This window comes from Anabrus simplex, chromosome 11, assembly GCF_040414725.1.
Source record: "Anabrus simplex isolate iqAnaSimp1 chromosome 11, ASM4041472v1, whole genome shotgun sequence".
NCBI classification, from domain to species: domain Eukaryota; kingdom Metazoa; phylum Arthropoda; class Insecta; order Orthoptera; family Tettigoniidae; genus Anabrus; species Anabrus simplex.
In genome coordinates, this window is record NC_090275.1 from 124,022,757 (window position 1) to 124,166,935 (window position 144,179).

Below are 144,179 nucleotides of genomic sequence, written 5' to 3' on the forward strand. Positions count from 1 at the left end.
ACCACACCAGGAGAACAATGCACAACTACACAGTCAAAGCCGATCACCAGAACGTACTAATGAGGCTAACGCAGAAAACTATACACGACGAATTCCGTAAACGTGTGTAATATATATCCCTTGGTCTTAAGTTGGGAAACGGGAACCACAAGTACATAATGACTTTCCTTTATGGCTTCTAATAATCTAGCTAAATGAGGGGGGTTTGAGGTCGTGATTTTACCAAGACATGTCTCTAATGTCGCCAACCCTCATGGTGATTACCGGCAGGCTACGTTGGATTCTTGGCCTAGAAGGTGTCAAGTTTTCAATAAGTAGTTCCGAGTCCCTAGGAGCCAAAAATGTACCTGAGTTGCGCAGAGCGTCTCTTCCCTCCTTCCGGCTTCAGGGAATCGTAAGAGAACATTGGAGAGTTATTAGCACCCGTTGTGTTAGGGTTCGTGGCGAAGGTTCGTATCCCCTACCAGCGGACCACTGATACCACGGCTGCTTGGATGAGAAGCTCTATAATTTATTTTATTTCTGGACTGAATCGAATTCTGGGATATCCCGTAGTTCTGTGTACTATCCAAATATATAAACCGTATCCGGCGCCATCTCAGGACTCGGAGTTGTAACCAGCCACAACACCATCCTGCTGTACGAAGGTGATGAATTCTGAGTGGATTTATCCACTTACCAGTATCAAAGAAAAGAAACTACGGCCACCCTGACGTGTAATTTAACGTTACTGTCCGCTTCTTAAGCAGACCCACACGATATGTTCGCGTATTACGCTGTAACTCAAGCTTTGGTGATGAATTAGAATTGAGTATATCAACTTGTGGTACCCAAGAAAAAAAGATTGATTCGTTCGGTGCCACCCTGACAATATCATTTGATGTTGCTCTGCACATTCCATTTGGAGCACCCTCTCTCCACTTAACGGGTGTCCCGGCCTGAGGGTTGCTTCTTTAGTATCTGTAACTATAATCATTTTGAAAGAAAGAAAGATAGCTCAGTAGGCTTTCCGTTTCCTTTCTGTGCCCATGTGTGAGAACCGTGGACGCTGTTACACCTGCGCTTCTCACATCCAATGTAGTACCAATAATGAAGTCCTTCTTCATGGTACAGTTGGAGCTGCTGCCCTCCAACAGTAGATGTCCATTTAGCCCTGGACAATTAGGTTGCCTCTTCCGCCGTCTATGCTGTACCGAAGGAAATCTTCTACACTATACCTGCCGTTGAGGTGGACTGCGACAGGAAATCAGCACTTTATACCGCTCGGTGCCACCCTGACAATGGCAATTGATGTTGCTCTCCGCTATCTGAAGCAGACCCAACGTCTTGCGATCTTAATAACTACTACTCAAGTATTGGAGTCGGTAGATTCAGACAGGAGAGACTCGATCCGGTATCCTACAAAAAAATCCACGTGGAAAGCGTGATTTGATCCCACGCCTAAAGAAGTGGTCTCCGACCGGAGAGCAGCGGCGTAGACCAGTCGGCCATTGAGTCTTGTGTTGCTGTTCCTCTCCGCCTTCACAAAATTTACCCAGCGACTTGTTCGCGTAATAACCTACAAGGCAAACATAGCTGATGAATTCGTTGAATGAATGAAACTTCCTTATTCAAGGAAAAAAAGCGATGTCCAAATAGGGATACGAACCCAAAACCACAGAAGTGGTCTGCGACCTGAGCGCAGAGCCTTAAACGCTCGGCCACCCTGACATGTGCTAGTTGTTGTTGTTGATCTAGCAGGCCCAAAGACTTTCTCGCGTAATAAGCTACAAGTCATAATTGGTGCAGAATTCAGAGAGGAGGGAGTCAGTTTCCCGTATACCAGAAAAAGTGTTGTGACAGAATTTCGATAATGAACCCACGGACAAACTAGTGGAGAAGGAATTAGACTGCGACCAGAAAGCAGCACTTTATAACGCTCGGTGCCACCCTGACAATGGCATTTGATGTTGCTCTCCGCTATGTTAAGCAGACCGAAAGTCTTGAGCTCGTAATAAAATACAACTCAAGTATTGGTGTAGAATTCAGACAGGAGGGAGTCACTTTCCGGTATCCTAGAAGAAAAAATGCGTCATAAGTTGGATTTAAAGCAACGCCTAAAAAAGTGGACATCGACCTGAGAGCAGCGCCGTAGATATGTCGGCCATTCAGACCTGTGTTGTTTAACCTCCCGGCCCAACGATTGTTCTCCTAATAGGCTGTATTGGTGGAGAATTCGGGGTGTCTTAATCCAGTTTTCAGTATCAAAGAAAAGAAGCTCAGATGCAGGATTCGCACCTGTGGCCACAGGAGTGGACTGCGAATTGGGAATCGAACGCACGTCTTCAAAAGTGGACTTCGACATGAACCCGGCACCGTAGACCAGCCGGCATTTCCTGAGCAGACTTAACGACCTGTTCGCGTAATAAGTTACAGGCAAGCATAGATGATGAATTACAGTGGAGTAATTCAATTTCCTTATCCTAGAAAAAAAAGCGTTATAATGGGATTCGAACCAACACACACAGAAGTGGACTGCGACCAGTGAGGAGCATTTTGTACCACTGGGCCACCCTGACATGTGCTGCGGATCTTGCTCACCGCTTTCCTAAGCGGACCCAAGGTCGTGCGCGCGTAATAAGCTACAACGCAAGTATTGGAGTAAAGTACAGACAGTAATACAGACAGTAGGGTACCAAGAAAAAAAGCTACGTGTGAAGTATGATTTCAACCCACGCCCACAGAAGTGAACTTCGACATGAATGCACGCCCTTAGACCGCTCGGCAAGTCTGAATTGCGTTGTTTCTCTCCGCTTTCATGAGACCCAACGACTTGTTCGTCTAATAAGTTACAAGGCAAGCTTAGATGAATTCAAATGGAGTAATTCAATTTGCTTAACCACAAAAATATCTGAAGTGGGTTCGAACCTACGCAGCGCCTTATACCGCGGATTCACGCTGACATTTGCTGCAGATTTCACTGTCCGTTTCACAGGCAGAACCAACGAATTGGTGATGAATTCAGAGTGGATTTAACCAGTTACCTGTATCAAATAAAAGAAACTACGTCAGAAGCAGGATTCGAACCTGTGCCCACAGGAGTGGACTGCCAACAGAACACAGCGCTTTATACAGCTCGGCTAACGTTACTCACCGCCTCTAATGCTATAATTCAAGCTTTGTTAATGAATTGGAATTGAGTACAACAACTTACGGTACCCAAGAAAAAAGGTCATTTCTCAAGAGCGATAAGTACCCACGTCCACAGAACTGGACTTCGACAAGATTGTAGCGTCTTAGGCCGCTCGACAATTCTGAATTTCGTTGTTTCTCTCCGCTTTCAGAGGCGGACCCAAGGACTTTTTCGCGTAATAAGCTAGAAGTCTGTATTGGTGTAGAATTCAGAAAGGAGGGAGTCAGTTTCCGGTATCCCAGAAAAAAATGCTGCATCTGAATTTCGATAAAAATCCACGGACAAGCTAGTGGAGTTCGACCATAATGTAGCACCTTATAGCGCTCGGTGGCACCCCGACAATGACATATGATGTTGCTCTCCGCTATCCTGCGCAGACCCAACGTCTTTCTGTTCCTCTCCGCGTTCACAAAGCGGACCCAAAGAATTGTTCGCGTAATAACCTACAAGGCAAACATAGCTGATGAATTCGAGTGCTATAATTAAACTTCCTAATCCAAGAAGAAAGGCGATGTCTGAATTGGGACTCAAACCCAAGCCCACACAAGTGGGCTGCGATCTGAACACATCGTCTTATACTGCTCGTTAATGTTGCTCTCCGCTATCTTAAGCAGACCCAACGTCTTGCGCTCGTAATCAATTAAAACTCACGTATTGGTGTAGAATTCAAACAGGAGGGAGTCACTTACCGTTATCCAGAAAAAAAAAAATCCGCGTGAGAAGCGTGAATTGATCCCACTCCTAAAGAAGTGGACTGCGAACGGCGATCAGAGCCCTAGACGATTGAGTTGCCGTTCCCCTTCGCATGCACAAAGCGGAACCAGCGACTTGATCGCGGGATAAAGTACAGGGCAAACATAGCTAATGAATTCCTTATCCAAGAAAAAAAGCGATGTCTGAATTGGGATTCAAATCCAAGTTTCTGGTATCCCAGAAGGAATGCTGCGTCAGCATTTCGATATGAACCCACGGACTAAGAAGTGGACTGCGACCTGCAGGTAGCCCTTTTCTGTATCTAACAGTACCTGGTGTGTAAGAAGTGGGATGGTGACCATTAAACGGAGTGACACATGCACGGAGCCCTTTTCTCTATCTAACAGTACCTGGTGAGTCAGATCTAAGGATGGTGACTTTTGGCCGGGTTGAAACTCGCAGGGAACCCTCTTCTCTAAGTAACCGTACATGGTGAGTCAGAAATAAGAGGGTGACATATGCAAGAGGAGACATACGCACGAAACCCTTTCCTCTATCGAATAGTACCTGGTGTCCCAGATGTAGAATGGCGATATTTGCACGGAGAGACAATCCTACGGAACACTTTTCCACCTAACAGTGATACCTGCATGAAACCTTACCTGTCCACTCAGATGTAGGATGCTGACGTTTCAACGAGGAATTTTCTATATCTAGCAGTATCAGGTGGATCAGAAGTACGATGGTGACATTTGCACGGAATGACACCTGAAGGGAGCACTTTTGTGTATCTAACAGTACCTGGTCAGTTAGATTTGGGATGGTGACCATTACACGGAGTGTCACTTGCAGGCAACCCGTTTCTTTATATAACCGTACCAGGTGTGTCAGAAGTAAGAAAGTGATCACACCTGAAGGGAGCACTTTTGTGTATCTAACAGTACCTGGTCAGTTAGATTTGGGATGGTGACCATTACACGGAGTGTCACTTGCAGGCAACCCGTTTCTTTATATAACCGTACCTGGTGTGTCAGAAGTAAGAAAGTGATATTTGCAAAGTGTGTCACTTGCAGGGAGCTTTTTTCTCTGTATAACAGTACCTGGTGAGTCCGAAGTAGAATGGTAATAATCGCACGGAGTTAGTCATGCACGTAGCCACTTTCTCTATCCAACAATACCTGATGTGTGAGAAGTGAGATGGTGACCATTACATTTTGTGACAAATGTACGGAGCCTCTGTCTAAAAGTACCTGGTGTGTCTGTGACCTTTGCACGGAGTCACACTTGCTGGGAGCATCTTTCTCTTTCTAAAACTACTGGGTGTGTAAGAAGTAGACCCTTCGCCACTAACAAACCCGAGTAGGTCTCGGACGGTGAGATTTGCACGGTGTGTCGCTTGCAAGGAGCCCTTTCCTCTATAAAACCGTTGCTGCTGTGTCAGATCTAGAATGGTGACATTTGTACGGATTGACTCATGCAGGGAGCACTTTTCTCTATTTAACAGAAGTTCAATGGTGATATTTGCACGGAGTAAGACATCCACGTATCCCCCTTCACTAACAGTGCCTTGTGTGTCAGAGGTGGATGGTGACCATCACACGGAGTGACACATACACTTAGGCCTTTTCCCTATTTAACAGTACTTATTGTGGCAGGAGTCGGAGGGTGAACTGTACACGGAGTGACACAGGCACAGAGCCCTTTTCTCCGTCTAACACTACGTGGTGAGTCTGAAGTGGGATGGTGACATTTGCAGCGTGCCCTTTCTTCTATCTAACAGTACCCGGCGACTCAGATGTATAATGGTGATTGAACACTTTTCTCTAGTACCTGGTATGTCAGTTCTAGGATGATGAGATTTGCACGGAGTGTATCATGCAGGGAGCTCTTTTCTCTAGGTAATACGAACGGTTAGAAGTTAACTAGAGTACTATTACTACGATTATAAATGAAAACAGTCATTGAATTTGGTAGAATAACCTGTTTAAATTCCAATTTAGATACCGGAGAATTTGTTGAATTGTGATACTAATGATGGTTTAGAATATGTTTTCATCACATGCTATTACCGGCCTCGGGATGAATAGCTAAATCGAAACTAGAGCTGTCGTCTGATGGACACCGTGCCAGCTGATTCTACAAGCCCGTAACTGGTTGCCACTGCCCATATATGACGCAGATAACACCTGGAGTCTGCCAGTGAACCAAAGATGACTAAATTGTAGTCCAGCCCAGTCCTGTAACGCCGGCAGATAGAAGCTAAGTTCCAAGCAGTTTTATTTATACAAAGTAACCCTACATGCTTAAATGTAAGAAGTGGTGCGTAGTGGTTAGTAATGTGATTTGGTGAAGGTGGTAATTTACATCTTCGAGATTTGATTTCAATGTGCAGTGTCTTCGCAAAGAAAATATAATTGCTTTAAAACCATGGATGTAGGTAATCTTCGAAAACGTAATCCAATATCCTTATGTAGGGATGTTTTAAGTCAAATGTGGAGAGATTGAAAAACGATGTTTCGACGACAACCAAAGATCATAATGTGATCAAATCTAACTGTAATGCGGAGAGGAGTTAGATGTTTCTCGTTGGTTATAGAGACTTGGTCATCGCCAGTTCGTGACATTTAGGAAAATATGAACCTGATTTGTTCATACATGTATTTAAACCATTCATGCATCGTTGTCATTTGATAATGAATAATGATAATGATAATGATAATGAATGATTGATATTGATATTTATTCTGAAGAATCTGTATGTTGATATTTTTTTTGTTAGTTGCTTTATGTCGCCCCGACACAGATAGTTCTTATGGCGACAATGGGACAAGAAAATGTTGGGAGTGGGAAGGAAGCGGCCGTGGCTTAATTAAAGTACAGGTTTGCCTGAAGTTTAAATGGGAAACAACGAAAAACCATTTTCAATGCTACCGACAGTGGGGTTCGAACCTACTATCTTCCGAATACTGGATACTGGCCGCACTTAAGCGACTGCAGCTATCGAGTCATTACGTGACATGTTACCAACCATTGATTATATATGCGTTACAGAATCCGTAGACTATTAACCATATACAGTCAACAAAATAAAACTTCCAAATAATTAATATTAATAATTAATAATAATTAATATTAATTAATATAATAATTAAGTGTAAACCTGATTTCTTCTAGCAAGATTTCACATGTTGAAATGAGTCTTGTTTGGTATTTGTTGTCGAAGCTATCATTTGATACGAGGAAGCATTTTCTTAATTTCTCTGCTATTGACAAGTAAATAATTATCATCAATAATATTCTCCAGAATTCCATCAGACAGTAATTGAACTTAGGTGCGATCGTGAATCTCGATAGATGTAAGACTTGATAGGATAATTTATTTTTAGGCGATACCTACATTTATTTCTTAGGGAATAATATGGATATATTTATCCATTATCATGGTGAAAAAGAATGATATATTTCTTTATGCGTGAGCTATAATGCAGAGCAAAATCGTTCGCATACAGCGATTGTGTTACTGCTGAACCAGCAGCAGCAACAATACCGTTTATGGAAATCGCGAATAGAGTGACACTAAGAACGGATCCCTGTGGGACTCCATTTTCTTGAACATGGTATTGCGAGTATGTTCTCCCTTCTCGGACACGGAATAAATGGAAGGACAAAAAATGTGGATTAAATACCGGCAAGTTACCTCGGGAAATCCATTGATGCAGGACTGAAAAGATACCATATCGAGATGTGGTGTCGTAGGCCTTTTCCAAGACAAGGAGAACGGCTACCAAATGCTGTTTGCAGAGAAACGCATCCTGGATAGAGAGTCCTGGTTTCTCCAGACAGTACCAAAGTCGGCCCTCCTGTCTGGCCTCTATAGAGGCAAACGTTGATTACGAGTTCTCTGTCTCCTCATTGGTGAGAATGAATCTTTAATCTTCGATATCTCGATCAACCCGTGATCCTGGTCAGAAGCAATGCTTAATGGCTCCTGGACGACTATAAAAGTTAATATACTTCTAGGGGCGGGTGGGTAAGTCGTCTCCAGAATTCATTCTAGGTAACAATAGTGGCGCTCAAAGTAACATAATATGTTGTAATCCTGCTCTCTGGGTTCGAACCCTGCTGTCGGCAGCCATGGTTTCCCATTTTAACCCTACGTAAAAGCTGGTCCTGTACCTTAATTAATGCTACGGCCGCTTTCTTCCCACTCGTATACCATTCCTATCTCGTCATTAAACCTATGTCTTAAGTTAGGTGCCATCCCGGCATTTGCATGGAGGAGAAGCGCGGAAAAATGTAAATCTACTTCTAGGGTGGCTGAGGTGGGAATGATATCCACCTCTACTCATTACATTAGCCAACTGTAATGAATAGTTTGTAGTGTTCCTGACCCAGGCCATGGAACTTTACTAAGGCCCAAAATCTTGATTTCTGTATCAACGTTTGCAAGTTCCCCAGCCATCTATAGACTTCGCACATTCCATGTGGTGATTTTTATTCTTTTGTTATAAATTTGAAACTTATCAATACTTGACCTCGGGGGCATTCTTAGCACCCTCTAACCACTTAACGGGTGCCCAGGCCTGAGGGTTGTTTCTTTAGTATCTGTGCCCATGTGTGAGAACAGTGGAGGCTGTTACACCTGCGCTTCTCACATCCAATGTAGTACCAATAATGAAGTCCTTCTTCATGGTACAGTTGGAGCTGCTGCCCTCCAACAGTAGATGTCCATTTAGCCCTGGTTGCCTCTTCCGCCGTCTATGCTGTACAAAAGGCTATCTTCTACACTATACCCGCCGTTGAGGTCTTCACCGTATACCTGGCAAGGGACCCTTTCCAGATGCTGCACACCGGGTCTGTGTGCTCTGGGACTCACATATTCAGGGGCACCACACCCTGGGTATGGCTTCCTCCAAGAGGGTCCCTGATGGACCGCGCCACTCTGAGGAGGCCATTACTCAAGATCACACGGAGGGGCGAAAGCAGAAGGACCACTGGTGAGACTTTTCGACCAAAACTCACTCGTTAAGCTAACGCAGTTTACCACACCAGGAGAACAATGCACATAACTACACAGTCAAAGCTGATCACAGGAACACACTGGTGAGGCTAACGCAGAAAATTACACTGGGGTTTCATCTGTGAGAGTACTAGAAGGACGTGTGTGAAAAGAGGGAGGTTTGAGGTTGTGATTCTACCAAAGACATATCCTTAATGTTGCCAACCCTCATGGTAATTACCGGCAGGCTACGTTGGCGTATCGGCGTGACCAGTGTGCTATGTGTGACGACTGCTATACTCTATTCGTATAGATCTTAATTAGAAGGCTGCCTTATGAAAACACAACACGTAACCAGAACACACTGGTGAGGCCGAAGCTCCAGAGCAAAACTGTGAGGCCCGTAGACCTGTCCACACTGGGAAGGTTAATGTACCAGACGACATTCAGGGACCAGATAGACCACAGTGCATTGAAACACGGAAGCACAGTCGGGCTGAAGCTGCAGACAACAACAGAACGACCCCATGAGGCCTATACACCATATCATGCTGCGGAAGGTGAACAGCCATACCACCTTGGTACCGCTATTGCAGAGATACACGTTGAGGAAGCTGATGCACTAATTAACACATATGAGGCTGATCACCTAGAACACACTACAGAAGCTAACGTCTTATACCACAGTGTGGAGGGCAATGGACTACACCAAAATGGGGAGGGATAAAAAGTCAAGTCTGGAACCTGGGGTGATGCGCAAGATGGCCGCTATACATGGGCACTTATGTGACTAACTCCTTGCACCTGGGCTTGGGGCTACTGCGCAAGCTATATATGGGCTATACAATGTGAGCTGCCATTATCTCCCGGTCAATCTACTTAACCCTCTACTGCATGAATTATTTTTCGTTTTCGTTTGGTGAAGAAAATTTCAAGCTTTAATGTTCAACATACGTTCAGTGTATTAGATGTACCAGCAATTCTTAACTGGGGCTAATAGCTTAACACTCATATGTGATGTGGGTTGCCATAGTTGAATATATATACGATTTTTCACGATTTTACGCTAAGCTTTTAACATTCAAAGACCGAACATTACTACCTACTGGGCATGGGTACGTACTGCAAGGTGCAAGTACAACTTGCAGAACCGTAGGTCGGTAATGTCTTTGAGGTTGAGCCAGAGGTACTCCTGAAGCCTGTGGTAATGTGATGGGGAGGGCCCACGTAAAATAAACGGTGGTTGGTTCGCGTGGATGTTGACGGGGTGGAAGGAGTACCTTTGGTTGTAGGGCTGTTTTGACTTATGTTATGTAAAAAAAAACAAGGCATCAGTGGGATATGTGTTGAATTGATTGTACACTTGAAGGTGTGCCGTAAAACTACCTCTGTCTACAATATTTATCCATTTATACAGGTGAAAAGTTATTTGTTGCCAAAAGGCAACAGTATGCAGTAGAGGGTTAAATTTAGTCTCATATAACCATTGTTCAGTAAACATCTAGCATCGGGTGTATTAGCACTAGGAAGTTGCACGCGGACACCTTCTCGCGCAACCAATCTCCATTAGTGCCTATGTACAACCACCACCTTGCGCAGTAGCCCCTAGACCAGATGCAAAGAGTTGGTCCCATAAGAGTAAATGTAGGGTGGGCCAGTTTCAAAGAGTTAGTCCCATAAGAGCCCATGTATAGCGACCACCGTGCGCAGTAGCCCGTACTTCAGGTACAAGGGGTTACTCCCATAAGAGAGAATGTATAGCGGCCGTCTTGCGCATTAACCCTTTTTGCCGAATTCACTTATTATCCCTCCCCAGGTTTGTCTCGTCCGTCCGTTGCCCTCCGGACTGTTGTATAAGGCGTTAGCCTCTGTAGTGTGTTCTAGGAGACTAGCCTCACAAGGGTTATCAGATGCATCAGCTTCCTCGGTGTGAGGCTCTGCAATAGCGTCACCAAGGTTCTCTGGAAGATCACCCGCCCCAGCATGATCTGGTGTATAGGCTTCATAGGGTCGTTCTGGCGTATTGGCGTCACCTGTGTGCTCTAGAGCATCTGTCTCATCAGTGTGCGTTCGTCCTTCAATATTTCACCCTTCCCGGTGTGCTATGGTGCGTCGTTCTAATTGATGTTCTCTGCAGCTTCAGCCCGACCTGTGCTTTGGTGTTTCAGGCTACCCAGGTGTGCTTGATGAGCCTTCCCAATGTTGTCTCGTGCATTAGCGTTACCAGTATGCTCTGCCTGAATACCCTTCCCAGTATGGTCTGGTGAATATGCCTCTCAAGTTTTTGCTCTGGCACATCGTCCCCAGCACCCTACTCTGGTCCATCAGTGTCATCAGTGCGATCTGGTGCATGAACCTCCTCAGTGCGGTCTGGAGTATTATCCACCCTAAGGTCACATATTGCATCGCCTTCAACAGTGGGCTCTCTCCCATCAGTGTCCCCAATGTGCTCCGGTGTATAAGCACCCATTGAACTATGGTCAAGCAGCTCCCCCGGTGTGCTGCGGGGTGTCAGCTCCACAGTGCTCTGTGGTGTATCGGCGCCCCGAGTGTGGTTAGGTACATCAGCCTTCCCAGTGTGGGCTGCCCTACAGGCATCACAGTTTGCCTCTGGCGATTCGGCCTCACCAGTGCTCTAGAACATCTGTCTCATCGGCGTGCGTATGTGTAATCGTCCCTACTGTCCTTCAGTATTTCAGCCTTCCCTGTGTGCTATGGTGCATCGTTCTAACTGATGTTCTGTGCAGCTTCAGCAGATAGCGGCTATACACAGGCTGCTATGGTGAAAACTAGCACATAGTATTTAAGGAGATGGCATAGGGGCGGTTGCGCACATAGTGGCCGCCTCAGGAGTTCAGGAGGCCCGTAGAGCTGTCCACACTGGGAAGGTTAATGTACCAGAAGACACTCGGGGACCTGATAGACAGCAGTGCACCGAAACACCGAAGCACAGTCGGGCTGAAGCTGCAGTGAACAACAGAACGACCCCATGAGGCCTATACACCATATCATGCTGCGGAAGGTGAACAGCCATACCACCTTGGTACCGCTATTGCTGAGATACACGTTGAGGAAGCTGATGCACTAATTAACACATATGAGGCTGATCACCTAGAACACACTACAGAAGCTAACGTCTTATACCACAGTGTGGAGGGCAATGGACTACACCAAAATGGGGAGGGATAAAAAGTCAAGTCTGGAACCTGGGGTGATGCGCAAGATGGCCGCTATACATGGGCACTTATGTGACTAACTCCTTGCACCTGGGCTTGGGGCTACTGCGCAAGCTATATATGGGCTATACAATGTGAGCTCCCATTATCTCGCGGGCAATCTACTTAAATTTAGTTTCATATAACCATTGTTCAGTAAACATCTAGCCTCGGGTGTACTAGCACTAGGAAGTTGCACGCGGACACCATCTCGTGCAACCTTTCCCCATTAGAGCCTATGTATAACCACCACCTTGGGCAGTAGCCCCTAGCCCAGGTGCAAAAAGTTTGTCCCATCAGAGCCAATGTAGGTTGGACATCTTGCGCAGTAGCTCCTAGCCGAGGTGCAAGGGGTTAGTCCCACAAGAGCGCATGTATAGCGACGACCATGCGCAGTATCCCCTATTTCAGGTGCAAGGAGTCAGTCTCATAAGAGAGAATGTATAGCGGCCATCATGCGCATTAACCCTGTTCCAGAATTCAATTATTATCCCTCGCCAGTTTGGTCTTGTCCGTTCGTCGCCCTCCACACTGTGGTCTAAGGTGTTAGCCTCTGTATTGTGTTCTAGATCAGCCTGCTAGTGTTATTTAGTGCATCATCTTCCTCAGTGTGGTCCTCTGCAATAGCGTCACCGAGGTGCTCTGGTTGTTCATCCTCCCCAGCATGATCTGTTGTATAGACCTCATAGGGTCGTTCTGGCGTATCGGTATCACAAGTGTGCACTGGTTCATCAGCCTTCCTCTTTGGTCTGGTGGTACAGATTGCCCAGTGTCCTCTAAAGCATCTGTCTCACCAGTGTCCGTTTGTCCTTCAGTATTTCATCCTGCCCAGTGTGCTATGGTGCATCGTTCTAACTGATGTTCTCTGCAGCTTCAGCAGATAGCGGCTATACACAGGCTCCTATGGGGAAAACTAGCACATAGTATTAAGGAGACGGCATAGGGGCGGTTGCGCGAGATGGTGGCCGCGTGCAACTTCCAAGTGATAGAACACCCGAGGCAGTATAGTGCCTGACATTTTGTTCTATGAGACTAAATTTAAGGAGATGGACCAGAAGCTCATGGTGATACATTGTTCTTATAGATCTATCTCTACGGAGCTGCCTGGGGAGCTCACATTGTCAACTTATGAACTATTGGATTGATCATCCTGAAAATCCAAAACTTTGTACTGTGTTGTAGGAGATCGGCCTACAAGTGTTATTTAGTGCATCATCTTCCTCAGTGTGGTCCTCTGCAATAGCGTCACCGAGGTGCTCTGGTTGTTCAATCTCCCCAGCATGATCTGGTGCATTTGCCTCATAGGGTCGTACTGGCGTATCGGCGTTCCCAGTGTGCTCTAATATATCAGCCTCACTCCTTGGTCTAGTTGTACAGAGCCCAGTGTGCTCTAGAACCTCTTTCTCACCGGTGTGCGTATGTGTAATCGCCCCTACTGTCCTTCAGTATTTCACCCTGCCCAGTGTGCTATGGTGCATCGTTCTAACCGATGTTCTCCTCAGCTTCAACCCGACCTGTGCTTCGGGGTTTCAGGCTACCCAGGTGTGCTCGATGAGCTTTCCCAATGTTGTCTCGTGCATTAGCGTTACCAGTATGCTCTGCCTGAATACCCTTGCCTGTATGGTCTGGTGAATATGCCTCTCTGGTTTTTGCTCTGGCGCATCGTCTTAAGCACCCTGCTCTGCTCCATCAGTGTCAGCAGTGCGATCTGGTGCATGAGCGTCCTCAGTGCGGTCTGGTGTATTATCCACCCTAAGGTCATATAGTGCATCGCCTTCAACAGTGCGCTCTCTCCCATCGGTGTCCCCAATGTGCTCCGGTGTATGAGCACCCATTAAACTATGGTCAAGCAGCTCCTCCGGTGTGCTGCGGGGTGTCAGCTCCACAGTGCCCTGTGGTGTATCAGCGCCCCGAGTGTGGTTTTGTACATCAGCCTTCCCAATGTGGGCTGCTCTAGAGGCATCACAGTTTGCCTCTGGCGATTCGGCCTCACCAGTGTGTTCTGGTTACCCGCGTGTTTTCCTGGTCCATCTAATTCAATTTACCCCATAGAACCAAATGTTCAGCAACCATCTTGTCTGGGGTGTCATAGCACTAGGAAGTTGCACGCGGCCTCCAGCCTGCGATCAGCCGCTATTCCGTCCCCTTATCTCCTATGTCTCCCCCGTGCCATCTTTCTCCATAAGAGCATATGTATAGCCGCTATGTTGAGCACGTGCCCACGTGCTAGCTTCCTTTTTGCTCACGAACCCCTTGCTACCTTTCTCTATTAGAGCCTATGTATAGTCACCATCTTGCGCAGTAGCTCTTAGCCCAGGTGCAAGGAGAGAGTCCCATAAGAGCCTATGTATAGCGGACTTCTTGCGCATTAGCCACTGGTCCAGATTTCCCATTTTATCCTTCCTCAGTTTGGTCTAGTCCATCGTCCTCCACACTGTGGTCTAAAGTGATAGCCTCTGTATTGTGTTCTAGGAGATCAGCCTACAAGTGTTATTTAGTGTATCATCTTCCTGAGTGTGGTCCTCTGCAATAGCGTCACCGAGGTGCTCTGGTTTTCTCCCTCCCCAGCATGATCTAGTGTATATGCCTCATAGGATCGTTCTGGCGTATTGGCGTGACCAGTGTGCTATGTGTGACGACTGCTATACTCTATTCGTATAGATCTTAATTAGAAGGCTGCCTTATGAGAACATAACACGTAACCAGAACACACTGGTGAGGCCGCAGCGCCAGAGCAAAATTGAGAGGCCCGTAGAGCTGTCCACACTGGGAAGGTTAATGTACCAGACGACATTCGGGGACCAGATAGACCACAGTGCATTGAAACTCGGAAGCACAGTCGGGCTGAAGCTGCAGTGAACAACAGAACGACCCCATGAGGCCTATACACCAGATCATGCTGCGGAAGGTGAACAACCATAGCACCTTGGTGTCGCTATTGCAGAGGATCACATTGAGGAAGCTGATGCACTAAATAACACTTATGAGGCTGATCACCTAGAACACACTACAGAGGCTAACGTCTTATACCACAGTGTGGAGGTCTATGGACTACACCAAAATGGGGAGGGATAAAAAGTGAATTCTGGAACAGGGGGTAATGGGCAAGATGGCCGCTATACAGGGGCTCTTATGGGACTAACTCCTTGCACCTGGGCTTGGGGATACTGCGCAAGCGATATATGGGCTATACAATGTGAGCTGCCATTATCTCCCGTATCCGGCGCCATCTCAGGACTCGGAGTTGTAACCAGCCACAACTCCATTCTGCTGTACGAAGGTGATGAATTCTGAGTGGATTAATCCAGTTACCAGTATCAAAGAAAAGAAACTACGGTCAAAAGCAGGATTCGAACCTGTACCACAGGAGTGGACTGCGAACAAAACGCAGCACTTCATACCGCTCGGCCACCCTGTCGTGTATTGCTAACGTTACTCTCCGCTTCTTAAGCAAACCCCATGACTTGTTCGCGTATTATGCTATAACTCAAGCTTTGGTGATGAATTAGAATTGAGGATATCAACTTGCCGTACCCAAGAAAAAAGTGTGATTCGCTCGGTGCCAACCTGACAATGGCAGGTGATGTTGATCTCCGCTATCTTACGCAGACCCATCGTCTTGCGCTCGTAATAAACTAAAACTCACGTGGTGGTGTAGATTTCAGACAGGTGGGAGTTACTTTCCTGCATCCTAGAAAAAAGCCTAAAGAAGTGGACTGCGACCGGAGAACAGCGCCGTAGACCAGTCGGCAACACAGGATTGTGTTGCTGTTCCTCTCCGCCTTCACAAAGCGGACCCAAAGAATTGTTCGCGTTATAACCTACAAGGCAAACATATACCGCTCGGCCACCCAAATATATGCTCGTTGATGTTATTCTCCGCTATCATAAGCAGACCCAACGACTTGCTCGCGTATTAAGCTACAAGTCAATATTGGTGTAGAATTCAGAGAGGAGGGACTGAGTTTCCGGTATCCCAGTAAAAAAATGCTGCGTTAGAATTTCGATATGAACCAAAGGGCAAAGAAGTAAATCAGCACTTTATAACGCTCGGTGCCACCCTGACAATGGCATTTGATGTTCCTCTCCGCTATCTTAAGCAGACCGAACGTCTTGAGCTCGTAATAAAATAGAACTCAAGTATTGGTGTAGAATTCAGACAGGAGGGAGTCACTTTCGGGGTGTCTTAATCCAGTTTTCAGTATCAAAGAAAAGAAGCTCAGATGCAGGATTCGAAACTGTGGTCACAGGAGTGGACTGCGAATTGGGAATCGAACGCACGCCTTCAAAGGTGGACTTCGACATGAACCCGGCACCGTAGACCAGCCGGCATTTCCTGAGCAGACTTAACGACCTGTTCGCGTAATAAGTTACAGGCAAGCATAGATGATGAATTACAGTGGAGTAATTCAATTTCCTTATCCTAGAGAAAAAAGCGTTATAATGGGATTCGAACCAACACACACAGAAGTGGACTGCGACCAGTGAGGAGCATTTTGTACCACTGTGCCACCCTGACATGTGCTGCGGATCTTGCTCACCGCTTTCCTAAGCGGACCCAAAGTCTTGCGCGCGTAATAAGCTAAGACGCAAGTATTGGAGTAAAATACAGACAGTAATACAGACAGTAGGGTACCAAGAAAAAAAGCTACGTGTGAAGTATGATTTCAACCCACGCCCACAGAAGTGAACTTCGACATGAATGCACGCCCTTAGACCGCTCGGCAAGTCTGAATTGCGTTGTTTCTCTCCGCTTTCATAAGGAGACCCAACGACTTGTTCGTCTTATAAGTTACAAGGCAAGCATAGATGAATTCAAATGGAGTAATTCAATTTGCTTAACCACAAAAATGTCTGAAGTGGGTTCGAACCTACGCAGCGCCTTATACCGCGGAGTCACGCTGACATTTGCTGCAGATTTCACTGTCCGTTTCACAGGCAGAACCAACCAACGAATTGGTGATGAATTCAGAGTGGATTTAACCAGTTACCTGTATCAAATAAAAGAAACTACGTCAGAGGCAGGATTCGAACCTGTGCCCACAGGAGTGGACTGCCAACGGAACACAGCGCTTTATACAGCTCGGCCACCCTGACGTGTATTGCTCACCGCCTCTAATGCTATAAGTCAAGCTTTGTTAATGAATTGGAATTGAGTACAACAACTTACGGTACCCAAGAAAAAGGTCATTTCTCAAGAGCGATAAGTACCCACGTCCACAGAACTGGACTTCGACAAGATTGTAGCGTCTTAGGCCGCTCGTCAATTCTGAATGTCGTTGTTTCTCTCCGCTTTCAGAGGCGGACCCAAGGACCTGTTCGCGTAGTAAGCTAGAAGTCAGTATTGGTGTAGAATTCAGAAAGGAGGGAGTCAGTTTCCGGTATCCCAGAAAAAATGATGCATCTGAATTTCGATAAAAATCCACGGACAAGCTAGTGGAGTTCGACAATAAAGTAGCACCTTATAGCGCTCGGTGGCTCCCTGACAATGACATATGATGTTGCTCTCCGCTATCCTGCGCAGACCCAACGTCTTTCTGTTCCTCTCCGCCTTCACAAAGCGGAATTGTTCGCGTAATAACCTACAAGGCAAACATAGCTGATGAATTCGAGTGCTATAATTAAACTTCCTAATCCAAGAAGAAAGGCGATGTCTGAATTGGGACTGTTAATGGCGCCTGGACGACTATAATAGTTAATATACATCTAGGGGCGGGTGGGTAAGTCGTCTACAGAATTCATTCTAGGTAACAATAGTGGCTGATCTACTAGAATAGACTGTTGAGGGTAACATAAGACCAAACTTTGGAGGCCATTGCGATAGACCACACTGTGGAAACCGATATACCAGACCACATTCGGGACGTTGATACAGCAGACCGCATTGTACATCCAATGTAGTACCAATAATGAAGTCCTTCTTCATGTATTATTACATGGTACTGTTGCAGCTGCCGCCCTCCAACAGATGTCCATTTAGCCCTGGACAATTAGGTTGCCTCTTCCGCCATCTATGATGTACCGAAGGCTATTTTCTACACCATACCTGCCGTTGAGGTCTTCACCGTAACCCTGGCAAGGGTCTCTTTCCGTATGCTCCACACCGGGTCAGTGTGCTCTGGGACTCACATAGGCAGGTGCACCACACCCTGGGTATGGCTGCCTCCAAGAGGCTACCTGCCCAACGTTTGCATACAGTAAAATAGACGATAAAGGAAATCAAAGAGAAATGTGGAGGAACAACATTGCAAGGAAAGGAAGAGTATCATTATGCTAGAAACACTAAGGGTCTGGGCGTTGTTTGTAATAATCTCATGGTCTGCATTTCACCCGTCAGCCTCACTGTCTTCAGAATGGGTCTGCATAAAGTATGGTAAATGAAAACGCTAATAAACAACAGCACACTAGGGACACTAATGAGAGAGTGCACACTGTTGAAGACGTTGCACTAGATCACACTGGGGAGGCTAATATACCACCGCAGTGGGGAGGCTGATACACAAGATCGCACAGAGGACACTGATGGAACAGAGCAAGGTGCTGAATTATGTTCCCTAGCGCAAAACGTGGGTTGCCGATTCACCAGACCAGAAAAAATAGGGAGGATGATACACCAGAGCACGTTCGTGACGCCAATGCAAAGGACCTCAGTGAGGAAACTGATGGACCACGCCATTCTGGGGAGACCACTAGGAGGGGCGAAAGCAGAAGAGCCGCTGATAAGGCTTATCGACCAGAACTCACTGGTTAAGCTAACGCTGTATACCACACCAGGAGAACAATGCACAACTACACAGTCAAAGCCGATCACCAGAACGTACTAGTGAGGCTAACGCAGAAAACTATACACGACGAATTCCGTAAACGTGTGTAATATATATCCCTTGGTCTTAAGTTGGGAAACGGGCACCACAAGTACATAATGACTTTCCTTTATGGCTTCTAATAATCTAGCTAAATGAGGGGGGTTTGAGGTCGTGATTTTACCAAGACACGTCTCTAATGTCGCCAACCCTCATGGTGATTACCGGCAGGCTACGTTGGATTCTTGGCCTAGAAGGTGTCATGTTTTCAATGAGTAGTTCCGAGTCCCTAGGAGCCAAAAATGTACCTGAGTTGCGCAGAGCGTCTCTTCCCTCCTTCCGGCTTCAGGCAATCGTAAGAGTACATTGGAGAGTTATAAGCACCCGTTGTGTTAGGGTGCGTGGCGAAGGTTCGTATCCCCTACCGGCGGACCACTGATACCAGGGCTGCTTGGATGAGAAGCTCTATAATTTATTTTAGTTCTCGACTGAATCGAATTCTGGGATATCCCGTAGTTCTGTGTACTATCCAAATATCTAAACCGTATCCGGCGCCATCTCAGGACTCGGAGTTGTAACCAGCCACAACTCCATCCTGCTGTACGAAGGTGATGAATTCTGAGTGGATTAATCCAGTTACCAGTATCAAATAAAAGAAACTACGGTCAAAAGCAGGATTCGAACCTGTACTCACCTGGTCGCAGTCCACTTCTCAGTCCGTGGTTTCAAATCGAAATACTGAAACAGCATATTTCCTTGCATACCGAAAACTGCCTCGCTCGACTGCGAAATCTACACCAATATTGACTTGTAGCATATTACTTGAACAAGGATACCGAAAAGTGACTCTCTGCTATCTGAATTCTACACCAGTACTTGAGTTGTAGTCTATTACGAGGGCAAGTCATTGGGTCTGCTTAAGATACCGGAGAGCAACATCGAAGAGCATAGATCAAGGTGGGCGAGCGGTATAAGGCGCTGCCTTCAGATCACAACCCACTTCAGTGGGTTTGGGTTTTGGGCTTGGGTACGAACCCTCTTCAGACTAAGTTCATGAAGCCAAAATATACATATATATATTATTTAATTCTAACCTTCTGTGTTTGTCATTATATGTGTGTGTTGTTTAATATCTCTGAGAAATTATCTGCATCATGGAAAACCCCAAAGATTTAGAGTTGAGTAAAGATAGCGAGGTATTCGCGGCAGATATGTCTAATCTTGAGAATGATAAGAGAGATCGTAGTGGTAGAATTAATGAAATGCCTGCTTTTGGTAGTAACAGTGATAGATGTACTGATGATAGGCATCCCATTGCATATGGTAATCGCGCCCTCGGCGAAAATCGTGTTGACCCTTTTTCTCCAAATTCCAGATTCACTAGCGATTATAAGGTTAATGTTAACCCTGTGTTCGAGGTTGTACGTAAGTGGAAATTAAACTTCTCGGGGGAAGGGAACGGCTTCAGTGTAGTCGAGTTTTTGGAACGGGTGGAAGATATCGCTCAGTGTAGCTCAATACCCCTTGACTTGTTTATCCCTGTTATTCCTGGAATGCTGGAAGGCCCGGCGTTGCGATGATTCCGATTAATTAAAAGTAACATCCAGTCATGGGAGGAGTTTGCTGCTCGAATAAAACAGCGCTTTGGATTGTCCGACATGGACTATTGTTTGAGGCAGGAAACTTTTAGAAGAACGCTAGGGATAGGGGAAAGCATTGATGATTATGCTACTGGAATTCTCACCTTGTTTAATCGGATGTGCGTGAAGGTACCTGAGTCCGAGGTTTTCGATCAGTTTTACCGGAATTTAGCCCCTGATTATAAATTGCATATCAAGCGGTCTGAGGTGAGTGTGTAGAGGACATCATAAACCTTGGTCGCGAGTTTGAGTCTGCCGTAAATCAAAATAAACTGTGTCGCCCACCTCCTACCCCATCTGATTGTTCTTTCCCCGATGTTGCTTGTTGTGCGCCCGCCAAATCCGTCTCCTTCGCTACTGCACCTTCTGCATCCCCCCCTTTTAGTACCCCAAATCGTAGACCCGACTTTGCATCTGCCGCTCAGCGTTGTGTACATTTTATCCAACCTTCCAACCCACCCAGTGCAAGTGTGCCCACAGTGAGAAATTGTTGGAATTGTGGGAAAATGGGGCACGTTTCTAAAAATTGTTGGTCAAGGTGTCCCGCTAAATGCTCTAAGTGTGGTCTTGTTGGTGTTACACTGCGCGTATGCCCTCGGTGCAACTCCCAGCAGGGAAACTAGATTCGCGCCGGCGTGGTGGCCCGTCGTTGGCGCCTGATGATGGTGTGAATAAGAGGATCTGGGGCCTTCCTTCGTCTACACCCTGGGCCAAAATTCTTATAGGATCGCGCATATTTTATGCTCTGTTGGACACCGGTTCGTGTGTTTCGTTTGTCAATCAATCCTTGGTGTCTTCTGTCAATTTAGCGTATCTGCAAGGTTGTGAAAGCTTAGGAAAGTTCATGTCTGCTGACGGTCGTGAGGTATGTCCGGTGGGTCGAGTCATATGTCACATTAAAATTCATGGTTTGTCCTGGGATTGGACTTTCAATGTCGTTCCCGACCTGTCGGTACCGATGATTCTTGGAACTGATTTCATGCTAGCTACTGGCCTGTCTCTTGACTTTATCACTCGAACCTTTGCCTTCCGTTTTAAATCGGGCGTTAGCTACCCCTTTGAAGCTCCATTCCAACGTGCCTCTGTGTGTACCCTAACTCAATGCCAACTTCCCAATGCCTCATGTGACCTTTCTGACAATCAAAATCTTATGTTAAATGCGCTGTTGGAAGAGTTTTGTGATGTTCTAAGTGTCGAGCTAGGATGTGCTAAAGATTTCTCCTACACCATTGAACTGAAAGAAAATACCCCTGTAAGATCTCCTCCGTTCAGTTGCTCGCCCCCTAAGTTACGCGCCATGCGTGAATGTGTGAACGACCTGTTGGAGAAGAAGGTCATCTCCCCCTCCAAGTCGCCCTATAGTAGCCCCGCCTTCCTAGTCCCCAAAAAGGACGGTAAATCTAGATTGGTGATCGACTATCGAAAAATAAATAAGAACGTCGTCTTCGACAGCTTCCCGTTGCCCACTATCGAGAGTGCGTTTCAACATTTCCATGGGGCCAAATATTTCACTGTTTTCGACTTCAATTCTGCTTACTTCCAAATCCCCTTGGACCCCAAAAGCCGCCCCTGCACTGCCTTTGCCACCCCTTTTGGTTTATTTGAGTTCAATAAAGTCCCGATGGGCATCTCTATTGGTGGCCAAGCGCTCAGCCGGGTGATGGATACGATCTTCGGCGATTTAAAATTTTCCTACGTGTTTAATTTTCTGGACGATCTTCTCATTTACTCTGCCACTTTCGACGAGCACCTGGCTCATCTGCGTGAAGTTCTGACTCGCTTGCGAAAGCACGGATTCACAATCAACCCCAAAAAGGTGTCCCTTTGCTCCAAACGTTTGAACTTTTGGGGTCATATCATCTCCGATTCTGGAATCGCTGTTAACCCTGATAGAGTTAAATGTATTAGGGAGTTTCCTCAGCCCAAAAATGTCCGTGGCGTCAGGAGATTTCTCGGTATGGTCGGTTTCTACAGCCGTTTCATCAAGGATTTTTCTCACATTTCGGCCCCCCTTAATTTTTTGAAAAGGAAAAATTGTCGTTTCGTATGGGAGCAAGATCAAACCCGTGCCTTTGAGCTACTGAAGAAAGCTCTTTGTGAAGCCCCGGTCCTCCACAGTCCCGACTTTTCACGAGACTTTGTTCTGCAGTGCGACTCTAGTGAAATCGCCATTTCTGCCGTGCTTAATCAGTCTGATGAGGATGGGAAGCTAGTCCCCATTGCATACTTTAGCAAACTGTTACGTGGAGCTGAATTGAAGTACTCGATTTACGAGAAGGAATGCCTGGCTGTTGTATTAGGTGTTGAAAAATTCCGCTCATACTTGGAACACCGTCATTTCTTCGTCCATACGGACAACCAAGCCCTGTCGTGGATGAGCGCGAATGTCAAGCGGCTTGGTCGCACGGCTAGATGGATTCTCCGGCTGTCGGCCTATAAATTTACAATTGTGCATGTACGTGGTAAGGAAAATGTCGTGGCCGATTGTCTGACGCGAATGTTTGACGGGGAAATGGAGAGTGAAGCCGAACTGGAGGAAGACCATTGTCAAACTGATAGTATTGAGAGTATCAATATCTTGCAGAATTATCCCTGGTCCTTCACGGACATCTCCGAGCATCAGAAGGATGATTATGAGTGTCAGGAATTGTTAAAAGGAGTCGCTGATGGGTCTGTCCGAGACAAGTCGTTCTGTGTCAAAAGGGGTTTGTTGGTTCATCGTAATTGCAAAAAAGGAAAGGACAAGGTTTATGTCCCGGTTAAATTAAGGCCCATGATGTTGCATTATTACCACGATTCCTACCTAGGCGCTCACCTTGGCCAGTACAAAACCTTGCAACGCGTTTCTCGTGATTTCTTTTGGCCCAACCTCAAAAAGGACGTACTTGAGTATGTAAGGAGCTGCGATGTGTGTCAGCGGTCTAAACCTGCTCAATCATCCCTAACCGGTTTCCACTCTGCCGATGTTGCGACATATCCGGGGGAAAAACTGTTTATCGATTATTTTGGTCCTCTCACAAAATCTAAGAATGGCAACGTCGGAATTCTGTCCGTCGTCGACGCCTTTTCCAAGTTCGTATGGTTGTTCCCCGTGCGTAAAATGAATTCGAGCAACGCTGTTCTGCTTTTAACCCGACATGTATTTGGTGTTCATGGTCCCCCGAAAGTCCTAGTGTCTGACAATGGTTCTACTTTCAGATGTCGCCAATTTCGGCATTTGTGTTTCGGATGGGGTGTTAAACACGTTTTTCTGAGTCCCCACTACCCCCAAGCCTTCCCATGTCGAACGTTTCCATAGAAATTTGAAAGCCTGTCTGTCAGCCTTCCACAGCGCGGACCAGCGTAGCTGGGACAATAACCTGTCTTTCTTTGTTTTAGCTTTTAATAATGCACTTCATGAGTCTCATCGCAATTCCCCAGCTGTTCTGTTTCTAGGGAGAAATCTTACTGACCCGCTCCAATTGAAATGGGACATAAACTATCTGTCGGAGGCATCCAGAAACAGGAGCGTGGAGGAGAAATGGAAAGAAGCTTTGGACCAGTTAGTCAGAGCCCGGAACCGAGTGGCTAAAAGATTCGACCAAGGGAGAAAAAGAGTCACTCTTGAAATTGGAGACTTGGTCGTGGTGAAGATGTTTCCAATAAGCTCTGCTGCTGACCAAATTACTGGTAAATTGTGTCTGAAATGGTCTAGCCCCAAAAAAATCGTAAGATTCCTGGGACCAGTTACAGTGGAGTTAATGGATTTAGCCGATAAGAGGGTATCAAAAGCTCACGTGTTTGTTGAAGCCCTATCGTCAACGGGCCAGTAATGTTTGATGTTTTTGCCTTGTAGTTTGGTAGCATCGTATACTTGAGTGAACTGTCATACCATTATTTGCATTCTAAAGTCCTTCCTGTTTCAGGGATAACGACGCAAAATGAAATGGTTAGAATGGATGCTGGTATTTTTCGATGAAAATGAACCGTATGAATTTCAAAACCTTGGCATAACGGGAGAGGTTCACCTGTTTGTACCATTCCTCTTTCAAGCCCGGTCTCGAATTTATGAATGAAGTGGATCGTTTAATGCAATAAGGCATAGACTGATTGATTCAGCGTAACCCTTTGTGAGAAAATACACACGTCAATATGTAACGAACTGACTTATTTGAATGTTGTTGAAACATATGGTTAAAATCATTTATGTTGTGCTTGTAGATAGGCATAATTTAATTTTAAGGTCTTAGTTTAATAAATGCGCGCATTTATTTTAAGGGAAATCTCGTTTAAAACGTGTCTACTTGCTTGATCACCAAGATAAGACACATTTTAAACGTGGGGCTGCTGGATGGTGAACCATGCTCCTTTTGCATGTTTCTCATATGTTATGTTTACTACTCATACGTTTTGTTGACCTCAGTTCGAGGAAAAACCTGAGTATATCCCTTGATAGGCCACAGAGCGCAGCACTCTGCGTGGTGTGTATTGACGATCTTTTGCCGTACTAGACTACTGTTTTCATCTTTTGACGCATATCTTTGCCTTCCTCACTCGTGATTTTTTTTTACAATGGAGGCTAGACTATGTGAAAACGCCTTCCTTTCCTTTAGGTGGATTTTTACCTTATTTAAACGTGGGTTTACCACCATTCATGCCATAATTAATGTCTTAATTTAACAGGTATGTGCTTTCTGTTGTCTCTTTATTATTACCTCGTTTGCATTACCTTTTTACTATCCCTGATGGGCCGGTCGATGTGCATCTTCTATTTCGGTTCGTGTAAATGGCGTGTGTGACTGTGAGAGGTTAATATTATGATTACTGCTAATTTGGGAATTTGGTCTCGAATCCATCACGTTTTTGGTGCACTTGTTCGGGTGCATTTGTTTTGTTTGTACCTGGCCGCCTTCGAAGCAACGACTTTCGTGTCGACAAAGTTTTATTTGAAGTCGTACGAAACTCAAGCTTAATGTGATTTGGTGCACGATCCTGCCTGTTTTGCCCGATTATACAAAATACGTATAATCTTATATTGTGCTCCCATAGTGCACGTTATTAGTTCAATATGCGAGATCTGGAACTGTGTTAAGGTGAGTCATGTGGCGTGTATTTGTACCTCATGTGAATGTTATGAGTGAATGCTGGTGTCTGAAGCAAGTAAAAGATGGGCTATCGATTGGTTCATTCATGTTTTATTTCGGTTTCATTTCGATTTTGTTTGGGTACCTCATTTCCTTATCTTGGTACAGATTTGTCATTTACTTGGCCATGTGTTGGTTGGGGCTCGGCCTAACCGCCGGTCGGCCATGTTGGTATTCTTATTTTTCGTATCTCTGCGCATGCCTGTTTTATTTTGCTGGACCAAAGATGCTGTACTCAGCGCCTTTGGCTGGTTCATTCCTTTACTCCTTGCGTATTATGTTGATCTCTATGGTGACGTGGGTTAAAATGTTTTTGTAGTAGGAGGCTTCTATTGTTGTCGTGCGAATGGAGAATGGAAAGATATGCGCTGTGAATAATTTAATCTGAAGTTTAAAAAAAAATAATAAATATATATTGGCTGTACTACCGTGCGCACGGCAAATTTAATTGAAATATATATGGTAATGAGGTCAAGTTCCCCAGTCGGATCTCCGGGGGGAACTACGTTGAGAGAAGCCTCAAGAAATGTGCGATGCTGCAAGGAACAGTACTGTTTAGGAACTTGGAATGTAAGATCCATGTATCAAGGAAAGCTGGATATAGTCAAACGAGAAATGAAGAGACTGGGCATCGATATACTGGGAATAAGCGAAGTGAGATGGATTGGTATTGGTGAATTTGCTACAGATGAGTACATGGTATACTATTCTGGACATGAAAACCAAAAGAAAAATGGAGTTGCCCTCATAGTTAGCAACAGGGTGCGTAAAACTATAATGGGGTGCAATTTTAAAACTGATAGAATGATGTCTGTACGTTTTCAAGGCCAACCTTTTAACATCACAGTCATACAAATTTACGCACCAACCACTGAAGCTGAAGAGGAAGATATTTACCAGTTTTATGAAGACTTACGAGAATTGCTACAGTTAACACCAAAGAAGGATGTCGTCTTCATTATTGGCGACTGGAATGCCAAAGTAGGAAATCAAACTGTAGATGGAGTAACGGGAAAATTTGGCCTTGGCACAACAAATGAAGCTGGACAGAGACTCCTAGAATTCTGTCAAGACAACTCACTGGTCATTACCAACACACTGTTTCAATTGCCCAAACGACGCCTATACACCTGGACCTCGCCAGATGGTAAATGTCGGAATCAGATCGACTACATACTCTGTAGTCAAAGGTGGAGGAGTGCTGTACAGTCATCCAAAACAAGGCCTGGGGCTGATTGTGGATCAGATCACGAGCTCTTAATTTCCAAATTCCGGCTCAAATTAAAGAGGATTGACAGAGCTAAACCATCAAGCAGATATGACCTAAATAGCATACCTCTTGAATATACAGTAGAGGTTAGAAACAGATTTAATGGATTAGATTTAAGAGATAGAGTTCCAGAAGAGCTATGGTCAGAAGTACGTTGTGTTGTTAAGGAGACAGCGGAAAAGCATATTCCCAAGAAAAAGAACAAGAAGAAGGCCACATGGTTATCGGGTGAAGCACTACAAATAGCAGAAGAAAGAAGGAATGCAAAAATCAAAGGGGAAAAATCAAAGGGGAAAGATCGAAAATGTCTAAATTAAATGCAGAGTTTCAGAAACTAGCTAGAAGAGATAAGAATGCCTTTTTGAATGAACAGTGCAAGGAAGTTGAGGAAAATAACAGACTGGGTAAGACAAGAGATCTTTACATAAGAATTGGAGACATCAGAGGGAAATTCCAGGCTAAGATTGGAATGATAAAAGATAAAAATGGAAAAGATCTTACTGAAGCAGAGGAGATTAAAGAAAGGTGGAGGGAATATGTAGGCAATTTGTATAGGAAAGATGGGAATACTCCTGATGATGAAGTTACTCTGTTGTCAGAGCCAGAACCAGATATCTTAGAAAGTGAAGTCAAGTGGGCCCTAGAGAGTATTGCAAACAATAAGGCAAGTGGTTATGATGGAATCCCTGCAGAACTGTTCAAAATCCTAGGAGAGGATGCTGTGAAAGTGCTACATTCAATATGTCAGCAAATATGGAAAACCCAGCAGTGGCCAAAAGATTGGAAAAACTCAGTGTTCATCCCAATTCCAAAGAAGGGCAGCGCTAAAGAATGTTTAAACTACCGAACAATCGCACTTATATCGCATGCTAGTAAGGTTATGCTCAAGATCCTGCAAAATAGGCTTCGGCAGTATGTAGATCGAGAACTACCTGAAGAACAAGCCGGTTTCCGCAAAGGCAGAGGAACCAGAGATCAAATTGCTAATATTCGCTGGATTATGGAGAAAGCAAGAGAATTCCAGAAAGACCTATACTTATGCTTTATTGACTATGCTCAAGCCTTTGACTGAGTCGACCACAATAAATTGTGGCAAGTACTCAAGACTATGGGAGTACCAGATCATCTTATTTGCCTTATGAGAAATCTCTACTCTGATCAGGAAGCTACGGTGAGAACCCTATATGGAACAACTGAATGGGTCAAGATTGAGAAAGGTGTACGTCAAGGCTGCATATTGTCACCTTACTTATTCAACTTATATGCAGAGTATGTGATGAGGAATGCCAAATTAGATGAAACAGAAACTGGAGCTAAAATTGGTGGGATACATATAAATAACCTTAGATATGCTGATGACACCACCCTGTTGGCAGAAAGTGAAGAACAACTTAAGTATCTACTAATGAAGGTGAAAGAAGAAAGTGCAAAAGCTGGACTAAGGTTGAATGTCAAGAAAACAAAGATCATGGCAACTAAACCTATCACCTCCTGGCATATAAATGGTGAAACAATGGAGGTTGTTCCTAGTTTCATCTACTTGGGCTCCAAAATAACTGCTGATGGCGATTGCAGCCATGAAATTAAGAGACGCTTGCTCCTTGGGAGGAAGGCAATGGCCAACCTTGATAACGTTTTCAAGAGTAGAGACGTAACTTTAAGAACGAAGATTCGTATAGTGAAGGCTATGGTCTTCCCAGTAGCAATGTACGGAAGCGAAACCTGGACAGTAAGAAAGGCTGAGCGCCGAAGAATAGATGCATTTGAACTATGGTGTTGGAGAAAACTCCTTAGAGTTCCGTGGACTGCGAAGAGATCTAATAAATCCATATTACAGGAAATCAACCCAGGCTATTCACTGGAAGGTCAAATACTCAGGCAAAAACTAAAGTACTTCGGTCATATCATGAGAAAACATGATTCACTGGAAAAGACCTTAATGCTGGGGAAGACTGGTGGTAACAGGAGAAGAGGGCGACAACGGATGAGGTGGATTGATGACATCAAAGAAGCCACGGCTCTCAATTTAGAAAGACTTCGGAAAATTGTATACGACAGGAAGAAATGGCGCACTTTGGTCTATGGGGTCACGGAGAGTCGAAAGCGACTAAACGACTAATAACAACAACAACAACAACTGTATCAGTGAGCTGATATCGAAATATTTGGTGTGTGTGTTATAATTATTTATGTTGAGCTCACCCCACGACCTTATGTTTATTCTACGTTTCATTTATAGTAGTGTTCTATAATCGTCATCGTTGGTTAATAACGAGGCCGTTTTCTGCCTTCCCTAATCGCGGTCCGCACCTCATTCTCCCGTTACGTTTGTTTCATTTCCGTCATATGCTATCCGTAAGGGAGGGGTTTGGCACAGCAGGCAATATGTCCTAATATTCCCTTAACAGATAATATGAAATCTGCAATATATGCCTCACTATACCATTACTCCTCCACAGATGAAGAAATGCCTTTTAGGACCTGAATCATGGTGCTTCTACAACAAGAGTATTGCAACTGAAGTAATCCCTCAAAACCCACAAAAAATGTCTTCACAACTGCAATGCTGCTGAAAAGTGTGCCTGTATACAAAAGGCTGGTATCAACAGAACTTCTGTCTAGATGTTGTAGAGGGGCTACTCAAAATGCAATGAAAGTCTTCATGCATGTAAATGGAAAATGTGCCCAAAAGAGACTTCTTTGTCCTCAAAAAGAATTGGAATAGCTGTTGCAGAATACAACATGTGATGTAGTGCAACACAAGAAATGAAAATGGTTATAAGGAATTATAAACTTTCACCAGTATCCAACAAACTTGCCACACAACGAGATGGAAGAAGAAAATTTTACAGTCAGCGGTCAGTCACACAACAAAAGAAAACAGCCAGGAAAGAACTGACAATCCTCAAGGTACACAGGGAGGAAGGCAAGAAGAAACAGGAGGGTAGGAGTTATAGTGTTGGTGAATTTTAAGAGATTTGGAAAGGCCATTATGAACATTTTTAATGGTTTTAGAACTAAAATTCATTTAACTCAAAACACCATTTTTTGTAACCTGCAGTGTTCCATGCGGGTCAAATCTAAACCTATATTTACCAAAGTCGGTATGTAGCTTCTATGTGACCTAACAAAGAAATTTTAGGATGGATTTTGCATTCTTTTTCAACATACTCATTTTATGAGGCAAAATGTACAGAAAATTACTGGAAAATTACATGAAATAAAATTAAAAAATTGAAACAGGAGTTAATTGAGAAACATAGGGTGAATCAAAAATTCCATCCTAGGAAGAATCATTTCACAAGTTTTCAAACTCTCAGGTAAAAGTCCATCCCGCAGGGAAATTTTTGAAAGTTGCCTGTTTCGCGAGTGTCATAAACACAAAGTACATCATATCTCATGAACTAATAAGGATATTAAGTTGAAATTAAGATATATTCTTTTCATAATAGTCCTACATATTCCATATCAATTACATTGTGATTGCTAAAAATTGTGGAAAATTAGAAAATATGTCCCTGGTTCCCTTAAGATGGATGTCGTCTAAAGAATTCATTCTAGGTAACAATAGTGGCACTGAAAGTAACATACTATGTTGTAATCCTGCTCTCTTGAATGATTTTTAACCTTTTTTCTAGGTTCTCTTCCAGTGATCTATACGTCAAACTTTCAGGGCACATTCCTCACACGTAGGGGAAAGTCGTGGGTTCGAACCCTACTGTCGGCAGCCATGGCTTCCCATTTTAACACTACGTAAAAGCTGGTCCTGTACCTTAATGCTGCGGCCGTTTTCTTCCCACTCGTATACCATTCCTATCTCGTCATTAAACCTGTGTCCTAAGTTATGTGCCATCCCGGCATTTGCATGGAGGAGTAGTGCGGAAAAACGGAAATCTACTTCGAGGATGGCTGAGGTGGGAATGATACCCACCTCTACTCATTACGTTTCCCAGCCATATATAGACTTAGCACATTCCATGTAGCGATTTTTATTCTTTTGTTATAAATTTGAAACTTATCAATACTTAATCTTCTCCCACTTAAGGGGTGCCCCGGCCTGAGGGCTGTTTAGTATCCGTAACCATAATCATATTGAAAGATTTGGAAAGATAGCTCAGTAGGACTTCCGTTTCCTTTCTGTGCCGCAGTGTGAGAACCGTTGAGGCTGTTACAGGTGCGCTTCTCACATCCAATGTAGTACCAATAATGAAGTCCTTCTTCATGTATTATTACATGGTACTGTTGCAGCTGCTGCCCTCCAACAGATGTCCATTTAGCCCTGGACAATTAGGTTGCCTCTTCCGCCATCTATGATGTACCGAAGGCTATTTTCTACACCATACCTGCCGTTGAGGTCTTCACCGTAACCCTGGCAAGGGTCTCTTTCCGTATGCTCCACACCGGGTCAGTGTGCTCTGGGACTCACATAGGCAGGTGCACCACACCCTGGGTATGGCTGCCTCCAAGAGGCTACCTGCCCAACGTTTGCATACAGTAGAATAGACGATAAAGGAAATCAAAGAGAAATGTGGAGGAACAACATTGCAAGGAAAGGAAGAGTATCATATTGCTAGAAACACTAAGAGTCTGGGCGTTGTTTGTAATAATCTCATGGTCTGCATTTCACCCGTCAGCCTCAATGTCTTCAGAATGGGTCTGCATAAAGTATGGTAAATGAAAACGCTAATAAACAAGAGCACACTAGGGACACTAATGAGAGAGTGCACACTGTTGAAGACGTTGCACTAGATCACACTGGGGAGGCTAATATACCACCGCAGTGGGGAGGCTGATACACAAGATCGCACAGAGGACACTGATGGAACAGAGCAAGGTGCTGAATTATGTTCCCTAGCGCAAAACGTGGGTTGCCGATTCACCAGACCAGACTAAATAGGGAGGATGATACACCAGAGCACGTTCGTGACGCCAATGCAAAGGACCTCAGTGAGGAAGCTGATGGACCACGCCATTCTGGGGAGACCACAAGGAGGGTCGAAAGCAGAAGAGTCACTGATAAGGCTTATCGACCAGAACTCACTGGTTAAGCTAACGCTGTATACCACACCAGGAGAACAATGCACAACTACACAGTCAAAGCCGATCACCAGAACGTACTAGTGAGGCTAACGCAGAAAACTATACACGACGAATTCCGTAAACGTGTGTAATATATATCCCTTGGTCTTAAGTTGGGAAACGGGCACCACAAGTACATAATGACTTTCCTTTATGGCTTCTAATAATCTAGCTAAATGAGGGGGGTTTGAGGTCGTGATTTTACCAAGACATGTCTCTAATGTCGCCAACCCTCATGGTGATTACCGGCAGGCTACGTTGGATTCTTGGCCTAGAAGGTGTCATGTTTTCAATAAGTAGTTCCGAGTCCCTAGGAGCCAAAAATGTACCTGAGTTGCGCAGAGCGTCTCTTCCCTCCTTCCGGCTTCAGGCAATCGTAAGAGAACATTGGAGAGTTATTAGCACCCGTTGTGTTAGGGTTCGTGGCGAAGGTTCGTATCCCCTACCGGCGGACCACTGATACCACGGCTGCTTGGATGAGAAGCTCTATAATTTCTTTTAGTTCTGGACTGAATCGAATTCTGGGATATCCCGTAGTTCTGTGTACTATCCAAATATATAAACCGTATCCGGCGCCATCTCAGGACTCGGAGTTGTAACCAGCCACAACTCCATCCTGCTGTACGAAGGTGATGAATTCTGAGTGGATTAATCCAGTGGATTAATCCAGCTACAAGTCAATATTGGTGTAGAATTCAGAGAGGAGGGACTGAGTTTCCGGTATCCCAGTAAAAAAATGCTGCGTCAGAATTTCGATATGAACCCAAGGGCAAAGAAGTGGACTGCGACAGGAAATCAGCACTTTATACCGCTCGGTGCCACCCTAACAATGGCAATTGATGTTGCTCTCCGCTATCTGAAGCAGACCCAACGTCTTGCGATCTTAATAACTACTACTCAAGTATTGGAGTAGGTAGATTCAGACAGGAGAGACTCGATCCGGTATCCTACAAAAAAATCCACGTGGAAAGCGTGATTTGATCCCACGCCTAAAGAAGTGGTATCCGACCGGAGAGTAGCGGCGTAGACCAGTCGGCCATTCAGTCTTGTGTTGCTGTTCCTCTCCGCCTTCACAAAGATTACCCAGCGTCTTTTTCGCGTAATAACCTACAAGGCAAACATAGCTGATGAATTCGAGTGGATGAATTAAAAGAAAGCGAAAAGGGAAAAAAGCGATGTCCAAATTGGGATTCGAACTCAAACCCACAGAAGTGGTTTGCGACAGTAATTGAACTTAGGTGCGATCGTGAATCTCGATAGATGTAAGACTTGATAGGATAATTTATTTTTAGGCGATACCTACATTTATTTCTTAGGGAATAATATGGATATAATTATCCAGTATCATGGTGAAAAAGATTGATATATTTCTTTATGCGTGAGCTATAATGCAGAGCAAAATCGTTCACATACAGCGATTGTATTACTGCTGAACCAGCAGCAGCAACAGTACCGTTAATGGCAATCGCGAATAGGGTGACACTAAGAACGGATGCCTGTAGGACTCCATTTTCTTGAACATGGTATTGCGAGTATGTTCTCCCTTCTCGGTCACGGAATAAATGGAAGGACAAAAAAATGCGGATTAAATACCGGCAAGTTACCTCGGAAAATCCATTGATGCAGGACTGAAAAGATACCATATCGAGATGTGGTGTCGTAGGCATTTTCCAAGACAAGGAGAACGTCTACCAAATGCTGTTTGCAGAGGAACGCATCCTGGATAGAGAGTTCTTGTTTCTCCAGACAGTACCAAAGTCGTCCCTCCTGTCTGGCCTCTATAGAGGGATTGATTGCTTACGAGTTCTCTGTCTCCTCATTGGTGAGAATGAATCTTTAATACGGTATTTCGGGCAAACCGTGATCCTGGTCAGAAGCAATGCTTAATGGCGCCTGGACGACTATAATAGTTAATATACATCTAGGGGCGGGTGGGTAAGTCGTCTCCAGAATTCATTCTAGGTAACAATAGTGGCTGATCTACTAGAATAGACTGTTGAGGGTAACACAAGACCAAACAGTGGAGGCCATTTCAATAGACCACACTGTGGAAACTGACCACATTCGGGACGTTGATACAGCAGACCGCATTGTGGACGATGCTGAGGACGATACATCACCGCGAACCTGGGAGACCTAAACAGCAAATCAAAATGGTATCGATTGTACAAACGACCAGACTGTGGAGCTTGATGTACACTGGTGATCACACTGAAGAGGCTATCGCCGTAGAATACACTCAAGGAGGGCTTAGCACCAGACCACTATAGAGGGGTGCACATACACCAGACAACACAGGGGAGGCTGAGACACATATCACAATGAAGGCATTGATGGAACACAACCACGCAGACCTCTGAGGCTGATAAACCTGACATGTGGAGTGTGTGCAGCAAAGTCACACTGGTAACACTAATGCACCAAACCACACTAAGATGATGCACCTGGCCGCACTGGGTAATCTGATCAACCAGAGCACACGTTTCATGCTAATGACAAGCCACACTGGGGAAGCTGTATCCCTGAACGCATTGTGGATGCTGACAGAGCGCAGCACACTGAGTGGTGGACCACCAGAGCCCACTCGGGACATTGATGAACAGAGCAAACTGGTGAGGCTTACACAATAGACGACACCAAAGACCGCACTGGTGATGCCAAAGCGTAAGAGACAAAGGGTGAGGTCAGTAGGGCAGTCCAGACTGAGGGAGGTGAACAAGCAGAGCACACAGGTGACTGTTATGCACAGAACCATACTGGGGAAACGGTACCAGGCCACTCTGTTAGGCTGATGGACTAGAGCACATTGCAGAAACTATTTCACAAAACCACAGAGGAGGCCAGCGCAGAAGAACACAAAAGACACTGCTATTGCCAACGCGCCACACTAGAACACATTAGCGATTCTAACGCACTAGACCACAATGTGGATGCCGATGCACTTGACTACACACGAGACAACAATAGATTTCAATATGGACACAGATTTAACAGAGCAAGGTGCTGAGGACGATGCGCAAGACCGAACGGGGAGCTTGATACACCAGATCGCACTGAGGACCCGTATGGGACACACTGCAGTGCTGACGACGATGCGCCAACACATACCTAGGTGACCGGTACACCAAACCACAATGTCGAGACTGGTCGTCCACAGCACACTGGTGACTTCGGTTCCACAGGACCACACTGGGAAGCCTGAAAACACAGTAGCACACAGGTGAGGTTTATACACAAAAGCACACTGGAGAGTCTAACTTGGAACTCGACCGCACTTGGGAGGATGATATCCCGGAACACACTGGGGGCGCTGATACACCACTGTGCACATTGGAGATGACATTCCGCAGCTCATCGCATGGGTTGCTTGACCATAGCACAATGGGCGCTAATAAACAAGAGCACACCAGGGACACTGATGAGAGATTGCACACTGTCGAAGCCGATGCAGAAGATCACACAGCTGAATCATGCTGAATAACGTTACCCTGCGCAAAACCTGGGTAGCCGATTCACCAGACCAGTCTAAAGTGGGAAGCTGCTACACCAGAGCATGTTGGTGACGTCAATGCAAAGGACCTCAGAGAGGAAACTTATGGACCACGGAACTCTGGGGAGGCCATTGCACGGAGGAGCGAAAGCAGAACTACTGATGAACACACTGGTTAAGCTAACCCACTATACCACACCGGGAGAACAATGCACATAACTACACAATCGATGCCGATCAACCAGATCAACCTTTGAGACTAACGCAGAAAACTACACTGGGGTTTCATCTGTGAGAGTACTAGAACGACGTGCTAAAATGGACCATGTCGCACAACGAATTCCGTAAATGTGTGTAATTTATATCCCTTTGGATACAGTTGGGAAACAGGCACCACAAGTACATAATTTCTTTCTTTCATGGCTTCTAATATCCTAGTTGAAATGACAGAGGCATGAGCTCGTGATTCTACAAAAGACCTTTAATGTTGCCAACCCACATGGTGATTACGGGAGGGCTACGTTGGATTCATGGCCTAGCAGGTGTCATGTTCTCATTGAGTAGTTCAGAGTCCTCTAAGTGCCAAAAATGTACCTGAGTTGCGCAGAGCGTCTCGTCTCTCCTTCCGTTTTCACGCAATCTTTCTAAGAGATCATTGGAGTTCTGGATACTATCTATATATATGCCGTATCCGGCGCCACCTCAGGACTCGGAGTTGTAACCAGCCACAACTTCCATGCTGCTGTACGAAGGTGATTTAAACTTACTTTCAGTATCCAATAAATTCAGATTGTTAAAGAAATCGATAAGAATAATAACTATACCCCTTTCTGTACCAACTCCAATGTTAAAATCCACTCCCTAGACACTAAGAACAGATCCCTGTGGGAGTCAATTTTCATGAACATGGTATTGCGAGTAGAGATCTCCTTTCTCGGACACGGAATAAATGGATGGACCAAAAATGCGGATTAAATACCGGCAAGTTACCTCGGAATCTCAATTGATGCAGGACTGAAAAGATACCCTATCGAGATGTGGTGTCGTAGGCCTATTCCAAGACAAGGAAAACGGCCACCAAATGCTGTTTGTAGAGAAACGCATCCTGGATAGAGAGTCCTTGATTCTCCAGACAGTACCAAAGTCGGCCCGCCTGTCTAGCCTCTCTAGTGGCAATGGTTGATTACGAGTTCTCTGTCTCCTCATTGGTGAGAATGAATCCTTAACCTTCGATATCTCGGTCAACCCGTGATCCTGGTAAAAAGCAATGCTTAGTGGTGCCTGGACGCTATAAAGTTTAAAACACTTCTAGGGACGGGTGGATAAGTCGTCTAAAGAATTCATTCTAGGTAACAATAGTGGCACTGAAAGTAACATACTATGTTGTAATCCTGCTCTCTTGAATGATTTTTAACCTTTTTTCTAGGTTCTCTTCCAGTGATCTATACGTCAAACTTTCAGGGCACATTCCTCACACGTAGGGGAAAGTCGTGGTTTCGAACCTTACTGTCGGCAGCCATGGTTTCGCATTTTAACACTACGTAAAAGCTGGTCACGTACCTTAATGCTACGGCCGTTTTCTTCCCACTCGTATACCATTCCCATCTCGTCATTAAACCTGTGTCCTAAGTTATGTGCCATCCCGGCATTTCCATGGAGGAGAAATGCGGAAAAACGGAAATCTACTTCGAGGATGGCTGAGGTGGGAATGATACCCACCTCTACTCATTACGTTTCCCAGCCATATATAGACTTCGCACAATCCATGTAGCGATTTTTATTCTTTTGTTATAAATTTGAAACTTATCAATACTTAATCTTCTCCCACTTAAGGGGTGCCCCGGCCTGAGGGCTGTTTAGTATCCGTAACCATAATCATATTGAAAGATTTGGAAAGATAGCTCAGTAGGACTTCCGTTTCCTTTCTGTGCCGCAGTGTGAGAACCGTTGAGGCTGTTACACCTGCGCTAATCACATCCAATGTAGTACCAATAATGAAGTCCTTCTTCATGGTACAGTTGGAGCTGCTGCCCTCCAACAGTAGATGTCTATTTAGCCCTGGACAATTAGGTTGCCTCTTCCGCCATCTATGATGTACCGAAGGCTATTTTCTACACCATACCTGCCGTTGAGGTCTTCACCGTAACCCTGGCAAGGGTCTCTTTCCGTATGCTCCACACCGGGTCAGTGTGCTCTGGGACTCACATAGGCAGGTGCACCACACCCTGGGTATGGCTGCCTCCAAGAGGCTACCTGCCCAACGTTTGCATACAGTAGAATAGACGATAAAGGAAATCAAAGAGGAATGTGGAGGAACAACATTGCAAGGAAAGGAAGAGTATCATTATGCTAGAAACACTAAGGGTCTGGGCGTTGTTTGTAATAATCTCATGGTCTGCATTTCACCCGTCAGCCTCACTGTCTTCAGAATGGGTCTGCATAAAGTATGGTAAATGAAAACGCTAATAAACAAGAGCACACTAGGGACACTAATGAGAGAGTGCACACTGTTGAAGACGTTGCACTAGATCACACTGGGGAGTCTAATATACCACCGCAGTGGGGAGGCTGATACACAAGATCGCACAGAGGACACCGATGGAACAGAGCAAGGTGCTGAATTATGTTCCCTAGCGCAAAACGTGGGTTGCCGATTCACCAGACCAGACTAAATAGGGAGGATGATACACCAGAGCACGTTCGTGACGCCAATGCAAAGGACCTCAGTGAGGAAACTGGTGGACCACGCCATTCTGGGGAGACCACAAGGAGGGGCGAAAGCAGAAGAGCCACTGATAAGGCTTATCGACCAGAACTCACTGGTTAAGCTAACGCTGTATACCACACCAGGAGAACAATGCACAACTACACAGTCAAAGCCGATCACCAGAACGTACTAATGAGGCTAACGCAGAAAACTATACACGACGAATTCCGTAAACGTGTGTAATATATATCCCTTGGTCTTAAGTTGGGAAACGGGAACCACAAGTACATAATGACTTTCCTTTATGGCTTCTAATAATCTAGCTAAATGAGGGGGGTTTGAGGTCGTGATTTTACCAAGACATGTCTCTAATGTCGCCAACCCTCATGGTGATTACCGGCAGGCTACGTTGGATTCTTGGCCTAGAAGGTGTCAAGTTTTCAATAAGTAGTTCCGAGTCCCTAGGAGCCAAAAATGTACCTGAGTTGCGCAGAGCGTCTCTTCCCTCCTTCCGGCTTCAGGGAATCGTAAGAGAACATTGGAGAGTTATTAGCACCCGTTGTGTTAGGGTTCGTGGCGGAGGTTCGTATCCCCTACCAGCGGACCACTGATACCACGGCTGCTTGGATGAGAAGCTCTATAATTTCTTTTAGTTCTGGACTGAATCGAATTCTGGGATATCCCGTAGTTCTGTGTACTATCCAAATATATAAACCGTATCCGGCGCCATCTCAGGACTCGGAGTTGTAACCAGCCACAACACCATCCTGCTGTACGAAGGTGATGAATTCTGAGTGGATTTATCCACTTACCAGTATCAAAGAAAAGAAACTACGGCCACCCTGACGTGTAATTTAACGTTACTCTCCGCTTCTTAAGCAGACCCACACGATATGTTCGCGTATTACGCTGTAACTCAAGCTTTGGTGATGAATTAGAATTGAGTATATCAACTTGTGGTACCCAAGAAAAAAAGATTGATTCGTTCGGTGCCACCCTGACAATATCATTTGATGTTGCTCTGCACATTCCATGTGGAGCACCCTCTCTCCACTTAACGGGTGTCCCGGCCTGAGGGTTGCTTCTTTAGTATCTGTAACTATAATCATTTTGAAAGAAAGAAAGATAGCTCAGTAGGTTTTCCGTTTCCTTTCTGTGCCCATGTGTGAGAACCGTGGACGCTGTTACACCTGCGCTTCTCACATCCAATGCAGTACCAATAATGAAGTCCTTCAGCATGGTACAGTTGGAGCTGCTGCCCTCCAACAGTAGATGTCCATTTAGCCCTGGACAATTAGGTTGCCTCTTCCGCCGTCTATGCTGTACCGAAGGAAATCTTCTACACTATACCTGCCGTTGAGGTGGACTGCGACAGGAAATCAGCACTTTATACCGCTCGGTGCCACCCTGACAATGGCAATTGATGTTGCTCTCCGCTATCTGAAGCAGACCCAACGTCTTGCGATCTTAATAACTACTACTCAAGTATTGGAGTCGGTAGATTCAGACAGGAGAGACTCGATCCGGTATCCTACAAAAAAATCCACGTGGAAAGCGTGATTTGATCCCACGCCTAAAGAAGTGGTCTCCGACCGGAGAGCAGCGGCGTAGACCAGTCGGCCATTCAGTCTTGTGTTGCTGTTCCTCTCCGCCTTCACAAAATTTACCCAGCGACTTGTTCGCGTAATAACCTACAAGGCAAACATAGCTGATGAATTCGTTGAATGAATGAAACTTCCTTATTCAAGGAAAAAAGCGATGTCCAAATAGGGATACGAACCCAAAACCACAGAAGTGGTCTGCGACCTGAGCGCAGAGCCTTAAACGCTCGGCCACCCTGACATGTGCTAGTTGTTGTTGTTGATCTAGCAGGCCCAAAGACTTTCTCGCGTAATAAGCTACAAGTCATAATTGGTGCAGAATTCAGAGAGGAGGGAGTCAGTTTCCCGTATACCAGAAAAAGTGTTGTGACAGAATTTCGATAATGAACCCACGGACAAACTAGTGGAGAAGGAATTAGACTGCGACCAGAAAGCAGCACTTTATAACGCTCGGTGCCACCCTGACAATGGCATTTGATGTTGCTCTCCGCTATGTTAAGCAGACCGAAAGTCTTGAGCTCGTAATAAAATACAACTCAAGTATTGGTGTAGAATTCAGACAGGAGGGAGTCACTTTCCGGTATCCTAGAAGAAAAAATGCGTCATAAGTTGGATTTAAAGCAACGCCTAAAAAAGTGGACATCGACCTGAGAGCAGCGCCGTAGATATGTCGGCCATTCAGACCTGTGTTGTTTAACCTCCCGGCCCAACGATTGTTCTCCTATAGGCTGTATTGGTGGAGAATTCGGGGTGTCTTAATCCAGATTTCAGTATCAAAGAAAAGAAGCTCAGATGCAGGATTCGAACCTGTGGCCACAGGAGTGGACTGCGAATTGGGAATCGAACGCACGTCTTCAAAAGTGGACTTCGACATGAACCCGGCACCGTAGACCAGCCGGCATTTCCTGAGCAGACTTAACGACCTGTTCGCGTAATAAGTTACAGGCAAGCATAGATGATGAATTACAGTGGAGTAATTCAATTTCCTTATCCTAGAAAAAAAAGCGTTATAAAGGGATTCGAACCAACACACACAGAAGTGGACTGCGACCAGTGAGGAGCATTTTGTACCACTGGGCCACCCTGACATGTGCTGCGGATCTTGCTCACCGCTTTCCTAAGCGGACCCAAGGTCTTGCGCGCGTAATAAGCTACAACGCAAGTATTGGAGTAAAATACAGACAGTAATACAGACAGTAGGGTACCAAGAAAAAAAGCTACGTGTGAAGTATGATTTCAACCCACGCCCACAGAAGTGAACTTCGACATGAATGCACGCCCTTAGACCGCTCGGCAAGTCTGAATTGCGTTGTTTCTCTCCGCTTTCATGAGACCCAACGACTTGTTCGTCTAATAAGTTACAAGGCAAGCTTAGATGAATTCAAATGGAGTAATTCAATTTGCTTAACCACAAAAATATCTGAAGTGGGTTCGAACCTACGCAGCGCCTTATAGCGCGGATTCACGCTGACATTTGCTGCAGATTTCACTGTCCGTTTCACAGGCAGAACCAACGAATTGGTGATGAATTCAGAGTGGATTTATCCAGTTACCTGTATCAAAGAAAAGAAACTACGTCAGAAGCAGGATTCGAACCTGTGCCCACAGGAGTGGACTGCCAACAGAACACAGCGCTTTATACAGCTCGGCTAACGTTACTCACCGCCTCTAATGCTATAAGTCAAGCTTTGTTAATGAATTGGAATTGAGTACAACAACTTACGGTACCCAAGAAAAAAGGTCATTTCTCAAGAGCGATAAGTACCCACGTCCACAGAACTGGACTTCGACAAGATTGTAGCGTCTTAGGCCGCTCGACAATTCTGAATTTCGTTGTTTCTCTCCGCTTTCAGAGGCGGACCCAAGGACTTTTTCGCGTAATAAGCTAGAAGTCAGTATTGGTGTAGAATTCAGAAAGGAGGGAGTCAGTTTCCGGTATCCCAGAAAAAATGCTGCATCTGAATTTCGATAAAAATCCACGGACAAGCTAGTGGAGTTCGACCATAATGTAGCACCTTATAGCGCTCGGTGGCACCCCGACAATGACATATGATGTTGCTCTCCGCTATCCTGCGCAGACCCAACGTCTTTCTGTTCCTCTCCGCGTTCACAAAGCGGACCCAAAGAATTGTTCGCGTAATAACCTACAAGGCAAACATAGCTGATGAATTCGAGTGCTATAATTAAACTTCCTAATCCAAGAAGAAAGGCGATGTCTGAATTGGGACTCAAACCCAAGCCCACACAATTGGGCTGCGATCTGAACACATCGTCTTATACTGCTCGTTAATGTTGCTCTCCGCTATCTTAAGCAGACCCAACGTCTTGCGCTCGTAATCAACTAAAACTCACGTATTGGTGTAGAATTCAAACAGGAGGGAGTCACTTACCGTTATCCAGAAAAAAAAAATCCGCGTGAGAAGCGTGAATTGATCCCACGCCTAAAGAAGTGGACTGCGAACGGCGATCAGCGCCCTAGACGCTTGAGTTGCCGTTCCCCTTCGCATGCACAAAGCGGAACCAGCGACTTGATCGCGGGATAAAGTACAGGGCAAACATAGCTAATGAATTCTTTATCCAAGAGAAAAAGCGATGTCTGAATTGGGATTCAAATCCAAGTTTCTGGTATCCCAGAAGGAATGCTGCGTCAGCATTTCGATATGAACCCACGGACTAAGAAGTGGACTGCGACCTGCAGGTAGCCCTTTTCTGTATCTAACAGTACCTGGTGTATAAGAAGTGGGATGGTGACCATTAAACGGAGTGACACATGCACGGAGCCCTTTTCTCTATCTAACAGTACCTGGTGAGTCAGATCTAAGGATGGTGACTTTTGGCCGGGTTGAAACTCGCAGGGAACCCTCTTCTCTAAGTAACCGTACATGGTGAGTCAGAAATAAGAGGGTGACATATGCAAGAGGAGACATACGCACGAAACCCTTTCCTCTATCGAATAGTACCTGGTGTCCCAGATGTAGAATGGCGATATTTGCACGGAGAGACAATCCTACGGAACACTTTTCCACCTAACAGTGATACCTGCATGAAACCTTACCTGTCCACTCAGATGTAGGATGCTGACGTTTCAACGAGGAATTTTCTATATCTAGCAGTATCAGGTGGATCAGAAGTACGATGGTGACATTTGCACGGAATGACACCTGAAGGGAGCACTTTTGTGTATCTAACAGTACCTGGTCAGTTAGATTTGGGATGGTGACCATTACACGGAGTGTCACTTGCAGGCAACCCGTTTCTTTATATAACCGTACCAGGTGTGTCAGAAGTAAGAAAGTGATCACACCTGAAGGGAGCACTTTTGTGTATCTAACAGTACCTGGTCAGTTAGATTTGGGATGGTGACCATTACACGGAGTGTCACTTGCAGGCAACCCGTTTCTTTATATAACCGTACCTGGTGTGTCAGAAGTAAGAAAGTGATATTTGCAAAGTGTGTCACTTGCAGGGAGCTTTTTTCTCTGTATAACAGTACCTGGTGAGTCCGAAGTAGAATGGTAATAATCGCACGGAGTTAGTCATGCACGTAGCCACTTTCTCTATCCAACAATACCTGATGTGTGAGAAGTGAGATGGTGACCATTACATTTTGTGACAAATGTACGGAGCCTCTGTCTAAAAGTACCTGGTGTGTCTGTGACCTTTGCACGGAGTCACACTTGCTGGGAGCATCTTTCTCTTTCTAAAACTACTGGGTGTGTAAGAAGTAGACCCTTCGCCACTAACAAACCCGAGTAGGTCTCGGACGGTGAGATTTGCACGGTGTGTCGCTTGCAAGGAGCCCTTTCCTCTATAAAACCGTTGCTGCTGTGTCAGATCTAGAATGGTGACATTTGTACGGATTGACTCATGCAGGGAGCACTTTTCTCTATTTAACAGAAGTTGAATGGTGATATTTGCACGGAGTAAGACATCCACGTATCCCCCTTCACTAACAGTGCCTTGTGTGTCAGAGGTGGGATGGTGACCATCACACGGAGTGACACATACACTTAGGCCTTTTCCCTATCTAACAGTACTTATTGTGGCAGGAGTCGGAGGGTGAACTGTACACGGAGTGACACAGGCACAGAGCACTTTTCTCCGTCTAACACTACGTGGTGAGTCTGAAGTGGGATGGTGACATTTGCAGCGTGCCCTTTCTTCTATCTAACAGTACCCGGCGACTCAGATGTATAATGGTGATTGAACACTTTTCTCTAGTACCTGGTATGTCAGTTCTAGGATGATGAGATTTGCACGGAGTGTATCATGCAGGGAGCTCTTTTCTCTAGGTAATACGAACGGTTAGAAGTTAACTAGAGTACTATTACTAAGATTATAAATGAAAACAGTCATTGAATTTGGTAGAATAACCTGTTTAAATTCCAATTTAGATACCGGAGAATTTGTTGAATTGTGATACTAATGATGGTTTAGAATATGTTTTCATCACATGCTATTACCGGCCTCGGGATGAATAGCTAAATCGAAACTAGAGCTGTCGTCTGATGGACACCGTGCCAGCTGATTCTACAAGCCCGTAACTGGTTGCCACTGCCCATATATGACGCAGATAACACCTGGAGTCTGCCAGTGAACCAAAGATGACTAAATTGTAGTCTAGCCCAGTCCTGTAACGCCGGCAGATAGAAGCTAAGTTCCAAGCAGTTTTATTTATACAAAGTAACCCTACATGCTTAAATGTAAGAAGTGGTGCGTAGTGGTTAGTAATGTGATTTGGTGAAGGTGGTAATTTACATCTTCGAGATTTGATTTCAATGTGCAGTGTCTTCGCAAAGAAAATATAATTGCTTTAAAACCATGGATGTAGGTAATCTTCGAAAACGTAATCCAATATCCTTATGTAGGGATGTTTTAAGTCAAATGTGGAGAGATTGAAAAACGATGTTTCGACGACAACCAAAGATCATAATGTGATCAAATCTAACTGTAATGCGGAGAGGAGTTAGATGTTTCTCGTAGGTTATAGAGACTTGGTCATCGCCAGTTCGTGACATTTAGGAAAATATGAACCTGATTTGTTCATACATGTATTTAAACCATTCATGCATCGTTGTCATTTGATAATGAATAATGATAATGATAATGATAATGAATGATTGATATTGATATTTATTCTGAAGAATCTGTATGTTGATATTTTTTTTGTTAGTTGCTTTATGTCGCCCCGACACAGATAGTTCTTATGGCGACAATGGGACAAGAAAATGTTGGGAGTGGGAAGGAAGCGGCCGTGGCTTAATTAAAGTACAGGTTTGCCTGAAGTTTAAATGGGAAACAACGAAAAACCATTTTCAATGCTACCGACAGTGGGGTTCGAACCTACTATCTTCCGAATACTGGATACTGGCCGCACTTAAGCGACTGCAGCTATCGAGTCATTACGTGACATGTTACCAACCATTGATTATATATGCGTTACAGAATCCGTAGACTATTAACCATATACAGTCAACAAAATAAAACTTCCAAATAATTAATATTAATAATTAATAATAATTAATATTAATTAATATAATAATTAAGTGTAAACCTGATTTCTTCTAGCAAGATTTCACATGTTGAAATGAGTCTTGTTTGGTATTTGTTGTCGAAGCTATCATTTGATACGAGGAAGCATTTTCTTAATTTCTCTGCTATTGACAAGTAAATAATTATCATCAATAATATTCTCCAGAATTCCATCAGACAGTAATTGAACTTAGGTGCGATCGTGAATCTCGATAGATGTAAGACTTGATAGGATAATTTATTTTTAGGCGATACCTACATTTATTTCTTAGGGAATAATATGGATATATTTATCCATTATCATGGTGAAAAAGAATGATATATTTCTTTATGCGTGAGCTATAATGCAGAGCAAAATCGTTCGCATACAGCGATTGTGTTACTGCTGAACCAGCAGCAGCAACAATACCGTTTATGGAAATCGCGAATAGAGTGACACTAAGAACGGATCCCTGTGGGACTCCATTTTCTTGAACATGGTATTGCGAGTATGTTCTCCCTTCTCGGACACGGAATAAATGGAAGGACAAAAAATGTGGATTAAATACCGGCAAGTTACCTCGGGAAATCCATTGATGCAGGACTGAAAAGATACCATATCGAGATGTGGTGTCGTAGGCCTTTTCCAAGACAAGGAGAACGGCTACCAAATGCTGTTTGCAGAGAAACGCATCCTGGATAGAGAGTCCTGGTTTCTCCAGACAGTACCAAAGTCGGCCCTCCTGTCTGGCCTCTATAGAGGCAAACGTTGATTACGAGTTCTCTGTCTCCTCATTGGTGAGAATGAATCTTTAATCTTCGATATCTCGATCAACCCGTGATCCTGGTCAGAAGCAATGCTTAATGGCTCCTGGACGACTATAAAAGTTAATATACTTCTAGGGGCGGGTGGGTAAGTCGTCTCCAGAATTCATTCTAGGTAACAAGAGTGGCGCTCAAAGTAACATAATATGTTGTAATCCTGCTCTCTGGGTTCGAACCCTGCTGTCGGCAGCCATGGTTTCCCATTTTAACCCTACGTAAAAGCTGGTCCTGTACCTTAATTAATGCTACGGCCGCTTTCTTCCCACTCGTATACCATTCCTATCTCGTCATTAAACCTATGTCTTAAGTTAGGTGCCATCCCGGCATTTGCATGGAGGAGAAGCGCGGAAAAAAGTAAATCTACTTCTAGGGTGGCTGAGGTGGGAATGATATCCACCTCTACTCATTACATTAGCCAACTGTAATGAATAGTTTGTAGTGTTCCTGACCCAGGCCATGGAACTTTACTAAGGCCCAAAATCTTGATTTCTGTATCAACGTTTGCAAGTTCCCCAGCCATCTATAGACTTCGCACATTCCATGTGGTGATTTTTATTCTTTTGTTATAAATTTGAAACTTATCAATACTTGACCTCGGGGGCATTCTTAGCACCCTCTAACCACTTAACGGGTGCCCAGGCCTGAGGGTTGTTTCTTTAGTATCTGTGCCCATGTGTGAGAACCGTGGAGGCTGTTACACCTGCGCTTCTCACATCCAATGTAGTACCAATAATGAAGTCCTTCTTCATGGTACAGTTGGAGCTGCTGCCCTCCAACAGTAGATGTCCATTTAGCCCTGGTTGCCTCTTCCGCCGTCTATGCTGTACAAAAGGCTATCTTCTACACTATACCCGCCGTTGAGGTCTTCACCGTATACCTGGCAAGGGACCCTTTCCAGATGCTGCACACCGGGTCTGTGTGCTCTGGGACTCACATATTCAGGGGCACCACACCCTGGGTATGGCTTCCTCCGAGAGGGTCCCTGATGGACCGCGCCACTCTGAGGAGGCCATTGCTCAAGATCACACGGAGGGGCGAAAGCAGAAGGACCACTGGTGAGACTTTTCGACCAAAACTCACTCGTTAAGCTAACGCAGTTTACCACACCAGGAGAACAATGCACATAACTACACAGTCAAAGCTGATCACAGGAACACACTGGTGAGGCTAACGCAGAAAATTACACTGGGGTTTCATCTGTGAGAGTACTAGAAGGACGTGTGTGAAAAGAGGGAGGTTTGAGGTTGTGATTCTACCAAAGACATATCCTTAATGTTGCCAACCCTCATGGTAATTATCGGCAGGCTACGTTGGATTCCTGGCCTAGAAGGGGTCATGATTTCATTGATAGTTCCGAGTCTTCTAGGTGCCAAAAAAGTACCTGACTTGCGCAGAGCGTCTCTTCCCTCTTTCCGGTTTCAGGCGATCTTTGTAAGAGAACATTAAAGTTTCTTTAACACCCGTTGTGTTAATGTTCGTGGCGAAGGTTTCGTTTCCTCTACCTCCTGATACTCTAATGTACCATTTAAGGCCTGGGCGAGGATCACGCCTTCTTGGATGGGAAGCTGTAGAATTTCTTTTAAGTTCTGGAATGAATTGAATTCTCGAATATCCAGAAGTTTCTATATATCTATATATATGCCGTATCCGGCGCCATCTCAGGACTCGGAGTTGTAACCAGCTACAACAGCTTTCATGCTGCTGTATGAATAAATAAAATCAGATTAAAAAAATCGTTAAGAATAATAACAATACCCCTATCTGTTACAAACTCCAATGTTAAAGTCACTCGCTGGATAGAATCCATGCTCATTAATTTAATATCAAGCGCCTCAAGGATATACAAACTTTTCCAGGTTCAGAGAGGAGGTAATATAAGCGACGCCCAACGTGGGAATCACATCCACGACCCTGAGATTAAGAATCGCATGCTCTACCAACTGAGCTAGCCGGGCGGGAAACATGTACCATCTTTACTATACACCATCTTGTCGAGGCTGAACTACCAGAATACACGGTGAGGCTATCACACAAGAACATACTGAGGAGGCAAATGCGCTAGACCACGCTGAGGAAACTGATATACAAGACCATACGTGGGACTTAGATACAGTAGATCGTATTGTGGTCGATGATGGAACAAAGCACAGTGCGATCTGGTAGGCTGAAACACAAGACCAAACTAGTTATGGTTGAACAACCAGAGCACGCTGGTAACCAAAACACAAATGACCAGACTGAGGATTCTGATGCACCAAGTTTCACTGGTGAAGGTTACCGACCAGAACACAGTAAGTACATACATACATAATGACAATCCACACTGAGGAGACTGATATCGCAGAACGCACTGTGGATGCTGACAGAGCGCAGCACACTGGGTGGTGGACCAGCAGAGCCCACTCAGGACATTGATGGAACACGCGAACTGGAGAGGCTAACGCACTACATCACACCAGGGAGGGCGATGCATAAACCACATTGCGTGCCTAATCTAACAGCGTTACCAGTATGCTCTGCCTGAATACCCTTCCCAGTATGGTCTGGTGAATATGCCTCCCAGGTGTTTGCTCTGGCGCATCGTCTTCAGCACCCCGCTTGGTTCCATCAGTGTCATCAGTGCATTCTGGTGCATGAGCCTCCTCAGTGCGGTCGGGGGTATTATCCACCCTAAGGTCAACAGTGCGCTCTCTCCCATCAGTGTCCCCAATGTGTTCCGGTGTATGAGCACCCATTGAACTATGGTCAAGCAGCTCCTCCGGTGTGCTGCGGGGTATCAGCTCCCCAGTGCCCTGTGGTGTATCAGCGCCCCGAGTGTGGTTTTGTACATCAGCCTTCCCAGTGTGGGCTGCTCTAGAGGCATCACAGTTTGCCTCTGGCGCTACGGCCTCACCAGTGTGTCTCCCCTTTGCCATCTTTCTGCATTAGAGCCTATGTATAGCCGCTAGGTTGCGCACGTGGCTCTATAGCTGCTCTTTTGCTCACGAACCTCTGTGCTACCTTTCTCTATAAGAGCCTATGTACAGCCACCATCTTGCGCAGTAGCCCTTAGCCCAGGTGCAAGGAGAGAGTTGCGTATTAGCCCCTGGTCCAGATTTCCCATTTTATCCTTATTCAGTTTGGTCTAGTCCATCGTCCTCCACACTGTGGTCTAAGGTGTTAGCCTCTGTATTGTGTTCTAGGAGATCAGCCTACAAGTGTTATTTAGTGCATTATCTTCCTCAGTGTGGTCCTCTGCAATAGCGTCACCGAGGTGCTCTGGTTGTTCACCCTCCCCTGCATGATCTTTTGTATATGCCTCATAGAATCGTACTGGCGTATCGGCGTCCCCAGTGTGCTCTAGTATATCAGCCTCACTCCTTGGTCTAGTTGTACAGATTGCCCAGTGTGCTCTAGAACATCTGTCTCATCGGTGTGCGTATGTGTAAGCCTCCAAACTGTCCTGCAGTATTTCCGCCTTCCCGGTGTGCTATGGTGCATCATTGAAACTGATGTTCTCTGCAGCTTCAGCAGATAGCGGCTATACACAGGCTCCTATGGGAAAGATGGCATAGGGGCGGTTGCGCGAGATGGTGGCCGCGTGCAACTCCCAAGTGATAGGACACCCGAGGCAGTATAGTGCCTGCCCCTTGGTTATATGAGAATAAAATAATGAGATGACCAGAAGCTTATGGTGATACATTGTTCTTATAGATCTATCTCTACGGTGATGCCTCAGGAGCTCACATTGACAACTTATGAACTATTGGTTTGATTATCCTGAAATTGCAGAACACAACACTGTGGAGGGCTATGGACTACACCAAAATGGGAAGGGATAAAAAGTGAATTCTGGAACAGGGGGTAATGCGCAAGATGGCCGGTATACAGGGGCTCTTATGGGACTAACTCCTTGCACCTGTGCTTGGGGCTCCTGCGCAAGCTATATATGGGCTATACAATGTGAGCTGCCAATATCTCCCGGTCAATCTACTTAAATTTAGTCTCATATAACCATTGTTCAGTAAACATCTAGCATCGGGTGTATTAGCACTAGGAAGTTGCACGCGGACACCTTCTCGCGCAACCTATCTCCATTAGTGCCTATGTACAACCACCACCTTGCGCAGTAGCCCCTAGACCAGATGCAAAGAGTTGGTCCCATAAGAGTAAATGTAGGGTGGGCCAGTTTCAAAGAGTTAGTCCCATAAGAGCCCATGTATAGCGACCACCGTGCGCAGTAGCCCGTACTTCAGGTACAAGGGGTTACTCCCATAAGAGAGAATGTATAGCGGCCGTCTTGCGCATTAACCCTTTTTGCCGAATTCACTTATTATCCCTCCCCAGGTTGGTCTCGTCCGTCCCTTGCCCTCCGGACTGTTGTATAAGGCGTTAGCCTCTGTAGTGTGTTCTAGGAGACTAGCCTCACAAGGGTTATCAGATGCATCAGCTTCCTCGGTGTGAGGCTCTGCAATAGCGTCACCAAGGTTCTCTGGAAGATCACCCGCCCCAGCATGATCTGGTGTATAGGCTTCATAGGGTCGTTCTGGCGTATTGGCGTCACCTGTGTGCTCTAGAGCATCTGTCTCATCAGTGTGCGTTCGTCCTTCAATATTTCACCCTTCCCGGTGTGCTATGGTGCGTCGTTCTAATTGATGTTCTCTGCAGCTTCAGCCCGACCTGTGCTTTGGTATTTCAGGCTACCCAGGTGTGCTTGATGAGCCTTCCCAATGTTGTCTCGTGCATTAGCGTTACCAGTATGCTCTGCCTGAATACCCTTCCCAGTATGGTCTGGTGAATATGCCTCTCAAGTTTTTGCTCTGGCGCATCGTCCCCAGCACCCTACTCTGGTCCATCAGTGTCATCAGTGCGATCTGGTGCATGAACCTCCTCAGTGCGGTCTGGAGTATTATCCACCCTAAGGTCACATATTGCATCGCCTTCAACAGTGGGCTCTCTCCCATCAGTGTCCCCAATGTGCTCCGGTGTATAAGCACCCATTGAACTATGGTCAAGCAGCTCCTCCGGTGTGCTGCGGGGTGTCAGCTCCACAGTGCTCTGTGGTGTATCGGCGCCCCGAGTGTGGTTAGGTACATCAGCCTTCCCAGTGTGGGCTGCCCTACAGGCATCACAGTTTGCCTCTGGCGATTCGGCCTCACCAGTGTATTCCGGTTACCCGTGAGTTTTGCTGGTCCATCTAATTCAATTTACCCCATAGAACCAAATGTTCAGCAACCATCTTGTCTGGGGTGTCCTAGCACTAGGGGCCTCCATCCTGCGATCAGCAACTATTCCGTCCCCTTATCTCCTGTGTCTCCCCCGTGCCATTTTTCTCCGTAAGAGCCTATATATAGACGCAATGTTGCGCTCGTGCCCACGTGCTAGCTTCCTTTCGCACACGAACCCATGTGCTACCTTTCTCTATAAGAGCCTATGTATAGCCGACCATCTTGCGCAGTAGCCCTTAGCCCAGGTGCAAGGAGAGAGTCCCATAAGAGCCTATGTATAGCGGCCTTCTTGCGCATTAGCCCCTGGTCCAGATTTCCCATTTTATCCTTCCTCAGTTTGGTCTAGTCCATCGTCCTCCACACTGTGGTCTAAGGTGTTAGCCTCTGTATCGTGTTCTAGGAGATCAGCCTACAAGTGTTATATAGTGCATCATCTTCCTCAGCGTGGTCCTCTGCAATAGCGTCACCGACGTGCTCTGGTTGTTCATCCTCCCCAGCATGAACTGGTGCAGATGCCTCATAGAGCCGTGCTGGCGTATCGGCGTTCCCAGTGTGCTCTAGTATATCACACTCACTCCTTGGTCTAGTTGTACAGATTGCCCAGTGTGCTCTAGAACATCTGTCTCATCGGTGTGCGTATGTGTAATCGTCCCTACTGTCCTTCAGTATTTCAGCCTTCCCTGTGTGCTATGGTGCATCGTTCTAACTGATGTTCTGTGCAGCTTCAGCAGATAGCGGCTATACACAGGCTGCTATGGTGAAAACTAGCACATAGTATTTAAGGAGATGGCATAGGGGCGGTTGCGCACATAGTGGCCGCCTCAGGAGTTCAGGAGGCCCGTAGAGCTGTCCACACTGGGAAGGTTAATGTACCAGAAGACACTCGGGGACCTGATAGACAGCAGTGCACTGAAACACCGAAGCACAGTCGGGCTGAAGCTGCAGTGAACAACAGAACGACCCCATGAGGCCTATACACCATATCATGCTGCGGAAGGTGAACAGCCATACCACCTTGGTACCGCTATTGCAGAGATACACGTTGAGGATGCTGATGCACTAATTAACACATATGAGGCTGATCACCTAGAACACACTACAGAAGCTAACGTCTTATACCACAGTGTGGAGGGCAATGGACTACACCAAAATGGGGAGGGATAAAAAGTCAAGTCTGGAACCTGGGGTGATGCGCAAGATGGCCGCTATACATGGGCACTTATGTGACTAACTCCTTGCACCTGGGCTTGGGGCTACTGCGCAAGCTATATATGGGCTATACAATGTGAGCTCCCATTATCTCGCGGGCAATCTACTTAAATTTAGTTTCATATAACCATTGTTCAGTAAACATCTAGCCTCGGGTGTACTAGCACTAGGAAGTTGCACGCGGACACGATCTCGTGCAACCTTTCCCCATTAGAGCCTATGTATAACCACCACCTTGGGCAGTAGCCCCTAGCCCAGGTGCAAAAAGTTTGTCCCATCAGAGCCAATGTAGGTTGGACATCTTGCGCAGTAGCTCCTAGCCGAGGTGCAAGGGGTTAGTCCCACAAGAGCGCATGTATAGCGACGACCATGCGCAGTATCCCCTATTTCAGGTGCAAGGAGTCAGTCTCATAAGAGAGAATGTATAGCGGCCATCATGCGCATTAACCCTGTTCCAGAATTCAATTATTATCCCTCGCCAGTTTGGTCTTGTCCGTTCGTCGCCCTCCACACTGTGGTCTAAGGTGTTAGCCTCTGTATTGTGTTCTAGGAGATCAGCCTACTAGTGTTATTTAGTGCATCATCTTCCTCAGTGTGGTCCTCTGCAATAGCGTCACCGAGGTGCTCTGGTTGTTCATCCTCCCCAGCATGATCTGTTGTATAGACCTCATAGGGTCGTTCTGGCGTATCGGTATCACAAGTGTGCACTGGTTCATCAGCCTTCCTCTTTGGTCTGGTGGTACAGATTGCCCAGTGTGCTCTAAAGCATCTGTCTCACCAGTGTGCGTTTGTCCTTCAGTATTTCATCCTGCCCAGTGTGCTATGGTGCATCGTTCTAACTGATGTACTCTGCAGCTTCAGCAGATAGCGGCTATACACAGGCTCCTATGGGGAAAACTAGCACATAGTATTAAGGAGACGGCATAGGGGCGGTTGCGCGAGATGGTGGCCGCGTGCAACTTCCAAGTGATAGAACACCCGAGGCAGTATAGTGCCTGACATTTTGTTCTATGAGACTAAATTTAAGGAGATGGACCAGAAGCTCATGGTGATACATTGTTCTTATAGATCTATCTCTACGGAGCTGCCTGGGGAGCTCACATTGTCAACTTATGAACTATTGGATTGATCATCCTGAAAATCCAAAACTTTGTACTGTGTTCTAGGAGATCGGCCTACAAGTGTTATTTAGTGCATCATCTTCCTCAGTGTGGTCCTCTGCAATAGCGTCACCGAGGTGCTCTGGTTGTTCAATCTCCCCAGCATGATCTGGTGCATTTGCCTCATAGGGTCGTACTGGCGTATCGGCGTTCCCAGTGTGCTCTAATGTATCAGCCTCACTCCTTGGTCTAGTTGTACAGAGCCCAGTGTGCTCTAGAACCTCTTTCTCACCGGTGTGCGTATGTGTAATCGCCCCTACTGTCCTTCAGTATTTCACCCTGCCCAGTGTGCTATGGTGCATCGTTCTAACCGATGTTCTCCTCAGCTTCAGCCCGACCTGTGCTTCGGGGTTTCAGGCTACCCAGGTGTGCTCGATGAGCTTTCCCAATGTTGTCTCGTGCATTAGCGTTACCAGTATGCTCTGCCTGAATACCCTTGCCTGTATGGTCTGGTGAATATGCCTCTCTAGTTTTTGCTCTGGCGCATCGTCTTAAGTACCCTGCTCTGCTCCATCAGTGTCAGCAGTGCGATCTGGTGCATGAGCCTCCTCAGTGCGGTCTGGTGTATTATCCACCCTAAGGTCATATAGTGCATCGCCTTCAACAGTGCGCTCTCTCCCATCGGTGTCCCCAATGTGCTCCGGTGTATGAGCACCCATTAAACTATGGTCAAGCAGCTCCTCCGGTGTGCTGCGGGGTGTTAGCTCCACAGTGCCCTGTGGTGTATCAGCGCCCCGAGTGTGGTTTTGCAAATCAGCCTTCCCAATGTGGGCTGCTCTAGAGGCATCACAGTTTGCCTCGGCGCTTCGGCCTCACCAGTGTGTTCTGGTTACCCGTGTATTTTCTTGGTCCATCTAATTCAATTTACCCCATAGAACCAAATGTTCAGCAAACATCTTGTCTGGGGTGTCCTAGCACTAGGAAGTTGCACGCGGCCTCCATCCTGCGATCAGCCCCTATTCCGTCCCCTTATCTCCTATGTCTCCCCTGTGCCATCTTTCTCCATACGAGCCGCTATGTTGTGCACGTGCTCACGAGCTAGCTTGCTTTTTGCTCACGAACCTTACTCTATTAGAGCCTATGTATAGCCACCATCTTGCGCAGTAGCCCTTAGCCCAGGTGCAAGGAGAGAGTCCCATAAGAGCCTATGTATAGCGGCCTTCTTGCGCATTAGCCCCTGGTCCAGATTTCCCATTTTATCCTTCCTCAGTTTGGTCTAGTCCATCGTCCTCCACACTGTGGTCTAAGGTGTTAGCATCTGTATTGTGTTCTAGGAGATCAGCCTACAAGTGTTATTTAGTGCATCATCAGCCTCAGTGTGGTCCTTTGCATCAGCGTCACCGTGGTGCTCTGGTTGTTCAACCTCCCCAGCATGATCTGGTGCATTGCCTCATAGGGTCGTACTGGCGTATCGGCGTTCCCAGTGTGCTCTAGTATATCAGCCTCACTCCTTGGTCTAGTTGTACAGATTGCCCAGTGTACTCTAGAACATCTTTCTCACCGGTGTGCGTATGTGTAATCGCCCCTGCTGTCCTTCAGTATTTCAGCCTTCCCTGTGTGCTATGGTGCATCGTTCTAACTGATGTTCTCTGCAGCTTCAGCAGATAGGGGCTATACACAGGCTCCTATGGGGAAAACTAGCACATAGTATTAAGGAGACGGCATAGGGGCGGTTGCGCGAGATGGTGGCCGCGTGCAACTTCCAAGTGATAGAACACCCGAGGCAGTATAGTGCCTGACATTTTGTTCTATGAGACTAAATTTAAGGAGATGGACCAGAAGCTCATGGTGATACATTGTTCTTATAGATCTATCTCTACGGAGCTGCCTGAGGAACTCACATTGTCAACTTATGAACTATTGGATTGATCATCCTGAAAATCCAAAACTTTGTACTGTGTTCTAGGAGATCGGCCTACAAGTGTTATTTAGTGCATCATCTTCCTCAGTGTGGTCCTCTGCAATAGCGTCACCGAGGTGCTCTGGTTGTTCAATCTCCCCAGCATGATCTGGTGCATTTGCCTCATAGGGTCGTACTGGCGTATCGGCGTTCCCAGTGTGCTCTAATATATCAGCCTCACTCCTTGGTCTAGTTGTACAGAGCCCAGTGTGCTCTAGAACCTCTTTCTCACCGGTGTGCGTATGTGTAATCGCCCCTACTGTCCTTCAGTATTTCACCCTGCCCAGTGTGCTATGGTGCATCGTTCTAACCGATGTTCTCCTCAGCTTCAGCCCGACCTGTGCTTCGGGGTTTCAGGCTACCCAGGTGTGCTCGATGAGCTTTCCCAATGTTGTCTCGTGCATTAGCGTTACCAGTATGCTCTGCCTGAATACCCTTGCCTGTATGGTCTGGTGAATATGCCTCTCTGGTTTTTGCTCTGGCGCATCGTCTTAAGCACCCTGCTCTGCTCCATCAGTGTCAGCAGTGCGATCTGGTGCATGAGCCTCCTCAGTGCGGTCTGGTGTATTATCCACCCTAAGGTCATATAGTGCATCGCCTTCAACAGTGCGCTCTCTCCCATCGGTGTCCCCAATGTGCTCCGGTGTATGAGCACCCATTAAACTATGGTCAAGCAGCTCCTCCGGTGTGCTGCGGGGTGTCAGCTCCACAGTGCCCTGTGGTGTATCAGCGCCCCGAGTGTGGTTTTGTACATCAGCCTTCCCAATGTGGGCTGCTCTAGAGGCATCACAGTTTGCCTCTGGCGATTCGGCCTCACCAGTGTGTTCTGGTTACCCGCGTGTTTTCCTGGTCCATCTAATTCAATTTATCCCATAGAACCAAATGTTCAGCAACCATCTTGTCTGGGGTGTCATAGCACTAGGAAGTTGCACCATAGCACCTTGGTGTCGCTATTGCAGAGGATCACATTGAGGAAGCTGATGCACTAAATAACACTTATGAGGCTGATCACCTAGAACACACTACAGAGGCTAACGTCTTATACCACAGTGTGGAGGTCTATGGACTACACCAAAATGGGGAGGGATAAAAAGTGAATTCTGGAACAGGGGGTAATGGGCAAGATGGCCGCTATACAGGGGCTCTTATGGGACTAACTCCTTGCACCTGGGATTGGGGATACTGCGCAAGCGATATATGGGCTATACAATGTGAGCTGCCATTATCTCCCGTATCCGGCGCCATCTCAGGACTCGGAGTTGTAACCAGCCACAACTCCATTCTGCTGTACGAAGGTGATGAATTCTGAGTGGATTAATCCAGTTACCAGTATCAAAGAAAAGAAACTACGGTCAAAAGCAGGATTCGAACCTGTACCACAGGAGTGGACTGCGAACAAAACGCAGCACTTCATACCGCTCGGCCACCCTGTCGTGTATTGCTAACGTTACTCTCCGCTTCTTAAGCAAACCCCATGACTTGTTCGCGTATTATGCTATAACTCAAGCTTTGGTGATGAATTAGAATTGAGTATATCAACTTGCCGTACCCAAGAAAAAAGTGTGATTCGCTCGGTGCCACCCTGACAATGGCAGGTGATGTTGATCTCCGCTATCTTACGCAGACCCATCGTCTTGCGCTCGTAATAAACTAAAACTCACGTGGTGGTGTAGATTTCAGACAGGTGGGAGTTACTTTCCTGCATCCTAGAAAAAAGCCTAAAGAAGTGAACTGCGACCGGAGAACAGCGCCGTAGACCAGTCGGCAACACAGGATTGTGTTGCTGTTCCTCTCCGCCTTCACAAAGCGGACCCAAAGAATTGTTCGCGTTATAACCTACAAGGCAAACATATACCGCTCGGCCACCCAAATATATGCTCGTTGATGTTATTCTCCGCTATCATAAGCAGACCCAACGACTTGCTCGCGTATTAAGCTACAAGTCAATATTGGTGTAGAATTCAGAGAGGAGGGACTGAGTTTCCGGTATCCCAGTAAAAAAATGCTGCGTTAGAATTTCGATATGAACCAAAGGGCAAAGAAGTAAATCAGCACTTTATAACGCTCGGTGCCACCCTGACAATGGCATTTGATGTTCCTCTCCGCTATCTTAAGCAGACCGAACGTCTTGAGCTCGTAATAAAATAGAACTCAAGTATTGGTGTAGAATTCAGACAGGAGGGAGTCACTTTCGGGGTGTCTTAATCCAGTTTTCAGTATCAAAGAAAAGAAGCTCAGATGCAGGATTCGAAACTGTGGCCACAGGAGTTGACTGCGAATTGGGAATCGAACGCACGCCTTCAAAGGTGGACTTCGACATGAACCCGGCACCGTAGACCAGCCGGGATTTCCTGAGCAGACTTAACGACCTGTTCGCGTAATAAGTTACAGGCAAGCATAGATGATGAATTACAGTGGAGTAATTCAATTTCCTTATCCTAGAGAAAAAAGCGTTATAATGGGATTCGAACCAACACACACAGAAGTGGACTGCGACCAGTGAGGAGCATTTTGTACCACTGTGCCACCCTGACATGTGCTGCGGATCTTGCTCACCGCTTTCCTAAGCGGACCCAAAGTCTTGCGCGCGTAATAAGCTAAGACGCAAGTATTGGAGTAAAATACAGACAGTAATACAGACAGTAGGGTACCAAGAAAAAAAGCTACGTGTGAAGTATGATTTCAACCCACGCCCACAGAAGTGAACTTCGACATGAATGCACGCCCTTAGACCGCTCGGCAAGTCTGAATTGCGTTGTTTCTCTCCGCTTTCATAAGGAGACCCAACGACTTGTTCGTCTAATAAGTTACAAGGCAAGCATAGATGAATTCAAATGGAGTAATTCAATTTGCTGTCTGAAGTGGGTTCGAACCTACGCAGCGCCTTATACCGCGGAGTCACGCTGACATTTGCTGCAGATTTCACTGTCCGTTTCACAGGCAGAACCAACCAACGAATTGGTGATGAATTCAGAGTGGATTTAACCAGTTACCTGTATCAAATAAAAGAAACTACGTCAGAGGCAGGATTCGAACCTGTGCCCACAGGAGTGGACTGCCAACGGAACACAGCGCTTTATACAGCTCGGCCACCCTGACGTGTATTGCTCACCGCCTCTAATGCTATAAGTCAAGCTTTGTTAATGAATTGGAATTGAGTACAACAACTTACGGTACCCAAGAAAAAGGTCATTTCTCAAGAGCGATAAGTACCCACGTCCACAGAACTGGACTTCGACAAGATTGTAGCGTCTTAGGCCGCTCGTCAATTCTGAATGTCGTTGTTTCTCTCCGCTTTCAGAGGCGGACCCAAGGACCTGTTCGCGTAGTAAGCTAGAAGTCAGTATTGGTGTAGAATTCAGAAAGGAGGGAGTCAGTTTCCGGTATCCCAGAAAAAATGCTGCATCTGAATTTCGATAAAAATCCACGGACAAGCTAGTGGAGTTCGACAATAAAGTAGCACCTTATAGCGCTCGGTGGCTCCCTGACAATGACATATGATGTTGCTCTCCGCTATCCTGCGCAGACCCAACGTCTTTCTGTTCCTCTCCGCCTTCACAAAGCGGACCCAAAGAATTGTTCGCGTAATAACCTACAAGGCAAACATAGCTGATGAATTCGAGTGCTATAATTAAACTTCCTAATCCAAGAAGAAAGGCGATGTCTGAATTGGGACTGTTAATGGCGCCTGGACGACTATAATAGTTAATATACATCTAGGGGCGGGTGGGTAAGTCGTCTCCAGAATTCATTCTAGGTAACAATAGTGGCTGATCTACTAGAATAGACTGTTGAGGGTAACATAAGACCAAACTTTGGAGGCCATTGCGATAGACCACACTGTGGAAACCGATATACCAGACCACATTCGGGACGTTGATACAGCAGACCGCATTGTACATCCAATGTAGTACCAATAATGAAGTCCTTCTTCATGTATTATTACATGGTACTGTTGCAGCTGCCGCCCTCCAACAGATGTCCATTTAGCCCTGGACAATTAGGTTGCCTCTTCCGCCATCTATGATGTACCGAAGGCTATTTTCTACACCATACCTGCCGTTGAGGTCTTCACCGTAACCCTGGCAAGGGTCTCTTTCCGTATGCTCCACACCGGGTCAGTGTGCTCTGGGACTCACATAGGCAGGTGCACCACACCCTGGGTATGGCTGCCTCCAAGAGGCTACCTGCCCAACGTTTGCATACAGTAAAATAGACGATAAAGGAAATCAAAGAGAAATGTGGAGGAACAACATTGCAAGGAAAGGAAGAGTATCATTATGCTAGAAACACTAAGGGTCTGGGCGTTGTTTGTAATAATCTCATGGTCTGCATTTCACCCGTCAGCCTCACTGTCTTCAGAATGGGTCTGCATAAAGTATGGTAAATGAAAACGCTAATAAACAACAGCACACTAGGGACACTAATGAGAGAGTGCACACTGTTGAAGACGTTGCACTAGATCACACTGGGGAGGCTAATATACCACCGCAGTGGGGAGGCTGATACACAAGATCGCACAGAGGACACTGATGGAACAGAGCAAGGTGCTGAATTATGTTCCCTAGCTCAAAACGTGGGTTGCCGATTCACCAGACCAGAAAAAATAGGGAGGATGATACACCAGAGCACGTTCGTGACGCCAATGCAAAGGACCTCAGTGAGGAAACTGATGGACCACGCCATTCTGGGGAGACCACTAGGAGGGGCGAAAGCAGAAGAGCCGCTGATAAGGCTTATCGACCAGAACTCACTGGTTAAGCTAACGCTGTATACCACACCAGGAGAACAATGCACAACTACACAGTCAAAGCCGATCACCAGAACGTACTAGTGAGGCTAACGCAGAAAACTATACACGACGAATTCCGTAAACGTGTGTAATATATATCCCTTGGTCTTAAGTTGGGAAACGGGCACCACAAGTACATAATGACTTTCCTTTATGGCTTCTAATAATCTAGCTAAATGAGGGGGGTTTGAGGTCGTGATTTTACCAAGACATGTCTCTAATGTCGCCAACCCTCATGGTGGTTACCGGCAGGCTACGTTGGATTCTTGGCCTAGAAGGTGTCATGTTTTCAATAAGTAGTTCCGAGTCCCTAGGAGCCAAAAATGTACCTGAGTTGCGCAGAGCGTCTCTTCCCTCCTTCCGGCTTCAGGCAATCGTAAGAGTACATTGGAGAGTTATAAGCACCCGTTGTGTTAGGGTTCGTGGCGAAGGTTCGTATCCCCTACCGGCGGACCACTGATACCAGGTCTGCTTGGATGAGAAGCTCTATAATTTATTTTAGTTCTGGACTGAATCGAATTCTGGGATATCCCGTAGTTCTGTGTACTATCCAAATATCTAAACCGTATCCGGCGCCATCTCAGGACTCTGGAGTTGTAACCAGCCACAACTCCATCCTGCTGTACGAAGGTGATGAATTCTGAGTGGATTAATCCAGTTACCAGTATCAAATAAAAGAAACTACGGTCAAAAGCAGGATTCGAACCTGTACTCACCTGGTCGCAGTCCACTTCTCAGTCCGTGGTTTCAAATCGAAATACTGAAACAGCATATTTCCTTGCATACCGAAAACTGCCTCGCTCGACTGCGAAATCTACACCAATATTGACTTGTAGCTTATTACTTGAACAAGGATACCGAAAAGTGACTCTCTGCTATCTGAATTCTACACCAGTACTTGAGTTGTAGTCTATTACGAGGGCAAGTCATTGGGTCTGCTTAAGATACCGGAGAGCAACATCGAAGAGCATAGATCAAGGTGGGCGAGCGGTATAAGGCGCTGCCTTCAGATCACAACCCACTTCAGTGGGTTTGGGTTTTGGGCTTGGGTACGAACCCTCTTCAGACTAAGTTCATGAAGCCAAAATATACATATATATATTATTTAATTCTAACCTTCTGTGTTTGTCATTATATGTGTGTGTTGTTTAATATCTCTGAGAAATTATCTGCATCATGGAAAACCCCAAAGATTTAGAGTTGAGTAAAGATAGCGAGGTATTCGCGGCAGATATGTCTAATCTTGAGAATGATAAGAGAGATCGTAGTGGTAGAATTAATGAAATGCCTGCTTTTGGTAGTAACAGTGATAGATGTACTGATGATAGGCATCCCATTGCATATGGTAATCGCGCCCTCGGCGAAAATCGTGTTGACCCTTTTTCTCCAAATTCCAGATTCACTAGCGATTATAAGGTTAATGTTAACCCTGTGTTCGAGGTTGTACGTAAGTGGAAATTAAACTTCTCGGGGGAAGGGAACGGCTTCAGTGTAGTCGAGTTTTTGGAACGGGTGGAAGATATCGCTCAGTGTAGCTCAATACCCCTTGACTTGTTTATCCCTGTTATTCCTGGAATGCTGGAAGGCCCGGCGTTGCGATGGTTCCGATTAATTAAAAGTAACATCCAGTCGTGGGAGGAGTTTGCTGCTCGAATAAAACAGCGCTTTGGATTGTCCGACATGGACTATTGTTTGAGGCAGGAAACTTTTAGAAGAACGCAAGGGATAGGGGAAAGCATTGATGATTATGCTACTGGAATTCTCACCTTGTTTAATCGGATGTGCGTGAAGGTACCTGAGTCCGAGGTTTTCGATCAGTTTTACCGGAATTTAGCCCCTGATTATAAATTGCATATCAAGCGGTCTGAGGTGAGTGTGTAGAGGACATCATAAACCTTGGTCGCGAGTTTGAGTCTGCCGTAAATCAAAATAAACTGTGTCGCCCACCTCCTACCCCATCTGATTGTTCTTTCCCCGATGTTGCTTGCCGTGCGCCCGCCAAATCCGTCTCCTTCGCTACTGCACCTTCTGCATCCCCCCCTTTTAGTACCCCAAATCGTAGACCCGACTTTGTATCTGCCCCTCAGCGTTGTGTACATTTTATCCAACCTTCCAACCCACCCAGTGCAAGTGTGCCCACAGTGAGAAATTGTTGGAATTGTGGGAAAATGGGGCACGTTTCTAAAAATTGTTGGTCAAGGTGTCCCGCTAAATGCTCTAAGTGTGGTCTTGCTGGTGTTACACTGCGCGTATGCCCTCGGTGCAACTCCCAGCAGGGAAACTAGATTCGCGCCGGCGTGGTGGCCCGTCGTTGGCGCCTGATGATGGTGTGAATAAGAGGATCTGGGGCCTTCCTTCGTCTACACCCTGGGCCAAAATTCTTATAGGATCGCGCATATTTTATGCTCTGTTGGACACCGGTTCGTGTGTTTCGTTTGTCAATCAATCCTTGGTGTCTTCTGTCAATTTAGCGTATCTGCAAGGTTGTGAAAGCTTAGGAAAGTTCATGTCTGCTGACGGTCGTGAGGTATGTCCGGTGGGTCGAGTCATATGTCACATTAAAATTCATGGTTTGTCCTGGGATTGGACTTTCAATGTCGTTCCCGACCTGTCGGTACCGATGATTCTTGGAACTGATTTCCGTTTTAAATCGGGCGTTAGCTACCCCTTTGAAGCTCCATTCCAACGTGCCTCTGTGTGTACCCTAACTCAATGCCAACTTCCCAATGCCTCATGTGACCTTTCTGACAATCAAAATCTTATGTTAAATGCGCTGTTGGAAGAGTTTTGTGATGTTCTAAGTGTCGAGCTAGGATGTGCTAAAGATTTCTCCTACACCATTGAACTGAAAGAAAATACCCCTGTAAGATCTCCTCCGTTCAGTTGCTCGCCCCCTAAGTTACGCGCCATGCGTGAATGTGTGAACGACCTGTTGGAGAAGAAGGTCATCTCCCCCTCCAAGTCGCCCTATAGTAGCCCAGCCTTCCTAGTCCCCAAAAAGGACGGTAAATCTAGATTGGTGATCGACTATCGAAAAATAAATAAGAACGTCGTCTTCGACAGCTTCCCGTTGCCCACTATCGAGAGTGCGTTTCAACATTTCCATGGGGCCAAATATTTCACTGTTTTCGACTTCAATTCTGCTTACTTCCAAATCCCCTTGGACCCCAAAAGCCGCCCCTGCACTGCCTTTGCCACCCCTTTTGGTTTATTTGAGTTCAATAAAGTCCCGATGGGCATCTCTATTGGTGGCCAAGCGCTCAGCCGGGTGATGGATACGATCTTCGGCGATTTAAAAATTTCCTACGTGTTTAATTTTCTGGACGATCTTCTCATTTACACTGCCACTTTCGACGAGCACCTGGCTCATCTGCGTGAAGTTCTGACTCGCTTGCGAAAGCACGGATTCACAATCAACCCCAAAAAGGTGTCCCTTTGCTCCAAACGTTCGAACTTTTTGGGTCATATCATCTCCGATTCTGGAATCGCTGTTAACCCTGACAGAGTTAAATGTATTAGGGAGTTTCCTCAGCCCAAAAATGTCCGTGGCGTCAGGAGATTTCTCGGTATGGTCGGTTTCTACAGCCGTTTCATCAAGGATTTTTCTCACATTTCGGCCCCCCTTAATTTTTTGAAAAGGAAAAATTGTCGTTTCGTATGGGAGCAAGATCAAACCCGTGCCTTTGAGCTACTGAAGAAAGCTCTTTGTGAAGCCCCGGTCCTCCACAGTCCCGACTTTTCACGAGACTTTGTTCTGCAGTGCGACTCTAGTGAAATCGCCATTTCTGCCGTGCTTAATCAGTCTGATGAGGATGGGAAGCTAGTCCCCATTGCATACTTTAGCAAACTGTTACGTGGAGCTGAATTGAAGTACTCGATTTACGAGAAGGAATGCCTGGCTGTTGTATTAGGTGTTGAAAAATTCCGCTCATACTTGGAACACCGTCATTTCTTCGTCCATACGGACAACCAAGCCCTGTCGTGGATGAGCGCGAATGTCAAGCGGCTTGGTCGCACGGCTAGATGGATTCTCCGGCTGTCGGCCTATAAATTTACAATTGTGCATGTACGTGGTAAGGAAAATGTCGTGGCCGATTGTCTGACGCGAATGTTTGACGGGGAAATGGAGAGTGAAGCCGAACTGGAGGAAGACCATTGTCAAACTGATAGTATTGAGAGTATCAGTATCTTGCAGAATTATCCCTGGTCCTTCACGGACATCTCCGAGCATCAGAAGGATGATTATGAGTGTCAGGAATTGTTAAAAGGAGTCGCTGATGGGTCTGTCCGAGACAAGTCGTTCTGTGTCAAAAGGGGTTTGTTGGTTCATCGTAATTGCAAAAAAGGAAAGGACAAGGTTTATGTCCCGGTTAAATTAAGGCCCATGATGTTGCATTATTACCACGATTCCTACCTAGGCGCTCACCTTGGCCAGTACAAAACCTTGCACCGCGTTTCTCGTGATTTCTTTTGGCCCAACCTCAAAAAGGACGTACTTGAGTATGTAAGGAGCTGCGATGTGTGTCAGCGGTCTAAACCTGCTCAATCATCCCTAACCGGTTTCCACTCTGCCGATGTTGCGACATATCCGGGGGAAAAACTGTTTATCGATTATTTTGGTCCTCTCACAAAATCTAAGAATGGCAACGTCGGAATTCTGTCCGTCGTCGACGCCTTTTCCAAGTTCGTATGGTTGTTCCCCGTGCGTAAAATGAATTCGAGCAACGCTGTTCTGCTTTTAACCCGACATGTATTTGGTGTTCATGGTCCCCCGAAAGTCCTAGTGTCTGACAATGGTTCTACTTTCAGATGTCGCCAATTTCGGCATTTGTGTTTCGGATGGGGTGTTAAACACGTTTTTCTGAGTCCCCACTACCCCCAAGCCTTCCCATGTCGAACGTTTCCATAGAAAGTTGAAAGCCTGTCTGTCAGCCTTCCACAGCGCGGACCAGCGTAGCTGGGACAATAACCTGTCTTTCTTTGTTTTAGCTTTTAATAATGCACTTCATGAGTCTCATCGCAATTCCCCAGCTGTTCTGTTTCTAGGGAGAAATCTTACTGACCCGCTCCAATTGAAATGGGACATAAACTATCTGTCGGAGGCATCCAGAAACAGGAGCGTGGAGGAGAAATGGAAAGAAGCTTTGGACCAGTTAGTCAGAGCCCGGAACCGAGTGGCTAAAAGATTCGACCAAGGGAGAAAAAGAGTCACTCTTGAAATTGGAGACTTGGTCGTGGTGAAGATGTTTCCAATAAGCTCTGCTGCTGACCAAATTACTGGTAAATTGTGTCTGAAATGGTCTAGCCCCAAAAAAATCGTAAGATTCCTGGGACCAGTTACAGTGGAGTTAATGGATTTAGCCGATAAGAGGGTATCAAAAGCTCACGTGAGTTTGTTGAAGCCCTATCGTCAACGGGCCAGTAATGTTTGATGTTTTTGCCTTGTAGTTTGGTAGCATCGTATACTTGAGTGAACTGTCATACCATTATTTGCATTCTAAAGTCCTTCCTGTTTCAGGGATAACGACGCAAAATGAAATGGTTAGAATGGATGCTGGTATTTTTCGATGAAAATGAACCGAATGAATTTCAAAACCTTGGCATAACGGGAGAGGTTCACCTGTTTGTACCATTCCTCTTTCAAGCCCGGTCTCGAATTTATGAATGAAGTGGATCGTTTAATGCAATAAGGCATAGACTGATTGATTCAGCGTAACCCTTTGTGAGAAAACACACACGTCAATATGTAACGAACTGACTTATTTGAATGTTGTTGAAACATATGGTTAATATCATTTATGTTGTGCTTGTATATAGGCATAATTTAATTTTAAGGTCTTAGTTTAATAAATGCGCGCATTTATTTTAAGGGAAATCTCGTTTAAAACGTGTCTACTTGCTTGATCACCAAGATAAGACACATTTTAAACGTGGGGCTGCTGGATGGTGAACCATGCTCCTTTTGCATGTTTCTCATATGTTATGTTTACTACTCATACAAGTTTTGTTGACCTCAGTTCGAGGAAAAACCTGAGTATATCCCTTGATAGGCCACAGAGCGCAGCACTCTGCGTGGTGTGTATTGACGATCTTTTGCCGTACTAGACTACTGTTTTCATCTTTTGACGCATATCTTTGCCTTCCTCACTCGTGATTTTTTTTTTACAATGGAGGCTAGACTATGTGAAAACGCTTTCCTTTCCTTTAGGTGGATTTTTACCTTATTTAAACGTGGGTTTACCACCATTCATGCCATAATTAATGTCTTAATTTAACAGGTATGTGCTTTCTGTTGTCTCTTTATTATTACCTCGTTTGCATTACCTTTTTACTATCCCTGATGGGCCGGTCGATGTGCATCTTCTATTTCGGTTCGTGTAAATGGCGTGTGTGACTGTGAGAGGTTAATATTATGATTACTGCTAATTTGGGAATTTGGTCTCGAATCCATCACGTTTTTGGTGCACTTGTTCGGGTGCATTTGTTTTGTTTGTACCTGGCCGCCTTCGAAGCAACGACTTTCGTGTCGACAAAGTTTTATTTGAAGTCGTACGAAACTCAAGCTTAATGTGATTTGGTGCACGATCCTGCCTGTTTTGCCCGATTATACAAAATACGTATAATCTTATATTGTGCTCCCATAGTGCACGTTATTAGTTCAATATGCGAGATCTGGAACTGTGTTAAGGTGAGTCATGTGGCGTGTATTTGTACCTCATGTGAATGTTATGAGTGAATGCTGGTGTCTGAAGCAAGTAAAAGATGGGCTATCGATTGGTTCATTCATGTTTTATTTCGGTTTCATTTCGATTTTGTTTGGGTACCTCATTTCCTTATCTTGGTACAGATTTGTCATTTACTTGGCCATGTGTTGGTTGGGGCTCGGCCTAACCGCCGGTCGGCCATGTTGGTATTCTTATTTTTCGTATCTCTGCGCATGCCTGTTTTATTTTGCTGGACCAAAGATGCTGTACTCAGCGCCTTTGGCTGGTTCATTCCTTTACTCCTTGCGTATTATGTTGATCTCTGTGGTGACGTGGGTTAAAATGTTTTTGTAGTAGGAGGCTTCTATTGTTGTCGTGCGAATGGAGAATGGAAAGATATGCGCTGTGAATAATTTAATCTGAAGTTTAAAAAAAATAAAAAATATATATTGGCTGTACTACCGTGCGCACGGCAAATTTAATTGAAATATATATGGTAATGAGGTCATTACTGTATCAGTGAGCTGATAACGAAATATTTGGTGTGTGTTATAATTATTTATGTTGAGCTCACCCCACGACCTCGGCAGAAACGCTTGTGAAGGTATGTTTATGTCTTGTTTTTTCTTTTCTCTGTTATGCGATTGGCTTCTTTTTTCCATGTTTGGATTCTATTATTAATTTACTAATAAACCTTGTCCTTATGTTTATTCTACGTTTCATTTATAGTAGTGTTCTATAATCGTCCTCGTTGGTTAATAACGAGGCCCATCTTGAGCTCAGGGCCGTTTCCTGCCTTCCCTAATCGCGGTCCGCACCTCATTCTCCCGTTACGTTTGTTTCATTTTCGTCATATGCTATCCGTAAGGGAGGGGTTTGGCACAGCAGGCAATATGTCCTAATATTCCCTTAACAGATAATATGAAATCTGCAATATATGCCTCACTATACCATTACTCCTCCACAGATGAAGAAATGCCTTTTAGGACCTGAATCATGGTGCTTCTACAACAAGAGTATTGCAACTGAAGTAACCCCTCAAAACCCACAAAAAATGTCTTCACAACTGCAATGCTGCTGAAAATTGTGCCTGTATACAAAAGGCTGGCATCAACAGAACTTCTGTCTAGATGTTGTAGAGGGGCTACTCAAAGTGCAATGAAAGTCTTCATGCATGTAAATGGAAAATGTGCCCAAAAGAGACTTCTTTGTCCTCAAAAAGAATTGGAATAGCTGTTTCTAATGCAGTTGCAGAATACAACATGTGATGTAGTGCAACACAAGAAATGAAAATGGTTATAAGGAATTATAAACTTTCACCAGTATCCAACAAACTTGCCACACAACGAGATGGAAGAAGAAAATTTTACAGTCAGCGGTCAGTCACACAACAAAAGAAAACAGCCAGGAAAGAACTGACAATCCTCAAGGTACACAGGGAGGAAGGCAAGAAGAAACAGGAGGGTAGGAGTTATAGTGTTGGTGAATTTTAAGAGATTTGGAAAGGCCATTATGAACATTTTTAATGGTTTTAGAACTAAAATTCATTTAACTCAAAACACCATTTTTTGTAACCTGCAGTGTTCCATGCGGGTCAAATCTAAACCTATATTTACCAAAGTCGGTATGTAGCTTCTATGTGACCTAACAAAGAAATTGTAGGATGGATTTTGCATTCTTCTTCAACATACTCATTTTATGAGGCAAAATGTACAGAAAATTAGTGGAAAATTACATGAAATAAAATTAAAAAATTGAAACAGGAGTTAATTGAGAAACATAGGGTGAATCAAAAATTCCATCCTAGGAAGAATCATTTCACAAGTTTTCAAACTCTCAGGTAAAAGTCCATCCCGCAGGGAAATTTTTGAAAGTTGCCTGTTTCGCGAGTGTCATCAACACAAAGTACATCATATCTCATGTACTAATAAGGATATTAAGTTGAAATTAAGATATATTCTTTTCATAATAGTCCTACATATTCCATATCAATTACATTGTGATTGCTAAAAATTGTGGAAAATTAGAAAATATGTCCCTGGTTCCCTTAAGATAGCATATCGCAATATGACGCAGCATTTTTACTGGGATACCGGAAACTGATTCCCTTCTCTCGAAATTTTACACCAATACTGACATGTAGCTTTTTACGCGAACAAGTCGTTGGGTCTGCTTACGATAGAGGAGAGCAACATAAACGAGCACATATCAGGCTGGCCGAGCGGTGTAAGGCGCTGCGTTCAGGAAGCACCCCACTTGTGTGGGCTAGGGTTCGAATCCCACTTCAGACGTCGCTTTTTTTCTAGGATAACAATGTTTAATTACTCCATTCGAATTCCCCTCAAAATCTGCAGGCCTTCGGGCTGAGCAGAGGTGATTTGGTGGGTAATGGCCCCTTCCGGGCTGTTGCACCATGGGGTTTATTTGTTTTACTGCCTGTAAGGAAATACCTCTATAATTGTTGACGTCTGTGCAAACGCTGGATTATGGCCTGTTTCCAATCACAGTATTGTTCAATCTGTGCTGACTTTAGGTAAAGATTAAGGTTATCAACATTTCCGCTAGTATCCCATCTTCACACGATGCCTTATTATGTTTAACATGGTCAATATAGTGCTTTATCTGCTGTACAGTTGGTAGTTCTGATGGAGGTTTCTCCTGTTGCCTTGATGTAAAATGTAGTCTTTCAATATATTCTTCACAATTAACGAGTTGCTTGAAATATTTTGTTAGTGACCAGTCACACTGTTGAACCTGGAAGTGAAGGTTCGGTGGTTACAACTTTGCGTCTCCTACTTTGTAGAATAGCTTTTAAAATCCACATCTATTTCTTCCAATTGCTTCCTAATATAATTCCGTTTTTTCTGTCTAAATGATTTTCTATGTTTGTTTTCTGAACTCCACAAAATTAGTCGTCATCTGCATCTGAAATTAGTAGATACGGGCCTGGGGAAGAAGATATTTTGCAAGAATGTGATCATAACACGGTTCTGACGAGTAAGCTAATTTTGGGAGTGATGTATCAGATACCAATGGGACTTTCATTTTAGGAAAGGATAATACGACTATCTTGACAAATTTACCACACAGTTGTTTTATTATCAGCAGGTTTACTATGCATACAGCAAGAGGGGATGATCACAATCCTAAGAGAAGAAAAAGTAGTGACATTGTTTGAAACAGTTTGTACTTCATTTTTTCAATCCTCTTTATAACTAACAAGGCCTTATTAACCATGTATACAATGTAGCCAGCAATTTCGGCACTATAACCGACGCGAGACCACTCGTGTTACAGAAATAAGTGCGCCTCAATATGGGTTAATCGTAAATGCTGCTCCTGTGTTTTGTTTGCTTTTTCTTTGAAAATCCTGCATACCTCAGGCTCAACAGTATCTTCATTGATATATTTAGTTTCCTGTAGAGCAAGGATGAGGATATTAAATCTGTCAGCTTTTCAGTTTACCAGTTTTCATGAGAGTATTGATATTCAGTGTGCCCAGCAGATGTTTTTTGCTTAGGTCTTACACGAGAAGTTCCAGGAAGTTCCAACTCTTTCCCACATGATGACTTTGGTTCTAAACTCACAATACTGGAGTATTATAATGACTGTTAGTGTTTTAAGGTTGATGTTATATCGGAAGGAGATATAATTCTGTTTGATGTTGCATCTATACTCGAATCACCAGATGAATCATGATAAGATGTACAGTAACCGTACCTGGTGTGTCATTTCTAGGATAGTGACATTTGCACGGCGGTACACTTGCATGCAGCCCTTTCTTCTGAATTACCGTATCTGGTGTGTTAGTTCTAGGATGGTGACATTTCCACATAGTAGCACTCGCAAGGAGCACTCTTCTCTATATAACCGTACCTGGTGAATCAGAAGTATGATAGTTTCTTTTGCAGGGATGGACACTTGCAGGGAGCACATTTCTCTAGTGTGCCTGATCTCGAATGGTGATATTTGCACCTTACTGTACCTGGTGTGTTAGATCTAGGATGGTGACATTTGCACGGATAGACACTTGTAGGGAGACCTTATACATATATAACCGTACTTTTTGGGTCAGATCTAATATGTAGGTTGTGACCTTTACCTGGATTGACACTTGCAGTGAGCCCTCAACCATATAACTTCCTTATCCAAGAAAAGAAGCCATGATGAATTGGGATTCGAACCCATGCCAACGGAAGTGGACAGCGACCTGAACGGAGCGCCTTATACCACTCTGACACCCTGATATGTGCTCGTTGATGTTGCTCTCCCCTATCATAAGCAGACCAAACGAAATGCTCGCGTAATAGGCTACAAGTCAATATTGGAGTAGAATTCTCAAAAAGGAGTGAGTCAGTTTCCGGTATCCCTGAAAAATGCTGCGTCAGAATTTCGTAATGAACCCCCGTCAAACTATGGACTGTGACCAGAAAGCAGCACTTTATAACGCTCGGTGCCACCCTCACAATCCCTTTTGATGTTGCTCTCCGCTATGTTGTCTTGCCCTCGTAATAAACTACAACTCAACTATTGGGCTAAAATTCACAGTGGAGGGAGGCACTTTTCCGGTATCCTAGAAACAAATCAGCGTGAGAAGCGCGGTTTCATCCCACGCCTAAGGAGGTGGTCTGCGACCGGCAATCAGCTCCGTAGAACAGTTGGCATTTAAGGCTTGTGTTGGTGTTCCTCTCCGCCTTCATAAAGCGGAACCAACGACTTGTTCGAGTAATAAGAAACGAGACAAACATAGCCGATGAATTCGAGAGGAGTAATTAAAGTTCCCAATCCAAGAAAAATATCGGTTTCTGAACTGGGATTCGATCCCAGAGAAGTGGGCTGCGAAGTGAACATATCGCCTTTTACTGCTCGGCCACCCAAACATGTGCTCGTTGATATTGCTCTCCACTACCTTGAGCAGAAAAAACGTCTTGCGGTCGTAAAAAACTAAAACTCAAGGGTTGGTGTAGAATTCAGACAGGAGGGAGTCACCTTCCGGTATCCTAGAAAATAACCCGCGTGAGATGCCGGGTTTGATCCCACGCCTAAATAAGTTGCCTGCGACTGGCTATCAGTGCTCCAGATCAGTCGGCCATTCAGGCTTGTGTTGCTGTTCTACTCCGCCTTCACAAAGGGGAATTTGTTCGCGGAATAAGCTTCAAGACAAACATAGCTGATGATTTCGAGTGGAATAATTAACCTTCCTTATCCAAGAAAGAAGAGATGTCAGAATTGATATTCGAACCCAACGTCACAGAAGTGGACTGCGACCTTGAACACAGCGCCTTCCATCCCTCGGTCACCCTGATATGTGCTCGTTGATGTTGCTCTCCGCTATCATAAGTAGACCAAACGACTTGCTTGCGTAATGAGCTACAAGTCAATATTGGTGTAGAATTCAGAGAAGAGGGAATCAGTTTCCGGTATCCCAGGAAAATGCTGCATCAGAATTTCGATATGAACCCAGACTATGAAGTGGACTGCGACCAGAAGGCAGCACTTTAGGACGCTCGGCGCCACCCTGAAAATGGCATTTGATGTTGCTCTTCTCTATCTTAAGTAGACCCAAAATCTTGCTCTCGTAATAAGCTAAAACTCAAGTGTTGGTGTAGAATTCAGACGGGAAGCAGTCACTTTCCGTTATCCTAGAAGAAAATCCGCCTGAGAAGCGGGATTTCATCCCACGCCCAAAGAAGTGGACTGCGACCGTAGGGCAGCTCCGTAGACCAATCGGCCATTCGGATAGTGTTGCTATTCCTCTCCGCCTTCACAAAGCGGACCCAACGACTTGTTCGCGTAATAAGAAATCAGGCAAACATAGCTGATGAATTCGAGTGGAGAAATTAAACATTGTTATCCAAGAAAAAAAGCGATGTCTGAAGTGGGATTCGAACCCTAGCCCACACAAGTGGGGTGCTTCCTCAACGCAGCGCCTTGTACCGCTCGGCCACCCTGACAAGAGCTCCTTGATGTTGCTCTCCGCTATCATAAGCAAACCCATCGACTTGCAAGCAAATAAGCTACAAGTCAATACTAGTGTAGAATTCAGGGAGGAAGGAGTCAGTTTCCGGTATCCCAGAAAAAATGTTGCGTCAGTATTTTGATATGAACCCACGGACAAAGAAATGGACTGCGACCGCTCGGTACTACACTGACAATGGCATTTGATGTTGCTCTCCGCTCTCATAAGCAGACCTAACGTCTTGCGCTCGCAATACTCTAAAACTCAAGTATTGTTTTAGAATTCGGACAGGAGGGAGTCACTTTTCCGGTATCCTAGAAAAAAATCCGCGTGAGAAGCGGGGTTTCATCCCACGCCAAATAAGTGGTCCGAGACCGGCAATCAGCTCCGTAGAAGAGTTGGCATTTAAGGCTTGTGTTGGTGCTCCTCTCCGCCTTCACAAAGCGGAACCAACGACTTGTTCGCGGAATATGCTACAAGGCAAACATAAATGATGAATACGAGTGGAGTAATTAAACATTGTTTAAACTTTGAAGTGTGATTCGAAACCAAGCCCACACAAGTGGGGTGCTTCCTGAACATAGCGCCTTATACCGCTCGGCCACCCAGACAAGTGCCCGTTGATGTTGCTGTCCGCAATCATAAGCAGACCGATCGACTTGCACGCAAAGAAGCTACAAGTCAATATTGGTGTAGAATTCAGGGATGAGGGAGACAGTTTCCGGTATCCCAGAATAAATGCTGCGTCAGAATTTCGACATGAACCTACGGACAAAGAAGTGGACTGCGACCAGAAAGCAGCACTTTGTAACGCTCGGTGCAGCTTGACAATGGCATTTTATGTTGCTCTCCGCTATCTTCAGCAGACCCAACCTCTGCGCTCGTAATAGAATACAACTTAAGTATTGATGTAGAATACAGATAGCAGGGACTCACTTTCCGGTATCCTTGTTCGCGTAACAAGTTACAAAGCAAACATAGCTGTTTAATTCGAGTTTAATAATTAAACTTCCTTATCCAAAAAAAAAAAGCTATGTCTGATTTGGGATTGGTGTAGAATTCAGACAGGAGGGAGTTAGTTTCAGGTATTTTCTAGAAAATACGCTGCATTATAAGTGGGATTTGAACCCACGCGTATAGAAGTGGGCTGCGACCGGCGATCATACCGTAGACCAGTCGGCCATTCAGGCTTGTGTTGCTCTTCCTGTCCGCCTTCACAAACCGCAACCAGCGACTTGTTCGCGGAATAAGCTTCAAGGCAAACATAGCTGATGAATTCGAGTGGAATAATTTAACTTCCTTATCCAAGAAAAAACGCGATGTCTGAAGCGGGATTCGAACCCAAGCCCACAGAAGTGGGGTGCTTCCTGAACGCATCGCCTTATACTGCTCTGCCACCCTGACAAGTGCTCGTTGAAGTTGCTCTCCGCTATCATAAGCCGACCCAACGACTTGGATATGGTAGTTTAATTACTACACTCGAATTCATCAGCTTGTAGCTTAACACGCGAACAATTCGTTCGGTCCGCTTCGTGAAGGCGGAGTGGAACAGCAACACAAGCCTGAATGGCCGACGGGTCTACGGCACTGATCGCCGGTTCAGTCCACTTCTATACGAGTGGGATCAAATGGTGTGAGGCTCTGCAATAGCGTCACCAAGGTTCTTTGGATGATCACCCTCCCCAACATGATCTGGTGTATAGGCCTCATAGGGTCGTTCTGACGTATCGGCGTCACCTGTGTGCTCTAGAGCATATGTCTCATCAGTGTGCGTTCGTCCTTCAATATTTCACCCTTCCCGGTGTGCTATGGTGCGTCGTTCTAATTGATGTTCTCTGCAGCTTCAGCCCGACCTGTGCTTTGGTGTTTTAGGCTACCCAGGTAAATTTGACGAGCCTTCCCAATGTTGTCTCGTGCATTAGCGTTACCAGTATGCTCTGCCTGAATACCCTTCCCAGTATGGTCTGGTGAATATGCCTCTCAAGTTTTTGCTCTGGCGCATCATCCGCAGCTCCCTACTCTGGTCCATCAGTGTCATCAGTGCGATCTGGAGCATGAACCTCCTCAGTGCGGTCTGGTGTATTATCCACCCTAAGGTCATATATTGCATCGCCTTCAACATTGCGCTCTCTCCCATCAGTGTCCCCAATGTGCTCCGATGTATAAGCACCCATTGAACTATGGTCAAGCAGCTCCTCCGGTGTGCTGCGCGGTGTCAGCTCCACAGTGCTCTGTGGTGTATCGGCGCCCCGAGTGTGGTTAGGTACATCAACCTTCCCAGTGTGGGCTGCCCTACAAGCATCACAGTTTGCCTCTGGCGATTCGGCCTCACCAGTGTGTTCTGGTTACCCGTGAGTTTTTCTGGTCCATCTAATTCAATTTACCCCAGAGAACCAAATGTTCAGCAACCATCTTGTCTGGGGTCAGCAACTATTCCGTCCCCTTATCTCCTGTGTCTCCCCTGTGCCATTTTTCTCCGTAAGAGCCTATATATAGAGGCAATGTTGCGCACGTGCCCACGTGCTAGCTTCCTTTCGCACACGAACCCATGTGCTACCTTTCTCTATAAGAGCCTATGTATAGCCGACCATCTTGCGCAGTAGCCCTTAGCCCACGTGCAAGGAGAGAGTCCCATAAGAGTCTATGTATAGCGGCCTTCTTGCGCATTAGCCCCTAGTCCAGATTTTCCATTTCATCCTTCCTCAGTTTGGTCTAGTCCATCATCCTCCACACTGTGGTCTAAGGTGTTAGCCTCTGTATCGTGTTCTAGGAGATCAGCCTACAAGTGTTATTTAGTGCAAATTTCTTCCTCAGCGTGGTCCTCTGCAACAGCGTCACCGACGTGCTCTGGTTGTTCACCCTCCCCAGCATGATCTGGTGCATTTGCCTCATACGGTCGTGTTGGCGTATCGGCGTTCCCAGTGTGCTCTAGTATATCACACTCACTCCTTGGACTAGTTGTACAGATTGCCCAGTGTGCTCTAGAACATCTGTCTCATCGGTGTGCGTATGTGTAATCGTCCCTACTGTCCTTCAGTATTTCAGCCCTCCCTGTGTGCTATGGTGCATCGTTCTAACTGATGTTCTGTGCAGCTTCAGCAGATAGCGGCTATGTGAACTGCCATTATCTCCCGGTCAATCTACTTAAATTTATTCTCATATAACCATTGTTCAGTATACATCTAGTCCCAGAAGAGGGTATGTATAGCGGCCTTCTTGCGCATTAGCCCCTGGTCCAGATTTCCCATTTTATCCTTCCGCAGTTTGGTCTAGTCCATCGTCCTCCACACTGTGGTCTAAGGGTTTAGCCTCTGTATTGTGTTCTAGGAGATCAGTCTACAAGTGTTATTTTGTGCATCATCTTCCTCAGTCTGGTCCTTTGCAACAGCGTCACCGTGGTGCTCTGTTTGTTCAACCTCCCCAGCATGATCTGGTGCATTTGCCTCATAGGGTTGTACTGGCGTATCGGCGTTCCCAGTGTGCTCTAGTATATCAGCCTGACTCCTTGGTCTAGTTGTACAGATTGCCCAGTGTGCTCTAGAACATCTTTCTCACCGGTGTGCGTATGTGTAGTCGCCCCCACTGTCTTTCAGTATTTCAGCCTTCCCTGTGTGCTATGGTGCATCGTTCTAACTGATGTTCTCTGCAGCTTCAGCCCGACTTGTCCTTCGGTGTTTCAGGCAACCCAGGTGTGTTCGATGAGCCTTCCCAATGTTGTCTCGTGCATTATCGTTACCAGTATGCTCTGCCTGAATACCCTTCCCTGTATCGTCTGGTGAATATGCCTCTCAGGCTTTTGTCTGGCGCATCGTCTTCAGCACCCTGCTCTGCTCCATCAGTGTCATCAGTGCGGTCTGGTGCATGAGCCTCCTCATTGCTGTCTGGTGTATTATCCACCCTAAGGTCATATAGTGCATCGCCTTCAATAGTGCGCTCTCTCCCATCGGTGACCCAATGTGCTCCGGTGTATGAGCACCCATTAAACTATGGTCAAGCAGCTCCTCCGGTGTGCTGCGGGGTGTCAGCTCCACAGTGCCCTGTGGTGATTCAGCGCCCCGAGTGTGGTTTTGCAAATCAGCCTTCCCAGTGTGGGCTGCTCTAGAGGCCCACTGTTTGCCTCGGCGCTTCGGCCTCACCAGTGTGTTCTGGTTACCCGTGTGTTTCCTTGGTACATCTAATTCAATTTAGCCCATAGAACCAAATGTTCAGCAAACATCTTGTCTGGGGTGTCTTAGCACTAGGAAGTTGCACGCGGCCTCCATCCTGCGATCAGCCCCTATTCCGTCCCCTTATCTCCTATGTCTCCCCTGTGCCATCTTTCTCCATAAGAGCCTATGTATAGCCGCTATGTTGCGCACGTGCCCATGTGCTAGCTTCCTTTTTGCTCACGAACCCCTGTGCTACCTCACTCTATTATAGCCTATGTATAGCCACCATCTTGCGCAGTAGCCTTTAGCCACGGTGCAAGGGTAGAGTCCCAGAAGAGCCTATGTATTAGGCCTTCTTGCGCATTAGCCCCTGGTCCAGATTTCCCATTTTATCCCTCGCCAGTTTGGTCTCGTCCGTTCGTCGTCCTCCACACTATGGTCTAAGGTGTTAGCCTCTGTATTGCGTTGTAGGAGATCAGCCAACAAGTGTTATTTATTGCATCATCTTCCTCAGCGTGGTATTATGCAAAAGCGTCACCGACGTGCTCTGGTTGTTCACCCTCCCCAGCATGATCTGGTGCAGATGCCTCATAGAGTCGTACTTACGTATCGGCGTCCCCAGTGTGCTCTAGTATATCAGAAGTGGGCTGCGACCTGAACAAGGCGCCTTATACTGCTCGGCCACCCAGATATATGCTCGTTGATGTTACTCTCCGCTATCATAAGCAGACCCAACGACTTGCTCGCGTATTAAGTTACAAGTCAATATTGGTGTAGAATTCAGAGAGGAGGGACTGAGTTTCCGGTATCCCAGTAAAAAAATGCTGCGTCAGAATTTCGATATGAACCCAAGGGCAAAGAAGTGGACTGCGACAGGAAATCAGCACTTTATACCGCTCGATGCCACCCTGGCAAAGGCAATTGATGTTGCTCTCCGCTATCTGAAGCAGACCCAACGTCTTGCGATCTTAATAACTACTACTCAAGTATTTGAATAGGTAGATTCAGACAGGAGAGACACGTGGAAAGCGTGATTTGGTCCCACGCCTAAAGAAGTGGTCTCCGACCGGAGAGCAGCGACGTAGACCAGTCGGCCATTCAGTCTTGTGTTGCTGTTCCTCTCCGCCTTCACAAAGCTTACCCAGCGACTTGTTCGCGTAATAACCTACAAGGCAAACATAGCTGATGAATTCGAGTGAATGAATTAAACTTCCTTATTCAAGGAAAAAAGCGATGTCCAAAACCACAGAAGTGGTCTGCGACCTGAACGCAGAGCCTTAAACGCTCGGCAACCCTGACATGTGCTAGTTGTTGATCTAGCAGGCCCAATGACTTTCTCGCGTAATAAGCTACAAGTCATAATTGGTGCAGAATTCAGAGAGGAGGGAGTCAGTTTCCGGTTTACCAGAAAAAATGTTGCGACAGAATTTCGATAATGAAACCACGGACAAACTAGTGGAGAAGGAATTAGACTGCGTCCAGAAAGCAGCACTTTATAACGCTCGGTGCCACCCTGACAATGGCATTTGATGTTGCTCTCCGCTATCTTAAGCAGACCGAACGATTGAGCTCGTAATAAAATACAACTCAAGTATTGGTGTAGAATTCAGACAGGAGGGAGTCACTTTCCGGTATCCTAGAAGAAAAAATGCGTCATAGGCTACAAGTGGAGAATTGGTGGAGAATTCGGGGTGTCTTAATCCAGTTTTCAGTATCAAAGAAAAGAAGATCAGATGCAGGATTCGAAACTGTGGCCACAGGAGTTGACTGCGAATTGGGAATCGAACGCACGCCTTCAAAGGTGGACTTCGACATGAACCCGGCACCGTAGACCAGCCGGGATTTCCTGAGCAGACTTAACGACCTGTTCGCGTAATAAGTTACAGGCAAGCATAGATGATGAATTACAGTGGAGTAATTCAATTTCCTTATCCTAGAGAAAAAAGCGTTATAATGGGATTCGAACCAACACACACAGAAGTGGACTGCGACCAGTGAGGAGCATTTTGTACCACTGTGCCACCCTGACATGTGCTGCGGATCTTGCTCACCGCTTTCCTAAGCGGACCCAAAGTCTTGCGCGCGTAATAAGCTAAGACGCAAGTATTGGAGTAAAATACAGACAGTAATACAGACAGTAGGGTACCAAGAAAAAAAGCTACGTGTGAAGTATGATTTCAACCCACGCCCACAGAAGTGAACTTCGACATGAATGCACGCCCTTAGACCGCTCGGCAAGTCTGAATTGCGTTGTTTCTCTCCGCTTTCATAAGGAGACCCAACGACTTGTTCGTCTAATAAGTTACAAGGCAAGCATAGATGAATTCAAATGGAGTAATTCAATTTGCTTAACCACAAAAATGTCTGAAGTGGGTTCGAACCTACGCAGCGCCTGATACCGCGGAGTCACGCTGACATTTGCTGCAGATTTCACTGTCCGTTTCACAGGCAGAACCAACGAATTGGTGCTGATTTCAGAGTGGTTTTATCCAGTTACCTGTATCAAAGAAAAGAAACTACGTCAGAAGCAGGTTTCGAACCTGTGCCCACAGGAGTGGACTGCCAACGGAACACAGCGCTTTATACAGCTCGGCCACACTGACGTGTATTGCTAACGTTACTCACCGCTCAAGCTTTGTTAATGAATTGGAATTGAGTACAACAACTGACGGTACCCAAGAACAAAGGTCATTTCTCAAAAGCGATAAGTACCCACGTCTACAGAACTGGACTTCGACAAGATTGTAGCGTCTTAGGCCGCTCGACAATTCTGAATTTCGTTGTTTCTCTCCGCTTTCACAGGCGGACCCAAGGACTTGTTCGCATAATAAGCTAGAAGTCAGTATTGGTGTAGAATTCAGAAAGGAGGGAGTCAGTTTCCGGTATCCCAGAAAAAATGCTGCATCTGAATTTCGACAAAAATCCACGGACAAGCTAGTGGAGTTCGACCATAAAGTAGCACCTTATAGCGCTCGGTGGCACCCTGACAATGACATATAATGTTGCTCTCCGCTATCCTGCGCAGACCCAACGTCTTTCTGTTCCTCTCCGCCTTCACAAAGCGGACCCAAAAAATTGTTCGCGTAATAACCTACAAGGCAAACATAGCTGATGAATTCGAGTGCTATAATTAAACTTCCTAATCCAAGAAAAAAGGCGATGTCTGAATTGGGACTCAAACCCAAGCCCACACAAGTGGGCTGCGATCTGAACACATCGTCTTATACTGCTCGTAGATGTTGCTCTCCGCTATCTTAAGCAGACCCAACGTCTTGCGCTCGTAATCAACTAAAACTCACGTATTGGTGTAGAATTCAGACAGGAGGGAGTCACATACCGTTATCCAGAAAAAAAAAATCCGCGTGAGAAGCGTGAATTGATCCCACGCCTAAAGAAGTGGACTGCGAACGGCGATCAGCGCCCTAGACGCTTGTGTTGCTGTTCCCCTTCGCATGCACAAAGCGGAACCAGCGACTTGATCGCGGAATAAAGTACAGGGCAAACGTAGCTAATGAATTCCTTATCCAAGAAAAAAAGCGATGTCTGAATTGGGATTCAAATCCAAGTTTCTGGTATCCCAGAAGAAATGCTGCGTCAGCATTTCGATATGAACCCACGGACTAAGAAGTGGACTGCGATCTGCAGGTAGCCCTTTTCTGTATCTAACAGTACCTGGTGTGTAAGAAGTGGGATGCTGACCATTAAACGGAGTGATACATGCACGAAGCCCTTTTCTCTATCTGACAGTACCTGGTGAGTCAGATCTAAGGATGGTGACTTTTGCCCGGGTTGAAACTCGCAGGGAGCCCTCTTCTCTAAGTAACCGTACATGGTGAGTCAGAAATAAGAGGGTGACATATGCAAGAGGAGACATACGCACTAAACGTACCTGGTATCCCAGATGTAGAATGGCGATATTTGCACGGAGAGACAATCCTACGGAACACTTTTCCACCTAACAGTGATACTTGCATGAAACCTTACCTGTCCACTCAGATGTAGGATGCTGACGTTTCAACGAGGAATTTTCTATATCTAGCAGTATCAGGTGGATCAGAAGTACGATGGTGACATTTGCACGGAATGACACCTGAAGGGAGCACTTTTGTGTATCTAACAGTACCTGGTCAGTTAGATTTGGGATGGTGACCATTACACGGAGTGTCACTTGCAGGCAACCCGTTTCTTTATATAACCGTACCAGGTGTGTCAGAAGTAAGAAAGTGATCACACCTGAAGGGAGCACTTTTGTGTATCTAACAGTACCTGGTCAGTTAGATTTGGGATGGTGACCATTACACGGAGTGTCACTTGCAGGCAACCCGTTTCTTTATATAACCGTACCTGGTGTGTCAGAAGTAAGAAAGTGATATTTGCAAAGTGTGTCACTTGCAGGGAGCTTTTTTCTCTGTATAACAGTACCTGGTGAGTCCGAAGTAGAATGGTAATAATCGCACCGAGTTCGACATGCACGTAGCCACTTTCTCTATCCAACAATACCTGATGTGTGAGAAGTGAGATGGTGACCATTACATTTTGGACAAATATACGGAGCCTCTGTCTAAAAGTACCTGGTGTGTCTGTGACCTTTGCACGGAGTCACACTTGCTGGGAGCATCTTTCTCTTTCTAAAACTACTGGGTGTGTAAGAAGTAGACCCTTCGCCACTAACAATCCCGAGTAGGTCTCGGACGGTGAGATTTGCACGGTGTGTCGCTTGCAAGGAGCCCTTTCCTCTATAAAACCGTTGCTGCTGTGTCAGATCTAGAATGGTGACATTTGTACGGATTGACTCATGCAGGGAGCACTTTTCTCTATTTAACAGAAGTTGAATGGTGATATTTGCACGGAGTAAGACATCCACGTATCCCCCTTCACTAACAGTGCCTTGTGTGTCAGAGGTGGGATGGTGACCATCACACGGAGTGACACATACACTTAGGCCTTTTCCCTATCTAACAGTACTTGGTGTGGCAGGAGTCGGAGGGTGAACTGTACACGGAGTGACACAGGCACAGAGCCCTTTTCTCCGTCTAACACTACGTGGTGAGTCTGAAGTGGGATGGTGACATTTGCAGCGTGCCCTTTCTTCTATCTAACAGTACCCGGCGACTCAGATGTATAATGGTGATTGAACACTTTTCTCTAGTACCTGGTATGTCAGTTCTAGGATGATGAGATTTGCACGGAGTGTATCATGCAGGGAGCTCTTTTCTCTAGGTAATACGAACGGTTAGAAGTTAACTAGAGTACTATTACTAAGATTATAAATGAAAACAGTCATTGAATTTGGTAGAATAACCTGTTTAAATTCCAATTTAGATACCGGAGAATTTGTTGAATTGTGATACTAATGATGGTTTAGAATATGTTTTCATCACATGCTATTACCGGCCTCGGGATGAATAGCTAAATCGAAACTAGAGCTGTCGTCTGATGGACACCGTGCCAGCTGATTCTACAAGCCCGTAACTGGTTGCCACTGCCCATATATGACGCAGATAACACCTGGAGTCTGCCAGTGAACCAAAGATGACTAAATTGTAGTCTAGCCCAGTCCTGTAACGCCGGCAGATAGAAGCTAAGTTCCAAGCAGTTTTATTTATACAAAGTAACCCTACATGCTTAAATGTAAGAAGTGGTGCGTAGTGGTTAGTAATGTGATTTGGTGAAGGTGGTAATTTACATCTTCGAGATTTGATTTCAATGTGCAGTGTCTTCGCAAAGAAAATATAATTGCTTTAAAACCATGGATGTAGGTAATCTTCGAAAACGTAATCCAATATCCTTATGTAGGGATGTTTTAAGTCAAATGTGGAGAGATTGAAAAACGATGTTTCGACGACAACCAAAGATCATAATGTGATCAAATCTAACTGTAATGCGGAGAGGAGTTAGATGTTTCTCGTAGGTTATAGAGACTTGGTCATCGCCAGTTCTGACATTTAGGAAAATATGAACCTGATTTGTTCATACATGTATTTAAACCATTCATGCATCGTTGTCATTTGATAATGAATAATGATAATGATAATGATAATGAATGATTGATATTGATATTTATTCTGAAGAATCTGTATGTTGATATTTTTTTTGTTAGTTGCTTTATGTCGCCCCGACACAGATAGTTCTTATGGCGACAATGGGACAAGAAAATGTTGGGAGTGGGAAGGAAGCGGCCGTGGCTTAATTAAAGTACAGGTTTGCCTGAAGTTTAAATGGGAAACAACGAAAAACCATTTTCAATGCTACCGACAGTGGGGTTCGAACCTACTATCTTCCGAATACTGGATACTGGCCGCACTTAAGCGACTGCAGCTATCGAGTCATTACGTGACATGTTACCAACCATTGATTATATATGCGTTACAGAATCCGTAGACTATTAACCATATACAGTCAACAAAATAAAACTTCCAAATAATTAATATTAATAATTAATAATAATTAATATTAATTAATATAATAATTAAGTGTAAACCTGATTTCTTCTAGCAAGATTTCACATGTTGAAATGAGTCTTGTTTGGTATTTGTTGTCGAAGCTATCATTTGATACGAGGAAGCATTTTCTTAATTTCTCTGCTATTGACAAGTAAATAATTATCATCAGTAATATTCTCCAGAATTCCATCAGACAGTAATTGAACTTAGGTGCGATCGTGAATCTCGATAGATGTAAGACTTGATAGGATAATTTATTTTTAGGCGATACCTACATTTATTTCTTAGGGAATAATATGGATATATTTATCCATTATCATGGTGAAAAAGAATGATATATTTCTTTATGCGTGAGCTATAATGCAGAGCAAAATCGTTCGCATACAGCGATTGTGTTACTGCTGAACCAGCAGCAGCAACAATACCGTTTATGGAAATCGCGAACAGAGTGACACTAAGAACGGATCCCTGTGGGACTCCATTTTCTTGAACATGGTATTGCGAGTATGTTCTCCCTTCTCGGACACGGAATAAATGGAAGGACAAAAAATGTGGATTAAATACCGGCAAGTTACCTCGGGAAATCCATTGATGCAGGACTGAAAAGATACCATATCGAGATGTGGTGTCGTAGGCCTTTTCCAAGACAAGGAGAACGTCTACCAAATGCTGTTTGCAGAGAAACGCATCCTGGATAGAGAGTCCTGGTTTCTCCAGACAGTACCAAAGTCGGCCCTCCTGTCTGGCCTCTATAGAGGCAAACGTTGATTACGAGTTCTCTGTCTCCTCATTGGTGAGAATGAATCTTTAATCTTCGATATCTCGATCAACCCGTGATCCTGGTCAGAAGCAATGCTTAATGGCTCCTGGACGACTATAAAAGTTAATATACTTCTAGGGGCGGGTGGGTAAGTCGTCTCCAGAATTCATTCTAGGTAACAATAGTGGCGCTCAAAGTAACATAATATGTTGTAATCCTGCTCTCTGGGTTCGAACCCTGCTGTCGGCAGCCATGGTTTCCCATTTTAACCCTACGTAAAAGCTGGTCCTGTACCTTAATTAATGCTACGGCCGCTTTCTTCCCACTCGTATACCATTCCTATCTCGTCATTAAACCTATGTCTTAAGTTAGGTGCCATCCCGGCATTTGCATGGAGGAGAAGCGCGGAAAAAAGTAAATCTACTTCTAGGGTGGCTGAGGTGGGAATGATATCCACCTCTACTCATTACATTAGCCAACTGTAATGAATAGTTTGTAGTGTTCCTGACCCAGGCCATGGAACTTTACTAAGGCCCAAAATCTTGATTTCTGTATCAACGTTTGCAAGTTCCCCAGCCATCTATAGACTTCGCACATTCCATGTGGTGATTTTTATTCTTTTGTTATAAATTTGAAACTTATCAATACTTGACCTCGGGGGCATTCTTAGCACCCTAACCACTTAACGGGTGCCCAGGCCTGAGGGTTGTTTCTTTAGTATCTGTGCCCATGTGTGAGAACCGTGGAGGCTGTTATACCTGCGCTTCTCACATCCAATGTAGTACCAATAATGAAGTCCTTCTTCATGGTACAGTTGGAGCTGCTGCCCTCCAACAGTAGATGTCCATTTAGCCCTGGTTGCCTCTTCCGCCGTCTATGCTGTACAAAAGGCTATCTTCTACGCTATACCCGCCGTTGAGGTCTTCACCGTATACCTGGCAAGGGACCCTTTCCAGATGCTGCACACCGGGTCTGTGTGCTCTGGGACTCACATATTCAGGGGCACCACACCCTGGGTATGGCTTCCTCCAAGAGGGTCCCTGATGGACCGCGCCACTCTGAGGAGGCCATTACTCAAGATCACACGGAGGGGCGAAAGCAGAAGGACCACTGGTGAGACTTTTCGACCAAAACTCACTCGTTAAGCTAACGCAGTTTACCACACCAGGAGAACAATGCACATAACTACACAGTCAAAGCTGATCACAGGAACACACTGGTGAGGCTAACGCAGAAAATTACACTGGGGTTTCATCTGTGAGAGTACTAGAAGGACGTGTGTGAAAAGAGGGAGGTTTGAGGTTGTGATTCTACCAAAGACATATCCTTAATGTTGCCAACCCTCATGGTAATTACCGGCAGGCTACGTTGGATTCTTGGCCTAGAAGGGGTCATTATTTCATTGATAGTTCCGAGTCCTCTAGGTGCCAAAAAAGTACCTGACTTGCGCAGAGCGTCTCTTCCCTCTTTCCGGTTTCAGGCGATCTTTGTAAGAGAACATTAAAGTTTCTTTAACACCCGTTGTGTTAATGTTCGTGGCGAAGGTTTCGTTTCCTCTACCTTCTGATACTCTAATGTACCATTTAAGGCCTGGGCGAGGATCACGCCTTCTTGGATGGGAAGCTGTAGAATTTCTTTTAAGTTCTGGAATGAATTGAATTCTCGAATATCCAGAAGTTTCTATATATCTATATATATGCCGTATCCGGCGCCATCTCAGGACTCGGAGTTGTAACCAGCTACAACAGCTTTCATGCTGCTGTATGAATAAATAAAATCAGATTAAAAAAATCGTTAAGAATAATAACAATACCCCTATCTGTTACAAACTCCAATGTTAAAGTCACTCGCTGGATAGAATCCATGCTCATTAATTTAATATCAAGCGCCTCAAGGATATACAAACTTTTCCAGGTTCAGAGAGGAGGTAATATAAGCGACGCCCAACGTGGGAATCACATCCACGACCCTGAGATTAAGAATCGCATGCTCTACCAACTGAGCTAGCCGGGCGGGGAACATGTACCATCTTTACTATACACCATCTTGTCGAGGCTGAACTACTAGAATACACGGTGAGGCTATCACACAAGAACATACTGAGGAGGCAAATGCGCTAGACCACGCTGAGGAAACTGATATACAAGACCATACGTGGGACTTAGATACAGTAGATCGTATTGTGGTCGATGATGGAACAAAGCACAGTGCGATCTGGTAGGCTGAAACACAAGACCAAACTAGTTATGGTTGAACAACCAGAGCACGCTGGTAACCAAAACACAAATGACCAGACTGAGGATTCTGATGCACCAAGTTTCACTGGTGAAGGTTACCGACCAGAACACAGTAAGTACATACATACATAATGACAATCCACACTGAGGAGACTGATATCGCAGAACGCACTGTGGATGCTGACAGAGCGCAGCACACTGGGTGGTGGACCAGTAGAGCCCACTCAGGACATTGATGGAACACGCGAACTGGAGAGGCTAACGCACTACATCACACCAGGGAGGGCGATGCATAAACCACATTGCGTGCCTAATCTAACAGCGTTACCAGTATGCTCTGCCTGAATACCCTTCCCAGTATGGTCTGGTGAATATGCCTCCCAGGTGTTTGCTCTGGCGCATCGTCTTCAGCACCCCACTTGGCTCCATCAGTGTCATCAGTGCATTCTGGTGCATGAGCCTCCTCAGTGCGGTCGGGGGTATTATCCACCCTAAGGTCAACAGTGCGCTCTCTCCCATCAGTGTCCCCAATGTGTTCCGGTGTATGAGCACCCATTGAACTATGGTCAAGCAGCTCCTCCGGTGTGCTGCGGGGTGTCAGCTCCCCAGCGCCCTGTGGTGTATCAGCGCCCCGAGTGTGGTTTTGTACATCAGCCTTCCCAGTGTGGGCTGCTCTAGAGGCATCACAGTTTGCCTCTGGCGCTACGGCCTCACCAGTGTGTCTCCCCTTTGCCATCTTTCTGCATTAGAGCCTATGTATAGCCGCTAGGTTGCGCACGTGGCTCTATAGCTGCTCTTTTGCTCACGAACCTCTGTGCTACCTTTCTCTATAAGAGCCTATGTACAGCCACCATCTTGCGCAGTAGCCCTTAGCCCAGGTGCAAGGAGAGAGTTGCGCATTAGCCCCTGGTCCAGATTTCCCATTTTATCCTTATTCAGTTTGGTCTAGTCCATCGTCCTCCACACTGTGGTCTAAGGTGTTAGCCTCTGTATTGTGTTCTAGGAGATCAGCCTACAAGTGTTATTTAGTGCATTAGCTTCCTCAGTGTGGTCCTCTGCAATAGCGTCACCGAGGTGCTCTGGTTGTTCACCCTCCCCTGCATGATCTTTTGTATATGCCTCATAGAATCGTACTGGCGTATCGGCGTCCCCAGTGTGCTCTAGTATATCAGCCTCACTCCTTGGTCTAGTTGTACAGATTGCCCAGTGTGCTCTAGAACATCTGTCTCATCGGTGTGCGTATGTGTAATCGTCCCTACTATCCTTCAGTATTTCAGCCTTCTCTCTGTGCTATGGTGCATCGTTCTAACTGATGTTCTCTGCAGCTTCAGCAGATAGCGGCTATACTCAGGCTCCTATGGGGAAAACTAGCACAGAGTACTTAAGCAGACGGCATAGGGGCGGTTGCGCTAGACGGTGGCCGCGTGCAACTTCCAAGTGATAGGACACCCGAGGCAGTATAGTGCATGACCATTGGTTATATGAGACTAAAATAATGAGATGGACCAGAAGCTCATGGTGATACATTGTTCTTATAGATCTATCTCTACGGAGATGCCTCAGGAGCCACATTGTCAACTTATGAATTATTGGTTTGATCATCCTGAAATTCCAGAACAGAAGTGCTAGCCTTTGTACTGTGTTCTAGAGATCAGCCTACAAGTGTTATTGAGTGCATCATCTTCCTCAGTGTGGTCCTCTGCAATAGCGTCACCGAGGTGCTCTGGTTGTTCACCCTCCCCTGCATGATCTGGTGTATACGCCTCATAGGGTCGTTCTGGCGTATCGGCGTCACCAGTATGATCTGGTATATCAGCCTCACTCATTGGTCTCGTTGTACAGATTGCCCAGTGTGCTCTAGAACATCTGTCTCATCGGTGTGCGTATGTGTAAGCCTCCAAACTGTCCTGCAGTATTTCCGCCTTCCCGGTGTGCTATGGTGCATCATTGAAACTGATGTTCTCTGCAGCTTCAGCAGATAGCGGCTATACACAGGCTCCTATGGGAAAGATGGCATAGGGGCGGTTGCGCGAGATGGTGGCCGCGTGCAACTCCCAAGTGATAGGACACCCGAGGCAGTATAGTGCCTGCCCCTTGGTTATATGAGAATAAAATAATGAGATGACCAGAAGCTTATGGTGATACATTGTTCTTATAGATCTATCTCTACGGTGATGCCTCAGGAGCTCTCATTGACAACTTATGAACTATTGGTTTGATTATCCTGAAATTGCAGAACACAAGTGTTAGCCTTTTTTACTGTGTTCTAGGAGATCAGCCTACAAGTGTTATTTAGTGCATCATCTTCCTCAGTGTGGTCCTCTGCAATAGCGTCACCGAGGTGCTCTGGTTTTTCACCCTCCCCTATGGTCAAGCAGCTCCTCCGGTGTGCTGCGGGGTGTCAGCTCCACAGTGCCCTTTGGTGTATCAGCGCCCCGAGTGTGGTTTTGTATATCAGCCTTCCCAGTGTGGGCTGCTCTAGAGGCATCACAGTTTGCCACTGGCGCTTCGGCCTCACCAGTGTGTTCTGGTTGCCCGCGTGTTTTCCTGGTCCATCTAATTCAATTTACCCCATAGAACCAAATGTTCAGCAACAATCTTGTCTGGGGTGTTCTAGCACTAGGAAGTTGCACGCGGCCTCCATCCTGCGATCAGCCCGTATTCCCTCCCCTTATCTCCTATGTCTCCCCTTTGCCATCTTTCTCCATAAGAGCCTATGTATAGCCACCATCTTGCGCAGTAGCACTCAGCCCAGGTGCAAGGAGAGAGTCCCATAAGAGCCTATGTATAGCGGCCTTCTTGTGCATTAGCCCCTGGTCCAGATTTCCCATTTTATCCTTCCTCAGTTTGGTCTAGTCCATCGTCCTCCACACTGTGGTCTAAGGTGTCAGCATCTGTATTGTGTTCTAGGAGATCAGCCTACAAGTGTTATTTAGTGTATCAACTTCCTCATTGTGGTCCTCTGCAATAGCGTCACCGAGGTGCTCTGGTTTTCACCCTCCCCAGCATGATCTAGTGTATATGCCTCATAGGATCGTTCTGGCGTATCGGCGTGACCAGTGTGCTATGTGTGACGACTGCTATACTCTATTCGTATAGATCTTAATTAGAAGGCTGCCTTATGAAAACACAACACGTAACCAGAACACACTGGTGAGGCCGAAGCACCAGAGCAAAACTGTGAGGCCCGTAGACCTGTCCACACTGGGAAGGTTAATGTACCAGACGACATTCAGGGACCAGATAGACCACAGTGCATTGAAACACGGAAGCACAGTCGGGCTGAAGCTGCAGACAACAACAGAACGACCCCATGAGGCCTATACACCAGATCATGCTGCGGAAGGTGAACAACCATAGCACCTTGGTGTCGCTATTGCAGAGGATCACATTGAGGAAGCTGATTCACTAAATAACATTTATGAGGCTGATCACCTAGAACACACTACAGAGGCTAACGTCTTATACCACACAGTGGAGGGCTATGGACTACACCAAAATGGGAAGGGATAAAAAGTGAATTCTGGAACAGGGGGTAATGCGCAAGATGGCCGGTATACAGGGGCTCTTATGGGACTAACTCCTTGCACCTGTGCTTGGGGCTCCTGCGCAAGCTATATATGGGCTATACAATGTGAGCTGCCATTATCTCCCGGTCAATCTACTTAAATTTAGTCTCATATAACCATTGTTCAGTAAACATCTAGCATCGGGTGTATTAGCACTAGGAAGTTGCACGCGGACACCTTCTCGCGCAACCTATCTCCATTAGTGCCTATGTACAACCACCACCTTGCGCAGTAGCCCCTAGACCAGATGCAAAGAGTTGGTCCCATAAGAGTAAATGTAGGGTGGGCCAGTTTCAAAGAGTTAGTCCCATAAGAGCCCATGTATAGCGACCACCGTGCGCAGTAGCCCGTACTTCAGGTACAAGGGGTTACTCTCATAAGAGAGAATGTGTAGCGGCCGTCTTGCGCATTAACCCTTTTTGCCGAATTCACTTATTATCCCTCCCCAGGTTGGTCTCGTCCGTCCGTTGCCCTCCGGACTGTTGTATAAGGCGTTAGCCTCTGTAGTGTGTTCTAGGAGACTAGCCTCACAAGGGTTATCAGATGCATCAGCTTCCTCGGTGTGAGGCTCTGCAATAGCGTCACCAAGGTTCTCTGGAAGATCACCCGCCCCAGCATGATCTGGTGTATAGGCTTCATAGGGTCGTTCTGGCGTATTGGCGTCACCTGTGTGCTCTAGAGCATCTGTCTCATCAGTGTGCGTTCGTCCTTCAATATTTCACCCTTCCCGGTGTGCTATGGTGCGTCGTTCTAATTGATGTTCTCTGCAGCTTCAGCCCGACCTGTGCTTTGGTGCTTCAGGCTACCCAGGTGTGCTTGATGAGCCTTCCCAATGTTGTCTCGTGCATTAGCGTTACCAGTATGCTCTGCCTGAGTACCCTTCCCAGTATGGTCTGGTGAATATGCCTCTCAAGTTTTTGCTCTGGCGCATCGTCCCCAGCACCCTACTCTGGTCCATCAGTGTCATCAGTGCGATCTGGTGCATGAACCTCCTCAGTGCGGTCTGGAGTATTATCCACCCTAAGGTCACATATTGCATCGCCTTCAACAGTGGGCTCTCTCCCATCAGTGTCCCCAATGTGCTCCGGTGTATAAGCACCCATTGAACTATGGTCAAGCAGCTCCTCCGGTGTGCTGCGGGGTGTCAGCTCCACAGTGCTCTGTGGTGTATCGGCGCCCCGAGTGTGGTTAGGTACATCAGCCTTCCCAGTGTGGGCTGCCCTACAGGCATCACAGTTTGCCTTTGGCGATTCGGCCTCACCAGTGTATTCCGGTTACCCGTGAGTTTTGCTGGTCCATCTAATTCAATTTACCCCATAGAACCAAATGTTCAGCAACCATCTTGTCTGGGGTGTCCTAGCACTAGGAAGTTGCACGCGGCCTCCATCCTGCGATCAGCAACTATTCCGTCCCCTTATCTCCTGTGTCTCCCCCGTGCCATTTTTCTCCGTAAGAGCCTATATATAGACGCAATGTTGCGCACGTGCCCACGTGCTAGCTTCCTTTCGCACACGAACCCATGTGCTACCTTTCTCTATAAGAGCCTATGTATAGCCGACCATCTTGCGCAGTAGCCCTTAGCCCAGGTGCAAGGAGAGAGTCCCATAAGAGCCTATGTATAGCGGCCTTCTTGCGCATTAGCCCCTGGTCCAGATTTCCCATTTTATCCTTCCTCAGTTTGGTCTAGTCCATCGTCCTCCACACTGTGGTCTAAGGTGTTAGCCTCTGTATCGTGTTCTAGGAGATCAGCCTACAAGTGTTATTTAGTGCATCATCTTCCTCAGCGTGGTCCTCTGCAATAGCGTCACCGACGTGCTCTGGTTGTTCATCCTCCCCAGCATGATCTGTTGTATAGACCTCATAGGGTCGTTCTGGCGTATCGGTATCACAAGTGTGCACTGGTTCATCAGCCTTCCTCTTTGGTCTGGTGGTACAGATTGCCCAGTGTGCTCTAAAGCATCTGTCTCACCAGTGTGCGTTTGTCCTTCAGTATTTCATCCTGCCCAGTGTGCTATGGTGCATCGTTCTAACTGATGTTCTCTGCAGCTTCAGCCCTACCTGTGCTTCGGTGTTTCAGGCTACCCAGGTGTGCTCGATGAGCCTTCCCAATGTTGTCTCGTGCATTATCGTTACCAGTATGCTCTGCCTGAATACCCTTCCCTGTATCGTCTGGTGAATATGCCTCTCAGGCTTTTGTCTGGCGCATTGTCTTCAGCACCCTGCTCTGCTCCATCAGTGTCATCAGTGCGATCTTGTGCATGGGCCTCCTCAGTGCGGTCTGGTGTATTATCCACCCTAAGGTCATATAGTGCATCGCCTTCAACAGTGCGCTCTCTCCCATCGGTGTCCCCAATGTGCTCCGGTGTATGAGCACCCATTAAACTATGGTCAAGCAGCTCCTCCGGTGTGCTGTGGGGTGTTAGCTCCACAGTGCCCTGTGGTGTATCAGCGCCCCGAGTGTGGTTTTGCAAATCAGCCTTCCCAATGTGGGCTGCTCTAGAGGCATCACAGTTTGCCTCGGCGCTTCGGCCTCACCAGTGTGTTCTGGTTACCCGTGTATTTTCTTGGTCCATCTAATTCAATTTACCCCATAGAACCAAATGTTCAGCAAACATCTTGTCTGGGGTGTCCTAGCACTAGGAAGTTGCACGCGGCCTCCATCCAGCGATCAGCCCCTATTCCGTCCCCTTATCTCCTATGTCTCCCCTGTGCCATCTTTCTCCATACGAGCCGCTATGTTGTGCACGTGCTCACGAGCTAGCTTGCTTTTTGCTCACGAACCTTACTCTATTAGAGCCTATGTATAGCCACCATCTTGCGCAGTAGCCCTTAGCCCAGGTGCAAGGAGAGAGTCCCATAAGAGCCTATGTATAGCGGCCTTCTTGCGCATTAGCCCCTGGTCCAGATTTCCCATTTTATCCTTCCTCAGTTTGGTCTAGTCCATCGTCCTCCACACTGTGGTCTAAGGTGTTAGCATCTGTATTGTGTTCTAGGAGATCAGCCTACAAGTGTTATTTAGTGCATCATCAGCCTCAGTGTGGTCCTTTGCATCAGCGTCACCGTGGTGCTCTGGTTGTTCAACCTCCCCAGCATGATCTGGTGCATTGCCTCATAGGGTCGTACTGGCGTATCGGCGTTCCCAGTGTGCTCTAGTATATCAGCCTCACTCCTTGGTCTAGTTGTACAGATTGCCCAGTGTACTCTAGAACATCTTTCTCACCGGTGTGCGTATGTGTAATCGCCCCTGCTGTCCTTCAGTATTTCAGCCTTCCCTGTGTGCTATGGTGCATCGTTCTAACTGATGTTCTCTGCAGCTTCAGCAGACAGGGGCTATACACAGGCTCCTATGGGGAAAACTAGCACATAGTATTAAGGAGACGGCATAGGGGCGGTTGCGCGAGATGGTGGCCGCGTGCAACTTCCAAGTGATAGAACACCCGAGGCAGTATAGTGCCTGACATTTTGTTCTATGAGACTAAATTTAAGGAGATGGACCAGAAGCTCATGGTGATACATTGTTCTTATAGATGTATCTCTACGGAGCTGCCTGAGGAGCTCACATTGTCAACTTATGAACTATTGGATTGATCATCCTGAAAATCCAAAACTTTGTACTGTGTTCTATGAGATCGGCCTACAAGTGTTATTTAGTGCATCATCTTCCTCAGTGTGGTCCTCTGCAATAGCGTCACCGAGGTGCTCTGGTTGTTCAATCTCCCCAGCATGATCTGGTGCATTTGCCTCATAGGGTCGTACTGGCGTATCGGCGTTCCCAGTGTGCTCTAATATATCAGCCTCACTCCTTGGTCTAGTTGTACAGAGCCCAGTGTGCTCTAGAACCTCTTTCTCACCGGTGTGCGTATGTGTAATCGCCCCTACTGTCCTTCAGTATTTCACCCTGCCCAGTGTGCTATGGTGCATCGTTCTAACCGATGTTCTCCTCAGCTTCAGCCCGACCTGTGCTTCGGGGTTTCAGGCTACCCAGGTGTGCTCGATGAGCTTTCCCAATGTTGTCTCGTGCATTAGCGTTACCAGTATGCTCTGCCTGAATACCCTTGCCTGTATGGTCTGGTGAATATGCCTCTCTGGTTTTTGCTCTGGCGCATCGTCTTAAGCACCCTGCTCTGCTCCATCAGTGTCAGCAGTGCGATCTGGTGCATGAGCCTCCTCAGTGCGGTCTGGTGTATTATCCACCCTAAGGTCATATAGTGCATCGCCTTCAACAGTGCTCTCTCTCCCATCGGTGTCCCCAATGTGCTCCGGTGTATGAGCACCCATTAAACTATGGTCAAGCAGCTCCTCCGGTGTGCTGCGGGGTGTCAGCTCCACAGTGCCCTGTGGTGTATCAGCGCCCCGAGTGTGGTTTTGCAAATCAGCCTTCCCAATGTGGGCTGCTCTAGAGGCATCACAGTTTGCCTCTGGCGATTCGGCCTCACCAGTGTGTTCTGGTTACCCGCGTGTTTTCCTGGTCCATCTAATTCAATTTACCCCATAGAACCAAATGTTCAGCAACCATCTTGTCTGGGGTGTCATAGCACTAGGAAGTTGCACGCGGCCTCCAGCCTGCGATCAGCCGCTATTCCGTCCCCTTATCTCCTATGTCTCCCCCGTGCCATCTTTCTCCATAAGAGCATATGTATAGCCGCTATGTTGAGCACGTGCCCACGTGCTAGCTTCCTTTTTGCTCACGAACCCCTTGCTACATTTCTCTATTAGAGCCTATGTATAGCCACCATCTTGCGCAGTAGCTCTTAGCCCAGGTGCAAGGAGAGAGTCCCATAAGAGCCTATGTATAGCGGACTTCTTGCGCATTAGCCACTGGTCCAGATTTCCCATTTTATCCTTCCTCAGTTTGGTCTAGTCCATCGTCCTCCACACTGTGGTCTAAAGTGATAGCCTCTGTATTGTGTTCTAGGAGATCAGCCTACAAGTGTTATTTAGTGTATCATCTTCCTGAGTGTGGTCCTCTGCAATAGCGTCACCGAGGTGCTCTGGTTTTCTCCCTCCCCAGCATGATCTAGTGTACTGTATATGCCTCATAGGATCGTTCTGGCGTATTGGCGTGACCAGTGTGCTATGTGTGACGACTGCTATACTCTATTCGTATAGATCTTAATTAGAAGGCTGCCTTATGAGAACATAACACGTAACCAGAACACACTGGTGAGGCCGCAGCGCCAGAGCAAAATTGAGAGGCCCGTAGAGCTGTCCACACTGGGAAGGTTAATGTACCAGACGACATTCGGGGACCAGATAGACCACAGTGCATTGAAACACGGAAGCACAGTCGGGCTGAAGCTGCAGTGAACAACAGAACGACCCCATGAGGCCTATACACCAGATCATGCTGCGGAAGGTGAACAACCATAGCACCTTGGTGTCGCTATTGCAGAGGATCACATTGAGGAAGCTGATGCACTAAATAACACTTATGAGGCTGATCACCTAGAACACACTACAGAGGCTAACGTCTTATACCACAGTGTGGAGGTCTATGGACTACACCAAAATGGGGAGGGATAAAAAGTGAATTCTGGAACAGGGGGTAATGGGCAAGATGGCCGCTATACAGGGGCTCTTATGGGACTAACTCCTTGCACCTGGGCTTGGGGATACTGCGCAAGCGATATATGGGCTATACAATGTGAGCTGCCATTATCTCCCGTATCCGGCGCCATCTCAGGACTCGGAGTTGTAACCAGCCACAACTCCATTCTGCTGTACGAAGGTGATGAATTCTGAGTGGATTAATCCAGTTACCAGTATCAAAGAAAAGAAACTACGGTCAAAAGCAGGATTCGAACCTGTACCACAGGAGTGGACTGCGAACAAAACGCAGCACTTCATACCGCTCGGCCACCCTGTCGTGTATTGCTAACGTTACTCTCCGCTTCTTAAGCAAACCCCATGACTTGTTCGCGTATTATGCTATAACTCAAGCTTTGGTGATGAATTAGAATTGAGTATATCAACTTGCCGTACCCAAGAAAAAAGTGTGATTCGCTCGGTGCCACCCTGACAATGGCAGGTGATGTTGATCTCCGCTATCTTACGCAGACCCATCGTCTTGCGCTCGTAATAAACTAAAACTCACGTGGTGGTGTAGATTTCAGACAGGTGGGAGTTACTTTCCTGCATCCTAGAAAAAAGCCTAAAGAAGTGAACTGCGACCGGAGAACAGCGCCGTAGACCAGTCGGCAACACAGGATTGTGTTGCTGTTCCTCTCCGCCTTCACAAAGCGGACCCAAAGAATTGTTCGCGTTATAACCTACAAGGCAAACATATACCGCTCGGCCACCCAAATATATGCTCGTTGATGTTATTCTCCGCTATCATAAGCAGACCCAACGACTTGCTCGCGTATTAAGCTACAAGTCAATATTGGTGTAGAATTCAGAGAGGAGGGACTGAGTTTCCGGTATCCCAGTAAAAAAATGCTGCGTCAGAATTTCGATATGAACCCAAGGGCAAAGAAGTGGACTGCGACGGGGAATCAGTACTTTATACCGCTCGGTGCCACCCTGACAATGGCAATTGATGTTGCTCTCCGCTATCTTAAACAGACCCAACGTCTTGCGATGTTAATAACTACTACTCAAGTATTGGAGTAGGTAAATTCTGACAGGAGAGACACGTTCCGGTATCCTACAAAAAAATCCACGTGGAAAGCGTGATTTGATCCCACGCCTAAAGAAGTGGTCTGCGCCCGGAGAGCAGCGGCGTAGACCATTCGTCCATTCAGTCTTGTGTTGCTGTTCCGCTCCGCCTTCACAAAGCGTAATAACCTACAAGGCAAACATAGCAGATTATTTCGAGTGAATGAATTAAACTTCCTTATTCATGGAAAAAAGCCATGTCCAAATAGGGATACGAACCCAAAACAACAGAAGTGGTCTGCGACCTGGCTACGTGCATGACTAACTCCGTGCGATTATTACCATTCTACTTCGGACTCACCAGGTACTGTCATACAGAGAAAAAAAGCTCCCTGCAAGTGACACACTTTGCAAATATCACTTTCTTACTTCTGACACACCAGGTACGGTTATATAAAGAAACAGGTTGCCTGCAAGTGACACTCCGTGTAATGGTCACCATCACAAATCTAACTGACCAGGTACTGTTAGATACACAAAAGTGCTCCCTTCAGATGTCATTCCGTGCAAATGTCACCATCGTACTTCTGATCCACTTGATACTGCTAGATATAGAAAATTCCTCGTTGAAACATCAGCATCCTACATCTGAGTGGACAGGTTAGGTTTCATGCAGGTATCACTGTTAGGTGGAAAAGTGTTCCGTAGGATTGTCTCTCCGTGCAAATATCGCCATTCTACATCTGGGACACCAGGTACTATTCGATAGAGGAAAGGGTTTCGTGCGTATGTCTCCTCTTGCATATGTCACCCTCTTATTTCTGACTCACCATGTACGGTTACATAGAGAAGAGGGCTCCCTGCGAGTTTCAACCCGGGCAAAAGTCACCATCCTTAGATCTGACTCACCAGGTACTGTTAGATAGAGAAAAGGGCTCCGTGCATGTGTCACTCCGTTTAATGGTCACCATCCCACTTCTTACACACCAGGTACTGTTAGATACAGAAAAGGGCTACCTGCAGGTCGCATTCCACTTCTTAGTCCGTGGGTTCATATCGAAATGCTGACGCAGCATTCCTTCTGGGATACCAGAAACTTGGATTTGTATCCCAAGTCAGACATCGCTTTTTTTCTTGGATAAGGAATTCATTAGCTATGTTTGCCCTGTACTTTATTCCGCGATCAAGTCGCTGGTTCCGCTTTGTGCAGGCGAAGGGGAACAGCAACACAAGCGTCTAGGGCGCTGATCGCCGTTCGCAGTGCACTTCTTTAGGCGTGGGATCAAATCACGCTTCTCACGCGGATTTTTTTTTTTTGGGTAACGGTAAGTGAGTCCCTCCTGTTTGAATTCTACACCAATACGTGAGTTTTAGTTGATTACGAGCGCAAGACGTTGGGTCTGCTTAAGATAGCGGAGAGCAACATCAACGTGCAGTATAAGACGATATGTTCCCAATTCAGACATCGCCTTCTTTCTTGGATTAGGATGTTTAATTATAGCACTCGAATTCATCAGCTATGTTTGCCTTGTAGGTTATTACGCGAACAATTCTTTGGTTCCTCTTTGTGAAGGCGGAGAGGAACAGAAAGACGTTGGGTTTGCGCAGGATAGCGGAGAGCAACATCATATGCCATTGTCAGGGTGCCACCGAGCGCTATAAGGTGCTACTTTATGGTCGAACTCCACTAGCTTGTCCGTGGATTTTCATCGAAATTCAGATGCAGCATTTTTTCTGGGATACCGGAAACTGACTCCCTCCTTTCTGAATTCTACACCAATACTGACTTCTAGCTTATTACGCGAACAAGTCCTTGGGTCCGCCTCTGAAAGCGGAGAGAAACAACGACATTCAGAATTGTCGAGCGGCCTAAGACGCTACAATCTTGTCGAAGTCCAGTTCTGTGGACGTGGGTACTTATCGCTCTTGAGAAATGACCTTTTTTCTTGGGTACCGTAAGTTGTTGTACTCAATTCCAATTCATTAACAAAGCTTGACTTATAGCATTAGAGGCGGTGTGTAACGTTAGCCGAGCTGTATAAAGCGCTGTGTTCCGTTGGCAGTCCACTCCTGTGGGCACAGGTTCGAATCCTGCTTCTGACGTAGTTTCTTTTCTTTGATACAGGTAACTGGTTAAATCCACTCTGAATTCATCACCAATTCGTTGGTTGGTTCTGCCTGTGAAACGGACAGTGAAATCTGCAGCAAATGTCAGCGTGAATCCGCGGTATAAGGCGCTGCGTAGGTTCGAACCCACTTCAGACATTTTTGTGGTTAAGCAAATTGAATTACTCCATTTGAATTCATCTATGCTTGCCTTGTAACTTATTAGACGAACAAATCGTTGGGTCTCCTTATGAAAGCGGAGAGAAACAACGCAATTCAGACTTGCCGAGCGGTCTAAGGGCATGCATTCATGTCGAAGTTCACTACATTTTTGAATTCTAAATTCAATACACTTCTCTGCCAAAGTAGTACTAGTAACAATTTTGAGATTTCAGAAATTTTCAAAATTTTTAAATAAAGGCCTTATTTGAGATTATTTTTGAGATAGTTAATAGATTTTAGTAAGAAAAATTGAAATCATACTTCACACGTAGCTTTTTTTCTTGGTACCCTACTGTCTGTATTTTACACCAATACTTGCGTTGTAGATTATTACGCGCGCAAGACTTTGGGTCCGCTTAGGAAAGCGGTGAGCAAGATCCGCAGCACATGTCAGGGTGGCCCAGTGGTACAAAATGCTCCTCACTGGTCAGAGTCCACTTCTGTGTGTGTTGGTTCGAATACCATTATACGCTTTTTTTTAGGATAAGGAAATTGAATTACTCCACTGTAATTCATCATCTATGCTTGCCTGTAACTCATCACGCGAACAGGTCGTTAAGTCTGCTCAGGAAATGCCGGCTGGTCTACGGTGCCGGGTTCATGTCGAAGTCCACTTTTGAAGGCGTGCGTTCGATTCGCAATTCGCAGTCCACTCCTGTGGCCACAGGTTCGAATCCTGCATCTGAGCTTCTTTTCTTTGATACTGAAAACTGGATTAAGACACCCCGAATTCTCCACCAATACATGACTTGTAGCCTAGTAGGAGAACAATCGTTGGGCCGGGAGGTTAAACAACACAGGTCTGAATGGCCGACATATCTACGGCGCTGCTCTCAGGTCGATGTCCACTTTTTTAGGCGTTGCTTTAAATCCAACTTATGACGCATTTTTTCTTCTAGGATTCCGGAAGGTGACTCCTTCCCCTCTGAATTCTGCACCGATATTGACTTGTAGCTTATTACGCGAGTAAGTCTTTGGGCCTGCTAGATCAACATCAACTAGCACATGTCAGGGTGGCCGAGCGTTTAAGGCGCTGCGTTCTGGTCGCAGACCATTTCTGTGGTTTTGGGTTCGTATCCCTATTTGGACATCGCTTTTTTCCTTGAATAAGGAAGTTTAATTCATCCACTCGAATTCATCAGCTATGTTTGCCTTGTAGGTTATTACGCGAACAAGTCGCTGGGTAAGCTTTGTGAAGGCGGAGAGGAACAGCAACACAAGACTGAATGGCCGACTGGTCTACGCCGCTGCTCTCCTGTCGCAGACCACTTCTTTAGGCGTGGGATTAAAGCAGGCTTTCCACGTGGATTTTTTTGTAGGATACCGGAACGTGTCTCTCCTGTCTGAATCTACCTACTCCAATACTTGAGTAGTAGTTATTAAGATCGCAAGACGTTGGGTCTGCTTAAAATAGCGGAGAGCAACACCAATTGCCATTGTCAGGGTGGCATCGAGCGGTATAAAGTGCTGATTCCCCGTCGCAGTCCACTTCTTTGCCCTTGGGTTCATATCGAAATTCTGTCGCAGCATTTTTTTACTGGGATACCGGAAACTCAGTCCCTCCTCTCTGAATTCTACACCAATATTGAATTGTTGCTTAATACGCGAGCAAGTCGTTGGGTCTGTTTATGATAGCGGAGAATAACATCAACGAGCATATATTTGGGTGGCCGCGCGGTATATGTTTGCCTTGTAGGTTATAACGCGAACAATTCTTTGGGTCCGCTTTGTGAAGGCGGAGAGGAACAGCAACACAATCCTGAGTTGCCGACTGGTCTACGGTGCTGTTCTCCGGTCGCAGTCCACTTCTTTAGCCTTTTTTCTAGGATGCAGGAAAGTAACTCCCACCTGTGTGAAATCTACACCACCACGTGAGTTTTAGTTTATTACGAGCGCAAGACGATGGGTCTGCGTAAGATAGCCGAGATCAACATCACCTGCCATTGTCAGGGTGGCACCGAGCGAATCACACTTTTTTCTTGGGTACGGCAAGTTGATATACTCAATTCTAATTCATCACCAAAGCTTGAGTTATAGCATAATACGCGAACAAGTCATGGGGTTTGCTTAAGAAGCGGAAAGTAACGTTAGCAATACACGTCAGGGTGGCCGAGCGGTATAAAGTGCTGCGTTTTGTTCGCAGTCCAGTCCTGTGGGTACAGGTTCGAATCCTGCTTTTGACCGTAGTTTCTTTTCTTTGATACTGGTAACTGGATTAATCCACTCAGAATTCATCACCTTCGTACAGCAGGATGGAGTTGTGGCTGGTTACAACTCCGAGTCCTGAGATGGCGCCGGATACGGTTTATATATTTGGATAGTACACAGAACTACGGGATATCCCAGAATTCGATTCAGTCCAGAACTAAAAGAAATTATAGAGCTTCTCATCCAAGCAGCCGTGGTATCAGCGGTCCGCCGGTAGGGGATACGAAACCTTCGCCACGAACCCTAACACAACGGGTGCTAATAACTCTCCAATGTTCTCTTACAAGATTGCCTGAAGCCGGAAGGAGGGAAGAGACGCTCTGCCAACTCAGGTACATTTTTGGCTCCTAGGGACTCGGAACTACTCATTGAAAACATGACACCTTCTAGGCCAAGAATCCAACGTAGCCTGCCGGTAATCACCATGAGGGTTGGCGACATTAGAGACATGTCTTGGTAAAATCACGACCTCAAACCCCCCTCATTTAGCTAGATTATTAGAAGCCATAAAGGAAAGTCATTATGTACTTGTGGTGCCCGTTTCCCAACTTAAGACCAAGGGATATATATTACACACGTTTACGGAATTCGTCGTGTATAGTTTTCTGCGTTAGCCTCACTAGTACGTTCTGGTGATCGGCTTTGACTGTGTAGTTGTGCATTGTTCTCCTGGTGTGGTATACAGCGTTAGCTTAACCAGTGAGTTCTGGTCGATAAGCCTTATCAGTGGCTCTTCTGCTTTCGCCCCCTCCGTGTGGTCTCCCCAGAATGGCGTGGTCCATCAGTTTCCTCACTGAGGTCCTTTGCATTGGCGTCACGATCGTGCTCTGGTGTATCATCCTCCCTCTTTAGTCTGGTCTGGTGAATCGGCAACCCACGTTTTGCGCTAGGGAACATAATTCAGCACCTTGCTCTGTTCCATCAGTGTAGTCTGTGCGATCTTGTGTATCAGCCTCCCCACTGCGGTGGTGTATTAGCCTCCCCAGTGTGATCTAGTGCAACGTCTTCAACAGTGTGCACTCTCTCATCAGTGTCCCTAGTGTGCTCTTGTTTATTAGCGTTTTCACTTATCATAATTTATGCAGACCCATTCTGAAGACAGTGAGGCTGATGGGTGAAATGCAGACCATGAGATTATTACAAACAACGCCCAGACCCTTAGTGTTTCTAGCATAATGATACTCTTCCTTTCCTTGCAATGTTGTTCCTCCACATTCCTCTTTGATTTCCTTTATCGTCTATTCTACTGTATGCAAACGTTGGGCAGGTAGCCTCTTGGAGGCAGCCATACCCAGGGTGTGGTGCACCTGCCTATGTGAGTCCCAGAGCACACTGACCCGGTGTGGAGCATACGGAAAGAGACCCTTGCCAGGGTTACGGTGAAGACCTCAACGGCAGGTAATGGTGTAGAAAATAGCCTACGGTACATCATAGATGGCGGAAGAGGCAACCTAATTGTCCAGGGCTAAATGGACATCTGTTGGAGGGCGGCAGCTGCAACAGCACCATGTAATAATACATGAAGAAGGACTTCATTATTGGTACTACATTGGATGTGAGAAGCGCAGCTGTAACAGCCTCAACGGTTCTCACACTGCGGCACAGAAAGGAAGCGGAAGTCCTACTGAGCTGTCTTTCCAAATCTTTCAATATGATTATGGTTACGGATACTAAACAGCCCTCAGGCCGGGGCACCCCTTAAGTGGGAGAAGATTGTATTGATAAGTTTCAAATTTATAACAAAAGAATAAAAATCGTTACATGGAATGTGCGAAGTCTATATATGGCTGGGAAACGTAATGAGTAGAGGTGGATATCATTCCCACATCAGCCATCCTCGAAGTAGATTTCCGTTTTTCCGCACTTTTCCTCCATGCAAAAGCCGGGATGGCACATAACTTAGGACACAGGTTTAATGACGAGATAGAAATGGTATACGAGTAAGAAGAAAACGGCCGTAGCATTAAGGTACAGGACCAGATTTTACGTAGTGTTAAAATGGGAAACCATGGCTGCCGACAGTAGGGTTCAAACCCACGACTTTCCCCTACGTGTGAGGAATGTGCCCTGAAAGTTTGACGTATAGATCACTGGAAGAGAACCTAGAAAAAAGGTTAAAAATCATTCGGTTAAAAATCATTCAAGAGAGCATTATTACAACATAGTATGTTACTTTCAGCGCCACTATTGTTACCTAGAATGAATTCTTTAGACGACTTATCAACCCGCCCCTAGAAGTGTGTTAACTTTTATAGTGTCCAGGCGCCATTAAGCATTGCTTCTTACCAGGATCACGGGTTGACGAGATATCGAAGATTAAGGATTCATTCTCACCAATGAGGAGACAGAGAACTCGTAATCAACCATTGCCTCTTGAGAGGCTAGACAGGAGGGCCGACTTTGGTACTGTCTGGAGAATCAGGACTCTCTATCCAGGATGCGTTTCTCTACAAACAGCATTTGGTGGCCGTTTTCCTTGTCTTGGAATAGGCCTACGACACCACATCTCGATATGGTATCTTTTCAGTCCTGCATCAATGCAGATTCCGAGGTAACTTGCCGGTATTTAATCCGCATTTTTGGTCCATCCATTTATTCCGTGTCCGAAAAGGGAGATCTTACTCGCAATACCATGTTCAAGAAAATTGATTCCCACAGGGATCTGTTCTTAGTGTCTAGGGAGTGGATTTTAACATTGGAGTTGGTTCAGAAAGGGGTATAGTTATTATTCTTAACGATTTCTTTAACAATCTGAATTTATTGGTTACTGAAAGTAAGTTTAAATCACCTTCGTACAGCAGCATGGAAGTTGTGGCTGGTTACAACTCCGAGTCCTGAGGTGGCGCCGGATACGGCATATCTATAGATAGTATCCAGAACTCCAATGATTGCGTGAAAACGGAAGGAGAGACGAGACGCTCTGCGCAACTCAGGTACATTTTTGGCACCTAGAGGACTCGGAACTACTCAATGAAAACATGACACCTGCTAGGCCAAGAATCCAACGTAGCCCTCCCATAATCACCATGAGGGTTGGCAACATTAAAGATGTCTTTTGTAGAATAACGAGCTCAAGCCTCCCTCATTTCAACTAGATTATTAGAAGCCATGAAGGAAAGAAATTATGTACTTGTGGTGCCTGTTTCCCAACTTAAGACCAAGGGACATAAATTACACACATTTACGGAATTCGTCGTGCGACATGGTCCATTTTAGCACGTCATCCTAGTACTCTCACAGATGAAACCCCAGTGTAGTTTTCTGCGTTAGTCTAAAAGGTATGTTCTGGTTGATCGGCTTCGATTGTGTAGTTATGTGCATTGTTCTCCCGGTGTGGTATAGTGCGTTAGCTTAACCAGTGTGTTCTTGTAGATATCCTCATCAGTAGTTCTGCTTTCGCTCCTCCGTGCAATGGCCTCCCCAGAGTGGCGTGGTCCATAAGTTTTCTCTCTGAGGTCCTTTGCATTGACGTCACCAACATGCTCTGGTGTAGCAGCTTCCCACTTATGACTGGTGTGGTGAATCGGCAACCCAGGTTTTGCGCAGGGGAACGTTATTCAGCATGATTCAGCTGTGTGATCTAGTGCATCGGCTTCGACAGTGTGCAATCTCTCACCAGTGTCCCTGGTGTGCTCTTGTTTATTAGCGCCCATTGTGCTATGGTCAAGCAACCCCTACGGTGTGCTGCGGAATGTCATCTCCAATGTGCACTGTGGTGTATCAGCGCCCCCAGTGTGTTCCGAGATATCATCCTCCCAAGTGCGGTCGAGTTCCAAGTTAGACTCTCCAGTGTGCTTTGGTGTATAAACCTCACCTGTGTGCAACTGTGTTTTCAGGCTTCCCAGTGTGGTCCTGTGGATCCGAACTCACCAGTGTGCTGTGGACGACCAGTCTCGACATTGTGGTTTGGTGTACCGGTCACCTAGGTATGTGTTGGCGCAACGTCGTCAGCACTGCGGTGTGTCCCATTAGGGTCCTCAGTGCGATCTGGTGTATCAAGCTCCCCGTTCGGTCTTGCGCATCGTCCTCAGCACCTTGCTCTGTTAAATCTGTGTCCACATTGAAACCTGTTGTTGTCTCGTGTGTGGTCAAGTGCATCGGCATCCACATTGTGGTCTAGTGCGTTAGAATCGCTAATGTGTTCTAGTGTGGCGCGTTGGCAATAGCAGTGTCTTTTGTGTTCTTCTGCGCTGGCCTTCTCTGTGGTTTTGTGAAATAGTTTCTGCCTACCAGAGTGGCCTGGTACCGTTTCCCCAGTATGGTTCTGTGCATAACAGTCACCTGTGTATTCTGCTTGTTCACCTCCCTCAGTCTGGACTGCTCTACTGACCTCACTCTTTGTCTCTGACGCTTTGGCCTCACCAGTGCGGTCTTTGGTGTCGTCTATTGTGTAAGCCTCACCAGTTTGATCTGTTCATCAATGTCCCGAGTGGGCTCTGGTGGTCCACCACACAGTGTGCTGCGCTCTGTCAGCATCCACAGTGCGTTCAGGGACCCAGCTTCCCCAGTGTGGCTTGTCATTAGCATGAAACGTGTGCTCTGGTTGATCAGATTACCCAGTGCGGCCAGGTGCATCATCTTAGTGTGGTTTGGTGCATTAATGTTACCAGTGTTACTTTGCTGCACACACTCCACATGTCTGGCTTATCAGCCTCAGAGGTCTGCGTGACTGTGTTCCATCAATGCCTTCATTGTGATATGTCTCTCACCCTCCCCAGCATTATCTAGTGTATATGCCTCATAGGATCGTTCTGGCGTATCGGCATGATCAGTCTGCTATGCATGACGACAGCTATACTCTATTCGTATAGACCTTAACTAGAATGCTGCCTTAGGATAACACAACACGTAACCAGACCACACTGGTGAGGCCAAAGCGCCAGAGCAAAACTGTGAGGCCGGTAGAGCTGTCCACACTGGGAAGGTTAATGTACCAGACGACATTCGGGGACCTGATAGACCACAGTGCACCGAAACACCGAAGCACAATCGGGCTGAAGCTGCAGAGAACAACAGAACGAACCCATGAGGCCTATACACCAGATCATGCTGCGGTGGGTGAAAAACCACAGCACCTTGGTGTCGCTATTGCAGAGGATCACATTGAGGAAGCTGATGCACTAAATAACACTTATGAGGCTGATCAGCTAGAACACACTACAGAGGCTAACGTCTTATACCACAGTGTGGAGATGCAATGGACTACACCAAAATGGGGAGGGATAAAAAGTGAATTCTGGAACAGGGGGTAATGGGCAAGATGGCCGCTATACATGGGCTCTTATGGGACTAACTCCTTGCACCTGTGCTTGGGGTTACTGCGCAAGCTATATATGGGCTATAAAATGTGAGCTGCCATTATCTCTCTTTCAATCTACTTAAATTCATTCTCATATAACCATTGTTCAGTATACATCTAGCCTCGGGTGTACTAGCACTAGGAAGTTGCACGCGGGCACCATCTCGTGCAACCTTTCTCCATTAGAGCCTATGTATAACCACCACCTTGGGCAGTAGCCCCTAGCCCAGGTGCAAAAGGTTGGTCCCATAAGAGCCAATGTAGGGTGGACAATTTGCGCAGTAGCCCCTAGCCCAGGTGCAAGGAGTTAGTCCCATAAGAGAGAATGTATAGCGGCCATCACGCGCATTAACCCTGTTCCAGAATTCAATTATTATCCCTCGCCAGTTTGGTCTCGTCCGTTCGTCGCCCTCCACACTGTGGTATAAGGCGTTAGCCTCTGTAGTGTGTTCTAGGAGACCAGCCTCACAAGGGTTATCTGGTGCATCAGCTTCCTCAGTGTGAGCCTCTGCAATAGCGTCATCAAGATTGTCTGGATGATAACCCTCCCCAGCATGATCTGGTGTATAGGCCTGGTGTATAGGCCTCATAGGGTCGTTCTGGCGTTTCGGCGTCACCAGTGTGTACTGGTTCATCAGCCTTCCTCTTTGGTCTGGTGGCACAGATTGCCCAGTGTGCTCTAGAGCATCTGTCTCATCAGTGTGCGTTTGTCCTTCAGTATTTCACTCTTCCCAGTGTGCTATGGTGCATCGTTCTAACCAATGTTCTCCGCAGCTTCAGCCCGACCTGTGCTTCGGTGTTTCAGGCTACCCAGGTGTGCTCGATGAGCCTTCCCAATGTTGTCTCGAGCATTAGCGTTACCAGTATGCTCTGCCTGAATGCCCTTCCCAGTATGGTCTGGTGAATATGCCTCCCAGGTTTTTGCTCTGGCGCATCGTCTTCAGCACCCTGCTTGGCTCCATCAGTGTCATCAGTGCATTGTGGTGCATGAGCCTCCTCAGTGCGGTCGGGGGTATTATTCACCCTAAGGTCATATAGTGCATCGCCTTCAATGTGTTTTCCTAGTGCATTCAGTTGTTCTTCCTTCTCAATGGATATCAAGGACGATTTCTTTGTTGCCAAATCTGCATTTATGACCTCTTTTTGTTTGCTTAGCTCAGCTGTAATTACTTCCGTTTCTGCTGTGTTCTCATTGCAGTCAATAACTAGAGATGGGAACGGGCCACACAGCAAATGAATATGTTTGCACATGTTCCATTTAATAGCAGAATCATGACAACTGCATGCAAATTTGTGAATGCAAGCGTTACACTCTATACATAATTTTGCAATCACACTGAGAGTATCTGCCTGATCTCGTACAGTTCCTTCACTTGCGAACAGGAAATGATTTGCCAATACCCATCTTGCTGAGTGATGGTGTCAGCCTCCAACTGTAAACTTGTCCTGTGACGCTTTCTCAAATCAGCAATTTCCGAAGTTATTTTGCCCTTGTGTATGACAGTTAATCTGTCAATGAGTTTATCTCGCACAAAACTTGTCTTAGCGTTTTACATTCTTTCCTTTTAGATAAATGTATTTAATCGTCCTATGCATTCTCTCAATATGCATATTGGTGTTTAAGCCGCAATGCAGTCTATAACAGTACGTCCACATTTCTTTACACGGCACAATGCTGAAGAAAATACTTTCCGTAGTCAGAGGTATCACTGTCTTCACACATCATTTTCACCCCTGACTCTAACAGAAGTGAGAAAGACTCTGGATCCTGTTCCTCCAGTATAGTCCTGACAAGCTTATATATTTCTTCCTGCTTAGATTTTGTCTTTATTTTTGTTAAATATTTCCTCCAAGCTCTGTCCACGTGCCACGCCGTAACATTCGTCCACGCGTTATAAAATGCGTCTGCCATGTCTGACATAAATACTTTCGGAATGATATCACCAGTTTCTTCTCGGATGGTTTTCAGGAAGAGAGATAACGCCGCTTCATCTGTTCTGTTTGAAATGAAAAACGCGCATGGAAAGCCCTGCCTTATATCATCTAAAACTAATAAAGTGACCAGTTCAAACCCGTAACTGTTCATCCCATGGGTACTGTCCATACATATACAGTCTGAACCGTACTTCTGTAAAATTTCACGTTGTGCGTTATTCATGATCACAAGCGCGAAGTCTTCGGTTGTGAGCTCTGGATGCTCCTTCCCTTGTTCTTTGTATAACAGTACACAAGGATTTTCACTTTCCTTCATTTCATTCACCCAGGCGCTTACGCTAGTTCCGTCCTCTTGATGCTTCATTATATCGGAGGATAAATTGTAAGACCGACTAATGTTCTGCATATCTTTCTGAGTTAGAAGATGCACACGATCCAATTTTTCCTCGCTGATAGAACAGCGTATTTGATCAAGCACAGTGTGTGACGGTATGTTGGCAGCAAGTTTAGAAGCTAACATTTCTCTGTCTTTCTGTTGAATACGCAAATGACTCAGCTCACACTTATGTCCAATGTGCGTAGATGTAAAACTAACGTGACACTTTCCATCCGTGAACAACTATACCTTCATTTTCATTCCATCTCGGCATCTTTTTACCCACATATTCCTGACGTAAGAAGAACTGGTCCCTCTTTCATTTTCTTCTTTCCAAGCCACAAAATCAGAATATGTATTAAATTCTTTCCTCTTACGGTGAATTTATAATATCATGGAACGATTGGAAACGATCAAGAATATCATTTCTTACTGGTGAAGTATAATCACACATAGTACACTTAAATGAACACCTTCCCCTCTCACTTTCGCCACCAACAGTGTCAGAGTGCTGGTTACGCTGATGCCGCTTCAGACACGATTGCTGAACAAAAGTTTTATTACATACGTTACACGAATGAATCCCACTGCCCTGTGGTTTCCGTAGGTTGGCGCTATCTCTTCCAGTTTCAGAGGATGTTTCTGTTTTGCATGCCTCCTCAAAGTAGTTCTTGCTTCGAACACACTACCACACTCAGAGCAAGTAAACATACTTAACTTATAGAGTAGGCGTATTGCCTATCTGCTTATTCACTAAACCACACAAAATGAAGTAAACAGAACAATAACAACGAAAGAAAAGAAATGAACAGAACAACAACAACGAAGGAAAAGAAAAAGGAAAGATCAAAACGAAATAAAACCACCGAATAACGATAGCCACCTTACGATAATAGCACTTGTTAACTCGAACAGTTACATTAGCGCGGTCTCGTTCAGCTAGTGGGTGGTACAGCGTGGAAGCGCGCATGCGTGTTTCGTGTTTGAATCATAGAACGATCCTGTCACTAGGCGCTTGTATAAAAGCGCACCTTGTGGGTTAGTTCTGGGATCGCACTTTTTGCACGGACTGACACTCGCAAGGAGCCCATTTATCTAACAGTACCTGTATGAGTGGATTAATCCAGTTACCAGTATCAAAGAAAAGAAACTACGGTCAAAAGCAGGATTCGAACCTGTACCCACAGGAGTGGACTGCGAACAAAACGCAGCACTTTATACCGCTCGGCCACCCTGACGTGTAATTTAACGTTACTCTCCGCTTCCTAAGCAGACCCCACGATATGTTCGCGTATTACGCTATAACTCAAGCTTTGGTGATGAATCAGAATTGAGTATATCAACTTGTGGTACCCAAGAAAAAAGATTGATTCGTTCGGTGCCACCCTGACAATGGCATTTGATGTTGCTCTGCACATTCCATGTGGAGCACCCTCTCCCCACTTAACGGGTGCCCCGGCCTGAGGGTTGTTTCTTTAGTATCTGTAATTATAATCATATTGAAAGAAAGAAAGATAGCTCAGTAGGCTCTCCGTTTCATTTCTGTGCCCATGTGTGAGAACCGTGGTGGCTGTTGCACCTGCGCTTATTCCGCGAACAAGTCGTTCCTTCAACTTTGTGAAGGCGGAGTGTAACAGGAACACAAGCCTGAATGGCCGACTGATCTACGGCACTGATCACCGGTCGCAGCCCACTTCTATACGCGTGGGTTCAAATCCCACTTATGATGCAGCGCGTTTTTCTTGGATACCTGAAACTGACTCCCTCCTGTCTGAATTCTACACCAATACTGACTTGTAACTTATTACACGAGCAAGTCGTTGGGTCGGCTTCTCACATTCAATGTAGTACCAATAATGAAGTCCTTCTTCATGGTACAGTTGGAGCTGCTGCCCTCCAACAGAAGATGTCCATTTAGCCCTGGACAATTAGGTTGCCTCTTCCGCCGTCTATGCTGTACCGAAGGCTATCTTCTACACCAGGGATGGCGAACCTTTTCCAACTAGTGTGCCATTTTAAGACTGGTTTCTTATTATCAACTGTTTACTGTGCCACTTGTTATTTTCCTTAAAGAAATGGCTACAACCTATTACGCCCCCCCCCCTCCAAGAAAGAAGAGATGTCAGAATTGATATTCGAACCCAACGTCACAGAAGTGGACTGCGACCTGAACACAGCGCCTTCCATCGCTCGGTCACCCTGATCCGTGCTCGTTGATGTTGCTCTCCGCTATCATAAGTAGACCAAACGACTTGCTTGCGTAAAGACTTGTTCGCGGAATAAGCTACAAGGCAAACATAACTGATGAATTCGATCGGAGTAAATAAACATCGTTATCCAAGAGAAAAAGCCATGTCTGAAGTGGGATTCGAACCCAAGCCAACTTGCCAAGCCCACTGAAGAGCCTTATACCGTTCGGCCACCTTGATATACGCTCGTTGATGTTGCTCACCGCTATCTTAAGCCCACCCAGCGACCTGCTCGCTTAATAAGCTACAAGTCAATATTGGTGTAGAATTCAGAGAGGAGGGAGTCAGTTTCCGATATCCCAGAATAAATGCTGCTCCAGAATTTCGACGTGCACCCACGGACAAGGAAGTGGACTGCGACCAGAATGCAGCAGTTTAGAACGCTCGGTGCCACCCTGATAATGGCATTTCATGTTGTTCTCCGCTATCTTAAGCTGACCCAACGTCTTGCGCTCGTAATAAACTAAAAATTCCAGTGTTGGTGTAAAATTCAGACGGGAAGGAGTCACTTTCCGGTATCCTAGATAACAACCCGCGTGAGAAGCGAGATTTCATACCACGCCTAAATAAGTGGTCTGCGACCGGCTATCAGTGCCGCAGACCAGTCGGCCATTCAGGCTTGTGTTGCTGTTCCTGTCCGCCTTCACAAAGCGGACCCAGCGGCTTGTTCGCGGAATAAGCTTCAAGGCAAACATAACTGATGAATTCGATCGGAGTAATTAAACATCCTTATCCAAGAAAAAAGCGATGTCCGAAGTGGGATTCGAACCCGAGCCCACTTCCCTAGCCCAATTCTCAAGCCCACTGAAGCGCCTTAAACCGCTCGGCCACCTTGACATATGCTCGTTGATGTTGTTCTCCGCTATTTTAAGCAGACCCAACGTCTTGCGCTCGTAATAAACTAAAACTCAAGTATTGGTGTGGAATTCAGGCAGGAGGGAGTCACTTTCCCGTATCCTAGAAAAAAATCCGTGTGAGAAGCGGGATTTGATCCCACGCGTATAGAAGTGTACTGCGAACGGCGATCAGTGCCGTAGACCAGTCGGCCATTCAGGCTTGTGTTGCTGTTCCTGTCCGCCTTCACAAAGCGGAACCGGCGAATTGTTCGCGGAATAAGCTTCAAGGCAAACATAGCTGTCGAATTCGAGTGGAATAATTAAACATCCTTCTCCGAGAAAGACAGCGATGTCTGAACTGGAACCCAAGCCCACAGAAGTTGGCTGCGAACTCAACTGAGTGCCTTACACCGCTCAGCCACCCTGATATGTGCTCGTTGATGTTGCTCTCCACCATCTTGAGCAAACCGAAGGACTACTTTGCGTAATAAGCTACGAGTCAGTACTGGTGCAAAATTCAGAGAGGAGGGTGTCAGTTTCCGATATCCCAGAAAAAAGGCTGCGGCAGAGTTTCGACATGCACCCACGGACAAAGAAGTGGACTTTGCTGTTCCACTCCGCCTTCACAAGCGGAACTAACGACTTGTTCGCGTAATAAGCTACAAGGCAAACATAGCTGATGAATTCGAGTGTAGTAATTAAACTACCAAGTAAGAAACTATCCAAGTAAGAAGAAATGTCAGAATTCATATTCGAACCCAAGCTCACAGAAGTGGACAGAAGCAGCACTTTATACCGCTCGGTGCAACCAGACAATGGCATTTCATGTTGCTCTCCGCTATCTTAAGGCCGGATAATCATACTCTTTGCTTAGGAGTGAACAAAAATACTCTCGGGACAGCTGAAGGTGGGGTTCAAACCCACTTGCCTGCGTAATGCAGAGCTTGGCTCCGCTCCGTGATGTTATCGCTGAAACATAATATAAAATGTTTGGTCCAAGAACTGGTATTATCAAAATCATTAACATTCGGGGTTGACAATTCCGCATGAGATTCATCACTACACCTTTCTCACACTTTTTTATAGTTCAGTCATCATCAATGCCCCACTCCAGTCCTCGGATGTTAACAAACCTCCTCCACTCCTTTCTGTCCTCCCTCTTTTCCTGCTCGGTTACTTCCGCCACATCCAATCCAGCTTCTCTAATGTCCTTCCAAATCTGATCCGTCCACTTTCTTCTCGGTCTTCCAACTGTTCTCTTTCCCTTACCTTCCCACCCCAATTCCCTTCTTGCTACCCATTCCTTCCCCATTCTTTTTACATGTCCGAACGATCTCACTCTTGATTTCTGTATCTTCTGAACTATCGGTTTTGTATTTAACTCTTTTCTGATTTTAATATTTTGAATTCTATCTCTTCTCTTTTTAACCGATGTTCTTAAAAATTTCATTTCTACTGCTTCATTTCTCTTATTAGTTACCAGCGTTTCTAGTCTGTATGTTACAATTGGTATGAAATACTGTTTATATAATGTTAATTTCATTCTCTTGGGTACTTTGTCATCCCATAAAAGCTCTCTGACTTGATGATAAAATGTTGTATCTTTACTTAGTCTGTTATTAACACCTTAAGCGGGGACCACGGTACACACTAGCTCACTCTCAGGTGGGGAGCGATTTCCCTGATTGAAGAATATATTAAATTACTTGATTAAAAACAATAAGCGATTAAAATGAACTATTAAAGGGCTAAAGGAGAAGTATGTACTTGAGTATAAAGAATTCAATTTTGAAAAATTTGATTATTTTAATTTTTCAATACCTTGTACAAAAACGTACTAACTGCCTTCACACTGTGAAATTAAGATTGCTTCTCCCCAAAACAAAAGCTCTGGTTTTCACCTGAATATCTTAGGCAGCTTACTATCAATCTCTGCCTAGAAATAAATGTTCCTGTATATGTAATTTGTATATTTACAAAGTTTACATGTACGTAAAAGATGTACAATGGAACTCACAACATTTTCTGTTATGTTGATTAGCGCTTTCGAAGGATCAAGTTCATATTCTTCTTCGTTTTGCCTCATGACTGAGGCGTCGTGACTATCATAATATTCAGCCCTCTAGCCGATGAACCATACTCCGCCATTCTTCCCTATCTAAAGCTTTCCATGTGGTCACTCTGAGAGAACACTGTAGGGGGCCGTTCTATAATTCATGTGACATTAAACTACAATACAGATAATATTTACAGTATTAGGTTTTTTACAGCTGTTCATTATGATACACACGAAAGCAGGTCAGTTTATATAACCTGCCTCGCCTTCGCGTAATTCATATAACTCCATTCCGAAACACGATCGTTTTCTTGTAATGTAAAATTCCCACCCTAGCCACCCTTTCCATAACAAGAGTTTCAATCAGCAAGTTTCAATCCATGCAAATGTCACCACCCGAGATCTGACACACCAGTACTGTTACATAGAGAAATGGCTGAATGCAAGTGCCACTCCGTGCAAAAGTCACCATCTCACTTCTGACTCACCAGGTACGGTTATATTGAGAAGAGGGCACCCTGCAATTGTCAATCCATGCAAATGTCACCATCCAAGTTCTTAGTCTCCAGGTACTGGCAGAGAGAGAAAATGGGTTCCCTGCAAGTGTCAATCCGTGCTACTGTCTCTATCCTACTTCTGAACACCAGATACTTTTAGATAGAGAAAAGGGCTCCCTGCAAGTGTCACACCGTGCAAACAATACCATCGTAGAACAGACACACCAGGTACGGCTATATGCAGGAAAGGGCTCCATGCAAGTGTCACTCCGTCCAAAAGTCACAATATTACTTCTCACTCACCAGGTACTGTTAGGTAGGGAAGGGCTGCCTGCAAGTGTCAATCTATGCATATGTCACAATCCAAGTTCTGAGTTTCCGGTTACTTGCAGAGTGAGAAAATGAGTTCTCTGCAAGTGCCAATCCGTGCAAATGTTCCCATCCAAGTTCTGAGTCTCCGGGTACAGACAGAGAGAGAGAATATCGGTTATATGCAAGAGTCAATCCGTGCAAAAGTCTCTATCCTACTTCTGAAAACCAGGAACTGTTAGACAGAGAAAGGGGCTCCCTGCAAGTTTCATTCCGTGCAAATGTTTCCATATTTCTTCTGACATGTGGCAATACTTTGAAATGTCATCAGCCTTCTTCTGACTCACCAGGTACGGTTATACTGTGAATAATGCTCCTGCTAGTCTCAATCGGTGCAAAAGTCACCATCCGAGATCTGACACACCAGGCTCTCTTACCTTGAGGAGAGGTCAGCCTGCATGTGGCAATACTTTGAAATGTCACCAGCCTAATTCTGACTCATCAGGTACGGTTATACAGAGAATAGGGCTCCCGCTAGTCTCACTCTGTGCAAATGTCACCATACTACAACTGACACAACGGTCATACGGAGAAAGGGTCCAAGTAAGTGTCAATCCGAGCAGATGTGACCATCCTATTTCTGGTTCACCAGGTACCGTTAGATAGAGAAATCTCCCTGTGAGTGCCAACCCACGCAAATATCAGTATCATCAATCTGATTCACCAGGTACGGTGTTATAGAGAAAGAGCTCCGAGCAAGTGTCACTCCCTGTAAATGTTACCATCCTAGATCAGAAAAGCACTAACACACCTGATGCGGTTTGACATAAAAAGCGGCCCCCTGGAAGTGTCAATCCTTGCGAATGTCGCCTTCGTAGATCTTACACACCAGGTACTGTTAGATAGAGAAAAGGCCTCCCTGGATTTGTCAATCCATGCAAAGTCACCATCCAGCTTGTGATCACCAGGTATGGTTATATACAGAGGAGATCCACGCAAGGGTTACTCCGTGCAAATATCACCATCCTGGAACTGACACACCAGGTACGGTTATATAGATAAAAGTGCTCCTTGCTAGTGTCTACCCGTGCAAACATCTCTATCTTACATCTGAACACCAGGTACTGTTAGATAGATAATAGGGGTCCCTGGAAGTGTCACTCCGAGCAAATGTCACCATCCTAGATCTGACAAACCAGGTACGGATATATAGAGGAAAAGGCTCCACGCATGTGCCAAATCGTGCAAATGTCACTATGTAACTTCTGACTCACCAGGTACGGTTTATGTAGTGAGGAGGTCTCCCTGCAAGCGTTAATCCTTAGTTATGTCACTATCTTACTTCTGATTCACAAGGTACGATCATACAGAGAAGAGGGCTCCCTACTACTGTCATTCCGTCCAAATGTCACCATTCCAGATCTGACACACCAGAAACGTGCTCTCCGCAACTGGCAATCGGTGCAAAAGTGTCCATCGAGCTTCTGACTCACCAGCTACGGTTATATACAGAAGTGCGCTCCCTGCAGTGTTACTCCGTGCAAATGTCACCATCTTAGATCTGACACACCAGGTACGGTTATATGGAAGAAAGACCCCCATGCAAGTGTCACTCCTTGCAAAAGTCACTGTCCTAAATCTGACACAACAGGCACTGTTAGATAGGGCTCCCTGCAAGAGTCAATCCGTGCCGTAGTCACCATCCTACTTCTGGCACGCCAGGTACTGTTAGCCAGAGAATTGTGCTCTCTGGAAGTGTTCATCCGTGCAAAAGACACTATCTGACTTCTGAGTCACCAGGTAATGATATTTAGACAAGAGAAAACGGCTCCCTGCAAGGGCTACTCCGTGCAAATGTAACCATCCTAATTCTGTCACACGAGGTACGGTTATTCAGAAGGTAGGGCGAATGCAAGTGTCACTCCGTGCAAATGCCGCCATCCTAGAAATGACACACAAGGTACAGTTATATCGATAAATGTCTCCATGCAAGTGTCACTCCTTGAAAGTCACATCATAGCGCTGACACACCAGGTACTGTTAGATTGTCAAGAGGGCTCTCAACCAGAGTCAATCCGAGCAGATGTCGCCATCCAACTTCTGACACACGAGGTACTGTTAGGTAGAGATAAATGATCCCTGTGAATGTCAATCCACACAAAAGTCACCATCCGAGATGTGACACACCAGGTACTGTTAGATGGGGTAAAGGGCTCCCTGCAAGTGTCAATCCTTGGAAAAGTCACCATACAATTTCTGAGTCTCTATATCCGACACACCAGGTACTGTTAGAGAAAAGTGCTCCCTGCAAGTGTCAATCAGTGCAAAAGCCAAATGTGATTTCTGACTCGCCAGGTAGGATTATCTAGAGAAGAAGGCTCCCTGCAAGAATTAATCCGTGCAAATGTCACCATCCAAGTTCTGAGTCTCCGGGTACTGGCAGAGAGAATATCGGTTATATGCAAAAGTCAGTCCGTGCAAATGTCTATCCTACACCGGGAACTGTGAGGTAGAGAAAAGGGCACCCTGAATTATTCAATCCGTGCAAATGTCACCATCCTAGATCTGACACACCAGCTACGCTCATATATACGAGTGTCTATCCGTGCAAAAGTCACCATCCGAGATCTGACACTCCAAGTACTGTTACACAGAGAAAAGTGTTACCTCCAAGTGTTATTTCCCGCAACGGACAACATATTACTTCAGGGCATAGGTCGCGATAGTTCTTCTCACTCACCAGGTACTGTTAGAAAGAGAATAGAGCTCAGTAAGTGTCACTCCATGCAAATTTCGCCGTCTTACTTGTGGCTCCTCAGGTGGGATGTATACAGAAAAAGGCTCCCTGCAAATAACATAATCGTAGATGTGACCCATCTAGTACGGTTACATAAAGGATGGAGCAACATGCAAGTGTCACTCCCTGTAAAGATCACTATTTTAGATTTGACACACCACCCACAGTAATATAGGTGTAAGTACTCCATGCAAGTATCATTCATTGCAAATGTCACCACCCGGGATCTGACACGCAAGGTACTGTAACATAGAGAAACGGACTCCCTGCAAGTGTTAGTGCGTGCAAATGTCACCATCCGTTATCTGACACAGCAGGTACACTTATGCAAAGAAACGTCTCCTTCAAGTGTAAATATTACCATAAGAGATCTGACACACCCGGTACGGTTGTATAGCAGAGAGGGTCCAAATGTCTCAATCCTACATCTGACACCCCCGATACGGTTAGATAGAGAAAAGGGTTCCCTGCATGAGTCACTCCGTGCAAATGTCACCATCCTAGATCTGACACACCGGGTAAGTTTATATGGAGGAGAGGTCTCCATGCAAGTGAAACTCCTTGCAAGGGCCACTATTCTTGATCTCACACTCCAGGTACTGTTAGACAGAGAAATAGAGCTCCCTGGATTTGTATATCCGTGCAAATATCACCATCCTAGATCTGACACACAAGGTACGCTTATATATAGGAAAGGGCTCCATGCAAGTGTCACACAGTGCAAATGTCACCAACCGAGATCTGACTCAACACGTACGGTTACATAGGTGAAAAGGCTCAATGCATGCAATACTCAGTGCACATGTCACCATCCCAGATCTGACATACCAGGTACGGTTATATAGATAACAGACCTCCTTGCAAGTGTCTATCCGTGCAAATATCGCCATCGGAGATCAGACACACCACGTACTGTTACATAGAGAAAAGTGCTCCCTGCAAGTGTCCATCCGTGCAAAAGAAACTATCATACTTCTGACTCACCAGGTACGGTTATATAGGGAAGAGGGCTCCCTGCAAGTGTTACTCCGTGCAAATGTCACCATGCTAGACCTGACAAAGCAGGCACGGTTCTGTGGAGGAAAGGGCTCCATACAAGTGTCACTCCCTGCAAATAGCACTATCCCAGGTCTGACACACGAGGTACTCTTAGATAGGGAAAAGAGGTCCCTGCAAGTGTCAATCCATGCAAATGTCACCATCCAAGTTCTGAGTCTCCGGGTACTGGCAGAGACCGATAATGGGTTCGCTGCAAACGTCATTCCTTGCAAACATCACTATCTCAGATCTGACTCAACAGGTACGGTTATATAGAGAAGAGGGCTCCCTGCAGGCGTTACCCCGTGGAGATGTCACCAGCCTACATCTGAAAAAACCAGGCACCGTGCAAAGGTCACCATCCGATCTGACACACCAGGTAGTGTTACATTGAGTAAAGGACTCCCTGCAAGTGTCAATCCGTGCAAAAGTCGAATATTCTATCCATGCAAAAGTCATCATACAATTTCTGAGTCTCCGGGTACTGACAGAGAGGGAAAATGGGTTCCCTGCAGGTGGCAATCCGTGCAAATGGCTCAATCCCATTTCTGAATACCAGGTACTGGTATAAAGAGAAAAGGTCTCCCTGAAAGTGTCAATCCTTCGAAATGTCACCATCTTACTTCAGACCCAGCAGGTACGGTTATACAGAGTAGAGAGCTGCCTGCTAGTGTCATTCCGTGCAAATGACACCGTCCGAGATCTGACACACCAGGCACTGTTAGATAAGAAATGGGCTCCCTGCAAGTTTCTTTCCTTGAAAATGTTTTCATCTTTCTTCTGACCCACCAAGTACTGTTAGGTAGATAAGAAGGCTCCCAGCAACCGTCACTCCGTGCAAAGGTCACCATTATAGAACTGAGACATAGGGTGTCACTCCTAGATCAGACACTCCAGGTACCGTTAAGATAGAGGAAAAGGCCTCCCTGGATTTGTAATTCTTTGCAAATGTCACCATCCTAGATTTGACACACCAGGTACGCTTATATAGAGGAAAGGGCTCCATGCAAGCGTCACACCGTGCAAATATCACCAACCAAAATCTGACACACCACGTACGGTTATATAGATGAAAAGGCTCCATGCAAGTAACTTTCCGTGCAAATGTCACCATCCTAGATCTGATGCACCAGATACGGATATATAGATAAAAGGGCTCCATGCAAGTGTCTACCCTCGCAAATATCACCATCCGATCTCACACACCAGGTACTGTTAAACAAGGGAAAATGGCTCCCTGCAAGTGTCAATCCATTCAAATGTCACCATTCAAGTTCTTAGTCTCGAGGTACTGGCAGAGAGAGAAAATGTGTTCCGTGGAAGTATCAATCCGAGCAGATGTCACTATCCTATTTCTGGTTCACCAGGTACTGTTAGAAAGAGAAAAATCCCTGTAAGTACCAACCCGTGCAAATATCACTATCATCATTCTGATTCAACAGGTACAGTTATATAGAGAAAAGGGCTCCAAGCAAGTGTCACTCCCTGCAAATGTTACCATCCTAGATCAGAAAAACACTAGGTACGGTTGTTTCGAAGAAATGGCTCCATGCAACTATCACTCCGTGCAAATGTCATCCTTGATCAGGCACACCTGATGCGGTTCGACATAAGGAACATCTCCTTGGAAGTGTCAGTCCGTGCAAATGTAGCCTTCGTAGATCTTACACACCAGCCACTGTTAGAGAAAAGGCCTCCCTGGATTTGTCAATCTGTGCAAAGTCACCATATTGCTTGTGATCACCACGTACGGTTATATAGAGAGGAGATATCCACGCAAGTGTTACTCCGTGCAAATGTCACCATCCTAGAGCTGACACACCAGGTACGGTTATATGGAGGAAAGACGTCTAAGAACTATTAGATTGACAAAAGGTCTCCCTGCAAGTGTCAATCCAAGCAGATGTCACCATCCTACTTCTGACACACCAAGTACTTTTGGATGGAGATAAATGCTCCCTGTAAAAGTCACCATCCGAGGTGTAAAACACCAGTTACTGTTAGATCTGGAAAAGGGCTCCTGCAGTGTCAATCCATGCAATAATACCATTCAATTTCTGAGTCTCTGGGTACTGGCAGGGAGAGAAAATGGGTACACTTCAAGTGGCAATCCGAAAAATGTCTCAATCCTATCTGTGAATACCTAGTACTGTTAGATAGAGAAACGGGCTCCCTGCAAGTTTCACTCCGTGTAAATTTTTCCACCTTTATTCTGACACACCAAGTACTGTTAGGTAGATTAAAGGGCTCCCTGCAAGTGTCACTCCGTGGAAATGTCACCATCCTAGATCTGACACACCGGATAAGTTTATATGGAGGAGAGATCTCCATGCAAAGTGTCACTCCTAGCAAAGGTCACTATCCTTGATCTGACACTCCAGGTACTGTTAGACAGAGAAAAAGTGCTCCCTGGATATGTATATCCGTGCAAATATCACCATCCTAGATCTGACACACAAGGTACGCTCCATGCAAATGTCACACAATGCAAATGTCACCAACCGAGATCTGACTCACTGCATACGGTTACATTGGTGAAAAGTGTTAATGCAAGCAATACTCAGTGCAAATGTCACCATCCTAGATCTTACACACCAGGTACGGTTATATAGATAAAAGGGCTCCTTGCAAGTGTCTATCCGTGCAAATATCTCCATCGGAGATCAGACAGACCAGGTACTGTTACTTAGAGAAAAGTGCTCCCTGCAAGTGTCCATCCGTGCAAAAGGAACTATCATACTTCTGACTCACCAGGTACGGTTATATAGAGAAGAGTGCTCCTTGCGAGTGCTACTATGTGCAAATGTCACCATCCAATTCTGACACACCAGATACTGTTAATCTGCAGAAAGGGCTGCATGAAAGTATTACTCCTTGTAAATGTCACCATCCTAGAAAAGACACACCAGGTACGGTTATTTCGATAAAGGGATCCAAGGAAGTGTCTCTCCTTGTAAATTACACTATCGTAGATCTGACACACCGTTTACTGTTAGATTGACAAAAGGGCTCCCTGCAAGTGGCAATTCATACAAAAATCACCATACAATTCCTGTGTCTCCGTGTACCGGCAGGGTGATAAAGTGTGAACTGCAAGCGTCAGTCCGTTCAAATGTTCAATCCTATTTCTGAACACCAGGTACTGTTAGAGAAAAGTGCTCCCTGCAAGTGTCAATCCGAGCAAACGTGACCATCCTAGATCAGACAAACACTAGGTACGGTTATTTCGATTAAAGTGCTTCATTAAAGTATCTTTGCGGTATCTTTGCGTGCAAATGTCACCATCCGAGATCTGACACACCAGGTACGGTTATTTAGAAGAAATTGCTCCATGCAAGTGTCACTCCGTGCAAATGTCACTATCCTTGATCAGGCACATCTCACACGGTTCGACTTAGAGAACGGCCACCTGGAAGTGTCAATCCGTGATGTGGCGTTACAATTAATAAATAAACTTGAAAGCTGTCGTTGTACGTCTTCGTATTGCTGTATAATATACCTTTGGTATGTGTTGTTGGGCCACTGGCACGGCACATTTGACACTCCTATGTTGGTAACATAGTGCATTCAACTGCCTGAAGTGTACGTTAACGCAACCTATCGGCGCGCTGTGGAACTTGTGGTGAGTTTGGCGCCTGACTCTCTGAACTGATCGCTCTGTTTGCCAAGCGCTGCGCATTCTGAAAACGACTGTCTGCGTGGTTGTCTGCTTTTGAACCGACTGGAGTTAGACGCTTTGTAATGTCTACGCTATATTCCAAAATGGATTTCCTTCCTCGGGGAATAGGATAAAGTGCAGTGGTACATCCCGTTTCAGGGATTAATTATACATATAAATTGTAGTTATATTTAATCTCTTGTTTAGGGTAGTTTTATTTTGGTCATGTGACATAGTACTTGCTCGGTACACCGTTCATTTTTGGATTAATAGGTAATTGTATTCGTCATTCATGTAAGTACTCATCTTATTTATTTGTGGATATGTTTTTGCAAAATTTTGTAGGCGCCTCGTAGTTGGAAGTACTTATTTTTTCCAGGCGTAATTTTGTCCGTTCTTTTCGTCATGTGCACTTGCATTATGGAGTCGTAGTATGTGCATTATGATGTCCATTAAACCCTGTGTGTGTTTGGGTCTTTTCCATTTTATTTTTCGTATTATTAATTTAATTTTAGCTAAATTTTTGGTGTGTTTCTCGTGATGTTCCCATCATGATTGAGTTTTCATTTGAATTATTGCTGCCCGTTCTTGTAAATTCTGCCGTTATGTTTTATTGTGACAGCGTGTTCTATTTATTTTCATTATGGTTCGTTTCTCCTCTGCAAGGGAATATTTCGAATTGTGTAGCGAGCAAGCTCTGTGGGCACTAATTTTCCCTAATAATGATTATTATTATAGTGTCAGTTAAGGTAGATAAGTATATCTTGGGCTATTTGGTGACACCAATTTCCTTATTATTCATTTTACGAGTAGTGTTTCTGCTGTATGTAAAGACATTGTTAATGGAAGGCTTAGTACGTTCATTATTCTTGCTTTGTTGAGTCCCCTTATCTCCTCGATCCGTCTGTGTTGTCTTTGTTGATTATCTGTTCGTATCCTGTCCGGTCCTTACGTAACCGTTGTATGTATGTTGAGTCCTCAGCCCTAAGGCTGGTTGGAACCTCAACAGCTCTGCCATCAGCTGTCATAGATGGCCTAGGCATCACTGAAGAGGCGTACTAGGGAATTATTGTTATTATTACTATCTTATCGCCATGAGAGTCGGCTTCTGAATGCCGGTGTTAGGACCTATTGTTATTGCTCTCTTACGTGTGTGTATTTGAGTATGTGATTACTAACTTTGGTATTACCTGACCGGTTCTCTCTTGAACTGTACGGCATATGAACGATGACGTCTTGTTTCTTTCTGTTTGTGGTTTTATGATGGTGATGCTAAATTTTACTACTTTATTCCGTCCTATTTCTGGGATATGCTATGTGACTGATATTTTTCGTCAGGGATGTCTTTTTGATTGATTCGGGCGACGCGTTTTGTATTTAGCATTTTCAGCTATGAGTTTGGCGTGGTGAACCTTCCACTAAAATTAGAAAATCAATTTATTTTGAATGTAGATATCAGGTAAAATGATAAATTTATGTTTATTTCTAGGAGCTCCTTTATCAGTTAGGTCGCTTGGGTTAGTATTTCATTCTAGAATATTTTAATGTTTTTGTAGATTTGTACTATTTTCTTTAATTATTTATTTACTTATTTATTCATATCAAGAGATAGTATATTTATTGTTAAAAAGCTCACCTTAGTATTTGTAAATTATATTGTTCGTATTTACAAAGCAAAAATTTACCAAAATTATTTAAAACAAAAAAAGAATTTTAAATATGACTTAGCCCTATGTATTTATTTTCAGTCACTTGCAACTTAAGATATTTTTTTAACTAGGCAAATTTAATTCTATTAATCGAGTTATTTGGTTGTAGTAATGTTTGAATTAATTATAGTATTGTTTTTTGAAAAGGGTGTACAAAGTTTTTTTGTAGATGCTTGCTCTGGTTCTCCTTGTTGATCCCGCCCTTTGTTCCTTGGGAAATGTGTCCCTGGTGCTAAAATATTCACTCTTCCATATTTATTTTAATATTATTTTTGGTGTTTGTTGCATTTTGATTTTGTTGCTTCCTTGTTGTGTAACGCTTACGCCATGGTGTCACTAGCCGGACACCATTTTTGATATCACTTGTGGAGGGGCGTGTTAGTTGGTACCTTGGTCGCGTGGTATTTTGTGTTGAACCTACGCTGACGGCTAGTAGCATTAGGCCAGACAAGCATCGAAGAAATGTGTACGACCAGTGAATAGTGACTTTGAAAATACGGATGCTAACGTGAACTTGGTGTTATTTTCTGTTTCATGTATCATTCCACGATGGCTGGACGGTCCGTAATCGATCCGAGCATGCTGAGAAGCGAGGAGCTGGCTTACGAGCTAGAAGTGCGTGGGTGCGAGTCCAGTGGAACCAATGCTGTCAAAATTCAAAGATTGAGGGAGTGCGCCCATTTTTCCATTATGGTACCTGAGCTGGACCGGTAGTCAAGCGGTGAGTCTATTGCCCTTATTCTGGATAATATTGATGAATTAACTGAATTATGTTCTTCTTTTGCTGATGTTACAACGTCTAAGGCACAATTGAAAAGAATTAAAGCTAGGGTAGATCACTATTTAAAACGAATCAAGGATCTGCTAACTTTAGACTTTAATGCTGATCATCACCAAGAAATTTCTGAACTATTATCCAAGGCCATTTCCTTGTCGTATGATGTTCACGCAATTGAGGTGTTTGTCGATGTACAAAAGTTTACCCTCATTGATGTTGATTCACAGGCGAGTAAGGTAGAACATGTTGACGTGCCCACCTCCCCAAAGTGTAGGTAAATGTCAAGGATGCTCACCGGTCAACTCCTTTGTTGTACCTCCTCCTTTCTTAAATTTATTGAAAGGCTTGGCGGACTTATCTGTAGACTCTATCGAAGAAACTATTCGACTTTCAAGATTCTGGATTGAATTATTAAAAACAGCACATGTTTTTGAGTTAACTTCACTAGATGTTTTCCGTGTCTGCTTCCCTCACTGTCAGGGGATGCTAAAGGACGAGTTACGGGATGCCATTACTGAAAACGTCACCGTGGAGGATTTTCATGACACGATATTGAATAAGCACATTCCATGGACTGCACAACAGTCTCTCATCGAAAGTTGTTGTATTCGGAGGCAGTCTTTAAATGAGAAATTTTCGACCTATATTAAAGATGTCAAGTACTATTGCAAGGACTTATTTCGGAAACGGAACGAATTTGGTGAATCATTTGCTAAGGGGTATCTCGCCGCAGTACCGTTCTTACATGTGCTTTACTCGGAGACCTGTGACCCTCAAGGATCTCGAGGCCGCCTGTGTTGAGGCAAAGAGTGTTCGTTATGAGGATTCGTGCCGGCTGGCGGGCGTTCCTCCACCCTCGCTTTGTCCTCGGAATATTTCACAGACGTTACCTCCGGTTGTTAAGCACGTTAAGAAGTTTATGTATGTAGGGCCAGAGATCATATTCGGGACAAGTGTCCGAACCTAAAACACCCAACTACGTCCCAGAATTATAACAACCCCCATTTTGCATGTTTTATTTGTGGGTCCAAAGAACGTGTTAAGCGTTCTTGTCCGAATATCCCCAATCCGCTGACAAATGTTCCTCAGAATCAACCTAGAATATGACTAGCCGACACAAAAGAAACAGTGAATTTATCTCTTGTCTCAACCAGACATGGGAACTTGGGTAACCAGTCTAGTGATGTCCTATGTCATGTTGATTGCCAGTGTATTTCTGCCCATGTATGTGTTAACTTGCCTTTTATTCCAGCTGAGATCAACGGCGAGCCCGTGTCCGCTCTTGTGGATTCTGGGAGCGTGTTTTCCTTAGACAACATGTCCTGGTACGAGAGGTATAAATCTCCGTGTAACCTTCCTGAACTTCAACCTGTGTTACTTAATTGTGAAACTGCTAATGGTTCAACTGTATGTGTCGATGGGTCGATTATTATCAAAATTAGAATTTTGGACTTTACTTGGAAATTTAAATTAGTGGTAGTTAAGGAATTATACTCTAACCTTATTTTGGGCGCTGTTTTCTTGGCACATTTCGGTTTGGTAATTGATCTTGAGGAAAGGAAAGTATTTTTCAAGTTTTCTCCTCATTCTAAAGTTCCTTTAATTGGCAGGCATATTATTCCCTCTAGTTTAATTTCTTCTGTTGAGTGCGCGTCTAATGTTGAAACTGTCCAAATTAACTTGGAGCATTTACCTAGTGACCAAGCTATACAAATTCGTGATTTGTGTGCAAAATTTCCAGATGTTTTCACCGAGAAGCTTGGGTTGACTAACGTCCTCGAGTACAAAATTGATGTGTCTGATAACATTTCCGTCAGATCACTTCCTTATCGTTTGGCTCCTCCCCGCATGAAGATATTGAAGGACATTATCCAGGATATGCTGAATGAGGGTGTCGTCCGTCCATCCACCTCTGTCTATTCCTCCCCCATCTTTCTTGTGCCTAAACCTAATGGTGGTTATCGTCCTGTTGTAGATTATCGTGCCTTAAACTGCAAGGTGGCCCTCCAGTCTATATCATTGTCGGACATTCATTCTTGTTTTTCCTGGTTTCATGGTGCTAAATTTTATACATCGTGCGATTTGAACAGTGCGTATCTTCAGATTCATCTTGCTGAAGAGTCTCGTCACCCAACTGCCTTTGCGACGGACTGGAATCTGTATGAATTCTGTCGCGTGCCGTTTGTCTTCCCTACAGGTGCTGCAGTTGTTACGTGCCTCCTAGATTCCTTCCTTTCGGACACTAAATTTCAGTACGTTTATCATTATTTGGATGATCTTATAATTTACTCCAAAACTTTTCAGGAACGTGTCCTGCATATCCATGAGGTGCTTACTCGGTTAAAGAAAGATGGCCTGACTGTCAAAATTGCTAAGGTGTCCTTTGCTAAACCCCAGATGTCCTTTCTTGGCCACATTGTGTCTCCCGAAGGAGTTGCTATCGATAAGAGTCGAACTCAAACAACTCACGACTTCCCTCCTCCCAAGAATCAAAAAGACATTGCTCATATCATTGGCATGGCTAATTGCCGAACCTCTCAATGCGTTGAGACGCAAAGATGCTAAGTTTGTTTGGAATCTTCCTCAGAAAGAAGCTTTCGAGAGACTAAAATTTGCTTTGTCCAACTCTCCCGTCTTGGCCATTCCTGATTTCTCCAAAACATTCATCGTACAAACTGATGCGCCTTGTTCCGCTGTAGCCGGAGTTCTTCTTCAGGAATCCGAACTCGGTAGACGTCCTATTACTTACGCGTCTCGTGCATTAATCTCATTGGAATCTAAGTACTGTGATGTTTGACGGTCATCTTTGCTTTAGAAAAATTTCGGATGTATATTGAGCATGCTCCCTTTCTCTTGGAAACTGACAACATGGCCTTAAGTTGGGTTCTGAATCGCCCACGTCGGACTGGTCGTCTTACTAGATGGGCAATTAGCATTTCTGCCTTCAAGTTTCAGGTACGTCACATAAAAGGGACTGATAATGTCGTTGCGGACTGTCTGAGTCGTATGTTTGGTGACTCCTCTGGTGAGAATAAAGAACCTGTGAGCGTCGATCTTCCTCAACCATGTCATTGTGTCTCAGGTTGTGTCAATGCTATATTGTCTGATTGCCCATTGTTATATCAAGACATTAGTAACCATGAGAGGGACGACCCTGAGTTAAAACTGATCATCAATGATATCAAGGCTGGTAAAATTGTAAAACCCTATAGTATGCGTAATGGTGTCTTGTGTCCAATGCACGTAATGACAAGAAGTGGAAAATTGTATGTCCTTAACTCTTGATTCCGGTCGTTTTTCAGTACTATCATAATTCTGCTATTGGCGGACATCTTTCAAATGCTGAGATGGTAAAGTCTTGACGTGTGTGTGCGATTAGCAAACCAGCGTTGAACATTAAAATTGGTATGTTAGCATCGTCCCAGGCTTCCTCCCCCATGGAAAAACTGTTTGTAGACTTCGTTGGCCCGTTACCTCGTTCGAGGCGAGGCTCCAGATTCATACTTGTGTGTGTAGACGGATATTCTCGTTTTTCCTGAACCTTCTCGACTCGTTCAGCTAACGCTCCTACGGTTATTGAATGTTTGAACTCCATCTTTAGTTCTTTTGGCCCTCCTAAATTTCTGCTACTGGTACTTCTCATGTAATTTGTTCAGGAAATTCCGTTTCGTCTTGTCTATCTCCCATGTCACTACATCTCCCTATCATGCTGCCCCATCATATGCTGAGAGAGTAAATCGTAACCTTAAGTCAGCGTTGATCGCATTTCAACACAAAGATCATCAAAATTGGGATTCCTCTCTACATTGGTTAACATATGCATTAAATTCCGCTGTGCATGAGTCTCATATGCAAACCCCTATATCACTCATGTTCGCTTTCCCTCCCTTTTCCCCCATTTCGAATCTGCTTAAGATTGATGAGTTACTTCCTGAGAAAAAAGATCCTGAGGAGATGAAAAGTGTGGAATAAAGCCAAAGATCGATTAAAGGTTTCACATGCTAAAGTTGAGAAGCAATATAGCAAGGGCCGTCGACCTACTGACCTGGCTGTTGGCGGTGAAGTCTTTGTCAAGACACATTACCAAAGTAAGGCGGTTGACAAATTCACCCGTAAGCTTGCTCCCCGTTTTCATGGTCCTTGTACCATACCTGAATTTTTGCCCCCTGTTTCTATTTTGGTGAGTGATCCCCATTCCAAGAGGATCCGTAGAGTGCACCTCAGTCAAGTCAAGCCTGCTTAGGTTGGCACTTTGTGTAATGGTGTTGTTGTGCGCTGTGCTGACTGGCCATTGGTACACCGTCTTCCTGTACATTGAACTGTCCATGAATAGCCTTGTGTTTATGCTTCCTATGTCATCCAACGGCAAGTAAGACTGTGCCAAAAAATTACTATATTTGCATGAATTCTATGGTAATCAAGATGCCTGTAGACTGCGTTACCACCTAGATGACGGCTACATCATGAAACGAATCTGGTGCCCTATGCCAGGCACCTCGAATGCTACTGTGCTACTAATGAACAATTATCTTGTACTTGTGGTGGAATTCTAGACGCTCTCTCTCTCTAAACCCCCTGGTGTCCTTCTTCTGGTGGGGGTGAAGTGGCGTTACAATAAATAAATAAACTTGAAATCTGCAGGTGTACTTCTTCGTATTCCTGTATAGTATATCTGGACATTTGGTATGTTTTGGGCCACTGGCACGGCACATTTGACACTCCTAGGTTGGTAACAAGGTGCATTCAACTGCCTGAAGTGTACGTTATCGCAACCTATCGGCGCGCTATGGAACTTGTGGTGTTTGAACTCTGTTAGACAGATAGCGCCTGACTCTCTGAACTGACCGCTGTGTGTGCCAAGCGCTCTGCATTCTGAAAACGACTGTCTGCTTGGTTGTCTGCTTTTGAACCGACTGGAGTTAGCTTCATGTTCTTGGCAGAGGCAGCAATTGTCTGTACATATGGCTGACATCAGTAGATAAAAACTATACATACTCTGTAAAATCCTTTGTGGCCATAGAGCCGCGATACGTAACGGGTTCTTGTGGAAGTGTAGAGTCTATGGGCACATCAGATAGGCACGGCTTGCGTTACATAGCGAAAGTCGAGTGTACGTAAGTCTGGTGTGGTATGGAGTTATGTAGCTTATGTCAGGTCTAGGCGAACATGTCTGATGAAGTTTAAGAATACTTTCCATTTTTGCGTAGATAATGTACGGCAATCTTAATAGTTTTGATACATGCCAAACTTTTGCTTTTGATGTCTTCAACGTAGGCATTTGAATCCTAACAATACCATGACATAGACGAAATCGTCTCAGCTCCTGCATCTCTTCCAATACTGCTCGTCAAAATGTGCAAAACAATGTTTACAGCTATATGTTTTGTCTCCCTGTTTGTTCTGTTGATGTGAGTGAGAATTAAGGAAGATAAAAAGAAGAGATTGCAAGTTTGAAAAAGACAAATAGGATTGTGCAAGAGAGGGAGGGGAATACGGATGAGCTCGCGTTTTAAGAGGAAGGAAAATGAGGGCTAAGGGTTTCATTTAGGGAGTTAGATATATAGGTAAATAATTCATTTCGTGTGGCTATTTCTAGCGGGGAACAAACCTTGTATGGCATCTGCCATGTGTAGGTAACTGCGTGTTTTTGTGGTGGAGGGTAGTGTCATGTGCGAGTTGCAGAGATGTTGGGGATAGCACGAATACCCGGTCCCCGAGCCTAGGGCATTCACAATTTGAGGTTAAATTCTCCTACCCGGCCGGGAATCGAGCCCGGGACCCTCTAGGCCATGGAGCCGGACATGTGAGGAATAGTATGAGTGAGCAGAGGCAAAAGAACAGCGAACAATAGGAGAAGGAAAAGTAGAGTAGAGATTAGGAAGAGAGAGGTTGTGAGATAGAGAAAGAAAGAGAGGGAGGCAGATATTATTGAGAAGCTGAGCCTCCGTAACATCTTCCTCTGTGCATTTCCTGTCTATGGTTTATTTATTCTTTGTTATGTATATTGCTGATAGTTGACGGTCGGACGGTTCACACGAACCTTATCGCGAAACACAACGTTTGGTGCCGAAACAAGTAGAAACCAGTGACGTACTCTAGGTTACCTTTTATCTCATTTCCAGTCCGAAATATTTCCACTCTTAAAAGTTCACCAATTAGTAGTGGTGGGAACCTGTACGGAAGTTTCTAAGCATTCTGTCACGGAAGAAGGATCGCTGAGCATTTTATATAAACTTTAATGGCCCAATCAGGAATGTTTATTAGTATAATATTAAAATGATAAATCCTAACAATGGGTAATTCTGACATTAAATTGGCTTGCACGTCTTAAGCTGCAGCGAATGCTGCTCCTCCTCTTCACCATGGTTCTGCTGTTTTTGGTGGCTCTAGCGTCTCTGCCATTCTTCGCAGGTGAGTCCTGCTACTTGTAATGGGGTGTAATATACAATCGCGATAGGGGAGGGGTTTAAATCGTCATGTGAGCATGCGTTCCAACCCCATTCAAACAGAACAATGCCCAAGTATTTGAAATAGCTCTCCAATGTGCTACAGGACATTACATAAAACCGGAGCATTCCGAACTTGGTAACATCTGATGATGAGAATATGTCCCCAGTGATAGAACTTTATGTTCTTAACAAGAAGAACACAAGAGATAGGATTTATAATGGAACATTTTATACAAGAACATTCCAAGGAAAAAAAATACTCACAATGATACTAGAAATAGTTAGTAATTTCAGAAGTTAAAATATTAGTGCTCCCATTCGGCATGCTATTGTAGGTTCCTTATGGGAATCCTCCAATCTCATTAAATGCGAATATCAAATTAAATATTTCAGTCGAAATGAGCCGTACATAATTGAAAGGGAGCAGTTGTGCAGGCGAAGGGAATTGCTGCGATGAAGTTAGAAAACACTGGACAAATTACGGCCATTATTTCAGATGGAAACAGGTTTGAAAGTTTTCAGTCTCTCATTCCTACCTGCTCACATAATACGATTTAGAAAGGGTTTAACAGAAATAGGAAGTGCTCTCTTGAGACTTAGCCACAACGTGTTAATTAAGAAATTCATTGACAATAACGACCCCGTACGACTTAATGAGCACTGCCGGTGAATGAAACGGGACATATTGGACCTCAAAGAGACCTCACCTAGTTGTTGGACAAGAGCCACTTCTTGTTCTTAGCTCAGCTGAGAATACGTAGAATATGAAAAGTACGGCATGAATTTCCTCTCCATGTAAGAAAATTACAATGACCAGCAACGTCATTACATTGTTACGTGTCAGCCCCGTGGTAGCTCCTTTAGGTATTTCCAGGAAGGGGATGGTGACTCAGACTACCTGCAATCTCCAAGCCGGCCGGTGGGATGGGGCCGGCCTTCCCGTGTATAGTTCTCAACAGCCGACGTACCTACGAGTTTCTATGAGATTCAATGGGAATGTTCTGCCTCGAGTGACACAGTAAAATTTTTCGATCAAATTACGCGAGCTATTGAAAGGAAGACGAGAAACGGAAAATCAGAATCTGATTTGGACTCCGTGTGTGGGAGTCAGTATTACAGTAGACGACAGTTGGGATTCGGGGTGGAGCCATTGTGACAGTCAGTGAGCTGGGGTTCGGTGGCTGGGCTGAGGGTGACGGAGGTATTGGCCTAAACCAGGGGCTGTTGTTGTAGTGTCGGAGAGATCAGTGAGTGTGAAACTGGAGGCGACAGAAGGAAAGACTGTGCACTACTTAGGAGTCCTGTGTGTACTTCTTTGGATTGAGGACCGCTGTGAATCAGCGATTGAAGCAGTTATCGTGAGTGTGAAGATAATTGGACGTGTGTTAATATTTGCTGTTGAGAGTACCGTCCTGCTGTCGGATACTGTTGAGCTGTTGCTGTTTGTTATTCACTTCATGTGATTGTGTGATTGGAGTCGAACCTACGAACAGTCATCGTGTATTGTATAGCCAGGGGCACTGTGTTCATATCTAGCTGTCTACGCACAGTGACTATACGAGGTGACTGGACGTGAGGGAACGTGAAAATAAGGACCGGGTAGCGACCGGGCGTGTGTACAGAATAGACTGGTTAGAATTGTTTTTGTTTAATGTCTGTGTGTGTGCATTTATTACGCCGTCCTGAAATTATTTAGAGTAATCAAACGGATGGAGTTCTATTCATAACAAATGGTGTCAGAAGTTTGAATAGACCCCATATGGGATACATAATTGTAATCAGTGCGAATCAGTGGGCCATGAATTGCAGGTGTCGACCACCATTGGGAACATTCCATTTCTGTCATCTTTTATTAATTACTACATGCCAGTTGAGACCAGAGGCCACATGGAAATGGGGTCTGAGTTTAAATATGATGATGAAGAAGATGGAGATAAAGATGGAAGAAAATCAAAGGAAGATGGTGGAGAAGATGGAAGAAAGTCAAAACATGATGGTTGAGAAGATGGAAGAAAATCAAAAGAAGATGGAAGGTAATCAGAAAATGACGTTGGTTGGAGAAGGCCGATATAGGCTACAGGGAGATGGAAGAAAGCCAGAAGAAGATAGTAGAAAACTGGGAGAGATGGATAAAGGACGTGAAAGACAGCCAGAAGATGTTGGAAGAAGGTAAGGAAATGCTGGAGGACTGCCAGAAGATGCTGGAAGATTGCCGAAAGAATATTGAAGACGACCAGAAGGAGATGGGTGACAGAAAGAGGAATATCGATGAGGGTTCAATAGAGATAAAACATGTTCCGCAGGTCGACGCTCTGTCCCGTAGACCTCGTCCTTATGACTGCGAATTGTTCCAGGAGGGAGGCCGAGCAGTACGAAGTTTCCTGCCAAGTGATCACTGTGGGGTTTGAAGGAAACTGGAGCCGTGACACCTGGATGAAAATGCACAGGGACGGGAATCGTCACCTTCCCCTGGTCCCCCTGGCTTATCAGTCCGTAGTGTACGAGGCCGCCGTCTGAATGAGAACTGTGACTTCCGATGGATTTGGGGTTCGGCCAGCCTGGGGACAATCCTACCCCGACGGAGAGGTACTAACTGGAGGAGGTGAGTGCCGCTATTAACAACAGTTCGAGCATAGAAAGCGACCGGATGAAAGTGCGGCACGACCGACGAGCAGACATCACGAGGGTGACCTAGGATGGAAGAGATGCTTGTCTTTCCTGTTCCAGAGGATTCGGAAACGCCGCTGACACGTTCTGAGAGGAATAAACGACATCAGCTGCCGAGTGCGACGGAGGCCAAGGTGCAGGATGAAGGTGGCACATCTAGACTGACGGGCGCCATACCGAAGAAGAGCCGAGAAAGTTACTGGTCGGGACGATCACCTCTAGAGGGGGGCAATGCTACTTGTCAGACCCTGTCAGCTCCTTTAGATACTTCCGGTAAGGGACTGGTGACTCACGCGATCTGGAATCTCCCAGCCGCCTGTAGGGTGGGGCCGGCCTTCCCGTGTATTTTTCTCAGCGGCCGACTAACCTGTGAGTTTCTTTGAGGTTCAACGGGAATTAAAATTATGATACAGTACCTTTAATATCTGTGGGTATTCTTGATTGGTTTACCTTACTGTTCTGTGGTCTCACTGGGTAAGTATGGGATTATTTTGTGATTCCTGATGATTGATGATGGGATCATTTAGCGGTGTTCCTCAATTTTCCATTGTCCTGTTGGGCATTTGTGTTTTATTTGCCTAGTCTCCTATGTTCGTAGGATGTGCGACAGTGTGAACATGCGGATATCACTTATTTTTAGACTCGGTTGTGCCGAGATCTTTATGGATCCTTATGTATGATGTAGGTTCTCTGCTACCTTATGTTGGTCATCTAGTTTGATTTGTATTTCTAAACCTTTTTCATTTAATTGGGTGTCCATCGTGGAATGCAACTATTGTTGGTAATTCAGTGAAGTTGGTTGGTTATGTGACTTTGGATTTGTTTACCCCCCTGAGCTTTCCTTCCTAAACTATTCCTGGCTGTTATTTCAATGGTGTTAATGGTGATATTGCAGCAAGTTAATATTTTTCCATTCTTGTGCTATTTTTACTAGGTATAGTTCGATATATCTGTTGTCGATGACTGACTAATCCGGATCCCACCATCTAATATAATTAGGGGTTTCCATCTGTTCCTGTCAAAGTTACCCTTGCCTGAATAACTGTCTACCCTATATTCATGGAAGGAATGACAAGGGTCATTTTCACAGGATTACCACCAAGTGTGGTCACCTACAACCTCAACCATTTTAAAAGGTTCAATAATATTTTCCAGAAGAAATTAACTTGAGTTTGACCATTAAGTTCACAACAAATTACTGTTCGAGCTCGAACCCCTTCACTTTTAAAAGAAGATATAATGATTTTTTAATGTCATTTATACCTTAGATGCACCATTCTGGTTACGCATTTTCACTTTTCCGAATAGTTATGGAAAAATTAGAAGCCAACAGGCATTAATACAATAAAAAATTACATGGTTTTAGATACCTCAGTGAACACGGAAGCGTTTAAACGGAAAACATCTATCCGCGCCCCTCCCTAACAGAACGTTAATGTCTTCAAGTAACAAAAAGGTAGGCTAAAATTAGGAGCCTACGTCAAAAGAGAAACAAAAATTATTGAAAGAAATCAATAATAAGGTAACTCAATAATATTGAAGCAATTAAAACTCATCTCGTGACCCAGTTCATCACACCAACGGCATAAGTTCACCACACAATAACGATCTTCAGGACACGTCAAGTATTGTCACAACACTGATTACGCCACGAAAAAGCAAACTAATCAAACCGTTATCAAACACAAAAGACGGAAGCATACCAGAACAATGCAATAAAATGGAGTGTACCTTCAGAAACAGTCGCCATAAATCAAAATTTAAAGAAAGGAAAATATAATAATAATAATAATAATAATAATAATAATAATAATAATAATAATAATAATAATAAAAAAAAAGAAGAAAATTAACTAAAAAAGAAAATAGAATAAAATTCTATTCAACCCAAAGCACGCTTCAATATTCACTTGGGTTTAAAATCAGCGAACGTTACATTAATTTTAAATATTCAGTCGCCTTTATGAGGCTAATAATACCAACAGACTATTATTGACAATTTTACTTGTCACAGCTCATGTTAAAAGAGCAGGTCATTTTAAAACCAAACGGTTCTCATGACGTAGAACTATAGAAATAATTACCAGTATTTTGTGGAGCTTCGATGTAAAGATTTGTAGGATTATTTGATTTGATAATCATTCTGAGGAAGTTTTCTTAAAGATAATTCATACATCAAAATATGTTTTAGTAACAAGTACCGGTATGTGTCTCGAACTACTATACTTAGAAAACAGAATCCTTATCACTTACGTCTGGGTTAATTCAACCATTTATATCTTAACTATCTTATTATCCGTAGTAACGTGTGAAATAACGTGAATGTAAGAGTTGAAAATAGTTTCTGATGACTAGTTCTGTCACGGGTAGGTAACTGTTTGGGGTGCCGCCATTTTGGTTTATTTGGTCACGTGACCTCGTTGCTGTGGTAGCATTCATAACTTGGTGTGTGGGCGTATGCTGTGTTTGACTTGACATTTGACTGCTCTTACGTTTGTTTAATTCTTGACATCTGACGTTCGGTAATTGTGTTATGTTGTGTCCTGATGTTTGACGTGGGACTGGATATGTGCCTTCGTATCTCTGGGTTACGCGGTGGTTAATGTTTCAAATATCTGATTCTGTTAAATTATTTTTTTGTTCTGGTGATTCTTCGTGTATATTTTTCACGTAAATGTTCATTCTTGATTTTGCATTCCCAATGTTTGTTCCTGGTGGAACTTGTGATCGGTGACTTAGCTTAGCCGAATTACAGTTGGCTTAATTTTGAAGTAGTCAGAAGAAACACTTTTCTACTCCACTATATAATTTTGCAGTTAATTAAAGATCTCGGAGTTGCGATTCTCAATAATACTCGGTTTCTTAATTCTATTTTATAACATTGATAATTCGCTCTGGGAACTGAATTGCGCAAACAGACTTATTTAATTTTAACCCTGATCAAGGTTTAATGACCTATATTTCTTGATTTAATTTAATCTTTTCTTTACTTCAACTTAGGGACTTGAAATTTATTTGGTCATTTAATTTCTGCCTCCTCGAGTAGTTCGCTACCAAAGTCTTTAATTTTTGATTCCTTAAGGGGGGCAACCCCGTGGTTAAAAGCGCAGCGTATTAGTCTGGGTTCCTTCTTCCCTAGGTTCTTGCTTGCTACCAGAAGCGATGGGCACGATTTCAAACTGGTCAAATCGATTCTATTCAGTCGACACATTGAAAGGTTATACGCTGAACTTGAGAATCTTAAGAAAATGTACAATGGTGGTTTGCTTCTGAGGACGAGCACTGCGCTCTAAGCAGATCGGTTGCTTAAGTGCGACCACTTTGACGAAATCCCAGTCAAAGTGGAAGAGCACAAAACCTTGAATCTGGTTCGTGGAGTTATTTTCAACCGTGATCTCGTTACGATGAATTGATGGTAGACATGAAGCACCGTGGCGCAGGCGCATCACACGCAAAGTCAACGGTGAAGACGTTGCCACGGGTGAGTTCATAGTCTCCTTCAAATTGTCAGTGTTGCCAGAGAAAGTCAAGGTAACAACCTATCGTTGCGATGTGAAGCCTTATATCCCGCCTCCTATGCGATGCTATCAATGCCAGAGATTCAAAGACATGGTATCTCGTTGTTCCAATCAGTCTGTGTGTGGTACATGTGGAAGAGTAGCTCTCGTCGCGGAGGAGTGCACAACTCCGTACAAGTGCACTAACAGCTCTGGCCTTCATTCTCCTCGAGATCGGAACTCTCCGACCTATCTGAGAGAGAGATCCATGAGATCAAGACCCTGGACGGTCTTTCCTACTAATGTTGGCTGCTGAATGCATGATTCGAAGCAGTGTATCGATTCATTCAAGTGTCCGAGTGAATCGATTCACAGGAACGGCGAGCTCACGGCACACGATTCAGCTTACTCCCAGCGGACAGTGCTGAGTGGCGCACTCACTGGACGTTGACGGGGAGCCGAGACATACAGTGTCATCGACAACAACGCATCGCTAACCTCAGTACTGCCATCTTGACGGGCCTAAACCTCAGTAGTACCAACTTAACCTAACTAGCGCGAGATAAACAAAGCCACGTGCTTTTTGGACAGCTGTCATCCGCCATCTTTAAACTACAGAGCACTGTGCTGCCCTCTTTATCGTAGTAGATGTAAAATTCGTCACCTGTCATCGGCAGTGCTGCCATCTTGGCGGGCCTAAACCTTAGTGCTACCAACTTAACCTCACTAGCGTGAGATAAACAAATCCACATGCTTTTTTGACAGCTGTCATCCGCCATCTTTAAACCATAGAGCACTGTGCTGCCCTCTTTATCGCAGTAAATGTAAATTCGTCACCTGTCATCCGCAGTGCTGCCATCTTAACGGGTCTAAACCTTAGTGCTACCAACTTAATCTCACTAGCGCGAGATAAACAAATCCACGTGCTTTTTTGACAGCTGTCATCCGCCATCTTTAATCTATAGAGCACAGTGCTGCCCTCTTTAGTTACTTACCTTTGAAATGTGGTGGCGGATAATTTGAAAAATGCTTTTTGACAGCAGCCATCTTTGAGCACCGTGCTGCCCTCTTTAGCTAGATACATGTGGTGGCAGGCAATCAAACATGACAGCAGCCATCTTTAATCCAGAGAGCACCGTGCTGCCCTCTATGTGGTGGCGGCAAAATCTACATGCTCTTGTTTGGAAACAAACTCACGCGCTTTTTTGACAGCCGTCATCCGCCATCTTTAATCAACATAGCACAGTGCTGCACTCTTTAGCTAGATACCTTTGAAATGTGGTGGCGGCAATTTGAAAAATTCTATGTGCTCTTGTTTGGAAACAAAGCCACGTGCTTTTTTGACAGCTGTCATCCGCCATCTTTAATCAATAGAGCACTGTGCTGCTATCATGCGGGCAATTTCGTCAGCAGCCATCCGCCATCTTTAATCCACAGAACACCGTGCTGCCCTCTTTATGACATGTAGTAGCGGGCAATTTGAAAAGTTCTGTTAGCTGTCATCCGCCATCTTTAATCAAGAGCGCACCGTGCTGCCATCTTTAGCTAGATACCTTTGAAATGTGGTGGCGGCAAATTGAAAAATTCCACGTGCTCCTGTTTAGTAAACAAACTCACGCGCTTTTTTGTCAGCTGTCATCCGCCATCTTACATCGCAAACCTCAGTGCTACACTCTTTAGGTACATACCTTTGAAATATGGTGGCGGATAATTTAAAAAGAAAAAATCTACAGCAGCCATCTCTCGACGCTAATTGCACAAGATAGTGGCTATACATGATTGCTTAAAGGTGCTTATGCAAGATGGTCGCTATACATAGGTTCTTATGAGACTCCCTTGGGATGCTTGCGCAAGATGGCTGTTATACATGGCTTCTTATGAGATGCCCTAGGGATGCTTGCGCAAGAAGGCGGTTGCTCTTATGAGGCGGCTGAAGGGTCCTTGCACAAGATGGCTAGAGACGCCTTAAGGATGCTTGCGCAAGATGGCGGACGCAAGATGGCGGCTATACACGTCTCCTTATGAGACACCTTAAGGGTGCTTGCGCAAGATGGCTGCTGCTCTTATGAAGAAAGCTAGCTTAGAGGCTAACGCGTCGTGCTAGTTCGATTCATTAAATTTGGGGCTTAAATGCAAAATGTTAAATATCTCGAAAGCGGTGCATCGTAGAGCAAAACGAACAAAAATTTTTCTGCCCAGTACCTCGGTTCGCAGTACGAGGAACAAGTAAAACATAGTCTAATGATGAGATCAACGGTTCGGTTCCTACTTAGGCCCTTTGGCATTCGCTCTGTTTTAGGTTGTATTGAAACAAGTCTTCGCAACATGATCAGGTTTAGCTATGGTAGAGAGTATAACGTGCCGTGCAGGTTCGATTCATTAAATTTGGGGCTTAAATGCAAAATGTTAAATATCTCGAAAACGGTGCATCGTAGAGCAAAACCTGATACCTAGGTTTGCAGTATCAGGAACAAGAAAAAAACATAGTCTAATGATGAGATAGACGGTTCGATCCCTACTTAGGCCCTTTTGCATTGGCAGCTATCTAATTCTACAAGATGGGGGCTATACATAGCTTCTTATGAGGCAGCTTAAGAGCGCTTGCACAAGATGGCTGCTGCTCTTATGAGACGCCCTAGGGGTGCTTGCGCAAGGTAGCAGCGACAAGACGGTGACTATACACAGCTCCTTATGATACGGTCTAGAGGTGCTCACACATGATGGTGGCTGCTTTGATGAAGAAAGCTAGCTTTGCATCGTGCAGGTATCTTTACAGCACTAAACCTCATACCTTTGAAATGTGGTGGCGGGTAATTTGAAAAATTCTACATGCTTTTTCTTAACAGCAGCTATCTTTAAACAATAGCGGCTATACATAAGCTGGTAAGGCCTCCTCTTATGTCAAGGCATAGCTCTATCGAACAAGTTTAAACCTGCATCGGGATAGCTAGTGGATAGATAGGGGATTTTTTATCTCGCGCTAGTGAGGTTAAGTTGGTTTAGGTTGGGGCCCGTTAATATGGCAGCACTGCGGATGACAGGTGACGAATTTACATCTACTGCGATAAAGAGGGCAGCACAGTGCTCTGTGGTTTAAAGATGGCGGATGACAGCTGTCAAAAAAGCACGTGGATTTGTTTATCTCACGCTAGTGAGGTTAAGTTGGTAGAACTAAGGTTTAGGCCCGCCAAGATGGCAGCACTGCCGATGACAGGTGACGAATTTTACATCTACTACGATAAAGAGGGCAGTACAGTGCTCTGTAGTTTAAAGATGGCGGATGACAGCTGTCAAAAAAGCACGTGGCTTTGTTTACCACACGCTAGTTACGTTAAGTTGGTACTACTGAGGTTTAGGCCCGTCAAGATGGCAGTACTGAGGTTAGCGATGCGTTGTTGTCGATGACAGCTGTCAAAAAGCACGTGGCTTTGTTTACAAATTCAAATTTCCCGCGGGTGGTGGAGGAGGCCTCCTGGAGGCCTCTGGCTGTGGTGGTAGTGGTGGAGGTGGCCTCTGGGAGCCGGTGGGGGTGGTGGCGCCAGAATCCCTGTATTATACTACTCCCAACCTTTACACGTGAGGCGCCAGCAGCTCCTTTTGTCATATGCTGCAAATTTGTGACAGATGCCACTTTCCCCAAGCTATTCTTGCGTATTCAACAATGGCCGCCTTGGGCTGTACACTGCTTGTCCTCGAGCCGGATGGAATACGCTTGGATAGCAATCACAGATTGTTTCACGTACCTTCGATTCTCTGCCTTGTCATACAACCAAGTGGGGTACTTCCGTGGGTAGTACGACGTCCTGAAATACTCCTGGATCTCCACACTGGCCCGAAGGAAAACACGGACCCTTCGATTTATCGGAGGATCTTTCTGTCCGGTGTTAGCCTGTATCCAGGTTCAGTCGTCGTTTACACGGATGGCTCGAGAACAGACACTAAAGTGGACTATGCGTTCGTTGTCGACACTGATAGGTTTAGTTTTGCTTTCCCGGAAACGTGTAGTGCGTACACAGCGGAGCTCTATGCCACCTGTGAAGCTCTGCGGTACGCACTGTCCTGTGAGCGCCGACACTTTCTTCTGTGTACTGACTCCTTGAGCTCTATTGATACCTGTTTCCCTCGGCGCCCTATGGTGCAGCAGATCCAGGACCTGCTGGCCGGGTGTTCGGATGCCGGCACCAGAATCTAGTTTCTGTGGCTCCCAAGCCACATGGGTGTAGAGGGAAACGAGTTAGCAGATCAGGCTGCCAAGTAGGCAGTTACACTGCTCCCGTTGCCTTTCAAGATTACAGTAAGTGATATTCGCTCTCAGCTCAGATTGGGAGGTGGAATGGCAGGCCACTCCCCTTCCAAACAACCTGAGAGCGAAAAAAGGTGCAACGAAGGTGTGTAAGGACTTCCCTTCGGTCTTCTCGGAGGGAAGCAGTGGTACTATGTCGTCTTCGGATCGGCCACGGTATACTAACGCACACCCATTTATTGAAAGGAGAATTCCCTCCGATGTGTACCTGCCGCAGTTACCTTGCTGTGGTACACATCATTACGGAGTGCGTGGACCTGGTCGGTCTGCGCCGTAGTCTAAAACTCCCGCTTAACATCTCCCTCATCCTACGCGATGACGAGCAATCCGCAGAAGTCGTCATTCATTTTATGAGGGATAGTGGTCTTTTCTATCGTGTGTAATGATGTCCTTTGTCCTAGAGTATTTGTGTTAACTGCGCTTTTATTCCATTTAATTTCGTGTTGCGTATTTTAAAGTGTTATTTTAACTTCTAGGTAGATTCCAGACAATGCCTTATTCATTTGTCATCTGTATTTTCTTTTATTTTATTAGCAATACTGCATTGCAAATTAGATCCACAGTTTGTTTTAATCTCATCCCCATTTTTTAAAACTCCAGTCAGTGGATACAGTTTAAAATTTTAATTATCACATCATGTGTCGTCCATCTTGTTTCATTTGGGGCCGATGACCTTCGATGTTAGGCCCCTTTAAACAACAAGCATCATCATAACCATCATCATCATCATCATCATCATCATGAGCTTTTCCGGAGTTGTTGTTATATCCTCTATTAACTTATCCGATCCCACTTCCCAAGATTCGATTTGTCTTATTATCCAACTTAGAATTTCGCTATTTTCTTCGTCCCTAACATTTTATAACTTCCCTTCTATCCAGAAATTGGCGTTTTTTAGAATCCTCATTTGCCTCTAATCTATAATCAAAAGATCGTAATTAGCAGTTTACGTTCCAAACCGGGACACGAGTTGCGATACGCAAGCTCGCAGGGATCAGGTGTCTGTGCTGCATGGAGAAAGGATAGCGTATTACCGTGGAACGTTGAAATTGCGCTCACTTTGTGTGAGAGAGGAGAGATGACGCTACGCGTGAAAATGTATTTTGTCAGAGAGTAGACTGATTTAAGGTGTTTTAACCCCAAGAAATAAAAATCCTTACTGATTCAACACCGCATTCATTAGTGCCAATCCACCATACTTAACTAAGAAGTAGGAGAAGAAGAATACTTTTTTCTGAGATAATCTATGGAAATTTATAAGTCAGTTCTCATTCGAACCAACGTATTTTATGCAAATTGTTGATACATAAAAACGCATTACTTTAATAGTGATCGGTAATAACGCATGACATATAGTAGTGCTCAGACTGAAGCCGAGTGCTAAGATTTGGCAACGTGAGGAAAAATGTGGGAGTCATGACGCGTGAATTTTTAATAGGACGCCTTTGAGATTGTGAACGACTCGCTGATCGGATAGACTTAAAACTAGAGCAGTATAAAACAGGGGTCAAGAGATATAATTTGATTATTGTCACGCCGCTGAAATACTACGTTTAGCGTAGCGGAATTTTGATTAGGTGCGTGGTTTACCACCTCCCCAACCACTCAGCCCAAATACTATACCCGGACCTAGATGCAGGATCCCATTTTAATTTGTGCGGCCGTAGGATTTACGTGTCAGTGATGAACTATGTTCGAGAGCACATCAGAAAATAAGTTGCACTTCCCAGTTATGGCCATTTATTACACCACCTGTACAACAGCAACACCACTATAACGACATACACTGTAACCATGACGAATATAAAACCAAGCGTGAGGACTCAGCCCTTGTAGCATGTTAGTTTCAGGTCCCGCCACTGCAAGCACTGCAAGCGATTATATCCAACACGTGCTGCAGTAGTTCCGGCAAGCGGGTATAGAAAAGTGCGGAGGACGTTACTGTATGAGGTATTTCAGTGAATAATTTGAATGTTTTTGCTTTCTGTTCCTGAACTTAGTTCATTGTGTGTTGTGTATTTACAGCATGTATCTTATGTGGCTTGATTGATTTAATAGTTCAGCATGCCGTACTGCAAGTCAGGCTATGGTAGTGTAGTTGATGATATGCGAATATTTTCACTACCGACGGATGTAAATCTATTTGAAAAAGGGACAGAGCTAATCCACGGAAGGATACTGAGTTAACGCATAACAGCAGAATTTGTCATGTTCATTTCTCTGATGATTTGGTAGTAAAATCAGATAATTTTATAGTGAATGGTGAAAAACTGGATGGAAATTTCGTCCAGGAGCAGTGCCTCACATTGTCCGTAATTTCCCGAAATAGTTTTCCAGTGAGATTAAGATCCGTAAAACTCCCAACAGGAAAAAGAAC